This window comes from Perognathus longimembris, chromosome 6 (assembly GCF_023159225.1).
Source record: "Perognathus longimembris pacificus isolate PPM17 chromosome 6, ASM2315922v1, whole genome shotgun sequence".
Classification (NCBI taxonomy): domain Eukaryota; kingdom Metazoa; phylum Chordata; class Mammalia; order Rodentia; family Heteromyidae; genus Perognathus; species Perognathus longimembris.
Window position 1 is genome coordinate 56819769 of NC_063166.1, and position 141225 is coordinate 56960993.

Genomic DNA, 141225 nt, shown 5'->3' on the forward strand with positions numbered 1-141225 from the left:
CAAATAGACCTTGCACAAATGGATCTTCAGCAACAATCCTGTGAGTCACTGAAATGCTAATGAACAACAGCACCATATGAGCAGCAGTGTCTAGAAAGCAAAGAGTTGGAGCCATTGAGGGAGATGACATCATTTTTCTAGGCAAAAGTGAAAAGGTCAGATACTACAGCTGCCCTGAGAAACAATTCAGGAGCCCAGGCTTGGGGGAAAAGAAGGATGGGTGGGCAAGGAGAGTCAAGAGGCTGTGACTTATGTTGAAGGTTAGGCCTAAATCCCAGTTCTTCAACTTTCAAACCTGCCACATGGGAAGAATACCTATTTTAGAGAGCTGCTGTGAAGATTAAATGAGATAATAATGCATGTAAAGGGAGTGCCACAAGTCCTGACATCTAGAATAAGACCCTTGACTGGTTGCTTTGACTATCTTTTAAAAACTCAACCTAGGGACAAGAAGAGTTCATTTTTAGATAATGGGGAATAGTACAAGATGGTCAGAGAACTTGGAAGAACATGGAGGACAAGTTTTGAAAACAGGAATAGTTGAGGAGTGTAGTCCTAAAATGTCCATTGCTAAGCTTCTTCTTCCATGCAACCACTGAAGCAGTTCCTCTCACCCCAGGGACAGTTCAAGATGACTCAAGAGTGTAACAGCTTCTGCCTCTAAGCCATCATTATTTTCTAGTTATGGCAAAATACCATCCTGTACTGTTCTCCATGTCAGTGAACAAGCAGAGCACACTGACCCACAGCAAATATACAGGGAATCTTCTGAGATGCATTCTTAAAAGAACTAAGGCAAAAAGGCACAACATTCAGTTGTAATCTTCCCACTAGCCTGCACATCAAACCAGGATCATGATTCCTTAGCAAGAAAACAAGAAGATTTCCATTCCTATAGTATTTGTTGAACCACTGCTGGGTCTAGAAACCAGCCAACTAAAGGAGATGACAACCCCAAGCAGCACAGAGGCAGCTGTGGCTTGGCAGGGCTCAGACTGAATGTGAGTTAGGCCAAATAGTTTACACAGCACACAAAGATCTGAAACCAATCAGGAAGAAGGGTAAATGTTATGAGAAGAAAAGGGCCTTGCTTTAGAGAGCTTCACATGTCACATACAAATCTAAGCCATATGATTCTCTTAGTATAGGTCTCCCTACGATCTATGAGTTAGGGATTTATGTGTAAGTAGTTTAGGAGCTGAGTGTGATGGAACATTGCTGTAATCTCAACTACTCTGGAGGATCATGATCTGAGACCGGCCTGGGCAAAATCATATATCTCTAGCTAAAAACAAACAAACAAACAAACAAAAACCCAAAGAGCAAAAGTACTGAAGGCACTGCTCAAGTGGTTAAGGGTTAGAAAGCTCAAGGCCTGTGCTTAATCCCCAGTACTGCCAAATAAACATCTACTCATCCACCTACCCACCCACCTATCCATCTGTATGTACAAACGTGTGTGTGTGTGTGTGTGTGTGTGTGTGTGTGTGTGTGTGTGTGTGTGTGTAGTAAGAAAGCTAGTAAAGGACTGTTATCAAGGTATCAAGAAAATTGCCACTTTGAGTCACTAGAGCTACCTTGGGTAGAACAAGTACCTAATAATTATCCTATCCAAGGGCAACAAAGCCAGATACTTAGTCACAACTCCCAGCATTCATTGGTGATGCGTGCTTTCAGGGGACATTAATTCTCTGCACTCCCATTTAGACAGAGAAAGTACATGGGAAAACAGATGCAGGTGCTGGCACTGAGCAGCTTTGCTTGCCAACAATAATGGAAAGTCCAAAGGGGATAGAGAAGGGCACTGGGGCAGCATGGAGGGTGGCATTCTAGACCCTCTCCACTCTTCCATACAGAAATCTACAGAGTGCTTACTGTGTCCTGAGCACTCCCCCAAGATCTGAGGGAACAAAATGGAGCACAATGCCATCCCTGTCCTCAGGAAGCTTGCAGTAAGATTCCATGTATCCACTAGGTTTCAGGAAATTTTCTTGAGATAGCTTGTTCCATTCCCCAAAGACATTCTAAAGTAAGATTCTATTTTATAGACATGTAACTCAGTGATCAATTACTTCTTCAGATAGTATTACCATTAGCAGGGGTACCTAAAAGCATAATTAAAAGACTGATGCCAATTAATGAACAGCTTTTGTCTCTTAAGAAAAGTGACTGGAACAAATGTGTTGACAATTGTAAGGAGTATGTCAGAAGGAATGAAGGCAGCTTCCCAGCTTAAGACTAGAACCCTGATAAAAGAGAACAGAAGGGCAGTAAATCATTCTCTCCTGTTTTCTCATGTTCCCATCCTATTTGCCCTTGGCTCTTCCATAGTTAAAATGGATAACAGTGTTGGGAAGGTGGTTTAAAGAACAGGAGATATTTTGCTAAATTGGCACAGAAACCATCCTACAAAGTTGCCCACTGAGCTTAGACATTTGCCATGTTGACCCCCAGGGAACACTTTTTTGGCTTTTCCAAGGATACTCTGCTGGGAACCTACTGTCTTTGTTTAGCATTTCCCCAAAGTAGAGACTGAGGAAAGAATTGAAGTACTGGTAGCTGCTTTGAGAGGCAATCCTGGGGCTCTGAATTGAGAAGGGTGAAAAGCCATGAAAAACATGTCCATTATTGAAATCATCACTGTAGGCAAAAAGGGTTGTATTCTGACAAGTTCTGAAAAATTAACAAAATATCCCCCTGAACTTCTGGTCAAAGGATTTTTCTGAATTGTTTCAGATTATTCCCAGAGTGTACATACTATCTATTGTACCCTTTCTGGGCTGCTTGAGAAGTTTTAAGGAAAGTCTCCCAGGCACACACACACACACACACACACACACACACACACACACACACACACACACACACACACACACCCTATGTCTTCTCTTGGTGTTAGACACAGCTATTAGGAGACTGAATTTTCAGGGAAGGGTCCACAACAACTGTAGCTAAGTCAAAGGTGAAATGTGTGTCTGCTTCTTTAGACTTCCTGAGCCCCAAGGCTCTGTTGATTCATTGATCCATCCAACAGACTTTCTCTGCTATAGACTGTTAAAAGGAGTATTCAGGACTTTAAGATGAGGAAATTGTCTTGGATTATCTGGGTTGGATTTCCATGTAATAAAAAAGTGTAATTTTAAGAGGCAGAAGGATATTTGACAGAGATGAGTAGAAGCAGTGTGACCATAAAGCTACGTAGAGAGAGAAGCAAAGTAGCCCCAGCCAAAGAACACCATCAGCCACCAGCAGACAGATGAGGCAAGGGACATGTTGTTATTCAAACAATAAGATATCAAGTTACCCTAATTAATGCCAAAGAAAGAACTGGGATTATAAAGGAAGACCATAAACTAAAATAAGGAAAACAAATTGTTTTCCTTTACTCTCAGAGAAAACTCCTGACAGAAAATGTGTGGGAGGTTCTTCCATAGCAACAGATTCTTCACCTCTCACTAACCAGGTGTCCTTATGATTCGGTTCAATTCTGACACTGGCTGGAGTTAACTTTAAATTCTACAAGGCAAAGGGCTCAGTTCTACCATATTGCCCCTCATTTCTCATGCCATTCACAGTTAGTGAATCCTAATCCATACCCCTGCCTAAATTGGCTATAAATCAGGGGTGGGCATAAGCCCCCATAAAACTCTGGAAAACATGCAATCATCCAAAAGAAGGGGTGCACAGAACTTCTGCTCCCATCAAGTTATTTTGCTACCCTCTCTGTTGTAAGGAAACTCAGTTGCAACAAACAGAAGCCACCATTTAAGAGGCCAAATTGTGAGTCTTTAATGGAGAGCTGGAGGACTCTTGTTTCAAAGACCCAGCACGAGCAGGTGTTGAAAGGATCTTTGAACCCGGGCTGGTGCTGGTGGCTCACACCCTAATTTTAGTTACTCAGGAGGCTGAGATCTGAGGATGGCAGTTCAAAGTCAGTATGGGCAGGAAAGTACATTAGACTCTTGTCCCCAATTAACTACCAGCAAACTGCAAGTTCTGTAGTTCAAAGTGGTAGAGGGCTACCTAGCCTCGAGCAAAAGAGCTCAGGGACAGTACCCAACCCTGAGTTCAAGTCCCATGGCCAAATAAATAAATCTTCGAACATGATCTTTCAGTGTGTGTGTGTGTGTGTGTGTGTGTGTGTGTGTGTGTGTGTGTGCATGCGTGCACACTCACATGCATGCATGCTAGTTCTGCAGCTTGAACGCAGAGCCTGGGTGCTGTGCCCAACCATTTTTTTTTTTGCCAGTCCTGGGGCTTGAACTCAGGGCCTGAGCACTGTCCCTGGCTTCTTTTTGCTCAAGGCTAGCACTCTGCCACTTGAGCCATAGCACCACTTCCGGCTTTTTCAATGTATGTGGTGCTGAGGAATCGAACCGAGGGCTTCGTGTATACGGGACAAGCACTTTACCACTAGGCCATATTCCCAGCCCAATGCCCAACCATTTTTTCTCAAGGCTAGCTCTCTACTACCGGAGTCACAGTTCCATGTCTAGATTTTTGCTGGTTAATTGGAGGCAAAAATCAGATCTTCCTAACTGGGCTGGCTTTGAACTGTGATCTTTAGATCTCAACCTCCTGAATAGCGTGAGACACAGGTACTGGCTTCTTTTATTTATTTATTTAATTTCTTTTAGTGGAAGATTAATTACATCAGTGTGACTGATAATTATCTCTATCTCTACTCCTTCTAGTCTCTCAGTCCTGGAAGATGGGGGAAGGGATAAAAGTTCCCAGTTCATGGGACTGGAAATATGGCTTAGTGGTAGAGTGCTTACCTAGCGTGCATGAAGGCACTAGGTTTGATTCCTCAGTACCACATAAACAGGAAAAAGCCAGAAGTGGTGACTGTGGTTCAAGTGATAGAGTGCTAGCCTTAAGCAAAAGAAGCTCAAGGACAGTGTCTAGGCCCTGAGTTCAAGTCCCAGGACTGTTTTAAAAAAAAAAAGTTCTCAGCTCATAATTATGATCTGGTCTTTCAGGTGACCAATGCCCATTCTAAAGCTATCCAGAATCACAGCAGGAGTCATCTCACTGAGGGCAAGACACTCCCTCCTGTATTTTTTAAATTTTAAATTATCAAACTGATGTACAGAGAAGTTAGTTTCATACGTTAGGCATCGGATACATTTCTTGTACTGTTTGTTACCTTGTCCCTCATTCCCCCCTCCTCCTGTAATTTTCTTTCAGGAAATTCCAAGGGATTCAGAGCCCTCATGTCTGGAACCAGAACTAAGGTCAAAGACCAAATGTTAAAAGAAAAGATGCTTCTAGCACTCCAATGACTTAAGAAATTACAAAGGCTTTGGGAGCCAAAGGTTTAAATGTAGCCAAATGATTCTCTACTCTTCAGATACCCCAGTCTCAGGTATTTTATTATAGCAACAAAAAATGTACTAGGAAAACATTTCTTAATAAAAAAATAAGAATGGATATTTCTAAGACAGTGCAATAAAAGCACTCATTAGCTTGCCCATGACTCAGAAGCAAGAGCAGCTAGAAAATAGCTTCTCAGAGAGCTTTGGAAGTTCCAAATCAGAGAGCTGGGCTGCACAGGAAACTACTAGCATAAGCTACCACCATCCTCCAGGTACCCAAGATGCAATAAGGTGAAGCCAATTTGGGAAGAGCCATGAAAAAGAACAACAGAGGAACTCTATATGTCTAAAGACAACTTCGATGACTGGTGCATCTTAGCATGAGTGATGAACTATTAAAAAAAGGTTTTAAAGAGAATGAGAGGAAAATGTCTACAATATGTGAAAAGGGCAGTATGCCAAACAGTAAACAACATGATTGGGCTTTTATTATCTAGGTAGGTGCTAGTAAAAATACTGAAGACATATACTGAGATTTAATAGAGATGGAACAGGATTGCAAGATTTAAAAATTATTTTTCCAATAAAACATTGTGATAGGTTTTGGAGGTGGGAGGTATGGCTAAATACCAGAGACATATACTGAGATCTAATGGAGATGGGGCAGGATTGCAGGGTTTTTAAGAAATTATTTCTCCAATAAAATTTTGTAACAACAGGCTTTGGAGGTTGGGGTGGGGGGAGAGGGTAGGAAACTTATTTTAAAAATATCTTAGTCATCTTCCATGGGCCAACCTACTGGGGAATCCCTCCTAGGACATTAATTTCTCACTAAACACATTCTCCCTGGGTGGTTTCACTCGGCATTTCTCTCCTCACCTGCTCTCCAACCTTCAAACCAATTAATAATGAAAATGTATTACCCTCTGACTCAATCCACACTCACTGTCCTCAGCTCCATCTGGCTACCTCCATCTCTCACCTGGGTTCTTGTGAGCCCAAATAGTCTATCTCTTCTTTTTCACTTCTCACACTGTATCCAGAGTGATCTTTTTTAAAAACAGATATTGCTTATCACTCAGTTAAAACTTTTTAGTGATTGTACACGGTCTTCAGGATAAAGCTCAAGCTCTCTGTACTAGACAGGCCCCAAGACAAGTTGGGTTTAGGGTATTTACTTGGGAAGTGATGTTAACACAAAGCATCAGTGAGCTCTGGAGGGATTGGAGCAAGACCAATAAAGCAATGTGGGCAAGGTTTTAGCCCTCAAATCCCAGGGCTTGCTTAAGTCTCACTACTGTGTACAGCAAAAAGGATACTTCCTTTTCAGAGACCAGGACTAAAACAATTCTCAAAATTTACTGCCGGCAAGAATCACTGAGAGGGGCTGGGGATATGGCCCAGTGGCAAGAGTGCTTGCCTCCTATACATGAAGGCCTGGGTTCAATTCCCGAGCACCACATACATAGAAAATGGCCAGAAGTAGCACTGTATTCAAGTGGCAGAGTGCTAGCCTTGAGCAAAAAGAAGCCAGGGAGAGTGCTCAGGCCCTGCGTCCAAGGCCCAGGACTGGCAAAAAAAAAAAAAAAAGGACAATTTCATCTTTGGGGCTGGGAATATGGCCTAGTGGCAAGAGTGCTTGACTTGTATACATGAAGCCCTGGGTTTGATTCCCCAGCACCCCATATATAGAAAACGGCCAGAAGTGTCACTGTGGCAAAAAAAAAAAAAAAAAGAAGCTAGGGACAGTGCTCAGGCCCTGAGTCCAAGGGCCCAGGACTGGCAAAAAAAAAAAAAAAAAAAAAAAAATCACTGAGAGGTTTTTGTGGGTTTTCTTTTTTCTTACTTAACAAATGATAAAGCAAAAATTCACAAGCTGCCTCTCTCCAATCCCTTTCCTCCCACCTTAGTCAGTCTTTGGAATTGAGTCCCCTTTGCTCACCACAATGGAGGAAATGAAACTGCTTTGAGAACATGACATAAAGACAGGTGAACCCATTTAAGGTTTAATAGAAAGTCTTCACTTTCTGGGTTCTGGGTGGTTGCCCTTCATTAGTCAAGTTGTTTTTTTAAAAAAAATCCCTGGATCAGATGCTTCGATGTGGAAGCCCTCAAGACCACAAGAATATTTTGAGGATATTGTTTGCATCAAAATCACCCATATTCACCACTCCTCACTCAAGTCCTTTTTTTTTTTGCCAGTCTGGGGGCCTGAACTCAGGGCCTGAGCACTGTCCCTGCTTCTTTTTACTCAAGGCTAGCACTCTACCTCTTGAGCCACAGCACCACCTCCAACTTTTTATGTGGTGCTGGGTAATTGAACCCATGGCTTCGTGCATGCTAGGCACTTCTACCACTAAGCCACATTCCCAGCTCTCAAGTTTTATGCACTGTCACACCCATTCATTTTCTTTATGATGAGGGAGGAAGGTTGTCTTTCTGCCTTCATTGGACTTTCTTCCTCCTCCCTCTGAAGTTGGGTTCTAAAGTTGGGGAGTGGCTCAACTATGCCAAGCTGGATGGTACATCAAGGCTTGCTTCTGACAGTTATTTTTAAATTTAATCCTCAACAGCATTCTTGTCCACGTATAGAATCCGGTATTAATTTTTTTGTTCTGCCTGTTCTGGGTCTTGAACTCAGGCCCTGAGTACTGGCCCTGGCTACTTTTTGCTCAAAGCTAGCAGTCTACTACTTGAGCCACAGCGCCACTTCCAGCTTTTTCTGTACATGTGGTGCTGAGGAATTGAACCCAGGGCCTCATGCATATGAAGCAAGCACTCTACTGCTAAGCTACATTCCCAGCCCCATATGGTAGTAATCTTTACTTACTCTTCTTCAGTTCCATGTGTACATTTTGTTTGAGGAGCTGTTCATGCTGTCTTCTCTGATACTTCATAGTTCCCACATTGGTTCATATTGCTCTGTGTCTATGTAACACTAAGCTCTTCTCAGCAAGGCTTAAAAAAACTGTGGCAATATTAAGCTTGAGTTCAGCTTGGCTTTTCCCCTCAAGGATGGTGCTCTACTACTTGAGCCACACCTCTATTTCCCACAGATTTAACTCATATTTCTTAGGATCAGGCCTTACTCTTATCTCCTGGTCCCGGCAATTGTATTTTTGTCCATGTCCAAATGTTTCCCCTCATACTGAGATTCCTGAGTCTACTCTTCAATCTCAACTGACCCTTGAAATTTGCAGCCGAATGTGACTGATGCTGCCTTTCTTGCCCATCTCCTATTTGCTGACCCCAATTTTCTGCAGGTGGGATTTCTCTGTGGTTACTGGAATTCTGGTTGTAGCAGCACTCATGCTCACGCAGCCAAACATTAAGTCAAAGAGCCAGAACTTACTGACAGGTAACAGGATGGTGCAGTACAAGGAAAATAAAGGTGATATATCTGGATGGCTGAGCATACAGTGGAAGGGACTCAGAATACAGAGGTCAGGTAGATATGAAGAGACAAAGGTTCTGGAACAGGGTTGAACATGGGTGAGAAAGATGGAAGCAATTCATTGATTGGCTCTTGTACATTGGTGGTTGGGAGTGTACAATAGTATGTTAGCTGCTAAAACAAACTAGAGAGGACTAACTTACAAGGAAGATTTTGGCTTAACATCTGGAGCCAGTTGATGGCCAGACTCTATTGCCTTTGGGCCAGTGGAAAGGCAGTACCATATGACTGAGAAAGTAGTAAAGGAAAAAGTGGCTGGGAAGTAGAGAAAGGCAGCAAAGTAGGGAAAGGGGGCCCAAGTATACCTTTAAAGAGTGTATGCCCAATGATCTAATTTCCTTCCACCAGGCCTCACCTCACCTCCTGAAGACTCTACCACTTCCCAATAGCACAATGGACTGTGACCAAATAATCAATGTATACTCTCTCTGGGGTTCATTCAAAATGCAAACTATAGCAGAGGACATAAAGAAGGACATGAAGAGGATATGAAGAGAAAGCTGAACATTCACAGGCTTTCTCTACCTAAAGGAGGCAGGATAATTAAGCTGTTTACTTTTCTCTTCAGTGCTGGCGCTCCAACCCCAGGCACGTAGCTCACACCTGTTAGGTTAAATGCTCTATGAGCATCTCTAGTCAAACTGATTTGTTTTAGCTTTATCACAGAGTGAAGTACTGATTCTATCATTTATATGACCCTGGAGAGTCACAACCTCTGTAAATTTGTCATCTGAATGACGGTACTAGTAACTAACCCAAAGAAAACTGTGAAGATAAAAAACTGTGATGAAAACTGAGTGCGAATGTCAAAGGTTTAACATACCATATGTTAAGAATGTCAAACACAGGACTTTAAACCCAGGGCTTTTTTAAACCTAGCACAGCTTTGTGTAAGTTAAATTAAGCTGCATTTATTAGGAAATGTTAATCTGGCTTATCATGAAATCATGCAGACAACATACCTTGATTGGAGATTGGTGTAGTTACTTTTCTAAAGTGCTATCACTTGAAGCCTAAGCATTTCCTGTTACTAGTGTGATGTGGAGCTAACAACTTCACCACCTGGATAAATCAGGGAATTGTTTGTAAAAATTTGGGGCAGCTTCCTCTATGCTAAATGAATGTAGACCATCTTGCTGAGTACATACTGTTCCAGAAAGCCAGATTCCTTGCTTTACAGCTCAGATCGTTAAAAATGCATTCTAGATCACTCTCAAGACTAGAGAACCTAAAGTAAATTACAATGTATGTTCTTCTCAAACTGTCTTCCAGCAGAATCAGTTAACTTTAAAGAGAATGTCAACAAATTCATTTGAGACACTGTAAAGATGGGGAGGCAATCCTGTTCATTTTATCTTGGGACTCAGATCCTGGGGTCAGGCTCCTACTGTCCAGTGCCTTCCATTTTCTGACCACAGTGACAGGGGAATCCCTGAGGCCATGATTCTCAATCAAGGGGAGAAAGATTTAAAAGTTTGAAAAAGTCACTTAAGAACTTGAAAGACCAGCCACACCCCCCACCCCCTGGCCCACCTTAGACTGGTACCAAACCTATAATTGTATAAATGAAAATTCTGAGGTCAGGCAGATGAAATTTGAGTGTAGGAAATAGGCAGGGGTAGGACTGAGCCCAGGCCTAACTGAATCATGAACCTGACTCCCAGGTCTGCTCTTTCTCCTGCTTCTAGTCTGGTAGTGGCTAGTTGTAAACACTTCTAGTTGTAAAGGCAAGTAAGTTCTTCTGAGGAATTTTCCTCTTTGCAATCTCCCACTCTCAAGTAATCCTTATGACTCCTCTGCCAGGATGGCTCTGAGAAACTAGCAAGGGACAGCCAAATTCATGTGTGAGATTCCTGTACTGCTGGTACCCTGGCTACTTTGGAAGGACAGTTAACCTTTGCCAGAAATGGCTAGGAAGACAAGACTGTCTGGCTTTTACAAAGCCATGTGATTTCCATAGCACTGTGCACATTTAAGAGCCTAAAAAACAAGTGCAGTGTCAACAGGCCATCCAAATAATAAGCTGTCAGCAACTCAACAACTAACACAGAAGGGAACCAAATGAGCAATTCATGTACAGCTACATAGCTCAGAGGTCTTTTCAAATTTTCTAGCATCACTTTGGAATTAGTGCCATCACACTTTCAAAAATTGATCTTAGTAGTTCTGGGAAATAAAATTTGAGTCCCAGTAAACATAACTGAGGAGGATAGTTTTATTTTGCGATACTGGGGAATTGAACATCTAGGCAAGAATACCTCAGCTCTGGTATTATTCACTAGGCTAAGAGGCTAGTTAACTTCATTCTAAATAAGCAGAGTGTTTTATACATGAAGTAAAAACTCAGCATACTCTGAGCACTCAACTTTCCTCAGAGCGTATTAGTTATCAATTGCTATGGAATGACAATAAAGCATACACCGTAGCTTAGACAAACCTTTTTGGCAGTATTGGAGCTTGAACTAAAAGCCTCATACTTGTTACTTCTGTAACCATTAGTTCTTTCATTGGTACTGGGGTTTAAACTCAGGGCCTCAGGCTGGCTAGTAGGCAGGTTCTCTTACTTATGCTTAGCGTACTGCTGGGACGACAGATTTTAAACTACCCTCCCAGTTTGTTGAACTAAGGTCTCAATAACTTTTTGCCCAGGCTGGCCTCAAACTTTATCTTACTGATTTCCACCTAAGCTGGGATTGAAGGTATGAAACATCACATCTGGTCCCAACAACCTCTTCTCTTATAATCAAACCATATACTTGATGTTTATAGGTATTGCCTATAATCCTAGTTATCTGAGGATCTGTATTTGAAGTCAACCTGGGCAGACAGACCCTCATGTTATCAGCAATTAGCTAGCAAACAAACCAGAAGTAGAAGCATAGCACAAGCGGTAGCATGTCACCTGTGAGCAAAAAAGCTGAGTGAGAGCTTGAAGCTACCAGTACAAAAGCATGGAAGAGATATTAGAGAAATCTCCTCATTCTTGGGGCCAGTCAACAGGGAACAAGCAATGCAATACAAATTGAATTTATGAGTTAGCCATGGTTATCAATAACAAGTTATTTTCCACATGCCATTTAAAGATTAACAACTTTTGGGAAAAATTTTGATCAGATATTTTTTGAAGATTTTGCTTAAAAAGATAAATTCTTAATCATTTGGAAAATGTAGCTATTCAAAGAAAACAATTTTTCCTGAGTGTTCAAAATAATTAAAGCTTGCTAAGAATACACTTCAGGTAGAAATTAACTAAAAAATAATTTACCAGTGTCACTCATATTAAAATAATTTCCATCACTGTCACATTAATCAAGTGTCCTCAATTAGATCTATTCAATTAAAAAAAAATTTTTAGGGCTGGGGATATAGCCTAGTGGCAAGAGCGCCTGCCTCGGATACACGAGGCCCTAGGTTCGATTCCCCAGCACCACATATACAGAAAACGGCCAGAAGCGGCGCTGTGGCTCAAGTGGCAGAGTGCTAGCCTTGAGCGGGAAGAAGCCAGGAACAGTGCTCAGGCCCTGAGTCCAAGGCCCAGGACTGGCCAAAAAAAAAAAAAAAAAAAAAAAAAATTTTTATACTACTGGAGATGGCCCAGAGAAGATTCTTCTCCAGTTTCATGTCATTGTAAAGTATGCGTTGTGTAGGATAAGATGTAGCCCTTACTGAGACTGGTGTTTTTTGTTAAGAAACAGTAGGTAAGTGGACAAGAAAGACACTGGACACTGGACAAGAGGAGACACTGTAATATTTGTCTGAGGTTGAGGAGAGGCTGGAACCATGTCTAGGTTAAATGAAAGAGACAGCAACTAGCTTGTCACTGACTAGAGAAAATACAGGTGGTGCTGAGTTCTTCCTTGCTTCCCAGCTGCTTCCTTACTTTTTATCATCTTCTTGTTGATTCTAAGCTGTGTGAGCTTGACTGCTTCCAAAGAAATTTGAGCCTTAGATGAAAATGTAACAATGAATTTGGATTGGTGTGATAATAACAGTCTGAAAGTAACAAAGGAAAATCTAGTACTAAGCAAAAAACATGGTTAATCACTGCATAGACTTTTACATGTGATTTTTGTCTCTGTAGTTCTTTATGTCTCTGTAGTTCTTTAAAATGTTTTCCTCTCTGCTATAGTAGGATGGAATATAAAACTATGGTGGTCCCATCCAGAATATGAAGGTGAAAAAGGAATAAGAACGGATCAAATGTTTTAAGAAAGGGGGCAATGCAGGGCATGGTGATGCTAACATATGAGAAGTGGCAGCAGGAGAAATGTGAGTTTTATGCCAATCTGGAATATGGACAAGATCCTGTCTTAGGCACTGACAGCTCACACCTATAATCTTAGCTATTCAGGAGGCTGGGATCCAGAGGATCCAAGGTTGAAGCCAGCCAAGGCAGAAAAGTCCATGAGATTCCATTTATAAAAAAGCCAGGCTGAATGCATGGCTAAAGTGGTAGAGTGCCCATTGAGCAATCAACTAGAGTGTGAGGCTCTGAGTTCAATCAACCCTGGTACTGGGAAAAAACAAATAAACAAAAGCCAAAAATCTGTCTCAAGAAGGGGGGAATTCAATAAAGATTCATATGCTTTCAAAGTCCAAAACTACAGAGGAGCTTTGTAGAAACAGTCCTCTGCTCCTCTTCAAGAAAAAGACAACACTGAGATAAATAATGTTCGCTTAAGTGCCTTTCTGCAGTTATTCTAAATGAGTCAGAACTCTAAAGAGTTCTATCAATTTGTTCCTCTCCTAATCTGCACGGTTGTGCTCCTTCCACAGAAATAACAAAAGACCAGAGGGGGAAAAGTACAAAATGTCAGCATGAGCATTGTTTTTCTATCAAGTTATGCATTTACATGGGAACATATATTTGTGAGCTTTCAGGAAAATATTTTGCTTTTAGGATGGATTTGCAAAAAATAAAGACACCGTGGGCTGGGGATATAGCCTAGTGGCAAGAGTGCCTGCCTCGGATACACGAGGCCCTAGGTTCGATTCCCCAGCACCACATATACAGAAAACGGCCAGAAGCGGCGCTGTGGCTCAAGTGGCGGAGTGCTAGCCTTGAGCGGGAAGAAGCCAGGGACAGTGCTCAGGCCCTGAGTCCAAGGCCCAGGACTGGCCAAAAAAAATAAATAAATAAAAAAATAAAGACACCCACATCAATAGATAGCAGCATTCTTATGAAAATAAAAATACACGAATGTGAAATAGTTACTAAGTGTAAATGTACTATTAGGTGATTCTAATCTTAAAAGTTTGCCAATAAATAACTTATAGATAGCTTCAGGCTCTAATATCTAATCATTTTATTTGTGAGAGCTACTCATTTCTGATGAAAATTCTGGAATACATAAACACTGCATAAGACATTTATTGTAACTTTTCCCGTTACATGAGATTATTTAGTTTTCCTAGCTCTCCAAACGACACAGTTGCAGAACCTCTTTCAGCTGGTCTTGCCTGAAAATAATAATAAAGATGAAAGACATTAGAAATAGATGATTACAGTCCCGCTTAACTCTTTCGTTTTGTTATATATAAAATCTTAAGCAATGAAAAATAAACAAAACCCACAAAGAAAAATGATGTCTTAATAATGTTACCTGAGAGTCATGATATTTCCATCCTATCATGTGATAGATCTGGTATGTTGCGGGTACTGAGCCATCCTCATTTCCATACATTTCTACAGAGGCAAATAATGATTCAAGTCTGAAAAAATGCATGGGGGAAAAAAATCATCTACTCAATAAAAACCACTTCTTCCAACAAGAAATGGTTACTCAGATAACTGTAACATTCTGAGAATACCTTTCATGAAAAATGTTCAACAGGAAATAACAGCGTGCCTGAAAAAAGATTAAATACCTATAGGAAGGACATGATGTCTGATAGTACATAAACAAGAAAAAGCACTGGTAATGTTAAGGGAATTAACATGGCAGAGCCTGAGATCCTCAGTGATGGCTGGATGGAAGGAGCAGGCAGTTTACTTACCTCTGTAAACTGCTGCAGCTGCCAGCATTGTGTCTCGGTGCAGCAGGGCTTTTCTATTCCAAGAACAGTTACTCTCACCCATACCTAAAAATATACTGTAGGCAATTTGAGAGAATACAACAAATACCCACGCAGCTCAATAGTACAGGCAGCTCAATAGTACAGAGTTAATAGATCTCACACAACACCACAGTATATCCATCCACAGTACTGAACAGTGTTTTTAAGGTAAAGTTCAAGTCAAAACAAGCCATGTGGGCAAATGCAAGATGACTGACCCCTAGGGGGAGTCATCAGTATTGACAAGTGCCTTTTTATATATACCTTTTAGTTGTAGGTTTAATATTAAAGTGTGTGTGTGTGTGTGTGTGTGTGTGTGTGTGTGTGTGTGTGTGTTAATACTGGGGCTTGAGCTCAGGGGTTTTTACTCTTGCTCAGCTTTTTGTGCTCACAGCTGGTACTACCAGTCTTGCATTTGGCTGGTTGGAGATAAAGATTCTCATGGACTTTTCTGGCTAAGATGGCTCTGAATCATGATGCTTAGAACTTAGACTACTGAGTAGTTTATGAGTACAGGGATGGGAGGGGGGAGCGGGGAATGAGGGAGTAGGTAACAAACAGTACAAGAACTGTATCCAATGCCAAACGTATGAAAGTGTAACCTCTCTGTACTTCAGTTTGACAATAAAAATTTAACAAAAAAAAAAAGACTCAGGTAATATAAAAAAGACTGCTTTGATAAGGGAAACATAATTGTCTGACTAAAACAAATACAGCAATATAAAATTCTTTAAAAAAAAAAAAAGAGAGTACAGGGATAAGCCACTGGTACTCATCTTAGTTATGTTCTTTAAAGGATGACAGGACAGTGACATGGTGCCCAACTCTTAAACCATAAATTTAAGTATATGTGTGAAATGTGAAAGACACATTTGAGTACATTTCTTTCTTTCTTTTTTTATTTTGCCAGTCCTAGCTTGGACTCAGGGCCTGAGCACTGTCCCTGGCTTCTTTTTGCTCAAGGCTAGCTAGCACTTTGCAACTGAGCCAAAGCACCTCTTCTGGCCTTTTCTATATATGTGGGGCTGAGGAATCGAACCCAGGTTTATGCAGAATCGAACTTCATGTATACGAGGCAAGTGCTCTTGCCACTACGCCATATTCCCAGCCCCTGGAAGACTCATTTGACAGTTTTTATTCTTTATATTAAACTTTACATGACTGTCATTTTCTTACTTTTGTATTTCCACTTTCACTATCAAGAATAAACTTCCCAGTATCTACCTACATCCAATAGGTTAAAAATAATACTCTATCAAGTTTTTAATAGCTTTATAAAGTCAACAAGTTAACTCAACCTGTTTCTTTTCTCCAATTTGAAAGGTTCCTATTATTCTTGAAAATAGTTCATCTTTGATTTTGAACTCAATTTTCTGTATTTTGTGAGTTTAATATCTGAATTCATAGAATAGCTTATTCTTTTTTTAAAAAAAAATTTATTATTGGGCTGGGGATATAGCCTAGTGGCAAGAGTGCCTGCCTCGGATACACGAGGCCCTAGGTTCGATTCCCCAGCACCACATATACAGAAAACGGCCAGAAGCGGCGCTGTGGCTCAAGTGGCAGAGTGCTAGCCTTGAGCGGGAAGAAGCCAGGGACAGTGCTCAAGCCCTGAGTCCAAGGCCCAGGACTGGCCAAAAAATAAATAAATAAATAAAAATTTATTATTAAACTTATGTACAGAGAGGTTACAGTTTCATACGTTAGGCATTGGATACATTTCTTGTACTGTTTGTTACCTTGTCCCTCATACCCCCTCCCTCCTCCCCCTTTCCCTTTCCCTCCATGGGGTGTTCAGTTCACTTACACCAAACAGTTTTGCAAGTATTGCTTTTGTAGTTGTTTGTCTTTTTTTACCCTATGTCTCTCGATTTTGGTGTTCCCTTTCAATTTCCTAGTTCTAATACCAGTATACACGGTTTCCAATATACTCAGATAAGATTACAGAGATAGTGTAGGTACAACCACGGGAAGGTGATACAAGAACATCATCAATAATAGAAGCTACAGATACACATGGGACATTGAAAGTAGTTACAACTGTGATATAACAATCGTTTCCATAACATGGAGGTCATTTCACTAAGCATCATCTTATGTGTTCATAAGGGTATAGCTATTGGGCTCTTGTGATCCTCTGCTATGACTTGCCTAAACCTGTACTAATTATTCCCAATAAGGGAGACCATAGAGTCCATGTTTCTTTGGGTCTGGCTCACTTCACTTAGTATAATTTCTTCCAAGTCCTTCCATTTCCTTACAAATGAGGCAATGTCATTCTTTCTGATAGAGGCATAAAATTCCATTGTGTATATGTACCACATTTTCCTGATCCATTCGTCTACTGAGGGGCATCTAGGTTGGTTCCAGATTCTAGCTATGACAAATTGCGCTGCGATGAACATTGTTGTGCTGGTGGCTTTACTGTGATTTTGTTTGTGGTCTTTTGGATAGATACCCAAAAGTGGGGCTGCTGGGTCATAGGGGAGTTCTGTATTTAGCCTTCTGAGGAATCTCCATACTGCTTGCCAGAGTGGTTGAACCAGTTTACATTCCCACCAACAATGAAGTAGGGTTCCCTTTTGGCCACATTCCCTCCAACAATTGTTATTATTAGTTTTCTTGATATATGACATTCTTACTGGGGTAAGATGGAATCTCAATGTTGTTTTGATTTGCATTTCTTTTATGGCCAGCGATGTAGAGCACTGAGCTTATTCTTTATATCATGAAGTTGGTCAACTAGATCAACTCTGGATCTTGAATGTGTCCAAAATTAAATGACCTCTAAAGGTTTCTGGTGCTAATATTTCAGACCATCCTGTAACCTATTTTCAAACATTCTCCTTTAATAATAGTATCAATTCCATAATGACCCAAAGTAAACAGGGACTAACACTGGAAGGGACAGATGTGATGTTTTAGTTTCTGTTCAACTTCTTACTGCTAGGGTCCATATACATCACCAATAAAAAAACATTTAATTTTTTAAAAATGTACAAGCTGACTGTCAGTGGCTAATGTCTGTAATCTTACTCAACAGGCTGTGATCTGAGGATCATGGTTCAAAGGCAGCCCAGGCAAGGAAGTCCATGACACTTGATCTCCAATTGGCTACCAACAGCCACAAATAGAGTAGTGGCTGGAGTGGTAGAGCAATAGCCTTGAGCAAAAAACAAAAATACTCAGGGACAGCATGTAGGCCTTAAGTTCAAGCCCCAGGAATGGCACACTCAAACACACACACAAACACGTAAATTAAATTAAATATGAGATGCAGTAGACATTTTAAAATTCCTTCTAAAGAATCAGTATTTAGACAGACATGTTAATTAATCTTGTTATGCATACACTATCAGCGGGTGTCAGTCATAGAGAAATTCAAGAGCATGCTATATAGCATAGGCAGTAACTGCTGCTAATGTCTACTCTTCCCTCACCGGAGAAGTACACTTCCACAATGAACTCCTTGTAGGAATGAAATAGTGAAAACAATCTAGACTTTGGGATTACAATCTTATATAACCTGGGACAAAGTGATTTAATCTCCATTATTAACCTGTTAACTGGTTTTCCATCTTTAAAATGGAATCACACTTCATAGTATACTATGGGAAAACCTTATGGAGAACTACTTATAAAAAAAGAAAAATTTGTAAATCCTGCATTCCTAGCTACTCAAGAGGCAGAGATCTGAGGATTGCAGTTCAAAGCCAGATCAGACAACAAAGTCCATGAGATTCTTATCTCCAATTAATTACAGAAAAAGCTGGAAGTGGTGTCTAGCTCAAGCAGTAGAGTGCTAGCTTTGAGCAAAAGAAGCTAAGGGACAGTGTCCAGGGCTCAGGACTCACAAAAAAAAAAAAAAAAAAAAAATTTTGATGTCAGTTTTAACCTGGGCTTAGGGATAACAGAAAAATTCAGCCAGCAGGTAATAAGACTCTCAGTGTTTTTAAGGTAAAGTTCAATGGTTTATTAAAACCAAAATCAGAAGCTTATTCGGGTTTACTAGAATACTGAGTATTGCCTTAAAAAAAAACTGAACTTACCTTAAAACTACTGTGAAAGCCTCAAAAATTTCTCATGAATTGACCAGGTAATATGTAACTTGTTTTAAAATTAGGTCAACATTCTGGACTTTTTTTTTTCTGTGAATTAATAATAATGGCAACTTAAATGAGACATACTACAACCATGGAGAGAAAGGTATTACTCAGATGCAAAATATCAAAAATCAATCAGAAGAGATATCATCTTCTAGTCAGCAAAGGAGCACACTTGGAAGTCTCCCAACCTCTGACTTTCTCTATGTTAGAGAAGTAGAGATTTCAGGATATGAATTAGGTTGCTTGCCTAGATTAACATTCTGGCTGTATTAACCCGATAATCTTAGGTAAGTTTCTTCTCTTTGTTTTGTAGGCTAGTCATTCCCTGCTCCCTTGAGTGGTTCTGCTCCTGGCTTAGGCTACTTTTGCATCTCAGGTCCTCCTCTGGCTCGGAAAACTTCTTTTTCCCTAGGGTCAGGTAATTCTACACTTTCCTAGTGTTTGTGCTAAACATCTTGTCCAAAAGCTCTTCTTTCCCATCTTGTCATGTTCTTTCTAGTTAAGGGGCCTTTGCATATGCTGCTCTTCTATAGGGCTCAATTCCCTGCTCTTACAGCACAGGTAACTCATCTTTGTTTCTTTAGAACACAGCTTAATCCCAACTTCCTCAAAGATGATTTCTTTAAAAAGGTCTCTTAGATCAGTATCTATGCTATTGACTAAATTTACCCAACTTCCTGTTTTTTTATGCCTAGATGTGATGTCAACCATTGCTAGATGAAGTCACCAAAGTGTTCTGCCATCCTCAAATGTATCTTTTAGGAAAGTTCTGCCAACCTAGGAGAAGCTTCTACAAATATGTGCCTACACTTCAAAGCATGACCACAATTCTAAGTTGATAGTTCTTTAATATAGCTGCCCAGTGTCTGCTTCCTCCATTTCACAGCTTTGTGGAGACAGTCTCTTTTCTCATGAAAGGATCCGTAGTCCCTGGTGCTTGCCAGAGTGAACCCAAAATGTCTGTCAAATGGAGTTTAAAAAATCCTTTAAAATGCCTTACCTTGTAAATCTTCCATTAATTCAAACATTCCAGGATAATTAACTTGAATTTCATCAGTGTCCTATTTAAAAAGAAAGACAATGCTAATTTGACATTCCTCACAAAAATTCAGATTCAAAAAGGGGCTGGATTGGCAATCTCCATAAAAATCAGGAAATTTTCTTTTGTTTTCTTTACCTTCCTTCCTTCTGTCTTCTCCTCCAAACTCTCAATGCCCTCTTTTCCAGTAAAGTAGGACCTCTCATTTTCTAGGCAAGCAATCTAAAACTAAGCTAGACTTTAAGCTCCACAATTTTTTAAAAATAATTTTTGTGCCCATACTGGGCTTGAACTCGGTCTGGGAAGCTGTCTCCTTAGCTCCTTTGCTTAAGGCTGGCACTCTACTGCTTGAGTCACACCTCTATTTCTAGCTTTTAAGGTGGTTAATTGGAGACAAGTCACAGACTTAACTGCCAGTGGCTGGCTTCAAACCTCCTCTCAGATCTCAGCCTCTGTACCAGGCAGTTTTTGTTTTTTTAAATTTTACTCTTCATACTCTCCACACTGGGAGAAAAATCTCCCTAAAACACTACCAGTTGGTTGTATTCTGTATTCTACAAAATATTATCCTCCCAGTCAAGTTTTTGAAAATTCTGATCTTTACGTGTTATAATTACATTTCCTTGGACACAGTGATTTGATCAATTTTATGGGCTATATGCTAAAGTATAAAAATCTGTCTATATTAGAGATTGGTCCTAAATTAAATGTCATTATTGAAAGGTTGATTAAATAAAGAACATCTATTTGGCCTGGTGCCAGTAGCTCATGCGCATAACCTCAGCTACTCAAGGAAACTGAGATCTGGAGGACTGCAGAACAGTGAAATTCCATCTCCAAAATGACCAGCATAATGCTTGGCCAGAGGTATGGGTCAAATTATAGACATAAGTGGAGAAAACAACAACAAAAAGTGTCTGTTCAATGAATGATCATATATTTATTTAAAAATTAAAAGAATGAGGAAATTATGTCTATAGAAAATCTCTGTGATACATAAAAAAAGAAAAGAGAACACACATTTAGAAACTGTCATTATCATGCTTCAATGACATTGCATGCTGGTCTACTGGGAGTGATTATTTTGAATAAAAGTATAAAATAAAGTTAATAAATACTGAGGGAAAAGGACAAAGTGTCAGAAGTCAGGAAGAGACTTCTTTTCACTTTAAACCTTGCTCTATCTCATTCTCTCTCTATATATACAGTTTATAGTATTCTGTCTTTTGTAATATGCACATAGGTCAGGTTATATACATGCTTTTTAATAAAAATCATTTCTCAGGCATCAGTGGCCCATGTCTATAATCACAGCTACTCAGAAGGCTAAGATCTGATGATCACTGTTCAAAGCCAACCCAGTCAGGAAAGCCTGTGAGATTCATATTTTCAATTAACAACCAAAAACCTGGAAGTGGAGCTGTGGGTCAAGTGGCAGAAGACAAAAAGCTCACAGACAGCACCAAGGACCTGAGTTCAAGCCTCAGGACTGGTACACACTCAAAATTAAAATAAATAAATACTCTGAGTAATGGGCATTTCTTAAAATGGACCTTGACCGAGACCATTTCATTTATACAATATTATACATTAACAAACGATTTTCAAAAGTTGGGAACACACACATACACACACACATACACACACACACACACACACACACACACACGAGATCATAAAATTAAAAATAAAATTTCTCCTGGAAATTAGCAATATCCTTTAAAAACAGATCTTCAATGAAATATTCTATCAAAATATTATCACAATAGATTTGTAAAAAGATACATAAATTAAGATGGGCCATCTCTACAGCTTTCTACTAATAGTCTTGCAGTTTTATTCTAAAAGAAAATGAACTTCATTTAGACCACATTAGTATAAAACCAACTCTATATTAATTCAGTTTGCTTCATTTCAAAAAACTGCAGTGTAAAAATAAGGATAACATATACAACATAATCCTATATGCTTAATTAGATAAACGTTCTTAGATAATAAATTTTATCTTATCTTTTAAGTTATTATCAGGTTTTTGGTGTTTTTTGTTTTTGTTTTTGTTTTTGCTGGCCATTGGGTCTTGAACTCAGGGCCTGGGCACAGTCTTTGAGCTCTTATGCTCAAAGTGCTGAACCACTTTCAGCAATAGCATCACTTCCAGTTTTTGAGAGGTTAACTGGAAATAAAGAGTCTCACAGGGACCATTCTACCCAGGCTGGCTTCAAATTGCGATCCTCAGATCTCAGCCTCCTGAGTAGCTAGGATTACAGGTGTGAGCCACAGGAGCCCAACAAGAAGGGTTCATTTTAACAGTTCCGTTGATGTATGTAATACATCTTGATCAGAATCACCCCCTCCATCATTATCTATAGGAAATTTTAGAAACAAATTAATACACATTAATACAGCACTTCAGAAAAAGTATACACACTTCACAGAATAAATTTAATGGTCAAGTGCTGGGTATGTAGCTCAGTGGTAGAGTGCTTGCCTAGCATACATGAAGCCCTGGTTCAATTCCTCAGTACCACACAAACAGAAAAAGCTGTAAGTGGTGTTGTGGCTCAAGTGGTACAGCAGCAGACTTCAGCACAGAGGCTCAGGAACAGAGCCCAGGCCCTGAGTTCAAGCCTCAGGACTGGCCCCCCCAAAAAAAATTTAATGGTCAAAAGAATTTTTATAAATTCAGCAACTAATTTTATGAAATATAAAGGTTTTATATCAATATTCGTATTGTTCATCTTTGAATCACTCAGCTTATTTATGGAAAATATGGAACATAGTCTGAGTTATCAGGTTTTTAAATGCTCAAATACTAATAGGTCAAACATTTTTAATCAAAGTCTAAAACACATAATCTTCATCTATAGGCCATTTAAGTTTAAGAAGGTCAACAGTAGAGTTTGCTAAGTCTGGAGGCTTTTCCTAGCTTAGTCTTCTAGTCAGCTGTTACTTTTCTTTCTTGAAGCCCTCTTTCTAATATCAGGTATCACTTTCTGCTTTCTTTTAATATAAGAAAGAGTATGTTTATCTACTTTTTGGTTGGCTGATTTTATGGAACACATTCATACTAAATCACCTCAGATTGCAAAGCTTTCCATCTGTAATTACACAATAAGAAGCTTTCTTCATTAAGAAATCCTAATTTCTAAGTGAAGTGATCCAGACCCAAAGAAACATGGACTCTATGGTCTCCCTCATAGGGAATAATTGGCACAGGTTTAGGCTAGTCACAGCAGAGGATCACAAGAGCCCAACAGCTATAAAAAAAAAAGTCCTAATTTCCTCTAATCCAATTGAGATGTTTCTACGCGAGAAAGTGAAAGTCATAGTAAGTCTATTCAAATAACAATTCTCTGAAGATAGTAATGAGTCCCTTAGAATAATTTTGCTATTGGAGAAGACAAAGGCGCCAATCACCGTCTCTCTAGATGACCCTCTTGGAATTTATTCCTAGAAAGGACTAGAAATAAAAAGATGAGAGCTGTGGTATAGCTCAGTGTACCTGCTTGCCTAGCAAGATAGGCAAGCAGGTACAATGCCATGGGTTCAACACTCAGTACCATAATTTTTTTTTTTTAAAACCACATTTAGGCTTACACAGTATGGCCAGCGACATTAGCTAGCGGCTCTGCTCTACTCTAACGGGGAAGCAGCGGACTACAAGATAATGAACTGTATCTACCTCTATTTCCAACGGACTCACGTTCAACTTTCGCTCACACACACACAAGCGGGGAAAATTTTATTAATCCTTTTTTTTAAAAAAAAAGTTAATATAAAATTATAGCAAAAAAAAAAAGGAAACTGAACTTTACTAACAGCTGGAACAATCCGCAGCGGCGGCGGGAGAAGAAATTTAATTTAGTTGATTTTCTGTGGTTGTTGGTTGTTCGCTAGTCTCACAGAGATGGAAGCTACACATTTTTTCGAAGGGACCGAGAAGCTGCTGGAGGTTTGGTTCTTCCGGCAGCAGCCTGACGCAAACCAAGGATCTGGGGATCTTCGCACTATCCCTAGATCAGAATGGGATGTACTTTTGAATGATGTGCAATGTTCAATCATAAGTGTGACAAAAACTGACAAGCAGGAAGCTTACTGAGTAGTAAGAGTAGCATGTTTGTCTCCAAGAGACATTTCATTTGAAGACATGTGGTACCACCCTCTTGCTGAAAGCACTGGTTCCCCTGTTGAAGCTTGCTAGGGATTACAGTGGGTTTGACTCAATTCAAAGCTTCTTTTATTCTCGTAAGAATTTCATGAAGCCGTCTCACCAAGGATACCCACACCAGAATTTCCAGGAAGAAATAGTGTTTTTTAATGCAATTTTCCCAAATGGAGCAGCATATTGTATGGGACGGATGAATTCTGACTGTTGGTACTTGTATACTTTGGATTTCCCAGAGAGTCGGGTAATCAGCCAGCCAGATCAAACCCTGGAAATTTTGATGAGTGAGCTTGACCCAGCAGTATGGACCAGTTCTACATGAAAGATGGTGTTACTGCAAAGGATGTCACTCGTGAGAGTCGAATTCATGACCTGATACCAGGTTCTGTCATTGATGCCACACTGTTCAATCCTTGTGGGTGTTCAATGACTGGAATGAAATCAGATGGAACTTATTGGACTATTCACATCACTCCAAAACCAGAATTTTCTTATGTTAGCTTTGAAACAAACTTAAGTCAGACCTCCCATGATGACCTGATCAGGAAAGTTGTGGAAGTCTTCAAGACAGGAAAATTTGTGACCACCTTATTTGTTAATCAGAGTTCTAAATGTCGCACCGTGCTTTCTTCTCCTCAGAAGATTGAAGGCTTCAAACGTCTTGATTGCCAGAGTGCTATGTTCAATGATTACAATTTTGTTTTTACCAGTTTTGCTAAAAAGCAGCAACAACAGCAGAGTTGATTAAGAAAAATGAAGAAAAAATGCAAAAAAAGAAGACACATAGATGGTGGTGGCTGCTTTCTAGACGTTGATACCAGGGGTCATGCTTTCCATAACCACCACCTTGTAGTTGCAAAAAGCCCTAGATGTAATGATAGTGTAATCATTTTGAAGTGTATGCATTATTATATCAAGGGGTTAGATATCTTGCATGAATGCTCTCTTCTGTGTTTAGGTATTGTATGCCACTCTTGCTGTGAAATTGAAGTGCATGTAGAACATAACTTTTACTATAAGAAACTTTATAACACTTGTGAAAACAATTCAATTTGGTTTATGCACAGTATAATATTTCTGCAGGTATCATCCAAAATTCCCCACAGACAAGGCTTTCGTCCTCATTAGGTGTTGGCCTCAGCTTAACCATCTGGGACTGTTCTATTAAATTGCTGCCAGAATCTTACATCCAGTTACCTCCACTTTCTAGAACACATTCTCTACTAATGTTACTGAAACCAGTTTCTACTTCATACAGATGTTTTTTGCAACAGCAATTAAAATTTTTCTTCCACAATTTGGATCCTCATAGAATGATTCTAGTTACTCCTTTTGTGTGTATTACTATTTTAATAATTGTTCTTGCATTTGTAGTCTTATGATTGGTTTCTTCCCTCATCATGGTATCTTTTCCCTCTGCCCTCATATAAAGCAATACACTGTTACACTGTGGATTTATATACAAATCTCATACCCCAGAGGGGGAAGCAGGGAGGTGATCCCTGAGTTGAATTTTTTTTCAAGGGTATCGGAATTTTGCCTCCTTTGTTAGCATGGGCTCTTTTAAAAAAGTAGCAAAGTTGAATGTATCAAATCTTTTGAATCATATCTACCCAGCAAGAACCCATAGAAAAATAGATTTTCAGAGTATTCTGTAAACAATCCAACCATGTTCTACTCTTAAGTAAATTGGATTGGCTTCTAATGGAATATACTAACTTGTTAAGTACTGGTAGAAAAGAACTTATCACTGTGTATGTAAGCAAGAACATTTAGCATAAAGGTTATCTGTTCAACTTGGATCATTTACCTTATACTTTGAGCAACCACTGCCACTAATTTTCATTAGCAATCTCTACTATAAACTAGAGTTCAGAATACAGTAAGTGGCTTTTTCATCTTGTGGCTTAAAGTTCTGTGATCCACGTAGATGTTGGTTCTTCCTGTTCCTGTGTGGTCTTTTTACCATGGCAGTCACAGAACAAATAATGTCCAGAATGAGAATGAGAACTGTCAGGCTATTCATACAACTATGTGGCAGGCTTTTTGAATGAATAAAAGACATCGAATTTCATAAATACTCAACTAGAAATGTAGGCTTTCAAGAGTTGGCATCTTTTAAGCTATATTTGCAAAAACTGGTAAGCAACTGAGAGAAGAACAAAGTTAACTAAATTTTATATTTATTGTCCACAATATTTTCTTGATAATTTCTGGAGTGATGCAGTGATGTTTTATTCCTTCTGTATTTATAAATGAAACACCTTTTGTTAGTGTTTCTAAACAATACCTACTTGTTTTGAGATCAAGTGGTTGGAACACTGTTGACTTTTAAGCATGCTGTTGATTGAACATTTAATTTAAGCTTTCAATTAGCTTTATCCATTTGATTCTTACTGAGCACAGCACCTAATGTTGAGACTTGCTCTGTTGGGAGGATTTTGTTCTTGAACAGTATCCCTGTAGATTTTGATGACATTTTTGGCTTGAGGTCTGGTTTTTCTTTTCCTAATATAATTAAGAGTTCTAATTTTGAAAACTTGCACACATTTATGTGGAGCAAAGCTTAGAAAGATGAATATAGATTTGAATAGAAATTTATCCTCGCGTGGTAGAGGAGGGAAATTTTGGTGTCATAATTTCTCTCTTCATTGATTGGTGTTGGGCTTTAATCAGTTGAAATGTATTTCTGTACCACAATGTAAGCTTCAATAAAAAAAATTTGCTTAATTGTCTAGACACATTGAAAAAAAATTAAATAAAAAAAAATTTATGCCTGGCATCGGCGGCTCACACCTGTAATCCTAGCTACTCAGGAGCTGAAATCCTCATGAGGATCACAGTTCAAAGCCACCCAGGGCAGTAAAGTCCGAGAAACTCTTATCTCCAATAAACTACTCAGAAAAGGCCAGAAGTAGTAGTGTGGCTCAAGTGGTAGAGTGCTAGCCTTGAGCGTAGAGAGGCCCAGGGAAAGAGCCCAGGCCCTGAGTTCAAACCTCAGGACTGGGGAGAGGAGGGGAAGATGGGGAAAGAAACAGTAGCTATTATGATTGAACATATACCACAGCATAGTCCAGATACTTCATACTCTTTATCTCACTTAATGCAAACAGCCACCTGAGGTAAGATATATTTGCATTTTTAAAAGAAACCAATGCTTAGGAAAGTGAATTACATCACCTGAATTCCTTTAATTGGTAAAAGGATTCAAGCTTTACCCACAGTACACCTATCCCATTACTGTACCATAATGACTCAAAGCATCTTTTGTAATGATGTTCTTACAATATTGTTTTTTTCTAAAAATAGTCCAAATGGAGTACAAGGTATCTTACCAAGACTACCACTAGGTATAGAGAATACCTCATGTGCTATTGCTTCAACTTAGGGTGTTGGTGGTGGGAGGTAGTAGTATAAATGCCTTTGTAGATACCCTGTTTTTACCATCATCTGCAATGTGCTAGCAATATTACACTAACTGTATTTGAAGATTCTAACAAAGTGGAAAACAGTATCCAATTAATAATAGTACATTTTTTTGAGTTGCTTACTCTGGTACCAAATAATAAAAATTTTACCTTATTTGAAGTCAACCAAGTTGTTCTTATGCACACTAAACGTGGTCATGGACAATAAAAGCTTATCTGGGAAAAAAAAAGCGAAGAAAAAAAAAGGCGAGCTACTACAAAAGAAAATGCCCCAATCACATATGTATGTTTTCTACCTTTAAAATGAAAAGTTGTTTCTGAACAGTGGAATTAAAATGGATTATTTGATTCTCTTGATAGTTACCACAGTCAATGTATTGAAGCCAGCTCTTCCTAGCAGATGTCCTAAGTCATTAACAGCAGTGAAAGGAGAAATATGTGGAGAAAACCCTCCTTCCCTTTCTGTCTCTGCCAACTGTAGTGAACACCGAAGTTCATAGAGCGTGTCGCCTCCAAACATTGCCCCAACAAACACTCCATCTGGTTTTAAAACATAATGAATCTGCAATAAATACAAGATAATACTATTCAAAATTTTGCAGATAAAAATATCACAAGAAAATATCATACTCAAATTGACATTTTTTACTGCTAATCTTATGTTGCCAAAACAATCAGACAGCTTAATATGCAATATCTCAAAGTCATTGCTGTAGGACATAGTTGTAATAGACAGGCAATACACTCACTATTATCAGCTACAAGAATGTTACATACTTTTTAAAAAAATGCTGAGTGGTAACCTTTGTAAAACTAAGATAATAAAAATAGGTATTTTTTTTTCAAATAGATTTTTTTAAATACCCCCAATCTGCTCATCTCTGACCTGTGAAATGTCACTGTCATTTTGTTACAACTCTTATCAAGTGATAGAGTCTATTTCCCTTCTCCCCGGAGTCTGGAACAGTCTCATGACTGATTTTGGCCAAAAGAATAAGTAGAAGTAAGAGTATTAGTTTCAAGTCTAGTTTTCAAAGGGCCTTGCATGCTTCCACCTGCTCTCCTGGAGCCCTGCCCAGCCGCCATGCTGTGAAGAAGCCTAAGCTAGCTGGCAGAGGAGAGGCACATTAAGCAGAAATTGGCCAGTTGTCTCAGCTGAGGCCAACCTAAATGAGCCAGCACCCAATCTGGCAGCTGATAACAGATTTAGGAGCGAACCAGGCCAGATCTAGAAGAATTTCCTAACTAAATCAAGCCCACAAAATTGTGAGCTTAACAAATATTGTGCTAAGCCATTACACTGAGTTGTCTTGTGCAGAAGAATCCATAGAGAAATCATTATGAGTCACAGCATTTACTTAATAACATATTAATTTTTTTAAGAAAAGTGTTTTCCAGCTTTGAAACAAACAAAACAACATCTAATAACTTATGCAAACTTGTGGCCAGATTAAATTCCAGAATCATGAATTTTTACTGAGCAACATTCCTACACTATATAAGTAGTGAGGATGAGGGTCAAATTGTGAAGTTAATCAGAACTCAAATCAAATTTTTATTTATTTTTTAGTTTGGGGATAATTTTAGGGCACCTTTTTTGGTTGCTGGCCTTTAAACCCAGGCCTTTCAGCTTGCTCAGCTTTACTTGGCACTCTAACCATTTGACCAGCATTTCTAACAAAGCATTATCTTAAATTTCTATTTAAAATATCCTGAAGCAATTACAAAGCAAACCACTAAAATCTTTGGTTTCTTCCCTTATGCCTCTTTAGTGTTACTTCCTTCTCTTGTCATCAAATGCTATTTATTATAACAAGTATCTAAGATTTAGCTTTTTGGTGGTTAAATTGGAGGTTAAAGTCTCACTGTTTTTCCTGCTTGGGCTGGCTTTGAACTGCAATCCTCATACATAAGCCTCCTGAGTAGCTAGGATTATAGGTGTGAGCCACCAGGCACCCAGGGAATTAACTGTTAAATTCTATCACTTTATCTTTGAAGTTCTCCAAAAGCTCTGAATGGCATCACGAATAAATTTCTTTTTCTTTTTCCCTTTTCTTTTTTTTTTTTGCCAGTCCTGGGCCTTGGACTCAGGGCCTGAGCACTGTCCCTGGCTTCTTTTTGCTCAAGGCTAGCACTCTGTCAATTGAGCCACAACACCACTTCTGGCCATTTTCTATATATGTGGTGCTGGGGAATCAAACCTAGGGCTTCATGTATACGAGGCAAGCACTCTTGCCACTAGGCCATATTCCCACCCAAGAATAAATTTCTTGACCAGGTAAGCAAGCCCTACTACATGTTTCCAATATATCTTGTGTTCTAACTTAATATGAAGTCCCTCAACAGGTTTCCTCTTTGTATCTTAATGCTACTGAGGCTCTTGAACTTCCCCACCAATGACGTGATTGTCTTCGCAGAATGCCTTCTTCACAATCCAGGCTTGTCTTAAGTAAGTCCTTCCTCTTAAACGTTTTCCTAAGCAACTCCAAGCCACAGTGATCTTTTCTTCCTTTGACCACATGTGTTCATGATAAATGTCAATTAACATACGTTTATCTTGTACTGAAAATAATGAGTATATTGAGTATAATGTAAATTGCCCTGTTATAAATTAATAAGTTATATAACACTAAATTGTTCTGAGTAGAAAGAATAGGGACAATACAAATATAAATAGCTTCCAAGCCGGGTACTGGTGGCTCACTCTTATAATCCTAAGTAACTCAGGAGGCTGAAATCTGAGGATCATGGTTCCAAGTGACCTAGTCAGGAAAGCCCACAAGACTCTCCAATTAAGCATCAAGAAATTCGGGAGTGGAGCTAGGGCTCAAGTGGTAGAACACTAACTACTCTTGAGCAAAAAACCTCAGGGACAGTGCCCAGGCCCTGCAAGCCTCAGGACTGACATACACACAAAAAGCTTCCAGCTAATCACTACTAGTGGCTCGTACCTGTAATGTTTGTTAGCCTATAGGCTGAGAATAGGATTGTAGTTTGAGGTCAGTTCTTACAGAAAAGCTCACAAAACTCTTCTTAACTGATAGCTGGGTACAGTGGTAAGAGAAGCTCTGTGAAACGCTGATATCTGAGGATCACAGTTCCAGGTTAGCCAGCACAGAAAAGTGATGAAGATGGCATCTTCACAGAGGGAAGCTGGATGAGGCAGTGTGAGCCTATGATCTCAGCAATGACAGGGAGCCTAAGTAAGTGGGACATGGCTCAAGCATGTGCTAATGCAGGAAGCAAGACCATATCCTGGAAATAACCAGTGGAAAAGTAGTGTTGAAGGCATGTCTTGTGGACCTATAAAGTGAAAGACCCCAAATTCATCCAAAGTACTACCCCAAAGCAAAACCAGCATGAATATGTTCCTATCTATAGACAGTTTATAGGCAATTATGAATTCAAAAGAATCTATATAGAACATGCCTTATATCAATATATTTGGCATATGAATTAAATCTTCTCATAAATACATAAATACTTATCTCTTGTAATAGATTTCTTAGGATTCTTAAGAGAAGAGTCTCACCCAATGTATCTCTTTACATGTGAAAGGCTGGCAAGTATATCCAACCTATAGAAAATAACAAATTCTCAAACTGTCAGAAAGTTGATAAAAATGGAAATATTTGTTAGTTTCTTTTTCTCTAATTTTTTTCAGACAAGATCTTAATATGTAGCTGATGCTGGCCAATAGCTTTCCATGTACCTTAGGCTGGCCTTGAATTCATGATCTCACTGCTTCAGCCTCCTGTGTGCTGGGGTTGCAGGGCATGTACTACAACACTCACAACAATAGAATAAGAAGTTTTCTTACCTGCTCAAGTGCTCTAGGAAGGTCATTTACCCAGTGCAAACTAAAATACAGAAATATGTATTTGCTTTAGATTAGTATTAACCAGTATGAAAAAAACACAAAACAAAGCATAGAATTAGTTACTTGCAAATAGAAAACAGATAAAGCTAAAGATGAAATTCAAGTTCTGATTCTCTGCCCAGGTCTTTCCCTTAGATGAAGATTCTGTGTTTCAGCCAGGCATGCTGGTGCACAGCTATAATCTTAACACTTAGTAGGCGGGGCAGGGAGGGGAGGGGATGACTGTGAATCCAAAGCTAGCCTGACTACATAGTGAGAACCTCTCCCAAAGCAACCAACCAAACAAGAACTATGTTTTCCATTTCACAAAAGAATGTTGACTAGTTTTCTAAATTTGGCCAGAAGTATAAAATTTAGGGAAGAAATTACAAACTCAAAAAAGAAATTATAAACAAAAAAAGACTAACCAATTCTTTTAAGTCTGTCTAGGATTGAAGGATTTTCTGAAACACTGGATTTTTCAATGCTAAAACCAGCAAAGTCCCGGGCGTATTATGGTGCCTGGTCATCTCAAATTAGGTATCAAAAGGGTTGTGATAGCGGGGAGTGGTGGCTAAACACTATAATCCTAGCTACTTGGGAGGTAGAGATTAGAGGATAGATGCTCAAGACCATTAAGTTTGTGAGACCCCATCTCAACCAATGGCAGTGTTGCAGTGCATGCCACTGTCGTACCAACTATATATAAACACAATGGCTGAGCACAGTGATACACGCCTGTCATCCTAGCAACAAGTGGAAACACAAGTAGAAGGATCACAATACCAAGTCCAGACTGGGCATAAAGTAAGACCCTACCTCAAAAAGTAACAGACGATCCTAAGAGTTTTTTGGAGGGAGGTCTCAGTAGTAGCAAAAACTAACCACCCAAATAATAACAGAAAACAGTTATGAAGGACATGGAGAGCACCAAGAACCTTTGAAAGAAAATCTACTTAACCATAAGAAGTCAAAGAAGATGCTAGAGAATATTTTCTCTATTAGACTCTAGAGTTCTCTGAGGACAGGATCACCGTCTGAATTCATGTTTGTATTTTCCTAAGTCTTCTAGCTCAGTGTCGCATATATTTGTCATCAACTGATCCACAATACATGTTCATGTAATCAACATAACAGGGCACGGAAACAAAATACAAAGTTTAAAAAGTAACTTTGAAAGCCCGGTAATGGTGGCTCACACACATAATCCTAGTAATCCTAAACTACTTGGAAGGCTGAGATCTGAGGATCATAGTGAAGGGGAGAAATGAAGAGCCAGACTTTGAAGTCAGGCCCACTTTACCACGCGAACCCCACTTTACCACGTAAACCTGAGATAAGCAGGCCCTGTGAGCAAACCCAGGACAAGCTTGTTAGGGCCCAGCTGGTCGAGAACTCTAATGACTGGGAATGCTTAAATCTAACTGCCCCTAGAATGCCTTGAGCCCTGAGCCAATCAGATTTGTACCCGTAATCTTGCTTGCTTAAACACCTGATTGCTGTAACTTTGTCTTTTGCCTTTATAAGCTCTGTGTAATCGGAGCTGGGGGCTGCCTCCTAACCTCCCCTGTGTCTGTGGGTAGGACAAGGCCGGGGCCGCGGCCCCGCTTGAATAAAGTCTTGCCTTGCTATTGCATTTCAGAATGTCTGAGTCTCGGTGGTCTTCTTGGTGGTGGTCTCGCGACTTGGCACAACAATAGTTTGAAGCCAGCCTGGGGGCAGGAAACTCCTGAGACTCTTACCTCCAATAAACTACTGACAAAAAAGCCAGAACTGGCCCTGTGGCTCAAGTAGTAGAGCTCTGGCCTTGAGCAAAAGTAGATCAGGGACAGTGCACAGGTCTAGAGTTCAAGCCCCAGGACAGGCAAAAAAACAAAAAAAACCAAAATGCAACTTTGAAGAGTGTTTCTATGTAGAAGAATAAAGTAAAAGGAAATACTAGCTTTTCCTTACCTAGTCATTTAATCTTCCAAAGTCCTGCCCCCATCAAGATCAATTCCAAAATGCTAAGTTATATAGAGGAAAAAATCTATCACAAATGAGTTTTAGCAAGTTGTAAAAAGTTGAGGTACTACACCATATTATCTCTACTAGGGCTCACTGGATCTTCTTCACCAGAAAAATGTTAACCGTTTATAAACTAAAATAACTGTAATTTTTAAAAAAGTTTAAAAAGTTATTCAAAAAATATTTACTGCTTTATTTTCTCTGATGAAATTTTAATACCATAAATTTCCTATTTATAATATATGATTTAAAAAAGTACAAATAGATTACCAACCTTAAACTGCTAACCACAAGGTCAAATGTATTTTCTTGAAAGGGAAGAAATTCTTCATCAGCTAGAACACTGATAGTAGGAATATCTGTTCCTAGGGAATTTTTCTAATGACAAAGAAATTAAATATCAAAAATTTGCTTAAGTAGACTCAATGGCTATTAAATTTAAATTAATGGCTATTGTCAGTTTGTAAAAAGAAAATAAAAGATACTGAAAGAACTTACATAATACAGGCCAGATAACACTGAATAAATGTTTGTACAAACAAAACAAACAGAATACCCATCTTATGTTCAAACCGAGCACTTCAGTAGAATAGCTAAAGCAATAAGTATTAGATGAAAATGTGGGTAAACACTTTTATACTTAGATTTAAAAAGCCTAGATAAAAATGACTCAAAAGCTAGAAACTAATAATAAAAAGACATATTTTAAGATAAAATAAAAATTTCTGGATTATATAATCACAAGTTGTAGAAAATATTTTCAATGTATATGACGAAAGATTGATATCCCTAAAACACAAATTCTTACAATTTAGAATAAAAATACGTGAAGGCAAAAGTCATTGAAGGATACAGTACAAGCTTGACACAAAACAGCTTACAAAACTCATAAGAAACACCAATGGCCAAAAGCCAATAGTGAAAAAACATGTTTGATATTGTTAATGGGTTTGAAGGTGGAGATTCCACGTCCCTCAGAAACAGTCTCAAGCAAAAAGATGGATTTAGTGGGGAAGCAAAAAGCGAATTGACCAGCCCTCTAGAGAAACAGCACAGACTCGGGAGCTGACACTGCAACAGTGAAAAGCTGGCTGACAGGCCAGGGACACAGTATAGACTCAGGACCCCATGACCCCGAGCAGTCCTCAAATTGGAGTTTATAAAGGTAAAAGTTTAGCACGGATGTAGGGGGTTGACACAGGGAATAGAGCAAGCAACAAACAAGCAAGCCATTTACAGAAGCAGAATTTTGGACCTAATCTACTCCCCCCAACATTTCCTACCATGTTTCCCTAGTCAAAATGGAGTTAGCTGTACTCCCTACAACAATCTAACAACTTGCACAAAAAGAAGCTATCTATACTATTTGCCTAGCAAATTTACAAACACAGAAATGACCTGTCCAGTGTTACAAAAATCAAGGAGAAAAAAAAATACTTTCAAATAACTCGATTTTTCTACAGACTATTTGGAGATGTATATTTATAGTATAACATAATCGAATCCACAAAGCCTACTAGCCAAGAATTCATTCTCAGGTTGAAAAATAAATCACACATAGTTGCTTCACAAAGAAATTTTCATCTCTATGTTGTTTATAAGAAAATTATATATACATACATATGTATAAATATTTTCCTTCAATATAATTCAGCTAAATAATTCATGGAATATTCATATACTGGAAGATTATGTAACCATTTGACAAGATGGCACACACATTCATACATAGTATCCACTGATAGAAAATGAAATCTTCTGGGGCTAGGAATATGGCTTAGTGGCAAGATTGCTTGCCTCCCATACATGAAGCCCTAGGTTCAATTCCCCAGCACCACAGATACAGAAAATGGCCAGAAGTAGCACTGTGGCTCAAGTGGCAGAGTGCTAGCCTTGAAAAAAAAGAAGCCAGAGACAGTGCTCAGGCCCTGAGTCCAAGCCCCAGGACTGGCAAATAAAAAGAATAAAAAAGAAAAAAGAAATCTTCTGCAATACAAGGAACATTAGCACAATATTATTCTTTTAAAATGGAGGATAAGGATAATTACTTGTTTGCAGATGTAAACCAAATGTCACCAGTAGTTGCCTCTAGGTGGTAGGCCTAGAGATATTTTTCTTTTCTTTTTTTGCTGGGGCTTAAACTTAGGGCTTGCTCACTATCCCTGAGCTACTTTTGCTCAAGGCTAGCCCTCTAACACTTGAATCACAGCACCACTTCTGGCTTTTTCTGTTTATGTGGTTCTGAGGAACCAAAACCCAGATCTTCATGCATGTTAGGCAAGCACTCTACCACTAAGCCACATTCCCAGCTTGATATTTTTCTTTTTTATCCTTCTGTTTAATTCTCATCATGTGTGTTATAGTTACAGTCACACTGAAAATAACACTATTTTCATTCTAAAGAAAATGAAAAAATAGAAATCAAACTGGGAGATCAGGAACCAGTAATGTTTTAAAAAGCTACCTACCAATGCGTTTTCTGCAATGTCTGTTTGGAAAAACTTTCCAACAGTTTCCTGCAATGCAATAATTAAAGCTGATCAGACTGTACAAAAACAAAGAAACCTATAAATGCAGCAACAAATTAAATGAAACAATTGCTGAAATTCTTAAAGGAAAAGGTGTTAATCACAGATTGACTTTTCCAGCTTTGTAACAGTATTTTCTACATAATACTAGTATGGTATACAAATATCTTACCTGGATGTAAAATACAACTAGGCATGATAACACTTATAGCACTGAATGCATTAACATACAAACAAATTAACCAAACGAGGGTATACTTAGGGGAGGAATCCAAAGGCTTAAATAAACAACTAAACAAGGCTTACCTGAACAACTAAATTACTCTTTATCAAAACAAATGCCTGGGGCTGGGAATATGGCCTAGTGGCAAGAGTCCTACATATGAAGCTCTTGGTTCGATTCCCCAGCACCACATATATGGAAAACGGCCAGAAGGGGCGCTGTGGCTCAGGTGGCAGAGTGCTATCCTTGAGCGGGAAGAAGCCAGGGACAGTGCTCAGTCCCAGAGTCCAAGGCCCAGGACTGGCCAAAAAAACAAAACAAACAAACAAAAAAGAATGCCTTTTTGTTGGAGTGGGGAGGGTGTGAGCACAGGAATGGAAAGAGGAAAGGTAAGCAAATACAGTTATTATATTCAACATACATGTAAAAAATTAACTGTGGTAAAGATAGGAGGGGGAAAATATAGAAGAACAAAGAAAGGGGTGACATTGTCAAGAAGCCCTGTACTCATAAACTAACTTAAGGAACTGCAACCTCTTTGTACAACTACTTAATAATTAACAATAGAAAAAAAGGAGTCAATTTCATGTCACAAAGTAAAATTAAGTCACTGAGTAAATATACCTTATTCAAATGTTGTGCTATATAGCCTCTTCCACAGCCAACATCCAAAGCAAGGGGGAATTCTCTAAAAACAAAAACAGGCAAATAAGTTACTGTTTATCTATAATACAGTCTACTGAATCATTAAGGGCTAATTTTTCTTATATAAAATATTTAAGTCAAAACATTGTTTAGGAAATTACACCATCTACCTTAGCTGCCTTTAGACATCTATCAGATGTCTAATGAGTCTGTATGACCTATTCAAATAGCACCGTATATAGAACAAGCTTTAGTGTTCAGGTTATACTGGCGTGAGGCCCCTGATACTGCAAACAAAACAAGGTAACTCATGATGTAGATTTAAAGGATAGACTTAATGATGGCACTTTAATTCAATTCAATAAAACATGTAAATTAACCTGAAAAAATTGGCATACTTATCAGGAACTTAGTCATTTTCCCTAATTCTCAAATTTGTTGAAGCAGAACACTTAGAAATGTTTGCATGAAACACGTTAAACTTGGACTAGCAATGGCTCAGTGATAGAGCACTTGCCTATCCATACAATGTCCTGGATTTCGTCCCCTGCATCATGTGGTAATAAAAAGTTACAACTTATAAAACCAAACCCAATAAACCAAACACCAAAATAATAGGTAAATTACTAAACCAAACCCAATAAACCAAACACCAAAATAATAGGTAAATTACTAAAAACTCAGTATTTGGTATGGCAACTCAAGTATTTCAACTATTAAAAGCAATCAGTACAATGAATTCAGTAAGAACAATGCTATACTGTCTTCTCTAAATATATCATTTTATACTAAATCAGTATAGAAATGCAGTCTTAGACCACAGGTGTAAAGTCATTTATGAGAGAAAAGTTAATCATTTATCTACTAGTAACTCTTTTCTCCCTGAAAAAGTGGAACAAAAAGCTTGTTCAACTCTTCTTAAAAATGCACATCTAATTATAGAACAGCAGCATACAGCCATGGCCGTTTTTTTTAACTTAATGTTCTATATTGATTAGGAACATACATAGTATGGAAAGCCAGTAGGGTTCTTTTTCTTTTTTTTTTTTTTTTTTTGGCAGTCCTGGCTCAAGTTGGCAGAGTGCTAGCAAAAAAAAAAAAAAAAAGCCAAGGACAGTGTTGTTCAAGGCCCTGGGTTCAAGCGCCACTTTTGGCCTTCTCTATATATGTGCTGCTGAGGAATCAAACCTAAGGCTTCATGTATACTAGGCAAGCACTCTTGCCACTAGGCCATATTCCCAGCCCTAGGGTTAATTCTTAAAGCCAACACAAGATCAGTGTTGATAATATACAATTATTCATTTTTCTGTTTGTTTCTCCTTACAATCAAGGGCTATAACCTGAAACCTTGCTTTAGGCAAGTGTTCTACTTTTGGCTGGGTTATATCTCCAAGTCTATAACTTTCTAAAAGGACATTAATGCAAGGATATTTAAACCAGAATTTCTAATAACATAATCCCAAACACTGCACGTTTACCACATGCTTTTAGCAATCATCACAGGTCTCTACATAAACTTGACTGCATTCTGCTCCAAATTATGGCATACAAAGTTTATAAAATCAAAACTAATTTGCAAAATTTAATGTTTCCTTTAATAAAGCACAAGTGACATATCTGTTTTTATTAAAGACTACACTCATATCATTGTTTTTTGGATCTTGTATTTGTATTTCATTGTGATACCATCATTTACCTGGCTATGTCATATATACGGTCTGCAATCCGACTTCCAACCTGAAAGATTACAAAAAGCAATGGCGTCAGTAAACTGACAAGAAGAAGCAATACTTTTTCCTCCAGTATACAACAATTCATAGGTTACTTAAGATTCAATAAGTACTTTCTTTTATTATTTTTCTATTTTCCCACAGCAACTTACTTTACAAATAAGTAGGAACATAATAAAATATCCCAGAAAATAACTTGAGTTAATTATTTAATAATTAAGCAGTTAACTAAAGCAAATTATTCAATAAAAACAGACTGAACAATAATAAATCTTAAACTTCTCTAGGGTAGTCCTGTCCCCCAACAGTGATCATCATTTGATGTAACTTAAAAAAGCCTAAAATATCTTTATAAGAAAAGAGCAAGAGAAATTAATCTTAACATAATTAATCCAATGTCAAACATTTTAAATATCATGTAGTCAAGAACTAATTATCATGTAATTAAATATCATGTAATTCAAAAACTAATAATGAGGCATTAGTGCATACTCCTTCTATAGTAACATGCTGAAATCCGGTGTGTATTTTCATGTACAACACTTATCAATTAATTGGCTTAGGCATATGAGCATTAACGCACTGGATAAAAGCAAACCCACTTAAAGCCCCTTGCCTAGAAGGCCCTAATAACCCGGGTCTTTTCTTTTCCACTCTCTTCCTTACTGGAGTTTCACTAAGGGTCACCGAGACTTAGTACTGACTTCTTTCCCTGTTCTTAGGAAGACTCACTCACTCTCCTCCTTTCCATTTCAGCGTGGCTAGTTTTCTCTCCACGTCAGCATCACAGTCATCAATAAACAACTTTATTTTCCCTCACCTCACAGCTTTAGCTGAAATGACATTTCCCTTATACGTCGGTCTCCTATGTCCCCCTCCGACCTTCTGGAAGCCTTTAAGAGTAAGGGTCTAGCAAGCCCCCGGCCATTCCAGTAACTCAAGGTGTGTTTGCTAAGTAGAAATGAATGAACGAACGAACGAATGAATGAATAGCAAGTTACAAATATCCAAGTCTAGCCTTCCCGCGGTAACAGTAGAGGCCCATAGAGGCAAAGCTTCAGGTCAAGGTCACACAGACAGGTGAAGACGGTGGGGAACGAGTGGCAGAAGCTCCCCGGGCCGGAAATGAGGACCGCCCGAGGCATCCATGCCTCACCTCCTCCTTCAGGTAGTCAAACTTCATCGGTTCAGGCAGCCGGGCCGCCCAGTTCTTCTGTTTCCTCTTCAAATCCCGGTCGAAGATATTTAGGGCTCTAGACACGGTACCACCGGAGGTAGGGACACTAGAAGTGACCTCCCGACGAGCGCCATCCTCCGAAGAGATCCGAGGCGTCCCAAGCCGCCGCCACAAGCGGCGAAACCCAACTCGCCTCAACATCTCCCGCCGCAACACAAAACTGCGCTAGCGTGCGACATCCGGCGCATGCACCCGAGCGCGTACGGCTAGCGCAAGGCGACAAAGAGCGTTCTCCGAGAGGGTAGAAACTGGAGGTCGTTTGGCCGCGTTCGCTTGCCGTTCCGGCTGAGCGTCGCGCAGAGGATTGTGGGTGGGGGTCCACGTGAGTCTCCAAGAGGAATCCGCTCCAGTGAGCAGGGGGGCGAAGAGAGCTTAAGAGGAAGGACTCGGAGGGTGAACCCGCCTCTGATAAGGCCTCTTCTGGACTGGGGAGGGGTGAGCCTTGTCCGCCTTCTCTTTCTTGGCCTTATTCAGACTTCCACCGTGCTTTTCCCGGCGTCTAAGAGTGCGTGGGCTTCCGGGGGGAGGGAATGCATGCCCTGGTGGGGAGGGAATGAATGCTGCGGCGCTGAGGTCTCTGTGCCTCCACTTCCCCCAGTCACTTGCTCTATACACTTATCAAGAGGCATTTGACTCTTTCTGGTGACGAGGTTTTTTTTTGTTTTTGTGCTGCATGGGGAGGCTGGCTCTTCCCCGGCTCCAAACAAAATAAAGCAACATTGGCCGGTTCGAGCAGTCTGTTTGGGGCTTGCTGTATTTTATGGTTGTTGTTTTTTAAGTTTGTTTTTATTAGATCCGATGCTGGTCCTTGAATCTGCTATACAGAGGGACCGGTCCCTTACCTCTGAACCACGATGCCAGCCCAGTTTTTTTTAATCTTTTTGCTGAGGGAGGGGTTATCAGGTTGGACAACAAATGTACTCACTACTTAATGTATGGAACTGTAACTTCACTGTACTTCTTGACGATAAAAAATAACTTAAAAATCTTTTTCCACTTTTTGAGATGGAGGGAAGGAGGGGAGGTTTCTCCCTTTTTTGTGTTCCGAATCTGCTATCCTCCGGTGTTAAGACTTTCTGATGTAGTTAGGTTAACAGCTTTTAAAAGCGACTTTAGGCTTCTGGTAAAATTGAAATCCCATTGAAGCCAGCCCATCAGAGACTCCTTAAAAGGCCATGATAATTAATGCACATAAACCTGTACATCTTAATGTAGTTTTGGAGGATCAGGTCTTTTGGTGTCTTAGTTACTTCTAGAATAGCGAATTCTTAAAAAAAAAATAGGAAGGGAGATGCGTGTTAGTGGAATGAGTCTTTAGTCTGGTTCTTGACTGATCATAAGGTTTAAAGAAGGAACTTTCTGAAATAAGTCTGGCTTGATTTTGGTCACTGGTTAGGAGAATAACTTTGTAGGACTTGTGTTAGGACTAGTTGTATATAAAGAGAATTGGAAAACAACTGATATCAACTGAGGTTTGGTATTTTTTCTTTTCTTTTTGGGGGGGCAGAGTGTTCAGACAGGAAATCACCATATAATCCAAGCTAACCTGTAATTCATTCTATCTGTAGCTTCCCCTGGTGTGCAACTCACTATTGCACTTTGGCCTTCTCAATGCTAGCATTACGTGTGTGGACCTCTATACCTCAGAAGTACTTTTAAAATACATTAGCTCTTAACAGTGCCTACAAAAATACAGCCAGGCATATAGAAATTCTATGTGAATTTAATAGGCTACTATCCATGTCCATAAAACCTGAGGTTCTGCTTGATATGCCTTAAATTTATTTCTCCAAATGGAAAAGAGGACAATTTGCTGTTTTTGCTTTTTTGCATGTGACACAGAATAAGTTGGAGAGATGAAGTTGAACTTCACTTACCTTTACTTTACATACATTTTAAAGATATTGAGTTAATATAACCTTAAAGTATGCTAATTGTGTTACTAATTGTTCATTGCTCCAACATTTGTTTTATTTTTAGTATTTGATTTCTTCAGTAAGATTTCAAAATGTCATCCAAACAAGAAATAATGAATGACCAGCGGTTTAGGCGCGTCTCAAAGGACCCCAGATTTTGGGAAATGCCTGAAAAGGATCGAAAAATCAAGATTGATAAGAGATTTCGAGCCATGTTTCATGACAAAAAGTTCAAATTGAGCTATGCTGTTGACAAAAGAGGGCGACCCATCAACCATAGCACTACAGAAGACTTGAAACGTTTCTATGATCTGTCAGATTCTGATTCTGATCTCTCTGATGAAGAGGGCAAAGTGCTAAACCAAAAGAAAATAAAGAAGAAAACTCAAACCAATAAAGAAAGTAGTGCAAAGAACCTGATTGAAGAGCAAAAGAAAGAAATGAAGAAAACAGACCAAAAGGATTCTGTAAATACAAAAGATTTAGATAATTCAAAAAAATTTCATAAAATGAAAACCTCATGTAAATCTAAAACGATAGATTCAGAAATAAGTCCCAAGAAGGATAGTGGTGAATTTACACAAAAAAGTACAAAAAAGAAAAGAAATGTCATTGAACATAGCACAGACACCTTTCCCAAAGGAAAACTAAGGACAGCAGACTTGAGTACCTCTGAAATTGTGAAATCTCCTAAGATCAGTTGTAACAAGACAAAAAGAGAAAAACAATCAGGTTGGTTGAAAATAATGATTCTTTGGTGTTACAGTATTTAAACTAGTGCTAAAAAGAAAATAAGGTATAACATAATTATTTTCACAGTTATGTTGAGATAGCCAAATGCTTATTTGGAAATACTACAGAAGAAAAAATATACAGCAATTATTTTTTATTTGGCAATGAAAGACATAAAAAATGGAATCTAAATGATTTTTTTTTTTTTTTTTTTTGGGCCAGTCCTGGGCCTTGGACTCAGGGCCTGAGCACTGTCCCTGGCTTCTTCCCGCTCAAGGCTAGCACTCTGCCACTTGAGCCACAACGCCGCTTCTGGCCATTTTCTGTATATGTGGTGCTGGGGAATCAAACCTAGGGCCTCGTGTATCCGAGGCAGGCACTCTTGCCACTAGGCTATATCCCCAGCCCCTAAATGATTTTAATTAGAGTTGTTTACTCATTAGTTTAACTATTTAGTAACTAGTATATACTAGATAGAATATGAGTAAGGCATGGTCTCCCAATTCAGGGTCATTGCTGTTTATAAGATACCTTTGTACTAATTAGAAAAATAGTAAGCCCTTTCAGCACAGAGTTTCTTAGGGGTTCACACTTTGGTAAAGGGATGGAGTGAAACAAAGGGTTGTTTTCTCTTCAGTGGATAACTCCTACCTCAACTTCTCTTTTTGCTGAGTTCGTGGCTTGATATGTGAAGGTTGGTTGGCTTTGATTTCATCCTTTCCTATATCTTTGAAGATCCTTTATACAAATAACAGCCTGCTAAGGTCTGTGCAGTGGCCTTGATCTAAAGTAACACTGTCCAATAGAAGTGGATAATTTTGAGTTATGTAGCCATATTTTTAAAAAGGAAACAAGTGAAATTAATTTTAATATATTTAACAAAGTTATCTCAAAATTTTAAAATATGTAGTCAGAATGACTGGGTACTTGTGGCTCATGTTATAATCCTAGCTACTCAGAGGCTAAGATGTAAGAATTGTGGTTCAAAACCAGCCTAGGAAGAGAAGTCTGTGAGACTCCTCTCCAATTAGCCATCAAAAAGCTGCACATACCTGTCATCTGTGTTTTTGACCCAACTGGATTTTATTTTTATTTTATGTGTAGCATTGGGGTTTGAACTCAGGGCTTCGTGCTTACTAAGCTAGTATAATACTGCTGAGCCATGCCTCTAGCAAAACTAGGCATTAACAGAGAGCAGATATACTATAAATTCTTAGTCTACTTCCATGATTTGAGTATATGCTAAGATATCTCTTACTTGGTTAAACATAAGTTTTACTGAATTTATATTTTTCCACTGTTTCATTGAAGTTATATATTTACTGAGTCTAATAACAATTTTTGATTCAATTTAATTCAGTATGTGCATTTTTCCTCCTCCCCCTGCTCTTAATATTCTGTATTCAATTTGTAATGGCAGAAAACAATGATGAAGAGATGTTTGGTGAAGATTCTGTGGAGGGAGATTCAGACAGTGCTAGTGAAATAGAAAGTGATAAAGATGAAGAATCTGAAGATGAAATCATAGGTGGTGGTGGAGCTTCAACTGGTGATGATGGAAGTGAAGTTGATGAAGAGGAAGAAGACAGTGAAGAAGATGATGAAAGTGACAGTGGCCCTGATCTTGCAAGGGGGAAAGGAAATATAGAAACTAGTTCTGAAGATGAAGATGATTGGGCCGATTTATTTCCTGAAGAACCTGGCTTTGAGCATGCTTGGAGAGAATTAGATAAAGATGCTCCTCGAGCTGATGAGGTAACCTTTAATTAACCATTAATTAAAAAAGATGGTAGGATTAAAGTCATTCCATAAATGGGAAGAGACTGATAGTATTGCTTAGTGATAGAATGTTACATAGCATGTGTATTTGATTTGATTTATATGTGTATTGGATTTGATCCCTAGCAACCCCTCCCCACCCAAGTGTGAAAGCTATTGATAAAAGTATTTATATGTGTGTGAGTGTGTATGACTGTGTTCCGTTTTGTTATCACTGAGTCACATTCTCCAGCCTCTGATAATAATATTTTTGATGATTCTGATTTAAACTTACTGATAATGGGAAACACACACACACACGTTTGTCATTTTATATATATTATATAACATATAGCTATATTGTGTAATCTATATGTGTGTTCTACTTAAGTTTAATTCAAAGTCACATAAAATTTTTAGCTGATAGTGTATGTTTCTGTGAACCTTACCTCTCGTGCATGGGTGACAGAATAGCTAAGCAAAGGTTGTAGTTAAAAAGTCACCTCATGCTGGGTGCTAGTGGCTCATGCCTGTAATCCTAGCTACTCAAGAAGCTGAGACCTGAGGATCACAGTTCGAAGCCAGCCATGAAAGTCCATAGACTCTTTATCTCCAATAAACAACTCAGAAAAAGCTGGAAGTGGCACCAGTGGCTCAAGTGTTAGAGCACTAGCCTTGAGCAAAAAGAATCTCAAGGACAGAGCTCGGGCCCTGAGTTCAAGACCCAGGATGGCCACCAAAAAAAAAAAAAAAACATCACCTCATGATCGTAGTCTAAATCAGGATCTAAGAGGAAGTATTTATCTGTATGGTTTTATTATTGTTGTTCTCATTTGAGGTTTTCTTGTATGTTAAACTTTACACTTTGGGGAAATAATTAGATTTTTTTAATGTTTAATTTTCAAAGCACTGAAATGGTGTAAATATAGTATTTAATATTCTTCCTTTCTCAGATTACACATCGATTAGCAGTTTGCAACATGGACTGGGATAGATTAAAGGCAAAAGATTTGTTGGCTCTGTTCAATTCCTTTAAACCGAAAGGAGGTGTCGTATTTTCTGTAAAGGTGAGAATTGATTTTATTTGGAAGTAAATATTTCTAGGCATTTAACCTAAATATAACTTAAAAATATCCTAAGACAGCCAGGCACAAGTGGCTCACGCCTGTACTATTAACTACTCAGTAGGCTAAGATCTGAGGATCACATATTCAAAGCCAGGAAAGTCCATGAGACTTATTTCCAGTTAACCACCAGAAAATTGGAAGTGGTGCAGTGGCTCCAGCAGTAGAGTGCTAGCCTTGAGTGCAGAGCTCAGGGGTAGGGTCCAAGTTCAAGCCCCACGGCCACTAACAACAAAAATCTTTAAAACTGTAACTTGTTTTTTTTCTGAATAATTATTTATTGTCAATGTAACTTGTTTTTAAAGAAAGTAATTTCACATTAGTATGTATGGGCATGAAATAGATAAGTATTAGAAAGAGAGAGGTAGAGTTGTGATTGGTAGTTCCTATGTTTGTGAACACACTTTGAAATGACAAAGAAAGCCACCTGTAGTCCCAGCACTTGGAGGACTCTAATATAGAGATCATGAGTTTGAGGTCAGCATGGAGTACAAAGCCAAGCTGTCTTAAACAAAAGCAATCTAACAACCCTAAAAGGACAAAGTGTAGTAAAAATCAATTGCTTTTTTATAACATTAACCAATTAAGAAATAATTCAGGAAGTGATGCTGTGGCTCAAGTGGTAGAGTGCTAGCCTTGAGCTGAAGACCTCAGGAACAGCTCCCAGGCCGAGTTCAAACCCCATAACTGGAAAAAAAAGAAAGAGTTCAAATTACATTAGCAATAGAAACATGGAATTTTAGGGAATTATTATAGTATACGTATATAAAGTACATGAAGTAAACTATTACTCTTACAAGTTTGAAAAAAAACTTAAATAACTTTTTAGGCACTGTATTGTAAGTCAATATAATGATTAAGAATCCAGGCTTTGCAGTATGACACAGACTTAAGTTTGAATGTTGATTTTCATAAGTACTTTCAATCTTGGCTACTTAATCTCTTGAGTGTGTTTTCTTAATTTTAACAAATGGATATATCAGTACTTCCTATGGTATCTGTGAGGATTGAGTGAAAAGGAACTCACATTTAAGGTATTATTTATTTAACACAGTCCTTGAAACAGGTCTCAATTATTAGTATTGTATGTTAATATTTTAAAATGTTCTATAATTTCTTTATTTCCAAGGCCAAGACTTCAACTCCATAGCTAATGCCTGTTTTTGCTCATTGGCTGGTGCTCTGACTTGAAGCATGCCTCCAACCCCAACTTCTGTAATTTTATTATAGTTATTAGTAAAATTCCAGTTAAAGTGAAGGTTAAGTGAAGATATCAGTGTACATCTAAAAGAATAAACAAAAGTACCTAATAAATTTTTGAGAGATGCCCATGTAAAAGACTCCTCTCCCACCAGAGAAAAAAAAAAGGATACATCTCACCTATGTAAATATTTTATGATCCTATGAGAATTCATAGGAAGAAAATGGCACAAATTCATAGAATAGAATAAATAAGTTCACGTGATAACTTAGACCAAAATAAACATCTTAAATATGTGTTGTTGGCACAAATGGACACTTTAGTTTAGGTAGTGACCAAATTGGCCCATGATAAACTCCAGAATGAATCAAACCTTGGAAACAGGAAAACAAAGGAAATGAATTTTGATAATTGGGAGATGAGTAAGTACATGTAAGCCAGTAAAAAAGAAAAGAAAAGAATTGGTATGATCAACATACGACTACATATATACTTGAAACTTCTATACTAACCTATTAATTACAAAACTCAAATATTGGGGCTGGGAATGTGGCTTAGTGGTAGAGTGCTTGCTTAGCATGCTTGGAGCCCTGAGTTCAATTCCTCAGTACAGCATAAATAGAAAAAGGCAGAAAGTAGCATTGTGGCTGAAGTGGTAGAGTAAAAGAAGCTCAGAGACAGTGCCCAGGCCCTGAGTTCAAGCTCCAGGACTGGCAAAAACAGCAACCGCAACAACAACAACAAAAAAAACTTTTCTGCTAGATGCCGGTGTCTCACACTTGTAATCTTAGCTACCAGAGGCCAAGGTCTGAGAATTGCAGTTCAAAGCCAGCCCACGCAGGAAAGTCCATGAGATTCTTATCTCTAGTTAACCATCAAAAAGCTGGAAGTAGAGCAGTGGCTCGAGTGTTAGAGCACTAGTTCTGAGCACAAAAGCTCAGAGACAGTGCTAAGACCCTTAGTTCAAGCCACAGGACTGGCACCAAAACAACAAAAGACAAACCTCACATATTCTTGATAAATTGCTTATTTCAGACAACTGGAAAATATGTTAATGAATGTATATTTAAGCTTATTAGTATCAAAGTGTTAATATAATTGCATTTTTTCTCTGAAAGTAGATACCATTAAAATTACCAAACTCACTGAAAGTGATTCATTTTTAAAAGTATCCATATCGTAAGATTGTCATCAGTTTTATTTCTTATTATGTGGAAAATTTCTACTGGGATGTAGATATAAAATTGGGTATTATAAAATTGGTTTTGTTATGTTCTATGTGTTTCTTTAAGTGGATTTCATGTAAACCATTTAAACAAGTCTTTTTTCCCCCTTACATCTATAGTTTCTTAAGCTTAAAATCTTGTTTGGCTTTTCTTAATTTTTCCTTTGGATATCAGAGCCATCTCATTCTGGTTAGTATGTGAAAGAAATGATCAGTTTTTGTTTGTAAGTCCCATCCATATCTGTTACTTTCTGGCCAAAATGACTTACTTTAAAGAAAATTCCTCAGAATGGTTTAGCTTCCTGTAGTGAGTTCAGAAGCAAGTTTTACATTACTGAAGTGAGTTACCTTCATTGAGTCAGATTTTGGACTCTTGGCCTGATCTTGACAAGTCTGCCTATTGTATAAAAAGAATGTGTACATCATATCAATATTTTTTTTTGTATTAGATATATCCTTCAGAGTTTGGAAAAGAGAGGATGAAGGAAGAGCAAGTTCAAGGACCAGTAGAATTACTAAGTATTCCTGAAGATGCTACTGAAAAGGACTGGTATTGAATCACTATAGAACATAAGTTGAAGCCTCATGAATTAAATTATGACTACCTTAATAGGACTAAAGCTTGCATGTATACCACTTTTGGCCCAAATAGTTTGTGAAATATTAATATGTCCTAGTGGTACACTTTCAGCAGCATTTGTGAAATATTTTTGAAATGTTATATATATTCTTTATTATTTTATATATTCTACTTATTTAAATATTCTTGAAGATACTTGTTTCAGTTTTTTAAATATTTCTGAATTAAAATAATTTACAGTGTTTTCACCCTTAGTTCTCTGAATTAGTATTGGATTTTTTTCTTATTTGATGATTAAATAGGAAAATAGAGGAATGCAGTTATCAGTGCAGTATAGAAAAAAAAATATGATAGTTTTTGAGCCACTAGGTGGAGCTATCTGTGCACTTAATAAAAATTGTGATCAATTTTGTGGTAGAAGCAAATGAAATCCTTCCAAGTATATATTGTAATTAAATAAAATTAAACTCAAAACCATTTACATTTGAAGACAAATGATTCTGAAGCAAATATTTTAAGATCAAGAAGTTCTTTGTGGATATTACTAATCCTTTCCAGGTATACTTTATAATAAAGTGTTCTAATCCAGAGGTTTTTACTTGAAAATGCTGTACGTGGTAGCAAAGCAAGCACGAAATAAAATATCTGTTCTAAGAAATAGGGTACAAGGTTGAGTATATGGAATTTTCACTTTCCTTTTGTAGATAATTTAATTCCTCTCCAAACACCAAAAATGTACACCTGCCAGAATGGAAAAAAAAAAAAAAAGTAAATAAGCTTGGATATTTTATGATCATAGGGCAAAGTCCTGAAAGGAAGCAAGATGTCTTGGATTGAAGGCCAGCTTATAATAGGAATAGTATATATGCATGTGTATGTATTTTAAAGAATTCTTGTTTTTTCATGCTAGGGATTGAACCTAGAACTTCATACTTCTTCTTTTTCTTTTTTTAATGGTAAGTAGATTTCTCTGTTCCTATATAGTAAGTTTAATGAGTTCTTCTCCACTTTAGGGCCTCTAGGGAAAAGCTGAGAGATTATCAGTTCAAACGTCTGAAGTATTACTATGCAGTAGTAGACTGTGATTCTCCTGAAACAGCAAGTAAAATTTATGAGGACTGTGATGGCCTGGAATTTGAAAGCAGTTGTTCTTTCCTAGATCTAAGGTAACCCAGTTGTTACTAGCTGAATCTCATCATAAGTATAAGAAGTAAGATATTGGCTCTAGATTGATTTTTATTCTAAAATAATAATTTGCTTTTGGGTATACTTCTAAGAAGGAAAATGAATAAGAAAATGTAACATATTATGTATAATTTATTACCATAGTTATGTTCTCTTAAACATGTCAGTATTTTCTGAGGTGATGTATAATATGCAGTATATATTTGCAACTATTTTAGGATTAGAAACTAGAGGAAATAACTTGACAAAAAGCATTGAAGTAGGGGTAAAGGAATGTGTTAGTTACTGGTATCCCAAGATCTTTGCTGTCCAAAACAGTAGCCACTAGTACCGTAATTTGTTTAATTAAAATTAAGTAAAATGTGAAATTCTGTTGCTCAATCATACTAGACTCATGTCAATTCGTGATCAAGATTTGGACACAGAAAGGTTGATTGGACAGCAGTGTTGTTTCAGTGTGTGAATGTTGTTATTCCCATTGTCTACAAACTTGTACATTATTTTCAACATGTGCCCACGCTTCACTGATCCAGAGTGGAAGAGCCTTAAATGGCTGTGAATTTCATTTCTTAAGGAAACAGAAACTCAACTACTGTACTATTTTGTTATGATCATATCTCGTCCTTTTGAATCCTTAAACCATTCCATGGTGACATGTGGAATAGGAAACATTTTTTAGATATAGATGAGTTAGAGCCTTTTTTTCTCAAAATGAAATACTTCAGGGCGGTGGGAATGCATCATTGCATCATTTCATAGTCACTTTGGCTTCTCGGCTTCAAAGATACTCAGACTGGTAGGAAAATTATTTTAAAATATTGTAATTTGGTATAAGATTTTATTAGTATGCTTAAATTTATAGCAAGAATGGCATGATCTCATCAGATAAGCTGTTTCCTTCACTTTTCTGTTAAAAATGTCAATAGAGGTTCTAGTTTTGATTGTTAAAGCAGTAATTACCAAACATCTGTTAGAATGTCTTCTCTTTGGTTATTTGAAATTGGTGCTGACTTGTTTTTATGACTGTTTTGTTCTGTTTCCTTCTGGGGACTTGTTCATCCAGTATTAATGTAAGCTCTTGGGTACCTAGAAAATAGGGTCATTGATCATGGAAAAAAGTTCCCTTCCCTGTTTTATTTTGTCACACAAACTATTAAAATGACAAAGAATAAGAGGAGGAGGAATTGAATTTTCTTCTGTTGTTCGTTTATCTGATATCTAAAAATATATATAAAAGCAAATATATGGGGCTGGGAATACAGCTTAGCAGTAAAGTGCCTGCCTAGCATGCATGAAGCCCTAGGTTTGATTCCTCAGTACCACATAAACAGAAAAAGCTGGAAAGTGGTACTGTGGCTCAAGTGGTAGAACACTAGCCTTGAACAAAAGAAGCTCAGGGACAGTGCCCAGGCCCTGAGTTCAAGCCCTAGGATTGGGGGAAAAAAAAAAAATCTTTCTACTGGGTCTGTCTCTCATCCACTTCTCTTCACCAGAAATAATCACCAATACCAGTTTCTCTCCTTCCAGAAAGAATAAAATTAGCTTTTAAAAAAAAAGCAAATATAGCATTAAAAAAATTGATCTTAGGGGTATTTTTCTTCTACTAAGTTTGTACAAAACTGTACCTGTAGAAGGGTTTTATGCAAACCTACCCGTTAACACCAAAACAATATTTTTTTTATAAAATTATGAGTTTTATCTATGTGGATACAGTCTCCCATAAATTGTAAAATCTAAATATAGTAAGTATGTATTACCTTTTTTTTCTATTCCTTAGCCTAATGACTGAAAATTGTGAGCTACTGGGACTAATTTACACTTAAATGCTAGTTATTTATGAAGTAAATTACAAAGATGTATTGAGATTTTGGGGAGTCTTGAATAAACTGAGCTTTTATTTTCAATGAAGTTTCATGTACATATGTTTTATGTTCAAAACACTTAATTATTAAATCACTTTGATCTTCAGAGTGTCATAAAGCAAACCAGTGAGTGTACCATTAGGAATCTGGATGTATTTTTGAGACAGATCCTGTATGTTTACACTTCACTTATACTATCTCCAAATACAAGGATTCTATCTATATGTTCTCTTGAATTTAGTGGAATTTCAGAATTGTAGTTTATGAATTTTAGCACTTTTTTTAACCAAGATTATTTCTAACACTGTTTGCCTCTCTACCTGTGCGTTCTGCAGAAACTTATATGATATTATGTATGTGTGTATGTGTAGACCATAACTAATTACTAAAGAATCTGAAGTCATTTGTTTATTACTGAAACATGTTTAAATAAATATACATTTTCTTTACTTCTTAGGTTTATACCAGATGATATTACTTTTGATGATGAGCCCAAGGATATAGCTTCAGAAGTGGATTTAACAGCATATAAACCAAAATACTTCACATCTGCTGCAATGGGAACATCAACGGTATTTTTTAGCTTTTAAACATGTGGAGCTGCATTCTGTTGCTTTAAGAAGAGATTGGTGATTATTTATTTACAAGATCTTTAGAAATGGACAGTATTTAAAAATTTAATGCACAAACGGAAATGAGATAAATATACATGTTACTTATCACAGTTATTAGAGTTAACTTACAGATTCTTATGCTGTTAAGCCTGACTCAGTTTTCTGTTAATGTTCTTTTTTCTTTTCTGTCTTCCCACACACTATTCAACTAGATCCCTTGAGGACAGGATGCAACTTAGTGGTAGAGGACTTGCCTAAAGTGTGGGCGTTAGGTGTTTGATTTCCCAGCACCACAAAAAAGAACAAAAAATAACCCACTCTAAACAATTGAATTCTTTACGTTATCTTTAATAAGTTATCTTTGGACATAGGGGAAAGAAGTAACAGGTTCCTTCAGAAGTCAGTTAAATAAGACTAGTGAAAATTTAGAAGAGGCACACATTTTTCTACAGATATGATTTAAAAAATGTTAACTATACAAGTAGAGTTACTTCAGGATTATTAGTTGTCACATTAATTCTTGACCAAATGGCTAGAAGGTTTTTTGTATTGAAGTTATTTGTTACTTAGCAGGTTGACTTCTCTTTGCTCTTCCTTGTCTTAAACCACTACCCACAACTATATTCTGTACCTTGGCTTTCCCTTGTCTTTCTCACTACCCACAACTATACTCTGTACCTTGGCTTTCCCTTCTCTTTCTCACTTGACAGAACTCTGCTCTTCTGAGATGGAGCTGTGGCAGAAGGAAATACTTTGCTGCTTAACTGTACTGTGGTGGGTCCACAGTAGTAGTAATTCACTAATGAGTATAGTAAAATCCCTATTTTCATGCAATGTAAGGTCATGTACTTTCAACACTGAAGTACTGACTCTAGCCAGCATTTCTAGCCAGGCAAGTCTTGAGTTGCTGAGTCCAGGCTGTATCATCAATATCTGTTCTGTTTCTGGCAGCAGTTTAGTGCTTATTAGGTATCAGAATAGTAACAATTCTTGATCCTGTGACTAGCTGAAATGTCTAAGACTGTGGCAATGGTATTAAGGATTTCTTGGTTAACTGGCACCTATTTGTTGCCCTTATCAGGAAATTGGCCTGAGGAGAAGATTAGAGACTTGAGACTACCCACCCTTTGGTGAATCTAAAACCTTTAACTGGCCAGTCCTGTGGTTCATTGCTGTAGTAATCTTAGCTACTTGCGAAGAGGAGATAGGATTGCAATTAGAGGTCATTCTAGGCATAAAAGTTCATAAAATTCTCAACTAATGATTGGGCATGATGGTACATATCTGTTATCCCAGTTGGGGGAGAGAGAGAAAAGGCTACGTGCAATGGCTTGTGACTCTCATCTCCAGTGACTCGACAAAGCACACATAGGATGATCATAGCCCAGGCCAGTCCTGCCATAAAGTAAAATCCTACCTGGAAAATAACCAATACAAAAAGGGAACTAGGGATGTAGCTCGTGTACTAGAGTCTGGAAAGCTCAAGTCCCTGAGTTCAATCTACAACAACACAAGAGGGAAAAACAACAACAACAAAAAAAAAACAAACACAGAAAATAGCAGAAAAAAAAAACTGTAGCATGACCCTGTGGGAATAGGTGCACAGTAGAGGACAGGAGCCATGCTATGCATGAATTTGCCTCTTGTGGGGGTTTACTGTACTTCTGTCCAGTAGATATCTTTTTCATTTGTGGCTCTTAATGGTTTTTGGAAAACTGGACCCACTGAGATTGAAATAAAATATTTCACCAACATATTTCATAGACTTTGTGAATCACCTGTAGAACTCAAGGTAAAAGCATGTTTTTCTTGTTGATAATAATGTTAACTTTTCAACAGTACATTTTCCTATTTTTTTCCCATCACAATGAATCCAGCTACTCTATTATTACCAATAATGAGTTAGGAAAAGAAAGTGAAAGGTACAAGATAATAAAAATGCTTCCTTTTCCATAAATAGGATACTGCTTATTAACTATATTATTTGTGTATTTGTTTCTGACTTTTAACCTTTTAAAGTTAACTGTTAAGTTTCCAATTACAATAGGTATTCTTTAGTAGGCATGAGTTGTTGACCTTTCTGGGTCATTTTTGTGTGTGTATTTCCTTCACTCATTGGTGAAAGGTGGAGATCACTTGGGATGAGACTGACCATGAAAGAATCACAACACTCAACAGAAAGTTTAAAAAAGAAGAGCTTTTGGACATGGACTTTCAAGCCTACTTAGCTTCCTCTAGTGAGGAGGAAGAGGAGATAGAAGAGCTACAAGGTATTTGTTATTATTTTAGTGACTTGTTAATGGAAATATATCTTTGTCAATAAGTTAAGGAAAGACCTAAATGAATTCTTAAGAGGTCTGCCAACGGGCTGGGAATATGGCCTAGTGGTAAAGTACTTGCCTCATATACATGAAGCCCTGGGTTCGATTCTTCAGCACCACATATATAGAAAAAAGCCAGAAGTGGCTCTGTGGTTCAAGAGGTAGAGTGCTAGCCTTGAGCAAAAAGAAGCCAGGACTGGCAAGAAAAAAAAAAATCATGTGAAGATATTTTAAATCTATTTTTAGTTATTTGAATGGATACATAAAATATGAAAGGTTAAAATTTAAATATGCATCCAATGACAGTACTTACTTAAAGACCTGTAAACAAATAGATGGGGAGGGAATAGGGAGTATGAAAAATGATTCATCAATATGCTCTATACTTATAAGCTGATTTGTTAAGTGGAAACCCATTTGTACAACTACTTAAAGAAAAAAATTTAAAGGTTGAGTATTCTTTTTTGTTTCATGGCCTTGGGGAAAATTAAATAAATCAGATTACTTCTTTAGTATTAATGTAGGGCTGTTGAACCTTAACTTTACTAGTTAGTTCTTAAGGTTTGGTCTTTCACTATTTTAGACTACTGCAAAGGGTGCTGCTTTTTTTTTTTTTAAGGGGTTTTTGGGGGTTGTTTTTGTAAAATACCACAGGGAACAGTGTTCCATACATGGACTGGAAAATCATGGTTAATGATTCTAGTTTATTTGTTCAGACATCTCATGTTAATAAAACCACATAATTGCTTAAAGACTTAATAGACTGAAAATGTATAATTTGTAATGATCGTTATGTTGAGTACAGAAGACTTCACATTTTCAAGGGCCAACTGGATGTTACTTTTTTTTGGCATTTGAGTGAACATTTTATGTTAGTGTACGTAGAACATTTGAGTCTTTCTCAAATAGCTCTTATTTTACATCTTTTCCCCCATTAATAGTTACATTTATGTTTGTGTAGATATTTAGCACTTTTCTGAAAGTTATAAATCATTTTCCTTTAGTACCAGCTCTGAAATAAGGTGAGAAAAATTATACTCTATGTACTTTAGGTATTTAGCACTTTTCTGAAAATTATAGATCATTTTTACTTTACTGTCAGATCTGGAATAAAGGAAAAAAAGATAATTCATGAACCCTTCTGAAGATTGGTTTCAGGTTTTTCAAATAGGTTACAAAAGCAATTTTGGTTTGAAGAAACTGAAATAAATTTTTGGTATTATGAATAAATTAGCATTAACTTGACACTATATTCTTGTTAAGATTTTGGACTCTGCTTATTTGAAATTCTGACTTGACTACATAGGGAAAATAACATGTATCAAGTTTTCTAGGCATCCCGTACCTTTCTGCTGTAGCTATGAAATGAGGGCCATAATAGTACCTGGCTTATGGTTGGAAAGGTTGAAACGATGTTCATAATTTAGCTTATACTTCATATCCGTTTGTATTTCTTAAGACTTAGAGATTAATTCCCTTTTTTGAACTGTACTACTCACTTTTTTAAAGCATGCCTTCTTTCTTTAGTATTTTCATCAATTGCAAGCTTACTGTAATCTGTAATTTAGTACTATTGATAATTAGTATATATGAAGGCTTTGGATTTACTAGATGTTCCTTGATTGTTGTTTATAAGGGAGGTTAAACTGTTTGAAATTTTTTTTTAATTCTTATTCACATTAGAACTTTCACAAAGTGTTGTCCTTGAATTGAGAGGAAAAAAAACCTACATGAGTTACCCCACATTTTAGAGCTTCAGAAAGTAAAATTTTGGTACTGGAAAAAATCAATTTAAAGTAAGCCATCAGAGACTTACCACTAAAATTTCAACCTGGAAGGAGCTTGCTTCTAATTATGTTTTGAGAAGTAAGCTTTTAATAGAAAGAAATACATTGCCATTTTCTTAATGTGTTCCTGATGTTTTATCCATTGAATTACAGGATCCATGACAGAATTCCATCCAGCATTATTATTGTGGCACAAAGCACAAACGGGAAAAAAAAAACTTCAGCTGTTTCAGTGAAAAATTTAAAAGTGTGATAGGATGGAAAGAATGCCTTCAACCATTTTTTGTTAAGTTAGACAAAACTAAATGAAAATAATAACCAGTATTTTTTCCATGTCACTTTTGTGTGTGTGTGTGGCAGTCCTGGGGCTTTGAACTCAGGCCTTGGTGCTGTCCCTGAGCAACTGTGCTCAAGGGTAGCACTCTACTACTTGAACTATATATAGCTCTACTTCCAGGTTTTTGGTAGTTAGTTGGAGATAAGAGTCTTATGGGTTTTCCTGCCTGGGCTGGCTTTGAACTGTAGTCCTCAGATCTCAGCCTCCTGAGTAGCTAGGATTACAAGTATGAGCCAGTGGCACCCAGCACTTTTTTTTTTTAAGTAAAAACTGTGAACACTATGTCTCATAAGTTTCATGTTTAATAATGAGAGACATTTTTGGCAACTAATTAAGTTATAGGTTATAAAAGAGGGACTTCATTATGTTGTCCCTAAGTTTTTCTGTATTGAGATCATTTAGTCATTAGTCTGTGTTTTTCATCAAAATATAGGTTACTATACATAAACACACATAATTTTGTGGCGTGTGTGTGTGTATATTTCCTTTTTTTTTTTTCAATATTGGGGTTTGAACTCGGAGCCTAACACATACTAGGAGGCACTGAGCCATTCCCTAATTTATGTTTTTGACTTGGAGAGTTAGAATGAAAATGTCCAGCAAAGAAGTTTTTTGTATTTTCTCTGATATTTGATGCTTATGAATGTAATATTGTTTCTTTGTATTCTAGTTAATTTTTGTAAAACTAGAAAAGTCTATTTTTTCACGCTGAGATTAACTCTTTAGTTTGATCATTGATAAATTAATAAGATCTTTGAAGTATGTTTAGTCACAAATGGAAATGATTTTAAAAGTTCTAAATTAATTTCAACAATATTTGGCCTCCCTTGATTGAAGAGAACATAGTTAAAGTCACCATACTAGATATCACCCTTAGTATTTTATAGCTGGTAGGATAGAAAACTCCAAGGATATTATGTAATTGGCAAATTACTTTGCTACACATGTTTGGCTTTTTGCTTGCTAAGCAAGTGTTCTACCATCAAACCACCCTTCTATCAGCAGATTATTTTGAAATAATGACTTAATAAAACCACTAATTCCAAAACATACTACCTTGACAGTGCTAACTTACTACAACTGATTTTTATTTCATATGAGACTTAAATTCTTTTGTTTAATTTTGATATTCTATGCAATTTGCTTATGACAACATTTTTTAGAAAGCTGCTGGAATGAATGGTATCTAAACATAAGTTAGAAATGGATTGTTTCTGTGTATTAAATTATACTTTTTAAAAAAAATTTAGACGATGGAGTCATTGTAGAAGATGGGAAAACAAAGAAAACTCAGAAGGATGATGAAGAACAAATTGCTAAATACAGGCAGCTCTTGCAGGTTATTCAAGAAAAAGAAAAGAAAGGCAAAGAAAATGATATGGAAATGGAAATTAAGTGGGTTCCAGGTAAGAAATATTTAAATATGTGTTTTCTTCACTTGATGATGTTGAAGCCATTTAGATATAAAGGTAAAGAAACTTAAGTCTGCTTTGGAAATATAATTTTTTTTCTTTTTCAGAAATGTTTTGGATAAATTAACATAGTATTTCATTCACTTTGGGGGTAAAGTTTTAGACCTTGGAAATTTACTATTTTTTTTAAATTCAAAATTTTAGCTAAATGATTTAATAATAAATATAATTTCTTTGCTCTAATTCCAGTAATACTGTGCCATATAAAGAGAGAAAGATTTCTCAAAATGTTTTATGAAACAATAAAAGAGGAACTCTTAAGAGTACTTTTCCCCTATCTGGTCCCCAAAATACTGTATTACTCTTTTCCTAGTACTTTTCTTTCTTTGCAGTGCTTATTTCACTTCACAGTCCAGCTTACTCTTGATTAATTACCAACTACAAATCATTCTGTTCACTTACTAAAGTAGCTCTTTCCTGGATTTAATTCCTGAATTTTTAGAACAGAAAGAGTTGAATCTAGGCACCATGTGTTCCTTTACTTCCATAGTTTCTACTTGTTTTTAATTCATGAGATTTAACTAACATAAAATATGCATTATGTGTTCTTCCATCTCAGTTTTGCTGTAAATAGTCAAGAAATTTGGTATAGTAAAATATTAATTAAAACAATGTCAAGAGATTAACAAAGAGTAAAGGTATAATAAGAATTGTGTCATGTACAGTATTTTTTTCAAAAGTTATTGGCAAATCAGCATGTACTTCAATAACAGTACTGTTTCTGAAGATTATTGCTCTTTATATCCAGTTGTCCCTTTCTCTCCTTGGAGAATTGGTTCTGGAACCTTACTACTTCCTCTAGATACCGAAACACTCTAATGCCTTATACAAAATGACTTCCTATAACTTATATGCTTACTCATATAATTGAAATCATCTGTAGATTACTCCTAATATCTCATACAATGTAAAGGCTGTGTACATAGTGGTCATACTGTATTACTTAAAGACTAATGATGGAGAGCAAAGTCTGCATGATCAGTGCAGGTGCAGGGTGGTATTTTTGTGTTTGTTTTCTTTTTTTAATTTTGTTATTATAAAGGTGATGCACGGAGGGATTACAGTTACATGTCAGGTAAAGGGTACATATCTTTTTGGATAATGTCACTCCAGCGTGTTTTTTTGTTTTGATTTTTTAATCCACAGTTTGTAGCATCTATGGATGTAGAATCCTTGAATGCAAGTTTTTGTTTCTGTGTTGGTGAGGAATTTTGATCAATATAGTTTTATTGTAATGTTCTAACTATCAGGATAATGCTGACATGGAGTGAATTGGAAATTGTTCCTTCTATTTAAGAGCACATTTTTGTCTTAATTTTTTTTGTTCTTTCTTTTGGGGGGGGTTTGGGTTTTCTTTTTTAGTTAATATGAAGTTTGAACACCACCTTCTGATTGAGCCATGCCTTCAACCCTTTTTTGCTTTAGTTTTTTGAAAGTAGACTCTCAACTGGCACTGATAGTTTACAACTGTAACCTTAGCTACTCAAGGGGATGAAATCTGAAGATCGTAGTTCAAGGCCAGGCTGGGCAAGAAAGTCCATGAGGTGCTTACCTTTAATTGGCCACTACAAAAGCCAGAAGTGGAGCAGTTACTCACATGGTAAAGTATTGGCCTTGATCACCCAGGCCCTAAGTTCAAACACCAGGACTGGCACCAGAAAAAAAAAGTCCTGAGTTTTTGCCCAGGGCCGGCCTTAGGTTGCAGTCCTCTTTCTTATAACTTCCCTTGTAGCTGGAATGATAGGTGTATGCCATCATGCCAGGTTTATTGGTTAAATAGGGATCTAGCTTACTTTTTGACCAGGCTGACCTTAAGCTCTAATCCTTCTAATCTCCCATCTCCTGAGTAGCTAGAATTTTAGTGGTACCATCATGCTCAGCATCTTATCTTGACTTTAATTTGTTGTTGTAATGTTACTATTACATACAATATTTTGAAATGAAAATTTATCACTTGTAATTTCACTATTTATATTCTACCACTGCTTTGATAGATTGCGGTTTTATTTGCCATTTCTCTGTTGTTGAATATTTAACCATATTTTAGTCTTTCACTATAGATAGACTTGTGGCATTAAAAACAAATAGTTTCCAAACCCACAAATATCAGCCCTTTCTTAGATCTCTTCACTTTTATCCTCAGCCAAGTAATTGCTAGCTTTTGGGGGGCCTCTTAACTTTAAAAACTGTTTTTGAACAAAAATGCCCTTCCTTTTTAGAAATGCTTTTATGCACTTGAGGACTAGTGAAGAGCAACCATGCCGCAATGAGAAGCAGAAAGATACAGTCAAGACTACTACTAGGGGCTGGGAATATGGCCTAGTGGCAAGAGTGCTTGCCTCATATACATGAAGCCCTGGGTTCAATTCCCCGGGTTCGATTCCCAAGCACCACGTATAAAGAAAACGGCCAGAAGTGGCGCTTTGTCTCAAGTGGCAGAGTGCTAGCCTTGAGCAAAAAGAAGCCAGGGACAGTGCTCAGGCCCTCAGTCCAAGGCCCAGGACTGGCAAAAAAAAAAAGACTGCTACTATTAGTTATGCAACTTTCTCACATAGTAACTTTACATGTGCAGTGGTACAACCTGTGATTTGTTCATCATCTGTTAAAAACTACCAGTCCCTAGGCACTAGGGATTCACATCTTATAATCCTAGCTACTCAGGAGGCTGAGATCTAAAGATTGTTGTTTAAAGCCAGCCTTGGCATGAAAGTCCATGAGACTCTTATCTTCAACTAACAATCAGAAAATTGAAAGTGGAGCTGTGGCTTAAAGTGGTAGAGTGCTAGCCTTGAGCAAAAAGACTTCAGCGATAGCGCCCAAGCCATGAGTTCAAAGCCCCAGAACCTACCGGGCTGGGGGGGAACCCCACAAAGAACAGTGTCAACACCTTAATTGTTAAATCTCATATGACAAGTGTCTTCTTGGTGCTATAAATAAGTGTCTAGGATACTTTTTCTATGTCTTGAGTTATTTTCATAGGATAGCTTCCCAGAAATAGAATACTAAAAAAAGGCATGAATACTTTTTTGTGTCTTGAGGTTTTTGTCATATTCTTTTCTGAAAATGCGACACCAACTTCACCAACTTATGATGTCTTTAGTAGTTACCACAAGTGCCAATTTTACAAAATTATGATCACTATTGGTATTTTTTTTTACTTTTTATTAAATGGAGGAAAATTCTCTTTCTCAATAAAGAATTAAACACCTCAGTTTAAAATAATGTTTTGAAAATCCTAAAGTATAATGATTTTGAAGGCCCCTAATGGGGCCTGTGTACTTGTTATGTATGTGTATGTATCTACATGTAATATTCTGTATGTTAGATGCTAAGATAATTTTTCTGAATACCAGCTTACTCATTTGGAAAGTGTAAGTAATAATACCATTCTTTAGTTAATATGAGATATTTATAAAAATGCCTTATAAATTGCAAGGTTATTCATGTCATGTGTATCTTGTGGTAGATTTGTGTCTTAAGAAATGTGTTTTCAGTAACTCATTATCCTGAACCGCTGAACTTTCCTGATGTTATACTTCAGTAGACCACAGAGGGTCAGTATGGGTTCATATTATACCATTCATGGTTCTTCTATGACTTGACTCCCCAAAGTTTCAAACTTTTTAGGAAAACACAGCCACTAAGTCACTGATACTTGTTTAAGTATGGTTTGGTTTGATTTTTTTTTACAAGGAATTTCAGTTTACACTATTTAAATTTCTCTTTTTAATTGGGTTTTATACTGTAATAGCATGTGGAATGTAATCTGTTACAGTATTGAGGGAGGTAGATAACAGATAAGCCATGTGACAACTGAAACTGTCATTTATTGATGTTTAATTCCTATGAAAATGTTAGGTAGGATAATAAATAACATATTAGTTATAAGATCTTTAAATACTCTTTGTAATTCTGTTTTGTTTTGTTTTTGTTTTTCTTCTGATGGTAGTACAGAGCTTTGAACTCAGGGCCTAGGGGCCTGGTCACTGTCCCTTAGCTTTTTGCTCAAGGCTGTGCTCTACCGCTTGAGTCACAGCTCCAGTTCAAGTTTTTTGGTGGCTAATTGGAGATTAGAGTTTCACAGATTTTCCTGCCCAAGCTGGCTTCAAACCATAATTCTTAGATCTATAATTATGGGTTTGAGCCACCTAGGCCCAGCTTCATATATAATTTTGATATAATGGGTATGTTACTAGTTATTCCTCCTGACTCATTCTGATTAGTAGATAGGGTGATACATATAATTAGTATGTTAGGTTTTTGTCAAAATGTGTCTTGTTAGGGAATTTGTAATGTACATATAAGTGAGGAATTTGCAGTTATGTATTAGATTAGCTTCCTTACATTCTAATACAACTAATATGCACAATACAAGTCAGTCATCTCCTAACTGAGGATACAAGGAAGGTAGTGTCTCCAAAGGAAGACCAGGTTAGTGTCAAATTAATAGGCATGAAGATAAAGGAGTTTTATTAATGAGTATTAATGGCTGATTGTGACTCCTAATGAGTAGAAGGGATTTACTTGTTGAGCAAGAGTGGGGATTGGGACTGTTTAGCATTGTTTTGAAAGAAGAAATTATTTGGGATCTGGAGTCTTCTTTTGGTAACCAATTTAAATATGAATAAAGGTCATAGGATTTCAATTGAGATGATGCTAAAGCTATAATAGTGATAAGGTCAAGAGTGCCATTGAGAGAACTTTGTCAGAAACACTCAGTGTTCTGAAGACCTTATTCATGGGATGAAGGTATGGAATCCAGAAACTCAGACTTCTCTCTCTCTCTCTCTCACCCAGCAAAAGGAGTTCTCTGACTTCTCTATTCAAGCATGGGGCAGGGATGCAGTTCCATCTTCGTTGTTTCTCTTTCTTCCACTCTTCACAACTGTAGTCCTATTTTTATTCTGGTGTCTGTGCTTTATAAAGCAGTTTTCCTCACTATCTTCATTATTTCACCTTGACTCCATTCTTCCTTCGGGAAGTTTATATGCTCAGACATCAAGGACACATATATATGGCCATTGTTTATCCATTGTTTTTGTTTTTTATTCAGAAACAGTGTTTTTAAATCAGTTGTACATTCATTTTGTTAGACAGCCCCATTCCAGGCATTTAATTTTCAGACATCTCAAACCTGTTCACTATTTACTTTTGGCTATATCTCTCTTTCCATTTATTGCCAATGTGCTCACTATTTGAAATATATTCACAAAAATGTTTTTTTGTTCAGAACTTTTAAAATAACCAGATGTTTGAAATCTTGAGTTGAGAGGACTAAATGGAAAACCCTAAACTTAAAAATACGCTAAAAGAATTTTGAGCTTGCTTACTATTTTGGAGCTGAGGAGGATACCAAGTCACAGTATGCAGTCATAATTTGTACGAAGCCACACAGCTCCTAAGTGGGTAGAAGTTTAAAACTTTAGAGTGTTCCTTCCTTGAATTATCAACAGGTTGGTTGTGAATGCTTTATAAGGTAATAAGCTGAAACTTCATACTGTGCACAAAACATTTGAATCGTGTGGAATGTGTCATAAAAATGAGAAGCTGCTAGGGTTATCTGAAAGTATTGGTAACAGTTTTATCCATAGAGTTGGTAGAAAATTTCTCGTTTTCTGGATTATTGAAAGATTGTTTTCTTTCTTGATGGTTTTAATAAAGTTTTCCAAAAAGCTCTTGAAAAGGATTAAAAACCAAACCTAAAGGTAATTTTACACTCGTGGCTTTACAAGGAACTAAAATACTTTCAGGAGTTTCAAGTTAATTGTGTACCTCTCTTCTTTTTTCTGTCTCTCCTTTCCTCCGTCCCTCCCTCCCTCCTCCCTCCCTCCCTCCTATATATCCCAATTAAGTTAGTAAGCTCCTTTGTTTTCAAGGATCTAGAGTGAGTCTTCTAATGCAATCTTCCTCTGCAAACATATCATAACACCAGATGTATCATAACACCAGATGTATCTGTTCCTACTAATTCTAAGCATAGGACTTTTCTTTGACTTTGCCTTAGAGTTGCAATCTGCTCAAAGTCTGCTCAGAGAGAGAGCTTGCTATAAAGATTGTTTTGCCACAGCCCACAGCTATGTTGATTTGTTTGAAGTCATAAATTCTTTGGTCTTTAAAGTAGAATTTTTGCCTGTTTTATTTGTGGTTATACCACATCATCATTCTATCTTTATATACTGACTGCCTGGATAGCAAACTATCATTTTTCTTCACACATGTTCCATATGTTTTTTTGACAGAATTCACTCAGACTACTTGCTTTCAACAGTTTTGTTCTTGTTTTCCTTTTTTCCCTAAACTTTACATTTTTCTATAACCTTTACATTTTACTAATTTTATTGATTTAATACATCCATTTTTACAAACTATCTTACACAAATACACATAGTTGATTAAATCTTGTTTTGCTTTCTTATTTCACTTATTTTTCTATGTTTCCAAGTAAACTTTATAATCATAAGGTCTTTCTCATATTTCATTGTGTTTCAGTTACAAAATTATAAGTAATTCTTGTGTTATACGTCAGGTACTTTACAATATTTTACTGTTATGAGTAACATAATAAACTCATCAAATTTTCTTAGAAATTCCTAAGAGTAGAGTATCTCATGACTTTTTCAAGTAATGGCTTTTGAAAGGGATTCTATTAGTTTGTGGTGCTAGCTGGGGAAAAAATTAAACATAAAACCAGTCTAGGGGCTGGGAATATGGCCTAGTGGTAGAGTGCTTGCCTCATATACATGAAGTCCTGGGTTCCATTCCTCAGCGCTATGTATGTAGAAAAGGCCAGAAGTGGCGCTGTAGCTCAAGTGGTAGAGTATTAGCCTTGAGCAAAAAGAAGCCAGGGACAGTGCTCAGGCCCTGAGTTCCAAGCTCCGGTCCTGGCAACAAAAAACAAAAAAAAAAGCAAAAAACAACAGTCTAGTTTCAACAGTAGGTTTGGATTTTGAAGCCACATAAAAGCTAGGTCATAAATACTTTTGTGTACATCTTTGGTTTGGTACAAAATTTTACTCTAGTACTATATGCCACATGGAAAACTTTTATCTGTAAAATTATTTGGCGTGAATTTGAAAATCTGATCTTACGTGTGCCTAAAGATAAGTATCACTAATATGACTTGGATGAATTCCCTTTGATATTTGGAAGGGTGTGCCTTGGTAGTGAATTGAAGCATGTAGTTAGAAAGCAAAGCTTGCTTAGGAATGGGCTTACGTACTGAGGAAAGCATTTCTTTGCCTTAATCAGACTTTCCCATGCATTGTCACTTCAGATTTGTTTTAAACCATATTTTCAGTTGATCCTCCTATTAGGAGATTAAAAATGCTTAAGTAATTTATTTAGATACATAATTTCAATTCAGAAAAAAAAATACCCTATAGAGAAGGGAGGGTTAATATATGTCAATGATATGTCAGGAACTGTGTTAGATTCTCTACAAGCAATATTACATTAAATTCTTCACTAGTGGTTAGTTTCTTGTTTTGCAGAAGAGAAAACTGAGGCATATACGTGGCTCAAGATAAAAAAGCTGGGAAAGAGAACAATCAATCAAATCTTAATCTGTCTGAAAATCCATTAAAATGTTTTAAAGAATATTCCTTTGTGCTCATAATTAAATCTGTGGCCTGACAGTTTAGTGCTCATCTCAATCTGCATGTATTTACTGTTGTATACACAGATGCATAAGACCCTTAGGGAATTTGACATGGGGATATTTTTTTCAACTAGTATGTGCTTACCTGAGATAAAACCTTGTGCTATTATAAGCTTCTTAAGGTTGGAGAGAGATTTTGATCTGCTATGGAGGAGTCACATGTGGTAATGTGTGAGAAACCTAGTTTCTAATTAATAAGTTGTCATGAAGCTTTAATAAAGGAGCAGAGGGAAATTTTTATATGTTTGCTGTAGGCATTTGGACCCAAGCATGTTTAACCTCTCATAGATACCCTTAGTAGATAATAAATATTACCAGAGAATTTATCAAAATAGAAACAGTGCTTAGTTATAAGATAAAACATAGAAATACTGAGATCCTTTTTTTTTTCTTTTTGATAGTCTAAGAGTTCTTTGAATTTAGGACGTGTGCTCACTAAGCAAGCACTATACTACTTGAACCATGCCCCTAACCCTGAAGTCGTAAACATTAAAGTTACTTTTGCTTTTACATTATTCTCATTCTTATATTGTACAGTGTTGTGTAGAAGACATTGCTAAAGAAGTAAACTCAGAATTAAATATATTGAAAAGTGGAAATGACTCTTTACCTGATTTATGTAACTCCTCTGTATATCACCTTTATAAAATGAAAATTTTTTTTAAAGAAAACTGGAAATGAGTTAGCCTTAAATGATTATGCTATTTCAAAGATTGCCAACCATCATTCCATCAGCAGATGACAAAATGAAATATTCACCCTTATGCCAGCTAGAGCCCCCACCTGTTTTCTTCCTTGATTGCCTCCTCTGTTCCTATATGCTATACAAATATATTTTCTGTATAGACTATATTAAGAAAGTAGTTGGGAAAGCATTGATTTTCTTGTAGTTATTTTATTTGGAAAATCTTTTTAGAACTACAGTTTCTTCTCAACTGTCATTTTACTTACTGTAGTTTGAGTTTCCCATTGTCAACCACAGACCAAAGTATTAAGTGGGAACTTCTAGAAGTCAGTAACTTACAAAGTTAAAATTGCACATCATTCTGAGTATCATGAGGAGCTTGTAATCTCATCCAGAATGTGAATCATCCCTTTGTTTAGAGTGTACATTCTATATATGCTACCCACCCACTAGCATGTATTGGTCATCAGAGCATTGGTTATCAGAGCAAATGTCTCAGTAGCAATTACTTATGTAGGATTTGGTACCATATGGGTTGCAGGCATCCATACTGAAATCTTAACCCTTCATGAATAAGATAAGTTTACTGTCATTAGAATACATGCTTAATTTATATATAAACTCTTTATTGTAAAGGTGATGTACAGAGGGGTTAGATACCTAAGTTAATAAGTACATTTCTTTTTGAGCAATGTTACTCCCTCTCTCATTTTCTCCGGCTTCTCTCCCTTCCCGGCTCCCCTCCCTCCCAAGTAGTAAAGTTAATTTCCAACATAGTGTCTAGCATCACTTTTGCATTGGCTCACTCTTTGTCCCACCATTTCTGTGACTTGCCTTCCCTTCCATAAATCAGATAAACTTATATACAAGACTAAGGGTACAGAAATCAAAAATAGTGACAACAGGGTATAAACCAAAGGTGAAAAAAAGAAAGAAAAAAGAAAGAACTGCAAATAGTACATTATAAAAACCTCTTGTTTCTATTTCTTGGAGTTCATTTTGATAAGCTTAATTTTATATGGCCATATGCACATTTGAGCTTTTGTAATCCTCTGCTAAGAATATCACAGACATATTCTAGTTACTACAAATGAGGGAAAATATGCAGCCTGTGTCTTTTGCATCTGGCTTGCTTTGCTGCAGAGTTCAGACTGGGAGAAAATCTTTATTTACTATACAACAGATGAGGGCCTAAAATATACTTAGACATCAAGACATTAAATGCCCTCAAAACAACAACAACCCCATTAATAAGTGGGCTAAAAACTTAAGAGATTTCTCTGAAGAAGAAATAAAAATGGCCAATAGACACATGAAGAGATGTTCACCATCTCTGGCCAGAAGAGAAATACAAATCAAAACAACATTGAGATTCTACCTTACCTCAGTTAGAATAGTCATTATCAAGAAAACTAGTAATTACAGATGCTGGCAGTGATGTGGACAAAAGACAATGCTACTATACTGTTGGGGGAATATAAACTTGTTCAACCACTCTGGAAAGTAGTATGGAGGTTCCTCAAAAGACTAAACATAGAGCTAGCTCCCCTCTCTCACTAAGCATTTACCCAAATGAGCACAAACAAGACCACACTAAAGCTACCAGTGCATCCATGTTTATTGCAGCATTATTTACCATAAGATATGGAAACAACCCATATGCCCCTCAGTAGATGAATGGATCAAGAAAATGTGGTATGTATGCACAATGGAGTCCTATGGTTCCGTCAGAAAGAATGACATTGCCCCATTTGTAAGGAAATGGAAAGACTTGGATAAAATTATATATAAACTCGATGAAGAAAATGGGTAAATTGTAGGCAGAAAATATTGTTTAAATTTAGACATAACTATTATAAAGGTGATATTGAACTGTGTTTCATTTTCTTTTACTTTTATGACAAGGAAATTTTTTAATCAACTTAGAAATGCCATTTTTTTTTTTTTTTTTTTTTTTTTTTGCCAGTCCTGGGCCTTGGACTCAGGGCCTGAGCACTGTCCCTGGCTTCTTCCCGCTCAAGGCTAGCACTCTGCCACTTGAGCCACAGCACTGCTTCTGGCCGTTTTCTGTATATGTGGTGCTGGGGAATCGAACCTAGGGCCTCGTGTATCCGAGGCAGGCACTCTTGCCGCTAGGCTATATCCCCAGCCCCTAGAAATGCCATTTTTATTATACCCAGCCTCATAATATCCTTACAGATTCATAGTTTCTGAAGTCAGAAGCTTTCCCAGTACGAAAGCACTTAGACCTCCTGAGTTTCAAACCAGCAGCTTATTGGGACCTTCACAAATACAATGTACGGCTTGGGACCTGCTCAGCACAAAATTGGGATAGCAAATAGAGTTTGATGTGATGATGGAAAGGGCCTTGAGGGTTTATAGTCAAATAACTTGGATTTTACTTATCATTTTTATGAGGAGGAAATTACTACAGCCAACTTAACATTTACTGACTTGCCTTTATAATTTATTGTGCAAAAATCAGATTATTCAATTGAAAGAAAAATACTGAGTCAGTTATCTCTGTGCTCACAGATGTTTCCCTACATTTTGTATTCATCATTCCTTCTCTATAGTTTTACCACAAACCCATCTCCCTAAATAGTCTGTATTTATTTTTGTTAGTCCTGAGCCTTATAAAATTGTATCTGTTTATTCTTCTGGCATTTGCTTTTGCTGTTTAAATATTCTTACTTTGAGAACAGGCTGTTTACATACCTTTAAATATGGTTTATTTGTTTTCACTCATACATAGGATTTTATTTTACCACTATCACATTATCTATGCCATAGTCTATTGTTAATTTTTGTAGCTTATTACTATTATATTAAACAGTGCTATTCAGACTATTTTTCTTGTGAATGTTCTTAGCCTTGTTATAGACATATATGTAGAATTTCTATGTTTATATGACTATACAGAATGCTTGTAATTACATCTAAAAGGTTGTGACCATTTTTTCCCAAAAGCTTGTACTATCTTTCATTCTCCTTAGTAGTGTGAGCTCTGATAGCTCTGCAGCTTCACCCTTAATATCATTGGGCTTTTTAGATTTTTACCAGTTGAGTATATATGTAATGGTGTTTTCTTATTTCTTTAGCTTGTATGTACTCAAATATTTGAGTTCCTACTGTATGCAGACTCTGTTCTTGTTGCTAGAAATAATAACATTGGACAAAATAAATGCAGGGCCAGGCCTTCATAGCACCATATGTTCTAGTGTATGGGAATGTAGGAGGAAAGAATAGGATTTATAAACAAATAAGCCAATTAAATATATCCTATTTCAGGTGCATAAGGGCTATAGAAATAAAGCATGAACCCAGAAGAATAGGAAGTTTGAGAAGAGTGAAACTAACAATTTAAATAGGATAATCAGGAAATATTTCATTGAGAAAGTGACACTTGAATAGTCATGTAAGGGAAATAAGGGTGCAACACCATGTATTATCTTGGGAACGAACATTTTAGGCAGAGCAAACAAGTCCAGAGACCTCAAGATTGAACCATGTTTATTTTTATGTGTCAAAATGAGCAAACATATATCTCTAGAGAATGAGTCAGGTTGTTGGAGAATAGAGTATAATTAGCTCAGAGAGATGCTCAAATCATGAGTGTTTGTAGACCCTTAAATGAACTTTAGCTTTCACTGTAAATGAGATAGGAAAAGGAAGTGATAGGACTTGCTTTTATTGCTTAAAGGATTATTTGGGTGCTTATTTTACTGTTAATCAGGAAGAATATTACTTCATGTTTTCTCATCCATGTGGTAGTCTTTACTTCTGTTTTATTGACTCATAGATCTTCATATATTTCAAGCTGGTCTTTAGTCGTGTATTCTACAAGTATCTTTCCTAGTTTATGACTTGTCATTTCACCCTTTTTTATAGTGTCTTTTGAAGAACAAAATATAGCCAAATTTATTGATGTCTTTATTTTGTGTATCCTGGATGTATATAATTAATCATAGTTCTTAGACTAAGACACTCTCATCATTTGTTCAGCATGGCTCTCTTTTCTCTATTCGCTTCTATTAATGAATTAATGAGTCTGTTTTCCACTGTGAAAGCTTGAATCTGTAGTGACTAATATTTACCTATTTATCCTGCTCATTTTTTTAATACCTGGAGTATCACATTTCATCATCTAGATTTAAGTATTTATTCTTTTGTCTTCTATTATATGTAGTTTTCAAAATAATCAAAAACCAAAGATTGAATATGTTCAAGACATACAGTATGAGGACCTGATATACATACATATTGTGTAATGAATACTACAACCTAATTCACACATCCAGTATCATCCATGTTTTCCATTAAATCCTTAGAAATTGTTTATCTCATAGCCAGAATTTTTTTTTTTTTTTTTTGCCAGTCCTGGGGCTTGGACTCAGGGCCTGAGCACTGTCCCTGGCTTCGTTTTGCTCAAGGCTAGCACTCTGCCACTTGAGCCACAGCACCCTTTCTGGCCATTTTCTGTATATGTGGTACTGGGGAATTGAACCCAGGGCCTCATGTATACGAGGCAAGCACTCTTGCCACTAGGCCATATCCCCAGCCCTCATAGCCAGAAATTTGTACCCTTTGACCAACATTTCCTGTACCTTACCTAGCAGCAGTCGGTGGCAACCACTATTTTATTCTGCTTTTATGAATTCTATTTATACTATTTTGCCTTCTCATGGCTTATTTCATTAAGAGTAACATACTTGGGGCTGGGAATATGGCTTAGTGGATGAGTGCCTGCCTGGCATGAATGAAGCCCTCAATTCAATTCCTCAGCACCACATAAACAGAAAGGCCTGATGTGGCACTGTGGCCCAGGTGGTAGGTAGAATGCTAGCCTTGAGCAAAAAGAAGCCAGGGATAGTGCTGAATATTTCATTTTATGTGAGTATATTAATGTTCCACAATTTCTTTTGTCTGTTGATGGACCCATTATTCATATAATACTGTTTTCAACAATGGTTATAATTATTTATACCCTCCACTCCCAACAGTGTCCGAGTGTTCACTTTTCTCCACATCCTCACCTATCTTGCCATTTTTTATAATAGTGGTCCAAACAAGTCTGGGTGATAACTCATTGTCATTTTGATCTGCATTTCCTTGTTGATTATTCTTGTCGAACATCTTTTAACATTATAACTTTGTAACATTATATATAGTTTTATCATACAAAAATATCTGAAAAATAAGAATACAAAATAAAGAATCAAGTATCAATAGATGCTATAATGAATATGTACTTTGAAATTACTTCACTAAATGAAAGAACTAAATCACAAAAGATGCCATTTTATTTGAGGTATCCAGAAAATTCTGTAGTCAAGAAGTTGATTATGGCTACTAGAGTACGGGTAAGGTTATAGGGTCTCTTTGAGGAGATGAAAATCCTGAAATTATAGTGACAGTTGTGCATATTTGTGGATATACTAAAAGCTTTTAGTATGTTTAGCTTTTTCTGCTCATAACTGGCTTTTCACCCCTTGTTTTACACCTCCACTTTCAGCTTTTTACTGGAGATAATTGGAGATAAGATAGCTCTTATTTGCCCTAGCCAGCTTCAAACCTATGTCCCCACATCAAAGTAGCTAGGATTGTAGGCATGAATCCCCAGCACCCAGCCTGCTTAAAAGTTTGTTCTTTTCATCTTCTCTGTTTTCTTTTTAAGGAAGTCCTGTGTGATAAGTGTGCTACTCTCACTCTGTATTTGACAATTCGTATTTTCCATACCTTTGAGTCTATACAGTTTGCTGAGTAATTTGTTCAATTCTGACTTTTCCTCCTTTATTCTTTCTTTACCTCTGTCTACTGTGCTGTTTAACTTAGCCATTGACTTAATATTTTTAATTGTGTTTTGTTTGTTTGCTTTGTAGTAGTGTGGTTTGACCTTAACCTGATAGATACTAGGTAGATACTCTACTGCTGAGCCATGCCTATAGTCCTCAATTAATGCTTTTTATTTTATGAAGAATTTTTTTCTTCAAGCCTTTTATTATAATTTTTTTATAATCTGATCTTTTAATTCCTCTTTTTTTATTTTTTCAATTTTGGTCAGTCGTGGAGCTTGAATTTGGGGCCTGGGTGCTGTTCTTGAGCTTCTTTTTGCCCAAGGCTAGGGCTCTACCACTTGAGCCACAGCTCCATTTCCAGGTTTTTTGCATTTTAGTGGAGATAGTGAAGATTCTTGTCTCACAGACTTGTCTGCCCAGGCTGGCTTTGAACTGTGGTTCTCAGATCTCAGCCCCCTAAGTAGCTAGGATTACAGATATGAGCCACCATTGCCAAGCTAGCAGTGTTTCTTTAAGAGGTAATTGTCAGGAGTTTAAGGACATTTCTAATCCAAGATCTTGTGAAACTGAATTTTTGAATTGGAATATTTAGGACCACACATGTAGTGTGAATTCAGCCACAAGTCCATAGATTTATGGCCTTGTGGTTATAAACTCTCTGGGGTAAAGTGTATTTTTGCTTTACTTATTCCATATCCAGACCCCAAATGAAAATTATTTTCTCTGACTGATAGGAGGAGGGACATGTTATGAGGGCACACTTAAGGGTCCCGGCTTTATGTAGTGGTCTCTGATGGGACCTCCCACCATGATCAGATGCCAAGCTTTGTCTACCACCTCTTGGCTAGCGGCCCGTAACAATCCCAAGATCCATACTGGACCATATTAGATTAGTGTGTATCCCCAAGGAAAACCCCAGCTTCTGAATATCTGTTTAAGCTTTCTTGTTGAAACTGAACTCTGGATTTCCCTTTGTTTTCTTATGTCTTAGTCATTTATTTCTTTAAGAGTTTTAATAAATTTTCTAACTTGTCTATGAGCACATGTAAAAATATGGAGTGGCACAAATAGTTCTTCAGTCTTCTTTGTGGTAAATTCATTAGCATAATGGCTTTACCACTTTGGTCAAAATTTTAGTCTGTCTGTACTAGGACAGTTTTTTGTTACAAACTGCTTGAAAAGCAAAGAAAACATATAAATAAACTACAGGCAAATTCAGGAAATAATAGCTCCTTAATGAGGCCCAAATGTTGTCTTGTATTTGAAGTCAGCTTTTTAAGAATATTTGATTCTAAGAGGCAGGGACAATTTGATTTACAATAAACGGAATGTACTTGTGAATGGAAGCCACCATTTTAAGAGAAAGTAAAAGGACACTTAGAAAAAAAAAGAGTTCAAGATAAACTTAAATTCTAGGCTATAATAAACAAGTATATCCCCACTGAAAGCTTTTAGGCTACCAACATCAGAAAGTATTCACTTTTGTTCATTCAGCAAGTTAGTTGAGGGTATCTTCTGTGGATACTTCATTGAATGTTTTGGGAGATACAGAATTAACAGTTATGTGATAAGCAGTTCCCATAAGGAACATCTTACCAAAACTTCTTAACTTTATAGTTCTCATTTACCTGTCTTGTTTTCATATAATAGAAGAAAGTTCCAGTTTCAGCCTGTATCAGAAAGCTTAAAGCATGCATTTTGTCTTTATAAACAAAGCCTATTATAGAACCTGGTTACTTTAAGTTATTCTTGACCTGTCCTTTGAAGACTTCAGTATTTCATATGAAAAACAAGGTCAGGTGGAATGCCTATTCTTTTATTTTAACAGATCTTGTAAGGCTGGATATTTGTGAGTGTTTTTTTGTTTTGTTTTTGTTTTGTTTTTGTTTTTTGTCAGACCTGGGGCTTGGACTCATGGCCTGAGCACTGTCCCTAGCTTCTTTTTGCTCAAGTCTAGCACTCTGCCACTTTGAGCCACAGCACCACTTCTGACCTCTTCTATATATGTGGTGCTGAGGAATCAAACCCAGGGCTTCATGTATACCAGGCAAGCACTCTTGCCACTAGGCCATATTCCCAGCCCCTTGTGAGTGTTTTTACATGCATGCAAACTGCCAAAATAATTCTGAATGGACTGAACTGAAATTAATACTGTTGTCATATTGATTCATCTGCTTTTAAAAGGATTTTTGCCCCTTTTTTTCTGGGATTATTGTTGCTATCCTGACCTAATTCAGCATTCCTTGGATATATACTTTAAAATTTTAAAACGAATTTATACAAAGTTAAAAACAGTTATAAATGAACTTTTGGGGTTTTTTTTTCAGTCTTATATTGGCTTCTCTCAAATGAGGCTAAGGCTGACTCTAAAGAATGTCCTTGTACATTTGCCAAGAGATTTCTGGGATGGGCATACTTTTAAGAACTTAGAACATAAACAACTGTGATCTGTGGCAAGATTTAAATGACCCCATGATGGCAATAAGAACAAAGCATTTTTGAGTTATCATAGTGGTGTGTTAATTCATTGCAATGTGTTTGTCATTCTACTATTTTGGTGCCTTGAGAGCCAGGACAGAAAAAAAAATTACAGGCTGTATTTAACTTAGGCTACTATTTCTTTATGATAATAAACCAACTATGTTCCAGAAAATATTCTTTCCTAATAATAAATATTTCTTGAATTATTCTAGATCTAGAAGTCTTTTTTAAATAACAACAACAACAACAAAATACCCACATGAACTATTTAGAGGTAAAGACAATTTAGTTAGACTTTTAAGTTTTGATTCATTTTCTGTTAGAAAGAATACATTCCAAACATGAAAGATCAAACACTTGGCTTGCAATAAGAATTTTCCTTCAAGACAGATCAATTAAGTGTTTATTAAGTACTTACTGTATGTTTGGCAGTATGCTAAATATTAGAGAATACCAAAAAAAGGTGACTTTAAGCTGTTTTTGGTGTAGCTTTTAAAGAGAGGACATATGTAGATGAAACTTACAAAGTGGAAAGACATTATATAACCAAGTATCAAGTAATGCAGCACATCACTTATGTGGTACAAATAATTTCATAGTCTATCTTTTCAGAAATCCTCAGATTATTATGTCTAGAACAGTGTTATTCAGCTAGGACTTTGCCAGTGTCAAGACATTTTTGCTTTCACAACTGAGTTACCAGCATTGCCAGAGATACTGCTAAATATTTTCCAATGCACATGATAGCTCTTCACATCAAAATGTCAATAGAGCTGGCAATGTGGCACATACCCTATAATCCCAATGCTCAGGGTATGGAAGCAGAAGACCATAAGTTTGATTCCAGCCTGAAGTCAAGGTCAGTAGAATCAATAAATGTCAGTGCTGATAGTTTTTGAAGTTGTGGGAATTGTACTTTCCTTTTCCCCTAACCTTTTCAGCTAGTATCAGTGTTCTTTGCCTATAGCTCTTGAATCCTGACACTGAGATAGTCATTGGGTGTCCATAAGTTCTTTTGAACATCATATGCAAGATTTTCTAGTAGAAATATGTCAAGCCAGAGCTCTGGTCACTTAAAAGTAAATAACACAGAACCTCTGTAGCACCAGGCTGAGCTAGAACTTACATCTCAAGGATCACTATTAACCAGAAAATAATTTTGTGTTGAAAAGTGTCTCCATATTATTTAATTTAGTATTGTGGGTTAGTAAAACCTTTTTGAGTATATGAGAAAATTATCATGGAATGTTGTAAAGATTATTTCAATACCATATCTAATCTGTGCATTTGAAATTAGTTTGAGATTGTACTTTTTGCTGATGTGCATTATATATAAATTATTGTATTTTGTTATTTGGAATCAACTTGTTTTATCAGAATTTACTGCTTTTTCCAAGATAAATCTCAATTTACATTTCCTAGGTGCTATTTATCTATAGAATCATTATCTCAACATGACTTTGTATTGTTTACATTTCTTCTGATTAGTATTTTGTAAAGTGAACTATGATTTTCCTCATAAGAAATAGTTTTTAATTGAAAGCTGTGTTTCTCATTTACATCCATTAAATCAGAGATCCTACCAGAAGTATGTAATAAAAACAAATCTATATAAACCTTGCGTGTATATATAATTTAATACTTTGCTAAACCCTAGAAATCTGCAGATTAAGTGTTGTCTTAAAAGTCAGGGAAAGGACCTTAGAGATCATCTATTCCAGCTGTTTCAAACTTCTCTTTGGGGGCCCATGGCCAAAAGCACTCTGTTAGTTGTTTCATATGCCTGCTTCTATCAGATATTTTGAGAGGGAAGTAAAGTATGTGTGATTGGGAGGGGTTGCATACTTGCCATCCATACCAGCTTTACTTTGCATATATTAGGGAAACTGAAGCCCGTACTGAAGAACATAAAAGGGAGGACGTGGGCAGGTAGCCCCAAAGCTAACCAGTTCTTATTGCTAAAGTAAAGGGAAATGTAAATGATGAGGATTTCAGATACATAGATGATAAAGGAAAGTATTTTTAAATAATAACAAATGGAATAATTTGAATTTTTTTTCTTGGCCAGTCCTGGGGCTTGAACTAAGGGCCTGGGCACTGTCCCTGAGCTTCTTTTACTTGAGGCTAGCATTGTACCACTTGAACCACAGTATCATTTCCAGCTTTTTCTGTTTATGTGGTGCTGAGGAATCAAACCCAGGACTTCCTGCATGCTAGGCAAGCATTCTACTGCTAAGCTACCTTCCCAGCCCAGAAATGCTCTTCTTAAGAGGATTTTAATATACATGTTAACAACTTACCTAAGAACACACAGCTTGGAAAGCACACAGCTGGAATGGGAACTCCTGATTATCCTCTATACTGTTACTAGATACAACCACAATGTTAATTTGACCTACAAATGAAGAAATAGATAAATGACAACTAGGATTGTGAATTAATAACAGCAGAATGTAGGGAAAAAATATCTAGATAGAAAGGGCATACAAGAGCCTTGAAAGACTCAGCTAGACAGAGTAGAATGTAAAGCTACTTGTCCTTTTGATCTTTATCATTTGTTCTTGCAGAGGAATTACAATTCTTTCTTGTGGGTATTTCAGTGGGAATTGTCATACCAATAAATTGTTGTTCACCACCTACAGTTTCCAGGGAACACAGGCTTTCACTTGGGTGATAGAAGCAAGTAGAGGTAATTTTAACTAGCATTAATATCCTGAGACTTTGCTCCAGAATTTTTCTTAGACACTCAAAATAACTAAGTTGAGAAAAATAACATTTGAACCTCAAAAAAGAACTTTTATTTTAGACACCATTTCACTATGAGGGTCAAGCTGGCCTTGAACTCATGATCCTCCTGCCTTACTAAATGCTGGTATTTTATATGTCACCATTCCTGGCTAACAAAGAAATTTTCTTTAGTGTCTTGATCCTGTATCAAGTTGCTGGATTTGTTTGTTGATTTAGTTTCATCTGTTGAAGCTTATTAATTGTTAGTAGGAAATTGGTTTTACAGGTATTAGTTCATTGGCATTGTGTGATCTTGGGACACTACAAACATTTACTATTACTTACTGTCATGTTTTGAGACTTCCATTTGCCAGACACTGGTGGCTCGACACTTGTGATCCTAGCGCAGGTGTAATCCACTGAGGTGGCTAAGGCCTGAGGATCGAGGTTCAAAGCCAGCCTAGACAGGGAAATCTATGAGACTCTTATCTCCACTTAACCACCGAAAGGCCAGAAGTAGAGCTATGGTCAAGTGGTAGAGTGCTAGCCTTGAGCAGAAAAACTCAGGGACAGTGCCCAGGCCCTAAGTTCAAGCCTCAGGACTGGGACATAAACACACACACAGACACAAAAAAAAGAGAGAACTATAAACTTTTAATTTCTAGAAGATACAACTATTTGTATTTTTTTTCCTTAGGTCTCAAAGAAAGTGCAGAAGAGATGGTCAAAAACAAATTGGAAGGAAAGGATAAACTGACACCTTGGGAACAATTTTTAGAGAAGAAGAAAGAGAAAAGAAAACTGAAAAAGAAACAGAAGGTACTAGTGATAGTTGACCAGATACTATTGCATATCCAATATGCATGAGGTTCTCCTCATCTATTATCTCAGAATGTAGCCACTCATGAAGTAGACCTTCTCATATCAGTTTTAAGAAAGAAGTAAGTTAAGTGTTTTCTTCAGGACCACAAAATGGTACATAATCTTAATAAAAGCTGAGAGCCACTTTTCCCATGTGTTTGTAAGGTCCTATGTGTATGTGCTACCTGAGTGAAGGACATTGGTAGTCAGTATAGATGTAAATAATATGATTTCCATTCTGTGTTTTGAATTGCATAAAAACTTTTTCTACTTAAGAATATATTTGTACAAATAGCTTGTGTTTTGTTTCTGTCTTTAAGATAAGGTTCCATGGGTTGTAGGCATGGCTGAGTTGGTAGGGTGCCAGTCATTGATGGAAAGCATCAGGTACTGAGTTCAGGTACAAGTCTTGTACTAAAAACAAAAGACAAGCGATAGGCCTTCACTTTGTAACCCACGCTGGCTTCAAACTCATAATCTTCCTACCTCAGACTCTGAGTACTGGGATTACAGATATACTCCATCTTCATCTGGCTTTGTAGAAGCTTTCACCTTGAGATTATACTATATTCTGCTATTTTGTTCACCTGTGTTTTGCACTATTCATTATTATATGGCTCTGTTCATTTGCTGTTGTCATCAATCCTTTGCTGAAAAATGCTTTCTCTACACTAATACCGAGTACCTATGGGAAATATGACTTGACTCCCATCATAGGGAATACTATCTTTTCCACAGTTGTAACAGCAGAGATAACTTAGGGGTTTGTCACTGAAAACCTTATCTTGACACTGACATACAGCACTCTGTCTATGAATTGACAGCACTTTTGCTTCAACTGTTGCCTTTAGGGCTGCAAAAGTAAAAGACCACAAGGTTGGATGATGCAACAGACTTTTTGTTTTATTATAGGTGTCTTTTGTTAATTGTTTTTCTGTCCTGGTATACCAGAGCTTGAACGCAGTTCCTTATGCCAGCTGGACAAGTGCTCTGTCATTTAACCCACATTTCCAATTCTTTGTTTTATTTTTCATCTACGATCTATCACTTTTTACCCAGGCTAGCCTTAAGGATCCTACTTATACCACCTGCTACATAGCTAAGATTATAGGTATACACCTGATTGTTTGTTGAAAAGGGATTTTATGTTATTCCCAGGCTGACCTTGAACCATACTCTGTTTATCTCTGCCTCCCAGATAGCTGGGATTATTGGCACATCCTACCATTCATTCCTAGGTCCTGGTTTGCTTTGTGTTTTGATATTTGAGATAGGGTCTCATGTCTGTCACTCCCAAAGATTTGCATAAAGAAAATTACACACACATACACACACACACACACACACACACACACACACACACACATACATATATTCCAGTCTTTACCATAATGAAACTATGTTTTTTCATTCAAATTTAAGGCTCTTGCTGAAGAAGCCAGTGAAGATGAACTTCCTTCGGATGTTGATTTGAATGACCCATACTTTGCCGAAGAGGTTAAAAAAATAGGTAAGCCGGGTTTCATTTGAATTTTCAATTGGAATCTAAAGGAAATGACATGGGTACAAATCAAAGTAATTATTCTTTAAAAATTACTAAATTAGGGGGCTGGGCATGTGGCTTAGTGGTAGAGTGCTTACCCAGCAGCATAAAGCCCAGGGTTCAATTCTTCAGTACCACATAAACAGGAAAAGCCGGAAGTGGCTCTGTGGTTCAAGTGGTAGAGTGCTAACCTTGAGCCAAAGACACTCAGGGACCATGCCCAGGCCCTGAGTTCAAGCCACAGGACTGGCAAAAAAAGAAATTACTAAACTTTGCTATATGCTGCTGGCTCACTGTAATCCTAGATTACTCAGGTGGCTGAGAGCTACTTATTGTGGTTGGAATCCAGACAACACAGTCTACAGTTAACCACCAAATAAATGGAAGTAGAGGTATGGCTCAGGTGGTAGAGTGCCAGCCTTGAACACAATAGCCAAGTTAGTATTGACATACACACACAAACAAAATTTACTAAAAGTTGGGTAACTACATTAGTGGTTTATGGGCATGTCTGTTCTGCGAGGCCCATCCATTGGTCATATTGGTAAGGGTCAGCAAGTCCCTGTACATCACAAGGAATAGGAGACTTTTGGTAACATAGTTGATTTAACAGTGTAGTGGGGAACTATTCAGATGTAGTTCATAAAAGGACGAGAGGCATGGAGAGGCATGGTTACCTTTTTCTTGTGCTTTGCTGTTTCTTTGTAATACATCCACTCAGATCTCTCTCTGCAAAGATCATGGAGAAGTCAAAATGAGGTAATTTTGTATTGACATGCCTATTTTTTAATTTATAGATGAAATTGTAGTGTACTATCCTTTTCTGCTCAAATATTCAAAAGCACCTATGTTCATCTTGTCCTTTTTACATTTATCCTGCTTAGTTATAGCTAACAGCTTTTCTCTTACTCTCCCTTTTCTGAGTCCTAAACTATTTGGTTTCTCATTTCTTGGATTCAGGAAACAGCTTTGTTTCCATTCTGTATACACCACTTATTCTTTCTGGAATGCTTTTATTCTTACCTTTTTGGTCTGTGTAAATGTGTTTAGGAAGGTTTTGGCCATACTTGGAAAAATCAGTACAGAGACCACTGTAAGCATTTTTCCTTTCCCCTGATATTTGTACCATACTCATGAACCCCAAAGACTTGCTCTTGGAGTGACTCCAAGCTAGCATTGTAAAGAGAGGGATTTTTATGAAGTTTCCCAGCTTTTTGTCCCTCCAGACTAGTGGGCCAGAATAGTTCTCAACAGGAAAGTCAAAATTGCTTAAAATTATTTCCTGGTTGTTACAGCCATTTACACTGACATTTTATTGATGAAATGAATAAAGTCTATTATAGGATGTGAGATTTTTTGGGAATTGGAAAAAGAAGTGGAAACTTAGCATATTCTGCTTTTTATCATACCTGTATAGTCATTTCTAGAAGATGATGAATTTTAGCCTTATCCTTTGGCTAAACCAAAGTTCATAATGGAGAAATTATAGTTTCCTTGTTCTCTGTCCAATGTTCCTCGTTTGGCATGCAAAATCTGGTCAGATTACAGAACGCAGAGGATTCAAAGAGTAAGTTAAAAGGTTCCATGGCATAGAGCAGCGAGTTTCTTGGAATCAGCATATTCAAATTGTGTATTAACATTCTCTAAAGTTGGTATCTGAAGTTCCAAGTGAGAGATATACATAAGGTTTGCTTGCTTTTGGGATACTTCTGATTATAGACTATTTCTGAGGAGGAATTGTTTCTATCTGGTCTTAAGCAGTAAGAGTTTTGTTTAGTTGTTCTAAAGAAGAACAGAGAGCCCCCCTCTCCCCCCAAGTATTGGGGATGGAATCGAGGTATTGAGCTTACTTGCTAGGTAGACATTCTAACACTTGAGCCATTCCTCCAGCATTTTATTACTTCAGATTTGTTCTTTTTGGGTTTTTTCCAACACAAGGTGTCACATCTTTGCCTTTGCCAGACCCAAACTACAGTTCTTCTGTCTCTGCCCTCCTTTGTGCTAGAATGACAAGTAAACTCCTTCATTTTACTGAGATGGAATCTTACCAACATTCTGCATGGGCTAGCTTCAAACTGTGATCCTCCTTATTGACACCTTCCAGATAGCTAGGATTATAGGCATAAGCACCTAGACTCTGTACTGAGAATTTTTTACTACTCAAAACACAGTGTCTTACCATGTTTATTTATCAGTAAGGATTTTGATATTCTACCACTTGCCAGAACTCTGCTCAGCTGGAGAGATGAGTTAATAATGCAAACAAAACTGCATCCCTTTAGAAGTTAGTTTTAAGAAAGATGTGCTCAGGGCTGGGGATATGGCCTAGTGGCAAGAGTGCCTGCCTCATATACATGAGGCCCTGGGTTCGATTCCCCAGCACCACATATACAGAAAATGGCCAGAAGTGGCGCTGTGGCTCAAGTGGCAGAGTGCTAGCCTTGAGCAAAAAGAAGCCAGGGACAGTGCTCAGGCCCTGAGTCCAAGCCCCAAGACTGGCTAAAAAAAAAGAAAAAAGAAAGATGTGCTCAGAGATTTAAAAAAAGATTGCAAGAGTAAATGTTTTAATAGAAAAGAATAGGTAAGATAAGAGGACAAAGGGAAGTATCTTCTAGAAACGGTGAGATACAGAGATCATTGGATTGGGTAATCTTACATGTAGTTTCAATAATTTAGTGTGAGTTAAAATAAGAAATAAGGAAATAAAGAACAAGAATGTAGATCATTTTCTGGGAATTTTACTGTGAATTTGTGTGTGTGCATGTGTGTGTGTGTGTGCACATGCACACCAATATTGGAGCTTGAGCTCAAGTCTTGGGCACTGTCTCTTAGCCTTTTCACCTCAGGCTGATGCTTTACCACTTGAACCACAGCTTCATTTCTAGCTTTTTAGTGGTTAATTGGAGAAAGGGGTCTAACAGACTTTCCTTTCCCAATTGGCTTTAAACCCTAATCCTCAGATTTCAGCCTTCTGAGTAGCTAAGATTACAGAAATGAGCCACTGGTACCCGACTGTGAACTTAATGTTTTTGTGGGATGCTTTTTTTTTTTTTTGGTGCTGCTGGGGTGTGGAGCCCTCATATTTGCTAGGCAAGTGCTCTGCCCATTGAGATAGAGCTTATGGTGCTTTATATTTTATATAAGGTCTCATATTTTTTAGCTTGGGTTGGCCTGGACTTCAATCCTCCTACCTATGCCTCCCATAAAGCTGGGATTACAGATGAATGCCCTTGTGCCCAGCTATTTTCTTTTTTCTTTTTTGCCAGTCTTGGGGCTTGGGACTCAGGGCCTGAACACTGTCCCTGGCTTCTTTTTGCTCAAGGCTAGCCATCTACCTCTTGAGCCACTGTGCCACTTCTGGCTCTCTCTCTCTCTTATGATAGATAGATAGATATAGATATAGATATAGATATAGATATAGATACATATATATGATATCACATACATATATATGAGGAATCGAACCCAGGGCTTCATCCATGCTAGGCAGGCACTCTACCACTAGGCCCCATTCCCAGCCCCTGCCCAGCTATTTTCTGTTGTGCTATAAAGAATAAATGCTGATGTTAACATTTTATACTCATGTTCAAGCAAGACAGTTAAGAAGACAGATGGAAATGTGCTTATAGCTCTAGGGAACGTTTGTTTTGAAGTAAATGGTGGTAGTGGTGGGGTGTGTGTGTGAGAGAGAGAGAGAGAAGCTTTATATTAGGTATATTTAAAGGAAAGTTGGATTTTGATTCAAGGTCATCAATCTGTGAGGGGTTTTTCCTTAATAAGACAACTCCAGTGATCCAGTGATGTATGTTGTATCAGCATAGTATTGCCTTCACTATTTGTCAAAACAAATAATTGTCGAACATTGGAAGTGATCATGACCAGCTTCCAAAAATATTTAAGATAATGAATTTGAATTTTTATTATTTTGAAGAATGTGTAATTCAAGTTCTGCCATTAAACAAGACAAAGACATTGTCTATTGTACAATAGATGGACTGTGTTTGTTTATACATATTTGCTGCAGGCAGTGCCATAGAGCTCAACCTAAATAGCATAGTTAATATTGTACCTTAATGTAGTGGGCCTGCATTGTGATAAATACAAAGCTGCAAGTAAGCCCAACTAAAAGTAAAATAGTGGAAAAGACTTATTACCTATATCAGGTAAAGGGAACATGAAAGTTGTTTCTAAATCAGTGCCTTTTTCCTAGGGCTTGAACTCAAGAGCCTGAGCACTGTACCTGCCTTCTTTTTGCTCAAGGCTTGCACTCTACCCCTTGAACCCACAGCACCGCTTCTGGCTATTTCTACATTTGCGGTGCTGAGGAGTCGAACCCAGACCTTCATGTATGTGAGGCAAGCACTATACCACTAGGCCATATTCCCAGCCCTATCAATGCATTTCTTTAACAAAGAAACATGGGGATTTTATTTGGAGAGACAATACATATTTTTAAAGGAGAGCTCTTTAGAAATGGGCCCATTTTTGAGCATGCTCAGTTTGAGGTCATAGTTCACAAAGGACAGATGGCAGACATATTTTGGGGCATGCTTAGCTCAGTGTCATGGAGCACATGTTCAAAAGGTTAAAAGCCAGAATAGAATACTTTTGAGATTGTTCAGCTTACATCATAAAGATGGCAGACAGGAACACTTCTGAGCATGCTGTTAACTGTAAAACATCTGACTTGAAGTCTTTGTTGGTATTTGACCTTTGACTTATTAGAATCCACCTTTGCATACTTTTTAATAGCATTTCCAGAAGGATATAAGATTTTGTGTATGTGTGCCCATAGGAAGGCTTGGGCACTGCCTCTGAGTTTTTTCTTTTCAAAGCTAGTACTCTATCACTAGAGCCACAGCTGTACTTCCAGATTGTTAATTGGAGATAAGAATCTTGGATTTGTTTGTCCAGGCTGCCTTGGAACTCAGCCTCCTCCTGAACGAGTAGGATTACAGCTACAAATACTTTTTATTCTTGTGGCAGGGTCATGTTATGTAGCTTAGACTGATCTGGAATTCAAAATCCTCTTGCCTCAGCCTGCTAAGTGCTGGGATTACAGGCCTGTGCTACTTACTAAGCCCAGCTTAGAGGGTACTATTTCTTACTGACTGTAAGATTTCTTTTTACTTTAATATTTTAGAGCAGGAACTTTTGTTTCCTTGGTACTGTACATGTAAGCTAAGTTTGAAAACTTTAGTCTAGAGGAAAGATACTTTTTTAAAAAAGGAGATGTACCCTTTTAATATGATCTTGTTAACAGCTCAGAAAGGATCTCTGTACATTATTAATCTTTTCACTAAATAGTTCAACCTAGCAGATAGTAAATTTTTGTGAGCAAAGAAATTTTCATCATGCTAAAATTGGGTATCACTTTTAGTCTTGACAATCTTAGAGATTCTTTTTTTCTTCCTCTTGCAGTCTGCCTTTCATGTTATTTTTATGACTTTTCACCGGGTTGTTATAAAATCTGGAGCAGTTCATTGTGGGCTCTTTGAAATTATATTCCACAGCTGTATGTGAGAATCTTTATCTCCTTTGTGCATTAATCTTATGCAGCCTGGTGTTTCTCCTGCCACACAGTGATCCTCTGCATATGGCCCTTGTCCACTTCCTGCAGAAGGCCATCTGGGAGCACAGTGGCCAAGGCGATGGAATTGAGATGTAGCTCTAAGAAGTAGAACCTTGATACTTACCTATAAAAACACATGACTGTAGACAGAAACTTATAATTTTAAGATAAATGCATTATTCCCTAAAAACATTTCAGATAGGACTAAAGATTTTCAGTTTGCAGAGGAAGGATGCCTTCCATAAATATCCTTTCTTGGAAGTGCAACAAATGCCATGGCCATGATTGCATGTTTTGAGTCTTTAATTTTTGTTTCTTTACAGTCAAGTGCATTCTAAGCTAAAAGGCCCATTACCAGGAGAGTAACATTTATAAAGGAAGGGAGTATGTGTTATTAGGAGTGTCATTAGAGAGCCTAAGCCATAATGGTTGGGTGTAAGCCATAATTCTCTCACTTACTAAACCTGGGACAAATGAACCATTCTGTGCCTTAATTTCTTCATGTACAAAACCTATCATTACAGGAGCTGGGAATGTGGCTTAGTGATAGAGTGCTCAACTAGTATGCATGAAGCCCTGGGTTTGATTCTTCAGAAACACATACACAGAAAAAGCCAGAAGTGGTGCTGTGGCTCAAGAGGTAGAGTGCTAGCCTTGAGCAAAAAGAAGCCAGGGACATTGCTCAGGCCCTGAGTCCCAAGCCCCAGTACTGGCCAAAAAAATAAAAGTAGAATTACAGTAAATAATAAGCCTACCACATAGCATTGTTGTAAAGATGAATTTATACAATTATAATTAATTGATTTACATAATAGTACTACTTTATGGCACATAGTGGGTTTTAATTATTACTAGGCATTAACTGTACTCTTCTTAATTGCTAATCTATTAACCCATCAGGACCCTAAAAGGTAGCTGTCATTACTTAAATCTCCATTTTACAGATAAGGGCACCAGCTCAAGCTGCTATATTTAAATCAAGCCAACTGCTCCAGAGTTAAGTACCCTTAGCTGCTGCACACTGTCTCTTGTTCAGGACAAGAGCATCTCATCTACCATTCTGCATGTTTCAGTTCCAGTAACACTTACTTGCAGCAAATTGTCCATATCTGTTTTACTTTTGAATTGCTAATCCTTAGTTGATATAATCTATTTAATAAGGCTAAAAGGATTTCTAGAAATTCCTAGAACTATATTTTCATTCTGTGAGCAAAAGAAATCTCAAGGGGCTGTTGAAATTCAAGTTTGGTTTTAAAAGGAGTTAATGGCTAGAAATAAAAATAAAATAAAAAACAGCAACATAGAAATGTCTCAAGCCTTAAACTGGATGAAAGAACCTTAAGAATTGTATAGATAGAACAAGATCCAAGGACTGAGCCCAAAGACTATACAATCTTTTCCTTCTTTCTTTCTTTCTTTTTTGCCAGTCCTGGGGATTGAACTCAGAGCCTGAGCACTGTTCCTGGCTTCTTTTTGCTCAAGGCTAGCACTCTACCACTTGAGCCACAGTGCCATTTCTGGCCTTTTCTGTTTATGTGGTGCTGAGGAATTGAACCCAGGGCTTCATGCATGCTAGGCAAGCACTCTACCACTAAGCCACATTCCCAGCCCAGACTATACAATAGTTACAAGTCAAGAAGAGAGGGAAGAACCAGTAAAGCAATCCCAAGGGCCTGGTAAGGGAGGAGGAACAGGGAAGTGGCCCACTAGCCTGATCAAGACACATTTTGATTGGGTGTTTGCGGTGGTTGTTGATGATGGTGGTTTTCACGTCTGTTTGGATGGTTGGTTGGCTTTTTTGGTGGTGCTGAGGTTTGAGATTTGAATGTAGAGAGCTTGCTGGGCAGGTGCTCTGCCACTTCAGCCCTTCCCCTAGACTTGTAACTTTAGTTACTTTTTCAAAAGAAGTCTAACTTTTCTCCAGGGCCAGTCTTAGACTTTGATCCTACCAGTGCTTCTTGGGTAGCTGAGGTTACAGGCATGTACCACTGCACCTGGCTGGTTGGTTGGTTTTGAATTGAGAGATTCATGAGTTCTATGTGCTGATATAAATGGTCTAGTAGAGAGGGAAAAAATCAATGATGCAAGGAAAAAAGGGAATAATTACTAGAATGGTATATGAGAGGTAATAAGAGAGATAAAACCCATGATTCAAGTGATGGAACTGGTTTACATCGTGCATGCAAGTAATAATCAGAGTAACAACCCACACTTAAATACTGCTTATTGTATAACAGGCACTGTTCTAAGCACTCACCTTTTTTAATTCATTTAATACTTACAGAAACCTTAGAGTGTGCTTTGTCACTGAGAAGTTTAATTAGGCCTCTAGTTAAGGCCACTAGCTAGTAAATGGTTTATACTGGACTTCAAATCCATTTTCCTGCACAACAGAGAATACTTGTGGGAGCCTTTTAAAGCTCACTTTGGATTGCATTTGTTTTCTTAGCAAATAGCAAAAGTAATGTGGTCAGCTGAGATCAGGGTACAGGTGGCATGAGCTTTAGGTGCTAAACTGACCTTACCTTCTACTTCCTTTTCCTGTCTCCACTGAATCTCAAGGCCTGCCTGCCTGCCTGCTACAGATTTACCATTTCTTTATGAAACACAATAGACGTTCAGTTACCATTTGTGAGATGGAAAAAAATCATTGAGTTTTAAAAATCTGTTTCTAACTGGTGGGTTGTTTTTTTTTGTTTGGTTTTTGTGGGTTTTATTTTTTTACAAGTTTTTGGTTGATTCTCTTTTGGTGTAGGGCCTTGAACATGCTAGACAAGCTCTCTTCAACTGAGCTGTGCCCCTTAAGTCTTTAATTGTTAATATTCTTAATGGTTTATGAGATCTTTAAATAAGAAAGTCAGGCAGTTTATGATAGTAACAACCATTTTTCGTTGTCGTTCGTTTGTCTGGTTGGTTCTGGTGCTTAAAATCAGAGCCTGGACACAATTCACAATAGCCAAACTGTGGAATCAACCCAAATGCCCCTCCACAGATGAATGGATCCAAAAACTATGGTACCTATACACAATGGAATACTACATAACGATTAGGAATAGTGAAATATTGTTATTCGCAGGGAAATGGTCAGAACTTGAACAAATGTTGAGCGAGACAAGCCTAGAACACAGAAAACAAAGGGGCATGGCTGACTGTTAAGATGGGGTGACGGAGAGACAGTAGAGACCAGGTCTGTGAAACCAAAAACTGCTTATTAAATGGTATTTCCCACAGGGTTGGGTCAGCGACCCAACATTATGTAACTAAAACCAAACAACTACTCAACATATAAAGGTCAAAAATTGACCTCTCAGTGGAATACAATATCTCAAAAGCTATGTATGTACGTTCATATAAGACTACTGTCGACATATTGTCTAATGTCAACATTACAGTTAAAGCCCTAGGCGAATTTTCTTTGGCGTAGGCCACGTGGCTACTGTATATGTTCTTGGTACATTGTGTATTGTATATATGTCTACTTGACCTAGGGAAGGGAAAGAAAAACAGGGTGTAATATATTACAAGAAATGTACACACTGCCCTACTATGTAACTGTACCCTTTTGGCACAACACTTTGTCAAAAAATTTTGTTTAATTAATAAATAAATTACAAAAAATAAAAATAAAAATAAATAAAATCAGAGCCTGGGCTCTATCTGTGAGCTTTTTTACCCAAGGTTGACACTTTGCAAACACTTTCAGCCACTCCTGCTTTTTTCTGGTGGTTAACTGGAAATAAAGAGTCTCATGGACTTTCCTGCCCCAGCTGACTTTGAACCATGAATCACTCCTCAAATCTCAGCTTCCTGAGTAGCTAGGATTACAGGCATGAGCCGCTGGTACTAATGTGAAAATTCAAAAACTTTCAGAAATTAGGAAAAATGAGAGTATCATCTGTATTCAGCAATTACTACCATTTGCCTTTTGCTTTATCTGTGTTCTTCAGTATTTGAATAGCCAGTTGTCCTGGGAGTTTTATAGCACTGTATGTACATACAGTACACACACACACACACATACATGACTTACACAGTGCATATTATCTCCAGTACATTTTAATGTATGACACTCTATATACTTTCTTCCTTTATAAAACATTGTCTTTTCCAGAGCCCAAGTTAGTGGGCTAAGGTTTCATATGCTACTTTGTAGTAGTGTTTTGTCCCTCCCTTCTGTCCCTGTATTTGTGATAAGCTTGAATGTAGAATAGCATAGTCATTCACCTCTATTTATACTGAATGTTTTTGGTAAGGATATTTCACAGATCGATGCTGTTATTATTATTATATCATATATCACATTTGGGTTCACTGAAGGTCAGCTTGTCTAACTAACTACTAATTAAAGTAGTATAGTGCCCAGCAGAGGATCTTAGGGGCACTTGCAGGCTTAGACCTGGCAGCTACAGGGGTTCAGGCCTCAAAGTACAATAGAATAGCACTGGGTGTTTTTTGTACTGTGAGGCCTGATAGCAGTGTGCTCAGTGGCATAGCTCAGATATAAGGAGACAACAATAGTCAGTAGTCCCTGCTGCCTGTGATTCCCACTTCCCAAACAGGAACAGATACCATTCCAGTGGCCCTTCCACATAGCTTTCAGAGCTCCTTATGCCACACTTCATACCACTAACAAGAGTCATTGCTTCAGGGGAAAACCAAAGTTAGAAGTGTTTAGAGGCCTCAGTAAGGACCACATTACCATAAGTAGTTTCCTGATCATAGACCCAGAAAGTAAGCTGAAGATCAAATTTATCTTGGAGAGCTATCTCACCAGTGGCTCACACCTGTAATCCTAGATACTCAAGAGGCTGAGATCTGAGGACTGTGGTTCAAAGCCAGCCTGGGAAAGAAGTCTTTGACACTTTTACCTCCAATTACGCACCCAAAAGCCACTAATGGAGGCCAGTAATGTGGCTCGAGTGGTAGAAAACTAACCTTGAGCAGAAAAGCTCAGGGACGATGCCCAGGTCTGATTTCAAGCACCAGGACTGGTGCGGCGCGCGCGCGCGCGCTTAGAGAATTTGTACTTCCACTTCCACGTTGTGACTATCAAGTTATCTTTCTAAAGGTGTGTTTTAAGATCGAGTATTTGTTCTCTAATATTTTCTGCATCTTTTCCATCATGTCTATGAGGTAATTTTCCAGAATAATCTCATCTTATTCCACTATGAAAGTATTAAGTATTAAGCCATTGTTTTCCATTGTACTTATTCTGTAGCATGGTGACTTTTTGGCTATTTTACTTGATTTTTTGTTGTTGTTGTTTGGTTTGGTTTGAGACAGGGTCTCAATGTGTAGCCCAGACTGGCCTTGAACTCATGGTCCTCTTCCCTCAGCCTCCTGTGTGCTGAAATTACAAAAGGCATTGGCCATCATGCCTGTCAGTCTTTTTTTGTTGATAGTGTTCAGCCATGCCATTCAGAAGTACTGTGTTAATTATTCACACCCACAGCCTTCTTTTGGTACTATGATTTTTCTTCCTTTCTTCCTTTAGTCTTGACCCTTAAGATTATTTGTTCCTAGACATCTTGCATTTTTGCTTATAATGTGAACAGATTGCTTTTGTGTAATTTTTAACCCTCTTACGTTGATTTATTTGTTGTGTCAGGTACGAAGAAAAAATCAATGAAATCTTCAAAAGATGGCCCATCTCCAGAGGAGGAAACTGAAATAGAAAAGCAAAAGGTAGAACAGTGTCTTTGTTAGACATCATAGAGTATCAATACATGCAATTTAAATGAAAGTGTGCACAGAATTTTTATTGTCTTTAATTTCAAAAATAACATCAGCAATGGAATTAATAATACATAACTAAATATCTTGGCCACATGGTCTTTAATATTACCATTTTATCAAGCATTATGGTAAAAAGCAAAAGAAAATCTGGTTATTAAAGCACACATCTGGAAAGTATAATTTGCATCACAAAGTAAGTGTAGTGTCATTTTCTGGGTTGAATGTTATTACTTTAAAAAGGGTAAGGTAAAAAAGAAATTTATATTTAACAGAGTTGAGAGCTATTTTCCATAGTATACTAATTGGCCACACTAAGTGAATTGAGGTCTGGGTTTTAAATATAGCTGTCATCTCTCTCTTACCCCTGAGTCTCATAGATCACTGTCTGTGAGTGAGCCTGGTTAGCTACTTGTGCTTGCAGCTTAATGCCTCTTTCTATTAAATATTCATCACATATAAATAATACTTTCATAGTAAAAGTGGGGGGAAACTCACAACTACACGTCTCAACTTTTTTTTCTCTCTGCAGGCTGAAATGGCTTTACTTGTGATGGATGAGGAAGAAGATGGCAAGAAGCACTTTAATTACAGCAAAATTGTGGAGCACCAGAATCTGAGCAAAAAGAAGAAGAAACAGCTTATGAAAAAGAAAGAATTAATAGAGGATGATTTTGAGGTAACCAAGAATAAAGTCAGTTGAGGTGCTGCCCAGTGGTAGTAGTGCACTTGCCTAGCCTGTGCGAGGATCTGGGTTCTAGCCCCAGCACCATTACAGAGTTTCACATTTGCTTCAGTTATACTGAAGTTTTTGACGAATTGATTTTCTCATGAAAGAAACCAAACAAGGTTTTTTAAATCTCTTTATCTGAGTTACCTTTAGTAGCTACTTAATGTACTCAGAATGCAGTAACTGCATAAAACTCCATCAGGAGTGTGTCCCCAATGGCTTATTTATATATTCCAGGAATTGGATTTTGTGCTATATGCAAGGGAACCTTCCCTTAGGAACCATTCCTATTAGTTCAAAGTAATCATTGTTGTTGTAAGCTGCAACACGTGCGCACATACACACATATACACAGCACATGTGCTCACACCACTCTAGATACCTTTCAAGTAGGTGGTTTCCCTTTGATGAAAGCAACACACCCTGCACATTCTACAGTGTGGAATTCCAGGGGTAGGACTTAAAATTCCACTATAAATTTGTGGAATTGGAGAGAACAGTGGAAGGGGTAACATTGCTCAAGAAGCATTGTAGTCATAATCTGACTTGTTGAATTGAAATGCATATGTACAACTGTTTAGCTTTTTCTTTTTAATGTGGAAAAACAAGTTTCTATTATCAGGGCAAACTGCTGATTTTGTGGGGGTTTTGGCCAATACCTTACCACCTTTATTTACTCCTTTTGAATTTTTAGGTAAACGTTAGTGATGCACGGTTTCAAGCAATGTATACTTCCCACTTGTTCAATGTGGATCCCTCAGATCCTAACTTCAAGAAAACAAAAGCAATGGAAAAGATCCTGGAGGAGAAAGCTCGCCAAAGAGAACAAAAAGAACAAAAACTTACTCAGATGATAAAGAAAAAGGAGAGTGAGATTGAAAATGCATCACAAAAGAAGTCCATTGATCCTGCCTTGTCAATGCTGATCAAATCTGTGAAGAACAAAACAGAACAATTTCAAGCAAGAAAAAAACAGAGAGTCAAATAACCTGATATTGTTTCTTTGCACTGAGAATGTCTTCTAAATTGTACAGAAATAGCAGGACTAACAGGACCATGAACAAGTCTTTTTCTGACCATAATAAAGTTTATTCCCATACATACCTATTTAAGGGTACCTAATTAGGGGTACACTGGTTTATAGTGTACATGTTCACAGATTAGTCACAATTAAATTTCCTGAATTATAAGCTATATAGCATTTTTATAATTGAGAGGTTAATTTCCTGCTAGTAGAAAGTTACTCTAAATTAGCTAAACTGGTTTTTGTTGTTGTGTTGGCAGTGGGGCCTTAACCTTAAGGCTTGAGCTTTTTCACTCAAGGCTAGCATGTTAGTACTTGACCCACACACAGCTCTACTTCCAGATTTTGAGAGGTTAATTGGAGAAAAGAGCCTTACAGACATTTTCCCCCCGACTGGCTTCAAACCATGATCCTTAGATCAAGAAGACTTTTTTACAATCTATGTAAAATTAGAGCAACATCTCTTCTTAAGTCTGTAGAAAATATGTATATGTAATACATTAAATTCTGCAGAAATAATGTAGATTTATAAAGCTATCAAGGTAATTTATTTTTCTATCTATAAAGCTCAGAAACTAAAAACTTTGTTGCCATGTGTTATCTTTAGTAGTTTTGTTTATAGACTTAATTTATGAATAAAACTACAAAATGTTTCATTTTATGAACTTGGAATAAACTAGTCTCTGGGAAAATACCTAGCACTGTGACTCTAAGGACAACTCCGCTCCATGAAAAGCAGTTTCAGGTTTGTATGGCTTGTAACACTTGAAATGTTCATGAGATCTGCAGTGGTTTTTTTGTTTGTAGCAACGGAACAATTCAGTCCTTCAGATTTTTAGAATACTCTAGAAGGGTAACCACCTTCAAGAAAGTGCCAATTTTTTTTTAATTAAAATGTACCTTCTAGGCTTTAACACCCTCTCATCTGGTCCAGACTTTATGAACTATTAGTTGACCAGAAAACTATTAATTGGTCAAGAAAGTTAGATGTGCTGTACACAAGTAAATAAATAAAACCCAAAAAGATTGGGACAAGCTACAAATATAGTACCTTCTGAAGGGTTAGTACATGTTTTCTAAGTTTATAGTTAATAGTAAAGTTGACACTGATATTAAAAATTCAGTCTCACCAGTGTAGCTTTTTTTTGGCCAGTCCTGGGGACTGAACTCCTGCCTGGGCACTGTCTCTTGAGCACCTTTTGTTCAAGGCTAGCACTCTGCCACTTGAGCCACAATGCTACTTCCAAGGTTTTCTGTTTATGTGGTACTTGGGAAACAAACCCAGGGCTGCATGCATGTTAGGCAAGCATTCTACCACTAAGCCACATTCCCAGCCCCTAACATAGCATATTTTAAGAAATGCAAAAGTAGGAATAATATCAGAATAATAAGGAAATGTAAACAGTTTCTAAATGGGGAAGCATTTAAAAATGCATTTAAATGTCTTAACAGGTAGAAAAATGTAGAGTAACCGAAGAGAATCATGTATTTAAAAGTAACTGACAGGCTGGGGATATGGCCAAGTGGCAAGAGTACCTGCCTCATATACATGAAGCCCTGGGTTCAATTCCCCAGCACCACATATATAGAAAACGGCCAGAAGTGGCACTGTGGCTCAAGTGCTAGCCTTGAGCAAAAAGAAGCCAGGGACAAGTGCTCAGGCCCTGAGTTCAAGCCCCAGGACTGGCCAAAACAAAGTAAAAGTAACTGACATTGTTAAATTGTCCCTGCTACTGGTGTACACATACATACACACAAACCTTCTACATCAGTGATTAGGCCATAGTACAAATTATTGAAGAGATGAGACCAGGGGAATGTTTGTACATGGTCCTTAGGGAACTGTCTATACCTAAAATAATGGCTTTCCTCCAGTATTTGTTCTCTCCTTCCATATTTAAATAGAACTATTTACTTGAGCATCAAGTTTTACATAAAAGTGTACCCATTCTTGTTTGCAGCTTTATCTAGAAACAAGTGATAAGTGATAGAAATCTTTGAAGGACTCACACTAGTTAAATGTGTCTCCTGCCTTTCCTTTTTGCTTCTATTGCCTGAAATGTGCATTCAGTAGCTACAGCTTGAGCAGCCATCTTGGATCCTTAAACAAATGCAGTATTCTAGTACCTAAGTATAAAGGAGTAGTAAATTGAAAGGAGTTGGATCACTGAGGGATTTGTAGAGCTTAACCACCATTTCAGCCATGGACTGTCATTTTTCAAAACCTCTGTGGGTTAGAAAGGTATCTTTAAGCCCCTGTCAACTTAATGGCCCATCTACATCTGTTAATACAGTGGCAAATTAATCCATGGTTTCTGGCTGGTTTGTGCCTCTTTCAGATTATTTCTTCATGCACGTGTGTGTGTGTGTATCCTGAGCGCTCTTGCTCGACTAGCACACTAACCCTTTGGCCACATCTCCACTTCCAGATTTTTGGTGTTTAGTTGGAGATAAGATAATCAGATCTCAGCCTCCTGAGTAGGATTACAGGCATGAGCCACTAGAGGCTGGCCTCTAAACATTCTTAAAGGACGTTTTTTTCTCTTACTTTGTGATCAGGCTTTGCAACTTGAAGTATTTAGAATAGGATGCAAGGTTACCAGATTTTTGGACATGTACCCTAGCCAAGAAATGAGACCAACTCCCTTCTAAAGCAACTGGGACACTTCGTTCTACAAGCACTACTGGCATTACAGTTATTAGCTATTTTCAGCATCTCTGGGTTCACATTATCACCTTCCACTAAAAGTTTATAAAGGAGCAATTGCCAAAAGCAAGCTAGAATGAATCAGGCACATAGGAGAATGAAAAAGTGAGAGTCTATGCCCAAACTTAACTGCAGGTTCTACATTACCCAAGTTTTGCCAAAATAGGGAGGTGAAATCTCCACCGTCAGGCAGGGCCAAAGCAAATAGATTCTATCGTGTTAGGGGAAATTGGGAGAGGAGCCTACATGGGTCTTACAAGTTCTTTCTGGCAACTTTTAAACATTAAAGTCATTTGAACAAGGACAAATGTTCAAATGTTAGTGATTTGGAGGAAAATGAACCCTATTGCACTGTTAATGGGAATGTAATCTAATACAACCATTTTGGACAATGGAGATCCTCAGGAAAACTAAACATAGATCTTCCCTACAATCCAGTCATACCACCCCAGGGCATCTACCCAGACATCACAAGCTAGGATATTGTAAAGACACTTGCACATCCAACCTCATTGCTGCACTATTCATACTAGCCAAGCTATGGAAACAGCTCAGATGCCCTATAATAGATGAATGGATCCCAAAAATTGTTCCATCTATACACAATGGAATTTTACACAGCCATTAGAATATGTCATTTGCATGGGAATGGATGGACCTCGAACAAACCATGTTAAGTGAGATAAGACAAACTGCATATTTTCTCACATGTGGAATCTAGATCTAAAATACCCTAGGACATGATAAATTATATAGGACTCTAGGCACTCACCCACAGACCAGAGGATACTGTTAGGGGAAGAACACAAAGGCACAATGCCTATGGGCATCTGATCATATGAAATATTGCTTATTAAAATGGAACTTCAGGAAATTGAGAGTTTTTTCTTGTTTTTGTTTTCTTTTTGTTCTGCTTTTTCATTTATCTGTCTTTGGGATGGCAAGGGGGTACCAGGAAGGAGAAACAAAGGGCAAACAAATTCAACAATAAATGAACTGTACAACTTTTGTGTTGCAACAAGAGGGAAAAACTGGGAGAGACAGGGAAGGTGTGACACTATCCAAAAGGAAATGTACTCATTACCTAACTTATGTAATTGTAACTCCTCTCTTTGTATATCATCTTTACAATTACAAAAAACATGAGAAAAATTTAAAATCATAACACACTTTTGAGTATTCTGGCATTCTTTTTTTAAAGCCTCTTTTTACTAAAATCTTTATTCAATATCTTTTTTTTTTTTTTTTTTTGCCAGTCCTGGGGCTTGGACTTAGGGCCTGAGCACTGTCCCTGGCTTCTTTTTTTGCTCAAGGCTAGCACTCTGCCACTTGAGCCACAGCACCCCTTCTGGCCATTTTCTATATATGTGGTGCTGGGGAATTGAACCCAGGGCCTCATGTATACGAGACAAGCACTCTTGCCACTAGGCCATATCCCCAGCCCCTATTCAATATCTTTTATCTTGGAGTAAAAGTTAATGTAACTTTGAAGTATACTTCAAAAAGTTTTATATAGTGAGCAAAGGCTGAAGTGGTTCATAAAAGTACATGTTATCAAACTATACTAGCAATTAGGAAAGACAGTTACAATTGGAAAAACTAAAAGATGATTTTCTTCCTCTTCTGGAGATGAAGTCTTGCTTTTGTTTTAAGGAACCAAGATGGCTGCTAGAGTTCTAGCTATTCCATTTGAATTCCAGACAAGTGAAAGAAGGGAAGAAGATAGGACACAAAATTTACAAGTGTACTGACTTCAAATATTCCTAGAAACTGTTATTTGCTTCTACATAAAGTTGCAAAGGAAAATGAATCATGCCTTTCCTACCTCCCTCTCTTTTTTTTCTTTTTTCTTTGGGTCAGAGCGTGAAAATGCCCTTTTGTGTATATGTGTGAAGCAAGAAAAGCATTGGTGATTAGCAAAAACAGATGAAGATAGATATGTCATATTGCTGTTCACTAAACCTGTTTAGTCATCAGCACTAACTCAGGACAGCAGTATGACCAGAGGTACTTGGGGAAATAGACGAATCCAGGAAAAACAAGTGAACAAGCAGCAGAGCTGTGGCACTGAGGCAGGTCAATGCAGGACCTGTTTCAGTCCCAATGCTGTTATTCTAAGTCAGTATTATTAGGAATCAGTATGAAAAGTGTAAGTCAGATATTAAGAGGTATAAGATTACAGGTTTGCTGTGGTTGGGATGTGGTTTGTTCCCTAAGTGCTGGAAGCTTGGTCCCAATTTGGCAATATGGAAAAGTGACAGACTTTATGAGTGGGGATCCAGTGCTGATATCATGGAGTGATTTCTTGAGAGAATGAATGGTTAGAAAAAGCAAGCCTATTTCATGTTGTGGCACAAGACTATAGTCCCAGCTTGAGAGAATCACTTAAGCCTCACATTTGATACCAGCCTGGACAACAGCAAGACCCCTTCTCCCCTTCTTCAAGAGAGGGAGGGAGGAAGGAAAGATAGAGAGAGAGAGAGAGAGCCTTGCTCCTGAATTTCTTTGGTGGTACTAAGGTTTGAACTCAAGTTGTATTGTTTGCTAGGCAGGCACTCCACCACTTGAACCATGCCCCAACCTTTTTGTTTAGCTATTTTTTGAATGGGGGTTTTATGTTTTTACCTAAAGCAGTCCTCCTACCTATACCTCCCCATAGATAAGATTATAGACATACCACAATGCTAAATTTTGTTTTTGTGTTGAGATGGGAGTCCTACTAATTTGATGTCTACCTCCCCTAGTAGCTGGGAATGCAGATATGTGTCACCCTGTGTCTTTTCATGTGCGTCTTCTGTATGCGCTCTCAGTATTGTGATGCCTTTTTGTGAGATCATGAGAACTTCATCCAAGGCTGAACACCTAGGGCTTCCCAGTCTTGGACTATGGGACTCTGAAACTGAGCTAAATAAAACTTGGACATGGTAGACTTCCAGGAATATGGTGGAGGAGCAGCAGAGCCCTAGCTAAGCTCCCTCCAACATCACAGTTTTACCACTAAAGATAAACTTTTACTCTTAGAAAGACAGCCCAAGTAAGTTATAACAGTATAGGGATTCTGGCCAGGAAAGAAAAATTGACTTTGCTGGCTTGTAAACACAGATTTGAGGAGCTCCGGGTGGCGACCCACTGCCACACCAGTGCCGGTGCCGGCACAGCGCCCGACATTCTGTGCACCTAAAGCACACAGCGGTGACCAGGAAGAAATCCTCCAGACAGCAGCAGACAGATGCGGATCGCAGGCTGAGCACGGATGGGCTAAAATCACAGAGAAAGCGTGAGTACCCCACGAAAGACTTTCTCACTCGTGCCCACAGAGCAGCTCTGGAAACTAGCCCTGCCCCCACTGCCAAAGCAAAGTGCCATCTTTGACACTGTCATAGAGTCAGACCAAACTGGAACTAAAGTGGGCCTGGAGAAAGCCAGGTCAAAGGGGCCATCTTTGAAAAGGGCAAGAGGGACCGACCAGTGAGAGCCAACTCCACCCAGGAGAAGCACCCCTGCCCAGGCAGGAGGCAAGTCCCAGCCGCGGCTCACACACTCAGGTGAACTCAGCCAGAGGTGCCTCGCCCTGCCCACCAGAATTTCTAAATTAAAACCGAAAGCAGCGAGCAGCTACTGGCAGCACAGAACAACCAGATGGGAGAACAAACAGTTCCCGAGACAGATATACGGTCCCATCACAGAGGAAGCCCAATTCCCAGCAGAAGCAGAGCTGAATTCCACAGCAAGCTCCACCCAGGAGGTCGCTCCACCCAGGAGGGAGGAACCTCCCCCAGGCAAGCGACTCTCAGCCAAGTAAACCAGGCCAGAGGTGCCCTGCCCTGAGTCCACAGCCTATTCTAAGCCAGGCATTAAAGGCCTCACAGCAGACTGGAGGAGCCATAGTTCCCAAGACTGTTCACGTGCCCCATCTACAGTGGATGCCCAAGGCCTACCTGCAAGCTGTGTGAACCACAGAGCCCCAGGATTTCACTAACAGGGGAGGAGGGTCAGAACAGATCCACCCTCTGCAAACTGAAAGCAAGTCAAACCAGCCAAGCAGCAGGAAAATAGACCATAGACCATTGCAAGGAAACCAGAGACTGGAGAGAGTCCACCCAAATAAGGAAGACTCCATTTTTTTTAACATTTTTTAAACTTTTTTATTTTCTATTTTTCATTTTTGAGATGTCATTTGTTCTTTCTTTTCTGTTTTTATTTGTTTGTTTTATTGGTTTGTTTTTCTGGGGGGTTGGGTAATTTTTTTTGTGTGTTTTGTGTGTTTGTTTTCCAGTATTTTTTCTTTATTTCTCTCTTCACATTCTCTTTCTTTAAAATTACTTTCCCATGACTAACACCTTCACTCTTTTCTGCTGACTCTCCATTGTCTATCATTTTACCCTTGTTCTTTCTACCAATTCTACTCTTCTCCACATTTCCACTTCACTGAAACTAAACCAAAATCATCACCGCCCCATACATTTTACTGTATTCTCTTCACTACCCCTAACTTACCCTCCTGATTTACTTCCAGGACCTCCAGATTCCATTGACCCCTGGTTATTGGATAGAGGGTATCCTTGTTCAATCTGAGTGAATCAAAGGGGTTCATAGAGAAATCCAACCAGTCCAAAATAACTTAATATAAGAACAAAAATTGCTCATAGGGTTGTAACCGTAAATAAGTAACTTCTGAATACAGGGCTCAGGGTTGGTTGTTATATTGAAATTGTATTCTTTATGGACACCAAATCTGATTTTATATACAAAAAAGAGAGGGAAGGTATCTGTATATAATTGTGAACTTCTAAGATTTACACAACAGTACTTGGTAAGGTCTGCTTTGGGGCTTAAACGTTGCTCACAGGTGCTTGTAGATTGGCATTCCCAATCCAAATGGGCAGAAGAAGTACAGGAAAGATGGCAAACAATGGAGTCTCATCCCCCATTCAAAACAAGCAGGAAGCAGAGCAGTCAATCAAAGACCTAGAAGAGAACCCTCAAAATGCTCTACAAAGTCTACTGATAAACATGTTAAATGAAAAGTTGGAGTCTCTTCAGTCAACTATTCTAGAGCATGAGGAGGCAAACCAAAAATTAATAGAGAATTTCATGGCCTCCACAAATAGAAAGATAAATGAACTTCAAGAGTCAAATGAAAAGATAGCTACCCAGCTAAAAGATTTGAGAGACAGCACTCAGAACCAAATTAATGAAGTTAAGAAGCCATGCAGGACCTAAGAGAAAATTATAGCAAAGCCATGGAAATCATCAAGAAAGACCAGTCAGAAGGAAAAGAGATTCAAAATCAAGTAGCTAGCCTAGATTCCAGACTAAATGAAGCAGAGGATCAAATCTCAGGAACTGAAGATTCCCTATAAAAGAAATGAAAATCAAAACAACATTGAGATTCCACCTCACTCCAGTAAGAATGTCCTTTATCAAGAAAACTAACAATAATAAATGTTGGAGGGGATGTGGCCAAAAGGGAACCCTACTTCATTGTTGGTGGGAATGTAAACTGGTTCAGCCACTCTGGCAAGCATTATGGAGATTAATTTAGAGTTCCCCTATGACCCAGCAGCCCCACTTTTGGGCATCTACACAAAAGACCACAAACAAGAACACACTAAAGCCACCAGCACAACAATGTTCATCGTAGCACAATTTGTCATAGCTAAAAGATGGAACCAACCCAGATGCTCCTCAGTAGACGAATGGATCAGGAAAATGTGGTACATATACACAATGGAATTTTATGCCTCTATCAGAAAGAATGACATTACCCCATTTGTAAGGAAATGGAAGGACTTGGAAAAAATTATACTAAGTGAAGTGAGCCAGACCCAAAGAAACATGGACTCTATGGTCTCCCTCATAGGGAATAATTAGCACAGGTTTAGGCTAGTCACAGCAGAGGATCACAAGAGCCTAATAGCTATGCCCTTATGAATGCATAAGATGATGCTAAGTGAAATGAAGTCCATGTTATGGAAACGACTGTTATATCATTGTTGTAATTACTTTCAACAGGCATGTAAAACCATAGCTTCTATTGTTGATGATCCTCTTATATCCCCTTCCTGTGGTTTTACCAGCACTATCACTGTATCTTATCTGAGTACATTGGAAACTGTATATACTGGTATTAGAACTAGGAAAGTGAAAGGGAATGTCAAAATTGAGAGACAAAGGATAAAAAGACAAACGACTACAAAAGCAATACTTGTAAAACTGTTTGGTATAAATCAACTGAACAACTCATGGGGGGAGAAGGAAAGGGGGAAGGGGGAGGGGGAATGAGGGAGGAGGTAACAAACAGTACAAGAAATGTACCCAAGGCCTAACATATAAAACTGTAACCTCTCTGTACATCACTTTGACAATAAATAAGAAAAAATTAAAAAAATAATACTTGGTCATGTGCCATGTGGCTCATGCCTGTAATTACAGCGACTCAGGCGGCTCAGTGCCCAGGACCAGAGTTCAAGCTCTAGGACCAACACAAAAATAAAAAATAAAATATACAGCCTTAAGTATTTTTTGCTATAGCAACAAGCAACAGAGTAAGACAGGTTGAAGCCACTACGGGGGCTGACTTCTAAAAGAGAAGAGAAGGGATAAGCAGAAATTATTAGGTCTGTGATTCTCTTTCTCTGTCTCTATGTCTGTCTCTCTCTGTGTGTGCCTCTCTCTGTGTCTGTCTCTGTCTCTCTGTTTCTCTCTGTCTCTTTGTCTCTGTCTCTCTCTGTCTCTCTGTCTCTATCTCTGTCTCTGTCTCTCTCTCTCTCTTCCTCTTTCCTTCTTTAAGATTTTTTTGGGGTGGGTCCTAGGCCTTGAACTCAGGGCCTGTGCACTGTCACTGAGCCCTTTTTGTTTAAGGCTAGCACACTACCACTTGAATCACAGCTGGATTTTCAAGCTTTTTGGTGGTTATTTGGAGACAAGAGCCTCACAGACTTTGCTGCCCTGGCTGGCTCTGAATCATCCTCAGATCGCAGCCTCCTAAGTAGGATTACAGACATGACCCATCAGCATGCAGCTTGATTTCTGTTGCTTTTTTTTTTTTTTTTTTTTTTTTGCCAGTCCTGGGGCTTGGACTCAGGGCCTGAGCACTGTCCCTGGCTTCTTCCCGCTCAAGGCTAGCACTCCGCCACTTGAACCACAGCGCCGCTTCTGGCCATTTTCTGTATATGTGGTCCTGGGGAATCGAACCTAGGGCCTCGTGTATCCGAGGCAGGCACTCTTGCCACTAGGCTATATCCCCAGCCCCGATTTCTGTTGCTTTTAACTGCTCAAATAATTGAATGACTTCCACTGGCTTGTGACATTTGGCTTTTGTTTCTCTTACATATTTTAAGTTTTTAAAAACAATCTCAAATATCACATGGATGCATAGACACCAAAGTGGCTAAAAGAACAAAGCAGTGGCACTGCTGGTGGGTTTTAGAATATGTTGTGGAAGTTTCTTCGACTGGAACCACAAGGTGGATGCTCTTCTGCATCTTTGGCAAAGAGGGATGAAAAACAGGGTTGAGAGGAGGGAAGATAGTAAACATGATAGCTTGTCAGCTGTAGATACTGCAGATGGAAGCTGGAAGAGGAGAAGGAGGTGCTCCTTCAATCTTCAGGTGAAGTGCTTAGTAAGAGACATTTGCTTTTTGTATTAGTGTGAGAACGCATCTTTTCTATCAAAGTAGGTTGCTTTCTTTCTGTTAATCTTATGAGAATTCATTTTCTGAAAAGTTCTTAATTTGTCCATGTAGTTTGGCTCTGGTTGATTCCATTTTAGCACATCCTTTTCCTGCTTCACTTTAATTAAGACATCCTATTAGAAGCTCCTTGAATTTTAGTTGCATCTGGCTAATTAAACCACATCCTTTTCCAGATTGTGAACCTGAGCTCAACCAATCTGAGCAGACAGACACGGCCTGCATGATGCCCTGAGTTCAAGCTCCAGTATGGGGTTCCCCCACCCCCACCCCAAACATTATGAGCTGAGCCCAGCACACCACTGGACTGGAGCAAGAGTACAAATGGAAACTGACATTGGAAAATAACAAAGCAGGTGGGTGCTGATAACTCATACCTCTAATCTTAGCAGTCAGAACTAGAGGCATGGCTCATGTGGCAGAGAAACAGCTATGGCTGAACAAGAACTCAAGGCCTACAGCTCAAGTCCCAGCACCAGCACAAATAATTAACTAAACAAACAAATAAACAAAATATATTATCCCCATGAGTAAATTTCAATAGACCTTGTTTCTCAACCACCACTTCTGTATGTTTTCTTCAGGCTTTCAGTCAACCTACCAAACCAAGTTGCCTAGTATAGTTGAGTTGGCCCAGAGTACTCTACCACTTAAACCACAAATTCCCTGCCTGCTTGGGGGTGGTTACTTGGAGATAAGAGTCTCTGTGGACTTTCCTGCTTACCCTAAGATCATCAGATCTTAGCCTCCTGAGTAGCTAAGATTACTGATGCGAGCCACCAGTGCCCAGCTGGCATTCATTCTTTGAAGGGGAGAAAAAGAATTAGTATTTATGGACTATCCACAAATTGATAGTTAGCAATTCATTTTTATTGTCTACCAAGTAAACTAGTATGTATTGGCTATCTACAAAGTATCTGTTGCTAGATTAGACATTGTTATGGCTAAGATATGAAGTGTCCTCCAAAGGCCATATTGTAGTGGCCATGTGCACCAGTCTACGTTACTATTAGGAGGTGGCATAAACTTTAGGAGGTGGGGCCTAACGGAAGAAAGTCATTGGGATGTGTCATTATAGAGAACATTTGGAATTATCCATTTCTTTGCTTTCTAGCTACCAAGAGGTGAGCAGCCTCCTCTAACACATGCTCCCTTGCCATATTAGCCCCAAAGCAATGCGACCAAGAGACTATGGGATGAAACCTTTGAAGCTATGATCCAAAATAAACCTTTCCTCCTTCTATGTTGGCTATCTCAGTAGTTTTGTTGTAGCAACTAACAGCCATAGGAGAGAGGCAAAAGCCATCATGTAAAGCCGGCAATGACATGTGGCTAACAAGCTAGTAGAACGTCAGGCAAGAAATAAGACATGGAGCAGACATCTAGAGAGTGCAGAGATGAGCTAATAAATCCAGAGATGGAGAGAAAATGCCTTCCTGGTTTTATTTCCTGCTGCTGAGGTTCCTGAGGCTCCCTGGAAGTCTGGCAGAAATCCATCTTTACTTAGGTTAGTTTGGGGGTGTTTCTGTTACTGTCTACCTTTCCTTTCTGAGACCATCAAATGGTATCTGTCCTTAACAACTTTTGCAGGTGATTTTACCCACAATGTGAATCTACTGAAAACACAACTTTCCTGAAGAAAATGTTGTGACATTCTAAGAACAAAGTTTTCTCTTTAAACTGAATTTTCAGTTAAATTCCTTGTGTTCTGTACATGTAATCTAATTTTCTACAGTTTTCAGATATTAAATAATATCATATAGAGAAATACTTACCTTTAGGGCAAGTTCAAGTGGCTTGGGCTAAATAGTCTTATTATGTTGATGGTGAACATCCAGCAACCATTTCTTCCATGTGCTGAGTCAGTAGAGATACATATAATTGCTATGTCCCTTGGAATGATGGAACTGGAGGAAAAACAATTCCTTAACAGGGATAGGTTATTAGTTTGAGGATTTGGAATTTTTATTTTTTTGAAGACAAGGCTGGCCACAAAGTTCCTCATGCCACAATCTACCAAGTGCCAGAATTATAGATATGAGCCAACATGCCTGGTGCCCGTTGAACTCTTAGGAGAATCACAAGACTATTTAAAGATAGATTTAGACTGCTGTCGAGAAGATAAACCTTTTTAAGTTTCAAATTGTAAAGCAGATTGTAAAGAAGCAGTGATTCCATAACCTGAACTGAGCTCTGCCTGGAACATGCTAAACTTCTTTCTAGTTCAGTGAGCATCCTAAGATTCATATTCCCCACAAGCAAGTTCTACTATATTTACTATATTTTTTGCTACATCATTCTAAAGAGGGCTGTATTTTTGTATTTAATTTTATCTTAATATCCAAGAGGACATTAGACTATCCACTGAACATCTCTGAAGGCACTGAAGTTTATTTTTCCATCTGACTATTTTTTCCTTCTATATATCATTCATTCTGCCCTAAAAGATGTCAAGAAGCTACCCCCTGAGAGTACAAGCCACATAGTTTAATAATTCTGAAAAGAAGTAGGGTAAGCACTTTTCTGCCCCTTTTACCAGTGGAGAAACCTGAAACTCAGAAAAATTATGTAACTTTCCCCAGACTGTACAAATAGTTCACAGCAGAAAGAGCATTAGATGTTACAATTCCTCTCTGTGTTCACTAAACCACTATGAAATGCCTCCAAACAAAATTCAAGATTATTTTACTAAACATGCCATTTATCAACATCATGTTTATCTTATGACATCTATATCATTAACAATTGGTCAATACATAAAAACTGTTAATGCATAGACATAGTGATAATTCTACTGATCAGCTAAGCTTTCTCAGCTTCATGGCAAGGGGTGGGAGGAGTGATAATTGTCTTTCTAAATTTGATGGAATCTTATCTTATAAATCAACAAAATCTCCCTCAAATTCCTTTCAGGAAAAAGCATTCCTGGAAAGTTATCTTTGAAGTTCTCCAGAAACATGCTTTATTGGAGAATGACATTCTTGAAAAGCCTGATGAGCCAGGTCTTCCTCCAATCATTTCTCTCTTTTGTTGAGTACCAGTGACAGAGGCTGCTGTAGAGCCACCATTTATGAAATGTGTATCCGATTCATGTAGTTGTCAAGAACAAAGACTAGGCTGAACAAAGATTGGGCTGAGAGAAGAGCTGCTGCTGTCTGCCATCTCAGATGGAGAGCAGAATAGCAGGTAGCATCAAACTAGCCATTTTAAGTGTTTCTGTCCTCCTATATAAACTGTGTTCATGGGATACACACCCACCATGTCAATTTCTCCCTGAGACTTACACACTGATATTTTTCTTTTGTTCACTATTCTAATGAGATATCTTGGTCAATACTCTTTAGCTCTAAGTACTAGATATTTACTCATATTAGTTTAAATACAGGAGGATATAGGGAATGGACCGCAGCCCCTAACCCTCATAAGTCCTTGTCTTTTCACTGCAGGACATGATCTAAGATAAGATGAGAGACTGACAGAAATTTGTCTAGCATTGCAAAAGCAAAAGAAAGGCATACTCTGAAAGACAGGGGATGGGCATTAAGAAGAATGTGCCAACCCTTATAATATCTGGAATATTTATATTGAAAAATAGTGCAGGGTGTTCTATTAAACATTCATTAAAAAGCGTTTTCACTATTACATGTTTTTTTACATTATCAGCTTGGCCTGGAGACATTAAGCCTTGCTATGCTGGTTTTTCTTTTTATCGATCTCTCTATCTATCTGAGTCATTATTATGTAGATATCTATTTTTTTTTCTTTTGCAAGTATTCCTGTGATCAAATGAGTCATTTGACCAAAAGTTTTTCTCAAGATAAGTGGTCCTTGGTTGTTATTGTTGTTTTTAGATATCCTAGCTGCCTTCCCAGGCCACAAAATTCATCTGGGCAGTGTTAGAAGTATTGCTGTTCTAGTTTATGCCATAGCTCAGTGAGAAAGGCTGAGGCCAAAGAGAAAGGTATGCATATTCCAAATAGAGTTAGTTATGAATACAGTATTTATGCTTACTTCCTGGCTCTTTCCCTAATCTATCCTGCCTTAGTTATGAGGGTGTCTGATGACACAAGATAATTATGATAAAAAGCCATTGGTTCCCTTTTCATTATACACTTTTTTTTACCAGTAGTTCGAAGTTTCTTCTTGGAGATGTGGGTAGATTGCTGTATTTTCAGTTATATATACAATCTTTCTTCACGTTCCTTCTTCCTCCTGCTCTCTCTTACTTATCTCTCTCTTTCCATTTCCCTTCTTCCCCCTCTTCCTTTGCTCTTCCTTGTCTGTTCCTCTCCTTTTACTGTTTAGATCATGTTCATTCATCAACGAGACAAAATTGGTTCCCCAAATGATTGACAGTCCCTAAAATCACCCCAGTTTAAGACTTGAATAGAATGCCTTATCCCAAACATCACATTTCTGGGGGAAATGATCTGTCTGGTCCACAAAAAGTAAGAGATCACAAAGGTTAGAGAGACAGAAAAGGATAGGAACTCCATTACTGACCTACTGTACCACTTACATGGAGGGAGGTTGAAGAGATTGCATATCAAATTTGTTTTCTCATTAATTAGGTAAGTAAGATTAAATGAAATTAAAGTGAAGTGATGAAATTTTGGGTTTTCTTTTGTTTTTTAGTTGTACAGTTTGAACTCTGGGCCTGGGTGTTGTCCCTGAGCATTTTTGCTCAAAGCTAGCACTCTACCACTTTGAGCCACAGCAGCACGTCTGGCTTTCTGGTGCTTAATTGGAGGAAAAAAGTCTCAAGGACTTTGAATCATGACCCTTAGATCTCAGCCTCCTGAGTAGCTAGAATTACAGACACAAGTCCCTAGCATGAAAAAAAAAAATGTGTAGGCAAAAGACTGGCTGTCAAAAGACAAATTCTCTTATTTCTTTGTTTTTCTTCAGCAGAAATAAAAAGAAGCAATGTCTTTTGAAGCAGTGTATGTGGGTGCAGGATTTTGCTAAGTAAACCAAAGGCAATTCCTAGAAGCTTTTGAAAAGAAAATATTAAAATTCCTATGACCGCAGAGATGAAAGATGGATGACAGGAAGCAAGTAGTAAGGGAAGAAATAAAGAACAGCATGAGTGGTTGCAGACTTCTGTTCAGATGAGTTGCTAAAAAATGATTACCTGTTGATTGAGAAAAGATCCAATGTTAAAGTTAAAATGTTTTCAAAAGTAAGTGAAAGTGCTGTGGGTTTCTTTTAATTCTGGCACCCACAAAAAAAAGCTTCTGGTTCATGATTCCATATTACGATTATCCTGTTGTGGCTGTACACAGTTCAGGACACAGTTCAGGAATGTGCTCTGCTTAGCTGAGCTCATTCTTCTAGTTCAGAAATGTTTCAAATTCTTATTTGTTCCAAGTTTCCTTGGGGATAGAAGAGCTTTGAACAGAAAATTTTATTTGGTCTTATTTCAAAAAGGTATTATAAATAAGAAGATTTTTCCCCATAGATTCCAAAGACCACAATTTGAAATATATTTTTTAAGTTTTGTAGTAGTCAGGCTTCTTGCAAATTGACAGAAACCCAAGCCAAGTAAGCTTAAGCATGACAAGTTCTACTATGTATCTGAGACAGATAAGCTTGAGTATATTTCGGGAATGAATATGTATCTTAGATCATCAATAGACATTAGCAAATATAATGAGTTCATGTGTTGTAATACATGTACACCCATGTTTATAGTAGCATTATTCCCAATAGCCAAAAGGGAAGCCACCAGGTATGAATTCAACATGTAAATTGATAAACTTGCCTAACCATATGATGAAATATGTTTGGCTATAAAAAGTAGTATTAAGCTGAGCACCAGTGGCTCACACCTGTAATCCTGCTACTCATGAGGCTGAGATCTGAGGAGCGTGGTTTAAAGCCAGGCTGGGCAGAAAAGTCCTTGAGACTCATATCTCCAATTGACTGCCAGAAAAATGGAAATGGTACTGTGGCTCAAAGTGATAGAGCACTATCCTTGAGCAAAAGAGCCCACAAACAGCTAGTAGGTACTCAGTTCAAGCTCCACCACACACACACACACACACACACACACACACACACACACACACACACAGTATTGATATAGGTCCCAACATGAATGGACCTTAAAAACAGACTAAGCTAAACCAAAAAAGTAGAGATACTAAATAATTTTGTTTGTATGAAATAACAAATCTACAAATCTGTGTCAGTTTCTATGACACAAATTTGACAAGGTGAGAGAAGGAAGGAATGGAACTACTTAGTAAAGTTTCCTTTGGGGCTTATAAAATATTTTAGAACTAGATAGAAATGTGGGAAACTAACATTGTTAAAATACCACATGCCACTGAAATATCCACTTTGAAATGGTTAATTTTAGGTTATATGAATCACTCTTCAATAAAAATTTAACAGAAACATTTTTATTCTTTCTCTCTTTCTTTTTGACAGGTCTCACACACAGCCCAAGCTGTCCTCAAAATCATTATCCTCCTGTCTTAGCTTCTTAAGTACTGAAATTGCAGGTATCTGAGCACTACCACTCCAAGCTGATTTACTTCTTTATTTTTAATTTGGAAACATTTTCTGACTTACGGTAAGGCAGCAAACATAATAGAAGGAATGTCCATATGCTCTGTACCCACATTCTTCAATTGCTAAAGTCTTACATTTCCTTGATTATTTCCTCCATCACTCTTGTATGTGTGTGTGTTATACATGATAAGGACAGAACCCATTGACCCATTGTCATATACTAAGCGTGTGTTGTGCTACTGAGCTACACCAGTAACCTTCCTTCCTTCCTTCCTTCCTTCCTTCCTTCCTTCCTTCCTTCCTTCCTTCCTTCCTTCCTTCCTTCCCCTTTCCCTCCTGCCCTGCCTGCCCCCTCTCTCCCTCCCTCTTTCCCACCCCTTCTTCCTCCATCTATCCCTCCTATCATTCCTTCCTATCCCTCCCTCCCTCCCTCCCTCTCACCTCCCTCCCTCCCTCCCACCTCCCTCCCTCCCTCCCTCCCTTCCTTCCTTCTTTCCTTACTTCCTTCCTTCTCCAGCATTGATTGGTTATTGGATGTGGGCTATCCTGAGAAAGGTTGTTGAATTGGTTTCACACTGCCATCAAAAAGCACACCAAGCTTAGTGTTCAGAATTTTGGGAAGCTGAAAGTTCAAGGCCAGATAAGAACACATGTGAATGTGAGATTCCCATGGTGAGTTAGAAAGTTAGAATGCAAACTGGAGAGGGCCACGTTCACATTCATAACATTTTCCCTGCTGGGAACTCACTTAGGTTCCCAGGAGACTTGGTTTAGTCTTTTCAAAGGTAGCAACCACCAGTAAACTAACTCTCATGATGTCCCACTTCTTAAACGGTCCTAATATTACCCAACATTACCACACTGGGAATCAGACTTCCAACACAAAATCTTTGGGTGGGGGGGGCCACATCCAAGCAGGAGATGAGAGAGCTTTTTGTAGTTGAGGTAATTCCTATGGCATGAATGACTCCATGGAATATCTTCTGAGCTTCCATTCTGTGAACTTGACATGTCTGCCATTTCAACAGGTGTGAAGAGATTGTGAACAGAGTGGGAACAGAGCAAGACAATGGTAGCTGTGGAAAGATCACAGATGATAGAGAATGCATCACCTTTTGCCATTTTGCCAAGGCTGGTCTTGTGTACATAGCTCTCTGAAGAGTGATTCTATGTCCTTGAGCATTGCTAAGGATTTCTTTCACATTGGAGGGCTCCTCACATTTCACACAGTTGGGTAGATGTTTCTTCCTTTTACTTTGAAAGCTGATTTTCCTCTTCATCTTTTATTACATAGTTCAGTGTTTATGAAAAGGCCTTTAGGAATTAATACAAGATGAATGTAGTTTAAAGACCTCAGAGCCAAAAGACTTTGTTTCAGGCCTCCGAAACAGCAAACAGATTGAACTACTGAGAGTTTCTGGGCAAGAAAACTCTGGAATCCTGGAATGAGATTTTTGTCCTCTCTCTCCTTCCTTTGTCTACAAACTGTTACATAGGTCAAATATTGAAATGAAGGAGACTTGAAATTTGATCTCGTAAGGTACAGTTTATATCCAAAATTTTAAAAGAAGGAAGAACAAAGAGAATAACATCAGAATAGTAGAATTATACATTTGAGGTGTTAAAAAATGCAGGTTTGGAAGCCAAGTGCTTCTAGTCTCAGTTCTTCCACTAAAAGTAGCACACTGTGTGACCTTGAGCAAAGAACTGACATTTTCTTGGCATATTCTATCCCAGGAAGGAGTCTGAGCCTGGATGTCTTTAAGGCTTTCCTCCTTCCCCTCCACACAATCACCTCCTTCTTTTAAACTTGCAAAGCTTAGTTCTCCACCATCCTTTTGTAAGTTTACTCAATGGAACTGAAGTACAAACAGTTCTGGGTGAAAATTCAAAGTTAGAGTAACTTTCTGGTAACTTCTAAGTAATGCAGTTTTCCACTGTCACAAATTCTGCTATTTTCTCAATTGACAGTGAACACAGTTCACAGATTTGTGGAATTACCTTGCATCAGTGTGATTCTATATATAGTAACTTACTTGAACCTTACAAATAAATGTGAAGACTCTTGGGTGGAAATAGGATGGGAAAATAGTAATACATTTTGCCATTTTGTTGCTTGGGATTCAGCTCCAAATTCTCCCCTAAAAATCCAATAAAGAACTAGCTTTATAAAAAGTGAAAGCTATTGTCTCATGAAATAGTAAAGCCAAGTAGTAGGTTTTCAGGTTCAGCTGGAATAGGAAGCTCCAATAATGATATCAGTACATTTTCCCTCCACATTATCTGCCACTATCTTTTGTGTATATTAATTATATAAGTACAGATTTGTTGAGCGACTGCTGTATTTTTTTCTTTTCTCTTTTTCTTTTGGAGGCAGTACTGAGGTTTGAATTCAGTATCTTGTACTTATTAGGCAGGTACTCTACCATCTAAGTCATAACTACAGTTCTTTCTGCTTTAGGTTATTTTTCAGGTAGAGTATTTTGCTTTTTGGCTCAAACTGAAATCCTCCTATATACATCTCCTAAAGAGCTGGGATTCTATCCCTGCCTGGCTTATTTGTTGAGATAAGTTTCTCCTTTTTGCTTGGACTGGCCTAAAACTACAGTCTTCCCAATCTTTTACCTTTGAGTAACTGGGATTACAGACATCAGGCACCATGCCCATGCCCAGCTGTGTTTTACTTAGATGATTTTAACTGACTTTGTGATTTCATGGAATAGAACTGGTTCCACTTACTTATGTGTTGGCAAAAGGAGTAGAGGAAACAATACGTTCTATTTTGAACAGTAATTAAATGCATAGTTGTGCTTAAAAAAAGCAATGGATTTTATAGCCTTACATTTATAAGACAACTAATAGAACCGAGAGATGTCACTCAATGACAGTATGTGCTATTCTAGTTGTCACTGGTAGCCACCTTTTGCCACATAGGAAGACTTGGAACAGAACCACTTTAGTAGATAAAGTGAATGTAGAAAGACTTGAGGATCTTGGGCTTGGAATGTGTCTTAGTGGTAGGGTGCTTGCTTAACATGCATAAAGCCCTGGGTTTGACTCCTCAGTACCACGTAAACAGAAAAGGCTGGGAGTGGCACTGTGGTTCAAATGATAGAGTGCTAGCCTTGAGCAAAAGAAGCTCTGGGACAGTGCCAGGACTTGAATTCAAGCTGCAGGACTGGCAAAAAAGACAAAGAAAGACTTGAGGAGCTTGGTCAACATTGCATAAAGATAAACCAGTTTTCATTTTTCTATTTTTTCTTAAATAATTTTTTTGCATTCTATTTGGTTGCGTCTTTGAAAATGATGGGTTTCAGGCTCAATTAACCATACAGGCTCCATGAGATTACTTTCATGAGGCTTTTGTTTTTCCTTCAGGATGCCCTTAAACTGTGAAAGAAATATTTATCTGACATAATTTCAAAATGTTTCTCCCTAAAATATAAATGTTTCAAATAGAGACCTTAATACCTTTCCTGAGGTTAAAGACTTTTCTTTAATAACAGATTTCCCAAGCTTGGTGCTGGTGGCTCATGCGTACAATCCTAGCTGCTCAGGAGACTGAATTCTAATGATTGTGATTCAAATCCATAAAATTCTTCTCTCCAATTAGCTGCCCCAAAGCCCAGAGTGGAACTGTGGCTCAAATGGTACAGTATAAGCCTTGAGTGAAAATGTTAAGGTACAAGCACCCAGTTCCTGAGTTCAAGCCTTGATACTGCCAAAATATCTGGCCTCAAATATCTGACCATTTAGAAGTGTCAAGGTCATGAAAAACAAATGAGAAGTAACTGTCCCAAATTAAATAAGGGCAAGAAAACATGACAACTGAATATATGTGGACCAGAAAAAGTTAGTGGGATGCCCAGCGAAATTTGGATAAGGTTGTAGATTAGTTAAGAGGATTGGATCAACTTAATTTCCAGAGTTTGATAACTGATCTTTGGGTTATGTGAGGTGAAAACCTTTGGGAAAGCTAAATGAACAACATACGAGCATGCAGGAAGCCGGCAACAAGGCCATTACAAGATGGCTCCTACTTCCTTGCAGCCTTACTGGTAAATAACGGCAAAGCCTAACGGATTTACCGGCCTGAACCCTGCGCATGCGCAAGTGAGTTCTAGTCCCAGCCAATCCCGTGGCAGCTGCTAGTAGCAACCAGTCACAGACCAATCAGGGAGCGACCCATGCTCACCCAACGGTATATAAGCAGGCGGTTTTGGCCTTTTGGTGCCCCTCGCTAAAGCTCTCCCTCAACCAAGCGGCTCCTCAATAAAATGTGATTGGGAAGGATCCTCGTGTGGTGGTCGCCTTTCCTCGCTGGACGAGGTTGCCGCCCGCCGCAACTGGTGCCGAAACCCGGGACCAGGCGAGGGGTCGAAGAGGATCCAGAACCCAACACATGAGGAGGTAACTTCCCTCAGGTAAAGGGGGAAGTGGTTAGGCCTAAGGAAAATAAAAAAAAGGAAAATAAAAATAAAAAGATGAAAGAAAGAAAAGGGAGACCCCATGAGGGTCTGGAGGAGGGACTGCAGCCCTCCGGAAAATCCTCGATCGCGCAGGCGGTGGGGACAAGACAGACAAAACAAAAGCAAACTCAAAAGGGACAAGGACCAGTTGCCCCATTGTATCCTTCTTTGGAGGAATTTAAGATTGATAACTCCTTCTCAGCTCTTAGTATAGAGGGCAGTGAATCAGAGAGCGAGGCCGAGAGTGGCCATACCTCGGGTAGCGAGCTGAGCCCAGAAGATGAAGAGGGCTTGGAGGAAGCCGCTGCTAGGTACGAAAAGGACAGATACGGACCTGGTTACCCCCTTGGGGCCAGGGCCCCCAGGCAAAAAACACCCTCTGCCCCCCCCCCCCCCCCGCCTTATGCGGTGTCCGGGCGGAGCAACTTCATAAAGAGAAGTACGTGGTCTAGGTTGGCCACGGCTTTTCCAGTCTTTGAGAACCCAGTAACAGATGAAAGGACCTATGAGCCAGTCTCTTATAAACAACTAAGGGATCTAATGGAGTCAGTGCGCACATATGGAGTTACAGCTAGTTATACCACTGCCTTATTGCGGCGACTCACGGTTAATGCCATGACGCCCACGGATTGGTTTGAGATTGCGCGCACATGTCTCAGTCATGGGCAGTTCCTTGACTTTAGGTCCATTGTTCAGGACAAGGCACAAATACAATTCAGAAAGAATCTCCAAGAAGGGAGAGCCGAATGGTCGGTGGACATGCTTCTAGGACAGGGAGCTTATGCAGTGGAACAGACCACCTACCCCTTTGAAGTCTACCGCCAGGTAAATGAGATATTTTACAAGGCTTGGCGGGCCTTGCCAAACAAAGGAGAGGTGGCTGGCAACCTTACAAAAGTGATTCAGGCGCCCAATGAACCATTTTCTGATTTTGTGGCACGCATGCTTGAGACGGCGGAGCGTGTACTTGGGAATTTGGATGCTGCCATGCCACTTGTACAACAAATAATCTATGAGCAAAGTACCAAGGAATGTAAAAGAGTGATAATTCCTATAAAGGAAAAGGGCCTTGAGGCATGGGTAAAAGCTTGCCGAGAGGTGGGAGGCCCATTGACAAATGCAGGCGTGGCGGCGGCCGTGCTTTCTGCCGCTCGCGTGGCTAGGGACGACAAACAGAAGGGCTGCTTTAAGTGTGGCCAATTAGGACACTTTAAGCGGCAATGCCCGAAAATTAACGAGGCCCCAGCTAATTTAACGGGAGGACAGCGACAACCAGGTCTGTGCCCCCGATGTAAAAAGGGAAAACATTGGGCCAATGAATGTAGGTCAGTGAAGGACATCAATGGACATCCGATCCCCCAAGCTGTACCGTTAGAGTCAAAAAACGGGAAGGGGGGCCCCCGTCCCCAGGGCCCACAAATCTATGGGGCACTTCAAACGTCGGTACCAGCCCCCCACCTGCAACCACCCAGGCTCGAAGGGCAACTTCAGGCTCCGCAGGGCTGGACCTCTGTGCCGCCACCGGAACAGTATTAACTCCGGCGATGGGCGTACAGGTCATAGACTCTGATATGACAGGACCCCTTGAAAAAGACACAGTGGGCTTGATTCTTGGTCGTTCCTCTTCCACCATGAGAGGGCTAATTGTCCTCCCAGGAGTCATTAACCCAGATTGTGAAGGAACTATAAAAATCCTTTGTCATGTTCCCCGTGGAGTTATCTCCATAGCTCCAGGAGATCGAATTGCTCAGCTTCTACTGCTGCCTTCAAGGCATGACCGTTTTCCTGCAAAAAATATTGAAAGAAACAATGCAGACCTTGGATCCACTGGAGTGGACCTTGCATGTTTGTCCATGGAATTAGACAAAAGGCCAATATTAACATTAGAAATAGAGGGAAAAGGTTTTTCTGGACTAGTGGATACAGGTGCAGATCGGAGCATAATCCGGAAGGATGAATGGCCGAAGCGGTGGCCTACACAAAAATCCTCACAAACATTACAGGGACTAGGGTACGCTAGTTCTCCGGATCTCAGTGCAAAAGAGCTGGTCTGGAGGACGGAGGAAGGCCAAAAAGGCAAGGTTATACCGTTTGTCATCAAAGTCCCGATAAATTTATGGGGAAGGGACGTCCAACAACAGTTAAATTTAAAACTAACCAATGAATATTCAGAAGCTAGCAAGAGGATGATGCAACATCAAGGGTTTGTCCCATCACTAGGATTAGGCAAACATTTACAGGGCAAGCCCAAACCCCTACAATCGTCCAGTAAAAAGGACAGACAAGGTTTGGGTTTTTCCTAGGGGTCTCTGAAAATAAGGCTTCTACACCCGGCAAGGTGCCCATACCTTGGAAAACAGAAAAGGCGGTATGGGTCCCCCAGTGGCCCCTTTCTCAGGAAAAGCTAGAAGCCGCTCAAACACTGATAAAAGAACAATTACGATTAGGACATATTGAACCCTCTGTCTCACCCTGGAACACTCCAATATTTGTAATCAAAAAGGCCTCCGGAAAATGGAGACTACTACATGACCTGCGTGCCGTAAATGCCCAAATGCAGGTCATGGGGGCCATCCAGAGGGGACTTCCCTTGCTCTCAGCGTTGCCCCGCAATTGGCCAGTCATTACCTTAGACATCAAAGATTGTTTTTTCTCCATACCTTTATGTGAAGAAGATAGGGAACGATTTGCCTTTACTCTGCCGTCAGTAAACCATGAGCGACCCGATGCACGTTTTCAATGGAAGGTCTTGCCACAGGATATGGCTAACAGCCCTACCATGTGTCAGTTATTTATTGATTCGGCCTTGCTTCTGGTAAGGGAGAGATTCCCAGAAGTAAAAATTATTCATTATATGGATGACATCTTGCTGACCACCTCCTGCTTGGAGACGCTTCATACAGTATATAAGGAAATTACATCCTTGTTAACAGCCAGGGGCCTGACCATCGCCCCTGAAAAGGTTCAGCAATCAAATATGATTGAATTTTTGGGATCAGTTATAAGCCCGGAAACTATTAGGCCACAAAAAATTTCTTTTCGGACCTCACATTTGAAGACCCTCAATGATTTTCAGCAACTAATGGGAGACATTAACTGGATAAGGGGATTTCTTAACATCCCTAGATCAGAATTATTGCCTTTATTCTCTATACTTGAAGGGAACCCAGAGGTTACTTCCCCTCGGGTCCTAACACCCTCTGCGCTACAATCCTTGCGTAGGGTCGAAGAAGCCATGACTAAGGCACAACTGAGGCGGTATGATCCTGCTGCTCCAATTGCTTTGTGCATCATAAAAACAAAGAACTATCCCACTGGAGTAATATGGCAGGACGGCCCTTTGTGGTGGCTTCACGGTAACTCCGTTGGTGCCAGGACAATCCAGTATTTTCCAGAATTGGTAGCTTCTCAAACACTTTTAGGTCTTAAATATTGCCTAACGCACTTTGCAAAAGTTCCGGACAAACTGATTATACCCTATACCCGCGAACAGGTGGAAATTTTAGCTGCTACAGTAGATGTGTGGGCCGTGCTTGTTTGCTCCTACTCTAAGGTAATTGATAACCATTACCCCAAGCATCCGTTATTTGCTATTATAGAGAGAAATTTGGTTTATTTCCCAGTGTTAACACAAAAGGATCCTTTGCCAGGAGCGCTAACCATATTCACAGATGGGTCTAAATCGGGACAAGGAGCGTATGTGGTACAGGGCAGAACACCAGTGGTTCTGACCTTCCGCCCGGATGTTCCACAAGTGGTGGAGTGCTTGACAGTATTGGAAGTGTTTAAAACCTTTTCAGAGCCCTTTAATTTGTATTCGGACTCTCAGTATGTGGTCAATGCTGTGGCTTCCCTTGAGATCGCAGCCTCTATTAAACAGAGCAGCATGGTTTCTAATGTGCTCCTCCAAATTCAGGACACAATTTCACAACGCAACTGTCCATTCTTTATTGGCCATATTCGGGCACATACCTTATTGCCAGGACCCATGGCACGAGCCAATGATTTAGTGGATCGAGCTGCACAAATTATGGCCTGCATTGTTGATGACCCAATAGCTTTGGCCAAAGAATTCCATAGACTCTATCATGTTCCCGCTAATACACTGAGGCAAAAGTTCCACATACCCAGGAAAATGGCCAGGAGAATTGTAAAAGCCTGTCAGTCCTGTGTCACCTTTCTCCACCCCCCACATGTTGGCATAAACCCAAGAGGTCTCAAGCCCAACGCCTTATGGCAAATGGATGTGACTCATGTGTCAGAATTCGGCAGGATAAAATATGTGCATGTGTCAGTGGATACGTTCTCAGGGATAATTCATGCCACTGCATTGGCTGGCGAGAAGGTTGCACATGTAAAAACCCACTGCCTGGAGGCTTGGGCAGCGTGGGGTAAACCATTAAAAATAAAAACAGATAATGGCCCAGCGTACACCTCCCATGGATTTCGCGCCTTTTGCGCTCAAATGCATGTAACCCATGCAACGGGGTTGCCTTACAACCCTCAAGGCCAAGGAATTGTCGAAAGGGCTAACAAGAGCCTAAAGGAATTACTGCAAAAACAAAAAGGGGGAATAGCTGAGACAGCGACCCCCAGGGAAAGGCTTTCACTTGTACTCTTTACCTTAAATTTTTTAAATGTAAATGATGCCTGTGAGTCAGCTGCTGATAGGCATGCAGCCACTAAGGTCACTGTCAGAAAGGATATGGTCATGTGGAAAGAGGTTTTGAATAACAAATGGTATGGACCGGATCTGGTGATAACGAGATCCAGGGGAGCTGTTTGTGTTTTTCCTCAGGGCCAAGAAGTGCCTCACTGGGTGCCAACGAGATTGACCAGGCCTGTGGAAACGACAGAAGAAACCCATTGCGAAAATAAAGACCCGCAAGATGAAGACACCATCCACTTGCCCTGTGGTACGACTGATCCTCCTGCTACTTGCAACAGTGCTGACTGCAGCCCCGATGGCAGCAAAAGAAATGACACTATGGGCTGTGACTAAGGCATGGCCAGTACCTATGCCCTTGCATGCAGATTCTCCCTTCCACCCCACCTTGTTTTCTGCAGACTGCAACATGGAAGTCCCATGTATTACTCGTATTTTTACTACTATGCCTAGGGGGCAGTGTGGTCTGCCTCTGGTTGGTCTGTCACCTGCGAACCCAAACACGAAGGGACATGGCTAGTAATTTCACAGGCTTTAGCCGCCTTGGAGTATGGAGCTTCCCCCCAGATTTGGCTTTCAGCCCTAAAAAGGGACTAAGCCCTCAATTGCACGGCCTTTGCACCCCAGGAAGCTGGTAGCTTCACTTGCACTAGGGATAGGCGTGCATTTGAGCAGAGCAGGATGCCGGGCAATAGCACCGCACTTGGGAGTCCTATGGTAATAGGCCCCAAGAAGAGCAAGTCTGATGGCATGTGGGTTGATGCCCTAGGCCCCACTTCTGTAAAAAAGGCATCGGACGGGTCTGGTAGTCCTTGGGAAGGCGCCTCCTAAGTGAAAGCCAGTACAATGTTCCAAAATAGCACACAGAGATCAGACCTCTACTCTTACCTGCACAAAAACAAAAAGGGGGAACTGCAGGAAGCCGGCAACAAGGCCATTACAAGATGGCTCCTACTTCCTTGCAGCCTTACTGGTAAATAACGGCAAAGCCTAACGGATTTACCGGCCTGAACCCTGCGCATGCGCAAGTGAGTTCTAGTCCCAGCCAATCCCGTGGCAGCTGCTAGTAGCAACCAGTCACAGACCAATCAGGGAGCGACCCATGCTCACCCAACGGTATATAAGCAGGCGGTTTTGGCCTTTTGGTGCCCCTCGCTAAAGCTCTCCCTCAACCAAGCGGCTCCTCAATAAAATGTGATTGGGAAGGATCCTCGTGTGGTGGTCGCCTTTCCTCGCTGGACGAGGTTGCCGCCCGCCGCACGAGCACACTATTTTTACAATGTTTTTGCAATTTAGAATTTATTTACAAACCAAAAGTTGAAAATTTTAGGTTTCAAAACAGAATATAGGACTGGAAGCATGGCTCATGGGGAGATGTCTGGAGTTTGAATCTCAGCACCATCAACATGAAAGAAGGTATATATATTTGAAGTGTCTCTTGGCTAGTATATTGACTAAAATATTTCTTGTCATCATATTTCGCAAATTCAGAGAGGGTGTGGGCCTCTAAAACTTATCTGGTGATCCATTGTCTTGCATGATTTTGAATTCCCAGTTCTATACAGGAAGACATCAAGCTGCAGGCAAATCGATTTTTTTCATGATGTCTTATTAAATGTATCTGACCTAGTCTTGGAAAAATTGAAAGAAATATTTTGGTTTGAGATTAAGGTGGATGTCAATCCAGCAAACTTTAAAAAGAAGGCAACTGTTCAAATGAAACTTTAGTCTCAGATTGGATAGCAAAAGAAATTGACAGAGAAATGCAGAAGAGACTCATCTGGGAGAGTTGTCTTGGCACCCACAAGTGAGGTCTAAGCCAACAGTTGGATGGGTGAGCCTGGAAAATAGATTTGTTGGGGAAAAAGGATGATTCACTCACCAAAATAATAATGATAAATACTGCTGACAAGGAACTTTTAATTAGAAAATGGAAAATAAATCTCAGACATACATGCTAAGTCCTTTGGAAGTGAGGTCAGAACAAATTCTCTTTAAAAACAAGAACATTTGCAGTAGCTCCTGGCCCTGGAATCCATTGATTTGTTTTTTGTGATGTGGGAGATATGTTCTACTCTCTTTCAGAGGAAATCTAATTACTTTCCCACTGTGTTAACACAAAGATTACTCTGAAATGAATCAGAAAAGCACTTCCCAGTATATTTATTTCATTCTCCAAGTATCAAGAACCATATTAGGTTTTATGCTTCAGAATTGTTAACTATGTTGGTGATTCATATTCTACAATTGGAGAAAGGAAGCCAGGACTAAATTCTGGGAAGTGAGCTCAATCAAAAGCTTTAATTTGGAAGCTAGTATGAGGTGTTAACTGTGGTTGAGAATGTCAGGCTCAGGGTATGCAGGAGGAGAAGGATAAAAGTTTTGTGCAAGGTGTTGAATTTCACATGAGGAGCAGGCCACCACGTGTTTGATAGGATCATTTCCAGCCATCCTTTTCTATTAGCTGCAAATTATCCAAATTTCTTCTCTTTGGCCTCTCATTCTTTCTTTTCCCTTCTCGTGTCTTATCATTTATCCTTACATCGATAATCATAACCTTCGTTTCTCCCAGTTCTTCGCAAAATAAAATGTGGAGTTACATTTTGTGAGCTTCTCGGGAGTAGGCTGTTGGAAACAGAAAATAATGACAGGTAACAAATAGCACCAAAAGTGGTCTTCCTTTTGAAGTTTTCCAGATCTTCCCACTCCAGCTGTAGGTCTTATTCAGGATTCGGTGAAATCATAAAAAAAAAAAAAAAAAAAAAAATTACTTTGGCCAGTCTCTTGTAGGCTAAAGTGAATTTCCATCATGGTCACAACCACTTGTTTATGTGCACACCCCACCGACCAATCTCCTTTATCCTTTTATACACTGGGGAATCTGAGAATGAATGCATTATTGTTTCCAATTCCCTGCTTTTACAAGACTTATATGTTGATGCTTTAGTTGACTATCTGGTGTCTCTAACTAGAAAAGGTGATGATATTTGAGTAATGTCTGTCACGTAAGGAACACACCACATCATTATAAAAACCATTCAAAACGAATTCAAAACTTGAACTTAGACCTTTTAGAAAAGTGACACCAGGGTCTCAGGGTGTAGCTCAGTGGCAGATCTTGTGCCTATCATGCATGAATGCTTTGCCTTTATCTCCATAATAAGAAAGGAAGGAAGGGAGGAAGCAAAGAAGGGAAGCAATGGGGGAGAGAGGAACGGAACAGAGGAAGGGAAAATAATGGCAAATTAGAAGAATCCGCCATTATTTTCACTCCATAAATGACAAGAATCTGGTGACACACAGAGGCTGGATTCTGAAGACAGAAAGAAAGGAAGTAAAAAAAACAAACCACAAAGGAAGTAGCACAGAGGCAGAAAATGACAGAGAAACAAAACCTAGTAACATATGGAGGAGTTCTAAGTTGGTCCTTGGCTCACCAGTTGTGGTAGGGGGAATTTGAGGACTCCATTACAAGTAAAACAGACAGTCCCACAGTCAGACTTTGAAATTTAACTGTAGGAAAAAATCCCAGCAAACACAGTAAATCTTAATCCTGTTACAGGGATTTGCGAGGCAGCAACTACTCCAGTGAGGAGTAATGCCTTGGTGAAGAAAGCCATTTTCCTTACCCCTTATCTTGGAGTACAAAAGTAAGTCATTATCATACAAGAGTGAATATTCTTCGAGACTGAGTTATTCTGGAGGCTTGGAAATAAGAAACAGTCATGACTCAAGGAGTCACAGGACACAACAGCTGCCTTTCAGTACTAATCCTCAGATGTCATCCTCCTGAGTAGCTAGGATAACAGGCACAAGTCACAGTATCTTGGCCATTTTTCTTATTCTTATTACTACTTATCTCTAACTTTCCTTCCTTCCTTCCCTCCCTTCCTTCCTCCCTCCCTCTCTCTCCCCCTCCCTCCCTTTCTTCCTTCCTTGCTTCCTTCCATCTGTCCTTCTATTGATTCCTTCTTTCTGGTGGTTCTGGGGTTTGAACTCAAGGCTTTGTATTTCCTAGATAAGCAACATCTCCCGCACTTCATTTTTCTTATTCCTTCTTTCTTTTTACTCTTTTGATTTTCTTTTCTTTTCTTTGTGGTACTAAGGTTTGAAATCAAGGTTTTGAGCTTGTTAGGCAAATGCTTTACTGCTTAAATCATGCCCATATCCCTTTTTTCTCTGTTTATTTTTGAGAAAGTGTCTTGCCCAGGCTGGCCTACACTGCGATCTTACTTATACTTCCCACCACAGCTGGGTTGATAAGCAGCTACCACCATGTCCAGCCTTTTCTGTTTAGTTGGAGTCTTTTTATTTATTTATGTAGTCAGTTCTCTCTGGCCCAGAACTCTTGTCTTCCTGATCTCAGTATTGCTAGGAGCTATGATTAAAGAAATGAACCACTGGAAAATGGTCTCTCTTCTCTTACTTTTTTGGGGGAGAGGGGGGTTCTGGTCTTGGGGCTTGAACTCAGGGAGGGCCTGGGCACCCTCAGCTTTTTTGTGCTCATGGCTAGCAAGCACTCTACGACTTGTCACAGCTCCACTTTTTGTTTTTTGGAGATAAGAATCTTTAGGACTGGCTATAAAACTGGATGCTGGGGCTGGCTTTAAAACTGGATGCTCAAATCTCTGCCTCTTGAGTAGCCAGGATTACAGGTATGAGGCCCTGGCTCCTGGCTTCTTTTCTTACTTTTGATTAACTTAACAGATCACAGTTTGTTCTAAATAACAATGGCAGGAATCTGTTTGAGGGTGTATCTGCATGACACACTGATGTAAGGGATGGGAGGGAAGAATTAGGAATCTTTTATTATTATAAAAAATTTTTACTACTTGTAAAGCAATAAACTGTTATAAGTATGTTTTGCAAACACTAGTGTAATCACTGAAAAGAATTTAAGAAAAGCATGACTAATAATAGGCATGGTGGTGGACTTCTATAGTCTCAGAACTAGGGAGGCAAGTGCAGGAAGATTATTATAGGATTTTTGGTTGTTTTTTTTTAGATTATTATGTTTTATTTCAAAAGAAACAAAACATTGCATACCTATAAAAGGTACACAAGCCAAAGAGATATTTTAATATGCACTCATCTAATAGCAATCAAATGTGTGAAACAAAAGCTGATATAGGGGCTGGGGATATGGCCTAGAGGCAAGAGAGCTTGCCTCGTATACATGAGGCCCTGGGTTCAATTCCCCAGCACCACATATACAGAAAATAGCCAGAAGTGGCGCTGTGACTCAAGTGGCAGAGTGCTAGCCTTGAGCAAAAAGAAGCCAGGGACAGTGCTCAGGCCCTGAGTCCAAGTCCCAGGACTGGCCAAAAAAAAAAAAAAAAAAAAAAAAGCTGATATAATATCAAGGAAATAGATGAACCTTTAATTATAGTTGATGACTTTAACATCCCTCTGCCAGGAATGGACAGATCCTGTGGGCAAAGAAATCAATAAAGACATAATTAAATATCAACCACCTGGATATAGTTAATATCTGAAGGTTACTTTATCCAACAATAGGAAATTATACATTCTACTCAAACTCAAGTAAAATATCCATGAAGACAGACCCCATTATAAGCCACAAAACTGATCTTAGCCAGTTTAAAAGACTAGAAATCACAACTACTCTCAAAGCACAATAGAATTAAACCAGAAATCAATCATACAAGATAGCAAAAAAAAAAAAGTTGCCAGGTTGGGGCTGGGAATGTGGTTTAAAGGTAGAGTGCTTACCTAGCAAGCATATTAGGTTTGATTCCTCAGTACCAGGACTGGGGATATGGCCTAGTGGCAAGAGTGCCTGCCTCATATACATGAAGCCCTGGGTTCGATTCCCCAGCACTACATATATAGAAAGCAGCCAGAAGTGGCTCTGTGGCTCAAGTGACAGAGTGTTAGTCTTGAGCAAAAAGAAAGCCAGGGACATTGCTCAGGCCCTGAGTCCAAGGCCCAGGACTGGCAAAAAAAAAAAAAAAAAAAAGAAGTGGATTTCATTCCTCAGTACCACATAAACAGAAAAGGCCAGAAGTGGTACTATGGCTTAAGTAGTACAGTGCTGGCCTTGAGTAGAAGCAGCTTAGCAAACGTGCCCAGGCCCTGAGTTCAAGTTCCAGGAATGGCAAAAAAGAAAAAAGAAAGAAATTGCCAGTATACTTGGAGACTAAACAACAGGTGATAAACCTCAAGAAAGCTTTAAAAGTATTTTAAAGTAAATTAAAATGAAAATGCAGTGTATAAAATACATGTGATCTAGTGAAAGTAGAACATGGAGGAAAAGAATACAGCAGTAAATAAATATTAGTAAAGAAGAAAGATTTAAATTTAGTCATCTCAGCTTTCACCTTATGAAATTAGAAAAAGAGAAAGTTAAGCCCAAAGGAATAAGCAGAGTAGATATACATTCTACCTCAGTGTTTTGAGTTTGGTCATGTACCTTCCTTGAACAATAAAATCAGCAGGTATTTTATAAGCAATGATTCTTTTTGGGGGGACATTGGCCTTGAACTCTGGGTCTGGGTGCTGTTTCTGAGCTATTTAGCTCAAAGCTAGTGCTCTACCACTTTGAGCCAAAGCACTACTTCGGTTTTCTGGTGGTTAATTGGAGATAAGAATCATGGACTTTCCTGTCCTGGCTGGCTTTGAACCACAATCCTCAGATCTCAGCATCTTGAGTGTCTAGGATTATAGGCATGAGCCATCTGTGCCTGGCTATAGCAAAATTTTACTTGTGCTTTTGCCATCCTCAATGACTGTGCCATATGGAGCTGACATTTGTAGATAAAGAGATCTGTGGAACAGCCCTGAACTTAACTCTACTCTGGAGCCAAGCCCTGCCAATTGCAACCTACAGTAGAACTTCCTTAGGCAACCTACAGGCTTAAGTTTATGAAAAATAATCCTAATTGTTGGACTGGGAATGTGGTTTAGTGGTAGAGTGCTTGCCTAGCATGCAAGAAGCCTTGGTTTGATTACTCAGCACCACATACACAGCTTGAGCACTGTCCCTGGCTTCTTTTTGCTCAAAGCTAGCACTCTACCTCTTGAGCCACAGACTTCTGGCTTTTTCTGTGTATGTGGTGCTGAGAATCAAACCCGGGAGTTCATACATGCTAGGCACGCACTCTACTGCTATGCTACATCAGGTGCCCTGGCCCCTGACTTGAAGCCCTGGGACAGGCAAAAGAAAAAAAAATAGAGGCAAATTCCTTGTAATCACTCCTTAACAAAGAGCAACAATTCACGTTATCTGATACAACCTTTTAAATATAGTTTTCCCTCAGAGTCACAAATCTAGAGGAAGTGTTACAGGTTAGGAGGGATTAGAATTTTCTTTCCTCTTCTTCCACCTCCTTTTCCTCTTCTTCTTCCTCTCCTCCCCTTTGTTGTCCTCCTTTTTCTCCTCCTCTTCTTCCTTTTTTTTCTTTTTTGGTGCTGGTACTGGGGTTTGAACTCAGGCCCTAGAGTCATATTTGGCTTTTATTGCTCAAGACTGGCACTCTCCCACTTGAGCCACAGTCCCACTTTCGGCTTTTTGCTAGATAATTGGAGATAAGAGTCTCAGGATCTGTCTGCCCAGGATGACTTCAAACCACAATTCTCAAACCTCAGTCTCCTGAATAGTTAGGATTATAGGCATGAACCACCAGTGCTCAGCTTGAATTAATTTTCTTTGTGGTGGCAATGGTTATCCAATGGGAGTCACATCATAACAAGGCTCTTCTGTCAATAAAATTTTGGTTGCAATTTTGCAAGCCTCAACTCCTTTTGTTGTTGCCCATTTTCCATCTTTCCAATCAAATTTGTGGGCAGCCATCTAATTTCTGACTAATTTCTTTTTTGTACTTGATAGCCACAGTCTGTTTCTGTTATTGGCAACCAAGAATCCTGTCCAGTAAGAATGGCTTGTTTGAGAAGCAATTACTTAAGAAAAAAAAAGCTTTCAATTTTATTTCTAAGACTAAGATCTCTGGAGACAAGTAAGCTTACTTTTCTCCACTGAGAACTATTTACTAAACATTTATATGAAACAATACAAGGTCTATCAGTAGTGTGTTAACCAGAATCATCATCTTGGTAAAAATCTTTCTTCCTTGGACCTACATTAAGCATTAGGTTTCTAGAAGGAGCAAGATGTTTTAACAGAAAAAGACTGGAAATGTTTCTTTTTTTTTATTTCCTTTTCTTTTTTCCACAAGAGGCCAATAGTTCACTAGAGAAACAGAGTCTGAGAAAAAGAAGGAAAAAAAGAAGGAACAGAAAGAAGGATGGGAGGGAGGGATGGAGAGAGGGAGAGAGGGTGGAACAAAGTAAATTTTAAGAATCTCCTTTTTGGTAAATTGTAGCTAAAGATGGTATCTTTTGTCAGTAAAACTTTCTGCAATGATCATGAAATAGGTTATTATTCTGATGTAATAAACTTTGTCATACTGGAGGGCAGAAATTGTTTATCTATATCACATGCAGCAAGTTCAGTATAGTTAGAATATAGACTAGCTTAGAGAGATAGCTTGGTAGAGAACATTTCATTATTTGCAGGACTTTAGAGTAAGGAGAATGAAGATTAGAAATACCAAAGGATTCAACATCATATGCTATTAAGGAATCACGAATTAAAGTAGTGAGCTATGAGTACATATCTACTATGACTGAAATTGAAATACTAAAAACAACAAATACTGACATGAATATCAAAGCAGCAAAGAAAATCTCACTGTTGATGGGGATGTAAAGTAGTACAGCCATTTTGGAAGTGAGTTTGACAGTTTTTTTTTGAGTGGTTAGTTAAAATATTTATTGAAATAAAAGCACGAGGAATTTTATTCAATGTTCTACATGTTCATTTCATTTTTTTGTTTGTATGCAGAGAAATTACATAATTTGCAAAGCCCAGTGCAAAGCAAAACTCTGGGCCCCTTGAATGAAAAATATATCAGGTTTTCAATCTGATGCCCACAGAGCCTTGAGCCAAGCTCAGGATTTGTAGGGCATGAGCACCAGTCCATCTTGTGTGCGTCAGTGAGGTGGATGGAAGAGAAACAGAGGAACTATCTTCACTTGGCTTGAAATGCATGCAGTGTATTTATTTCTAATGCATTCCCTTGGGTAACTGGCAGCCAAGCATCGAATGCAGCCTGAAGTTCTTACTCTTTCCTTGCAGACTGCCTGTCTTACTCAGCTTTACAAGTCCTATCCAGAAGGTGCTACGGGAAGCAGAGATGCACAATCCTTGGAGTTTGACAGTTCTTAAGGAACTAAACATCACTCTATGATCTAGCAATCACATTCCTTGTTGTTTACCCAAATGTGCATACAAAACCTGCAAAGGTTAGGCCTTGGTGGCTCATACCTCTAATCCTAGCCACTCAAGAAGCTGAAATCTAAGAATTCAAAGAATTCAAAGCCAGCCCAGGCAAGAAAGACCATGAGACTCTTATCTACAATTAAGCACCAATAAAGTCAGATGTGGAGCTGTGGCTCATTAGAAAAACAAAAGGACAGTGCCCAAGCCCTGAGTTCAAAGCTCAGGACTAGCACACATGCACACATACACACAAAAACTGCACAGGGATGATGTTTATAGTAACACTAATTATAATGAGCAAAAACTTGGAAGCAGTCAAGATATCCTCTTGTAGGTGAATAGATAAACAAATTGTGGTACATCCATGCCTAAAATACTCTGCATCAATAATAATAAATAAGCTATCTTCTTGAAAAGACATGGAGGAAAATTTCAATGTATGTTAATAAATGAAGTCAATCTTAAGAGACTATAAATATGATTTTAAGCATGTAACATTCTGAAAGATATAAAACTATAAGGATAGTAAAAGGATCAATGGTTGGCAGGGGTTAGGGAAGGAAGGAGGGAGTATTGAATAGGGGGCTGTGTCAGACAACCTAAAATGTCAGGGAAAATGCCCCGTGTTGTATTTGCATGAATGGTTCACACATACACAGAGTGAATCCTAACTAAGCTATGGCTTTTATTTAATAATGAATCAAGTTTCGTTCATTAATTGTGCCACATTTAATAGAAGATGAAAAAATATGGGGGCTGGGGATATGGCCTAGTGGCAAGAGTGCTTGCCTCCCATACATGAAGCCCTGGTTTCAATTCCCCAGCACCACGTATAAAGAAAATGGCCAGAAGTGGCACTGTGGCTTAAGTGGCAGAGTGCTAGCCTTGAGCAAAAAGAAGCCAGGGACAGTGCTCAGGCCCTGAGTCCAAGACCCAGGACTGGCAAAAACAGAACAAAACAAAATAATATAAAAAAAACTATATGAGAGAAAGGTGTATTGAAACCCTCTGTATTTTGTTTGTTTTTTGCCAGTTCAGAGGCTTGAGCTCAGGGCCTGAACACTGTCCCTGGCTTCTTTTTGCTCAAGGCCAGCACTCTAACACTTGAGTCATAGTACCACTTCTGGCATTTTCTATATATGTGGTGCTAAGGAATTGAACCCAGGACTTCATGCATACAAGGCAAGCACTCTACCACTAGACCATATTCCCAGCCCTGAACCCTCTGTATTTTCCTGAACCCTGTATATTTTCCTGAACCCTGTGTATTTTTATTTTTATTTATATATATATATATATTTTTGCCAGTCCTGGGCCTTGGACTCAGGGCCTGAGCACCATCCCTGGCTTCTTCCTGCTCAAGGCTAGCACTCTGCCACCTGAGCCACAGCGCCCGTTCTGGCCGTTTTCCATATATGTGGTGCTGGGGAATCGAACTGAGAGCTTCATGCATAGGAGGCAAGCACTATTGCCACTAGGCCATATTCCCAGCCCCTCTGTGTATTTTTTGATCCATTTGTGACTTTCTGATTTTCTCTAAAGCCTAAAATTTCCTTTAAGAAAGTATATTTTAAAAAATAAAATCAGGGGCTGGGAACATGGCCTAGTGGCAAGAGTGCTTGCCTCCTATACGTGAAGCCCTGGGTTTGATTCCCCAGCACCACATATATAGAAAATGGCCAGAAGTGGCGTTATGGCTTAAGTGGCAGAGCGCTTGCCTTGAGCAAAAAAAGGCCAGGGATAGGGCTCAGGCCCTGAGGCAAGCTCCAAGGCTGGCCAAAAAAAAAAAAAAAAAAAAAATCATAGTGGATGCTGGGGGCAGGGAGGTGGTGGGGGGGGGGGGAGAAAACCATAAAGTCCACCCTGATCTAGTCATTTTTTCAAAGTACCTATAAGAATCCAGTTCATGAAATCCAGAACCCATTATTAAAGTACAGAGATGGGGCAAAATTTATTAGAGATAAGGTACAAAAAAAAACATTCCTTAAGAGTACTATGTGTCAATATATTCAAAGAGCAGCAAAGGGTGCTTCGCCTTAATGTTTCCAACACATGCTAAAAAATCATAAAGACTTGGAAGAACTGGTTCTGAGTAGTATATGACAAAATGGGTTTGGAATTTGGAAACGGCCTAGAATTTTCTATCCAAAGGATTTGGGTCATGGATACACCAGGTTTGATAAGGAAAGTCAAGTAGCTTACTCTCTTTGAGCTTCAGTTTCCCCATGTAAAAAGTGGATATGATAAATTGACTGTAAAAAATGCTGTTAAGCTCCAAACATATATACATTATTGTTGCTACTGTATCCTTACTATATATTGCTATACCCATTTCCTCAGTGAGGAAGAAAAGAGAAAAGTTTATGGAAAGATTGATTGTCAGCCACTGGAAAGAGATGAACACTGCCATAAGAATACCAACAACAACATGAGGCTCAGGCTTCTTGGGGTTTTTGGCTCAACTAATCACAATTCCAAATGCTGGTTGGCAAAACAACACCATTATATTCGGTCAGGCTCTTTTGTGATGTTAGGGAACAGGCGCTGGAAAAGTAGTCCTGGGGTGTCGTACATGTGGGACTTCCAAAAAAGCTGTGGTCGAGGCTCAGCCAGGAGAGGCCACTGAGGCCTTCCAGTCATGTAAAGGGAATGATTATGGAAACCAAGCTTTCCTACTTGGCTGGACATCAGAAAAATGGCCTAGTTAATAGGAGGTACATGTAGAGTGTCTGCAAAAATCAGACTTGTCCTCAGGGACTTCTTATCAGAAGCACTGCCAAGTTCTTGATGAGTCGTGTATCCAAATACAGGGACTCTGTTAGATGTTTTTGTCTTCTCCATTATATCTTTCCAAAATAAATACTCATGGGTAGCTATGTACTTTAATAAAGAAATCTGTTTGTATAGATCAAGAGATGAAGTGTTGTTTAAAACCAATACTTCCCTTTCTTATATACAGGAGGTTCCCATAGTATGAGCCCTAAATTGGTCATTTTAACCTTACCTAAAAATGTATTTAGAAATGCAAATTCTCGGGCTGGGGATATGGCCTAGTGGCAAGAGTGCCTGCCTCATATACATGAGGCCCTGGGTTCGATTCCCCATCACCACATATACAGAAAATGGCCAGAAGCGGCGCTGTGGCTCAAGTGGCAGGGTGCTAGCCTTGAGCAAAAAGAAGCCAGGGACAGTGCTCAGGCCCTGAGTCCAAGCCCCAGGACTGGCCAAAAAAAAAAAAAAAAAAGAAATGCAAATTCTCAGGTTCCATCTTAGATCCAATAAGTGTAATACAGTACATAGACAGAATCAAAGACAAGATGTGTATGATCAACTTGGTGCAGAAAAAAAACTTTAACAAAATTTAACATGTTTTTATGATAAAGATTTTGATGGGCTGGGGATATGGCCTAGTGGCAAGAGTGTTTGCCTCCTATACATGAGGCCCTGGGTTCAATTCCCCAGCACCACATATATAGAAAACGGCCAGAAGGGGCGCTGTGGCTCAAGTGGCAGAGTGCTAGCCTTGAGCAAAAAGAAGCCAGGGACCGTGCTCAGTACCTGAGTCCAAGCCCTAGGACTGGCCAAAAAATTAAAAAAAAAAAAAAGATTTTGATGAAATGAGGAGTAGAAGGAAAATACCTCAACATAATAACGGATATGAATATATATATAATTAGCATACACTAATACAAATAAATGACAGAAATATATAGCAAGTTGGGGGTGCATCAGTGAAAGTGGAGAGGATGAATTCAGAGGATGAAGGAGGAAAAATATGGCTAGAATACATTATGTACCTGTGTGAAAATGGAACAAGGAAGCTTGTTGGAATTTGTTTAGAAAGAATTAAAGGTTAGGGCTGGGAATATGGCCTAGTGGCAAGAGTGCTTGCCTCCTACACATGAAGCTCTTGGTTCGATTCCCCAGCATCACATATATGGAAAACGGCCAGAAGGGGCGCTGTGGCTAAGGTGGCAGAGTGCTAGCCTTGAGCGGGAAGAAGCCAGGGATGGTGCTCAGGCCCTGAGTCCAAGGCCCAGGACTGGCCAAAAAATAAAAATAAAAATAAAAAGAATTAAAGGTTAAGAGTTCATTTTGGTAAATATTATTTCATATGATCAGAGGTACATAGACATTGAGCCTTTGTGTTCCTCCCCTAAGAATAACTTCCTTTGGTCTCATTGTGTGTGAATGTCTAGAGTCCTCTGTATTTTATCATGTCCTAGTGTATGTTAGACCTAACTTTGGCACATGAGAGAAAACATGTGCTTTTTGTGTCTCTGAGTTTGGTTTACCTCACTTAACTCAATGTGTTCTAGATCCATCCATCTTTCTGAGAATGACATACCATTAAAATGCTACTTTTTTTATTTGCCAGTCCTGGGGCTTGAACTCTGGTCCTGAACACTGTCCCTAAGCTTCTTTTGCTCAAGCCTAGTGCTCTACCACTTGAGCCACAGCATCACTTCCAGCTTTTTCTGTGTATGTGGTACTGAGGAATCAAACCCAGGGCTTCATGTATGCAAGGCAAGTAGTCTACCATAAGCCACATTTCCAGCCCCCTACTTTTTTTTGCCAGTCCTGGGGCTTGAACTCAGGGTCTGGGCTCTGTCCTTGAGCCTCTTTTGCTCAAGGCTAGTGCTCTACCACTTGAGCCACATTGCCTCTTCTGCCTTTTTCTGTGTATGCGGTACTGAGGAATTGAACTTAGGGCTTCATGCATTCTAGTCAAGCACTCTACCACTAAGCTATATTCCCAGGCCCCAAAATACCACTTTTTAAAATGAGATTTCTCTTGTTAATAAATATAATTTGTACTTTTACTCCTTTTCACCTACATTGCACTTTTTCTCTCATTGCACTATTGCATTATCTACCTATGGTCTTAGTCCATTTCTGTTGCCATAGCAAAATACCCAAGATTAGGAAATGTATAGGAAATTTGTTTTTCACAATTTTGGAGGCTGGGAAGTTCAAGGTCAAGGTGCTGGTGGGTTCAGTGTCTGCTGAGGGCTGTCTTTGCTCTCAAAGGGTGCCTTGGTACATTATCCTTCCATGATAAAAGACAGAAGGCAAAAGGTCCAAAGGGCCAGGAAGTTCTCTGAAGCCTCTTTTAGGAGTGTATTAATTCCATTCTCCTGGGCAGAGACTTCATGACTTAGTCACTTCCTAAAAAGGCACCCATCACTTGACACTCAACCTTGGGGTTAAGTTCTATCCTATGAAACAGGAAAGAATATATACATTCAAAACATAGTACCTGACTAGTTTATCATCTGCCTCCTCTAACCAGAATATGTATCACAAGAACAGAGATCTTTGTCACAGATGAATCCCCAGCAACTAGTGCAGTTCCTGGCACACAGTCAACACTCAACAAGTGCTGGTTAATGTTCAATCAAATGAACAAATGAGTAAGTTAGCACATGAATAAATGCACATGGAGATGTTGGGGACATTGGCAATAGTGATGTCATCACCCTGTGGCTTTGATCTTAATGTGTCTTGTCCAGATGCATTGGTAAATTTCCTCCACTGTGATAAGCTCATCTGGATTTCATTTTTTATTGCCATCACCACTGAACATCATATCTTCAAAGTCTCAAATTAAATAGAATATAAAAATGGAAGAAGAAGCACAGAAGGAAGCCGAACACACCAAAGTGTCGCTTGCAAGAGGAACTAATACTTTTAGATCTGAAACTATTCACTATTATGGGTGACTATTTTATTCTGATTCCAGAGGAAGTAAATGGCACAAGAAACTTTGATTGTCAGAGTACAAATACACCAAACCTTGGTGACAGCCAACTAGAAAGGCAGGGCATTTTAAATACAGGTAAAGGGAATCAAAACTGAGTTCATAACAAATAGCTCTGCCAGTAACACATAAAGAGGTTTTGAATTTCTTCAGGTAAATCCATGAACCTCAACAGTGGATAGAATATCAGCTTACTATTGTTGCTGTAACAAATTGTAATGAACTTAATAGCTATGGATAAAGTTGAATTATAATTAAGATGTTGGCAGGACTCTGTAGAGTATTTTTTGGTGGCTCTAGAGGACAGTCTATTTCCCTGTCTTTTCTAACTTTTGGAGGCTGATCTCATTCTTTTGGCTCATGAGCATTTCCATGTTCAAATCCAGAAAAGCCATTCAAGCCTTCCTCATATTCTGTTACTCTGAAACTGGTATTCCTTATATCTTCCTTCATATTTAAGGACCTTTCTGTTTACATTGTGTCTGCCTTAGCTATTAGGGGAAATCAGTCCATTTAAAGACCATCTAATTAGTGACCGTAAATCCACCCATAATTTTAATGACCTTTGGCCATTGCTTTAATTTGTATCTTAAGCATCCCCCAAAAATGTGTGTGGAAAAGGCTTGTTCCTCTGGTAATATTGGGAAGTAATGGAACTTGTGGCCAAGGGGGTGGTTGGTGGGTTGGGTAGGGAGTGGTCTTTAGGCATTGGGAACATGCACTCAAAGAGGATATTAGTGTGTGTGTGTTTTTTTTTTGGCCAGTCCTGGGCCTTGGACTCAGGGCCTGAGCACAGTCCCTGGCTTCTTCCCGCTCAAGGCTAGCACTCTGCCACTTGAGCCACAGCGCCGCTTCTGGCCGTTTTCTGTATATGTGGTGCTGGGGAATCGAACCTAGGGCCTCGTGTATCCGAGGCAGGCACTCTTGCCACTAGGCTATATCCCCAGCCCTCAAAGAGGATATTAGAACACTGGCTCCTTCCTTTTCCTGTATGTTGCTGTGTGAATAGTTTTTGCTGCTTTGCTGTTGTTGGTCTTGGGTCTTGAACTCAGGGCCTTCTATCACTTTGAGCCACCACTACACTTCTGGTTTTTGTTGTTGTTGTTAATTGGGGAACTTGAACTCAGGGCCTGGGTCCTGTCCTTGAGCCTCTTTGTACTCTACCACTTGAGCCACAGCTCCACTTCTGAATTTTGAGTGGTTAATTAAAGAAAAGAGTCTCCATGGGGAATTTTCTGCCTGTGCTGGCTTCCAGCCATGATCCTCAGATCTTAGCCTCCTGAGTATCTGGTATTTATAGACGTGAGCCACTGCACCTAGCTGAATAAAGTAGTTCTGTTCTGCCAAGTGACCCTGACATGATGCGCTGACTCATTACAGGCCTAAAAGCACCAATGTTAATCAGTTATAGACTGAAACCTAAAAGTGTGGATCAAAATAAACCTTCCATTTTTATGAGCTGATTACCTATGACATTTGTTTTTGTTTTTTGGGTTTTTTTTTTTTTTGCTTTTTTTAAATTAAATTTTATTGATAAGGTGATGTGCAGAGAGGGTATAGTTACATAATAAGGTAGTGAGTACATTTCTTTTCATATTTGTTATACCCTCCTTCATTTGTTATATTTGTTTGTTTGTTTGTTTGTTTGTTTTTTGGCCAGTCCTGGGCCTTGGACTCAGGGCCTGAGCACTGTCCCTGGCTTCCTTTTGCTCAAGGCTAGCACTCTGCCACTTGAGCCACAGCGCCACTTCTGGCCGTTTCCTGTATATGTGGTGCTGGGGAATCGAACCCAGGGCCTCATGTATACGAGGCAAGCTCTCTTGCCACTAGGCCATATCCCCAGCCCCCATTTGTTATATTTGTTATAGTGATGGAAAGCTAACTATCACAGCCTTGTAAAATAACATGTTCATAGGATCTCAAGATTAGGATACGAAAATCTTTGGGAGATCATTGCTTTGCTTACTATATATAGATACTCTCTGAATTTTAATAGCTTTTTGTTTTTTCAAAGAAATGGATTCTAGAGAAAGAAGACTACCTTCATGCCAGTTTCAGCAAGTGCTGCTCATCCAGGGGTGCGCTAACACAGATACCACCTTCTGATTAGAAACTAGGCAGTTTCCCTGGCTGACATACAGTAAATAGTTATGGGTCAGGATTCAAAGTAGAATGGGAATAGAGGTGTTTTTCCTGTTTAAGATTTCTTTGGGAAAATCAAACAACTTCTTTTTTTTGGCCAGTCCTGGGGCTTGGACTCAGGGCCTGAGCACTGTCCCTGGCTTCTTTTTGCTCAAGGCTAGCACTCTGCCTCTTGAGCCACAGCGCCACTTCTGGCCATTTTCTGTATATGTGGTGCTGGGGAATCGAACCCAGGGCCTCATGTATACGAGGCAAGCTCTCTTGCCACTAGGCCATATCCCCAGCCCCCAAACAACTTCTTATAAGTCTGTATCTCTCATTTAATGTTTACTAACTTCAGATAAGTAATGAAAACAAAATATTACCAATCAATAATGTGTAAATTTCTCAGTGAATGCTCTTGGACTCAGGAACATTTCTCTACTGGCAGACTTTAGATGGTTCTGATTGAACTTTATTAAATTTCTTTCTAGCATTCATGGGTATTGGCTAATAATGTCTGGATGAACACTGAAATGAACACAGGAATTCACACAATTGTCATTGATAATACCTTCTCCTGGTTTGTCAAATGGTCCTTGACAGAGATAACGTGGGCCCTGGTGCAAGGACATTCTTATTTCTACTTTCCTAGACATCCATATTTTTTCCATAACTAAACTATGCCTACAAAACATTTCTTGGTGATGAGGTTGAAAATTTGTAGAATGAATGATTGGAACAGATGAACTTATCAGGTTTTGCATGGGCCTTTCCAGAATCAGTTCTCAGGAAAAGGATTTGTGTGCAAGTAATATGATTTAAAAAAAAAAAAAGGTGGGGGGCTGGGGATATGGCCTAGTGGTGAGAGAGCTTGCCTCGTATACATGAGGCCCTGGGTTCGATTCCCCAGCACCACATATACAGAAAACGGCCAGAAGTGGTGCTGTGGCTCAAGTGGCAGAGTGCTAGCCTTGAGCAAAAAAAGGAAGCCAGGAACAGGAGTTAAGGAGCCAGATACCAGTGGCTCACACCTTTATCTCTGACGATGGTGGTTCAAAGCCAGCTGGGGCAGAAAAGTCCATGAGACTCCTATCTACAATTAACTAGCAGAAAACCAGAAGTGCTCATGTGGCTCTAAGTGGTAGAGCTCTAGCCTGGAGGGAAAGACTCAGTGACTGTGCCCAGGGCCTGAGATTTTTGTTTTTGTTTTTTTTAAAGACAAGCTAAAAACAAATAAGGCAGCACAGGGAAGAGGAAGAGCAGCAAGGGAGCCATTTCAGGCAATGTCTCTGCCTTTGGTGGAGCTCATAGAGGTGCTCTAAAGTCTAACTTACACTTCCAAGTTTCACCTTCTTGAGAGTAGGGAGCTGGAAAAACATTTGTCACCTAGAGGGAGGGCTGTGAACTCCTGTATGCTTCCAATTTCAGAAAAGAGAGGAAAATGGCTCTGGAAGTCCCAGAATGGCCTCTGATAAGAATCATGTGTTTGTTGTTAAAAAACAACAAACACAGAAGCCAAGGTGGGGACCCAGAAATTGCTGTAGTTTGGATCTTAAATGTCCTACCAGGGCCCATGTATCCACGGTTCGGTCCCCAGCTTGTGGTGCTGTTGTGGTAGCACTTCTAGATGGTGAAAGAAGGTAGTTCCTCAGGGATATGCTCTGGAAAGGGATTGTGAGACCCTGGTATTTTCATTTTCTTTCACATCCAGCCACGAAGGGAATGGTTTTCTCCACTATGTGCCCCTGCCATACCAAGATGTTCCACAGGTCCAAAGGAATGAGTGCAATTGGACATGAAGTGACACCTCTGAAACCAAAAGCCAAGACAAATATTTCCTTTTTTGTCTTTAAAGTTGATTTATTCCAGGAATTAGTTACAATAACAAAAAATGAACACAGAAATGCTCATAGGGGCCCAAAGGAATCTCTAGAGTCCAGACAGTGTAGTTTCTACAAATGTAGAACTTCTACTGTAAAAAAAAACAACAACAACCAATTTTTTAAATGTGTGTGTCAGTAGTGGGGTTTGAGCTCAGGACCTAGGCACTTAACTTTTTGCTTAAGGCTATCACTTAAGCCACGGCTCCACTTTTGGCTTTTTGCTAGTTATTTGGAGACAAGAGTCTGAGACTTTTCTGCCCTGGCTGTCTTTAAGCTGTGATCCTCAAATCTCAGCTTTTGACTTATTGCAGGTATGAGCCACAAAACCACAAAACATATATCAATGTTTCTATTGACCAAAGTAAATATTTGAAGAATTCTGAGACATCCTTGAACTTGAGATGCATTTGTTTTTTAAATAAATGTGGCTTTGATCCTGAGAAATAATTGTATTCCAGTGATAAATCTGGCTTCACATAATCATATTATATATTATTTCTGCTGTTAAAATTTTCATTTAGTTGCTTTGGAAATAGTTTGGGTTTTCATAGCCCAATTCAACTATGCTTGTAGAAATGAACTAGAAAAAATACAGTGACCACAGACTAGATCCAAATATACTCTTGATCTGTTATGGTATTAATTTGGTTTAATATTGATTTTTGGACATTATTCATAGCATGGTGAAAAAAAACCATAAAAATAAAACTTGAAGCATATGCTCCTTAGTACATTTCTGAACAAATATTGCAACTGAAAAGAAAAGAAGAGGGCTATTTCATGATCTTGAAACCACTGAGAGCAAAATAGTCCCTCAGAAGATTAAGACATTTCACTCATAAAGCTTTAAGTTAATCTGGTTTCCACTGAGGGAAGGTCAAAAAGGCACTTGAAAGCAATGCAAAGTGTTGGTTTTGGATCATTTTAATGCTAAAACACATATTTAAACCATTTACACAAGATAAACTAACATTTTTTTGGCCAACAGCCTGCCAATTATGATGAAAAGAGAAGCTTAAGAAACCAGGAGTTGTTTGTGATGTAAGCCGAGCCTGTTCTTTGGACTAACAAAATTTGCAAAAGAACATGTTCTTATTTGGGACCATGGACCTATGGACTTCTGTGTATCAAAACTACTTTGTCCAGAGAGAAGCTGGCAGGATTACTGAGTTTATCATTTGGCCAAAAGAGTTACACATGAGATATGCTAAATTAATTCACCTGGAGACTGTGATGACTGATTGTGAAATATTCATCAAGTTCTTTCCATCATAATGAGAATATTGATGATGGTGGTGTTGATCGTGATGAGGAAGAGAAGATGGAAGATACCTGCCAAGTATCTTTCTGTCACTAAAAGTCTCTGGGCCCTTTGTATTTTCTCTTTCTTTGACTAGAATCAGCTCCTCCTCCTGATCCTTTTCTTCATTGAGATATAATTCAAATGTCACTTTCTTTTAAAGTCCTGGTCTCATATATGTGGTTTTACTGATGATATACACATATGTTCTATGACATCACTGATTTATTTTCTTCCTAACCCTCATAACTAACAAAATGATCTTACCCATTTTTGTTTTAACTTATCTATAGTGGGTGTCCACTAAGCTTATCAACATCATTTAGAGAATGTTCCTAATTCACAGGTTGGCCCCCCTCTATTTCTATTCCTGACTGTACACCATATCATGAAGGACCACTGTGCCCATCTAGGCTCCACCCACATACCACTAAGCTGAGGAGGTATAGTGTAAAGGGGAGATCTGGTCATAATTTACATTAAGAAACTATGTTTATGACTGAAGAGAGAAATTGATCAATATGTGATAAAGTGAGTACAGTACATCTAGGCAGTAGAAATTGATCCTGCAAAGTTCACTTACTAGTAATTCAACTCAATCCCCAATGAACACTGCTGAGAGGAAGGACCCTTATAGGGATTAGGTCATGACAACCATTTTATTTTATTTTACTTTATTCCAGTCTTGGGGCTTGAACTCAGGCACCGTGTCTGAGCTTTTTTTGCTCAAGGTTAGTGTTGTACCACTTGAGTCACAGCTCTCCTTCCAGCTTTTTGGTGGTTAATTGAAGATAAGAGTCTCACAGACTTTCCAGCCCTGGATGGCTTTGAAGTAAAATCCTCAGATCTCAGCTTCCTGAGTAGCTAGAATTACAAGCATGAGCCACTGGCACTGGGTCATGGTGACCATCTTAATGCTGCTATTCTGGGAATGAGTTAGTTATTGTAGGCGTAGATCCCTCTCCTTCATATCTGTGTGCGGACCATCATTTGCTCCTCTGATCTTTTGCTATGGATGAGCCAACAAGTAGCCCCTTGATTTTGGACTACTGTGACCTAAATAATTTTTTTGTTCATTAGGAATTATGCAGTCTGAAGTATTCTTCAGTAGTAGCACGAAATTGACTAAAACAAAGTACTTTCAAGTCTGTTTGAAAAATGTTCCATAATGTGAATACTAGAAGAAGCATGACAATAATGGAACTAGTTGAAGAAGTTAAGAAATCTACCACTGGGTCCTAACTCAACTTTGAACAAATCTCAAATGCTGTGAGAAACAGTTCCCTTACACTTAAGAAAAGTGGTTTAATTATTTGTCAAATTCAGAGCGATCACTCCTTAAAGTAGGATAGAGAAAGAGAGGAGAGAGATTGGTACACATAATTTTGACACTGGGAAGGAGAGGGCTATTTGAAACTTCTCCTCATCTTTTTATTTTTGTATGGTTTTCTTAGCTTTTCCAATTTCACACAGACATTCCCCCAAAACTGGAAGAAGTAGTGGTCTTAGGTATTATGTTTTTCCAACTTAGTAACCTTATATGTAAAAGAGAACACTATTTCTAAAACCTCTTGTATAAGATTTCAAAGAACAATTTAAATTGTCCTGGAATGAGCCATGATAGCTAGCCCAGGGTTTGGAATGTGCTTAGTTAGGCCGAGATCATCTGCTCATACCAAAGCCAGGTTTCAAGGGTGCTCTGACACAAAAAGGACACATAAAATGGGAATGCAATTGATTTCCATGGTTCAAGAGACAGTTGTCATTAGGGAAAAAGTAGAACCCATCATTGTATAATGGAAGACAAATGCCTAGTACAGGCTCTTCACGGAATGTTCTAGTGCTGGTCATGTCATAGGTGTTAATTAGACAGCTACCTAGAGAAAATATTTGTTGAAGGAAAATATGTATAAAATCCATATTATTGAGATCAGGTGCGTTCAGGGTGGTATGTCCGTAGACGCTCTAAAATCCATAATATTGAAAAAATACTTAAAATATTATTTACAGGAAAGTTTTTTAAGGATAATATAAGTCTAATTCTTTAATTTATTGATCAAGAAAAATGAGTCACCAGGAA

The 141225-nt window shown here is 38.6% G+C and overlaps 2 protein-coding genes, 1 long non-coding RNA gene and 1 pseudogene across 8 annotated transcripts; 2 read left to right on the forward strand and 2 right to left on the reverse strand.

The window, feature by feature from the left end:
- Positions 1-14061: 14061 nt before the first annotated feature.
- Ndufaf5 (NADH:ubiquinone oxidoreductase complex assembly factor 5) lies at positions 14062-39974 on the reverse strand. Of its 4 annotated transcripts, none has more exons than XR_007211295.1 (11): positions 39716-39974; positions 38526-38566; positions 36809-36872; positions 35902-35949; positions 33708-33811; positions 31388-31427; positions 27932-28129; positions 19936-19996; positions 14770-14853; positions 14376-14484; positions 14062-14232 (listed from the first exon to the last, which is right to left on the reverse strand). XR_007211295.1 is itself a non-coding variant. In XM_048348787.1 (11 exons), exons 1-11 carry the CDS (start codon positions 39935-39937, stop codon positions 14161-14163), a joined length of 1017 nt encoding a protein of 338 aa, XP_048204744.1. In that variant the 5' UTR covers positions 39938-39972; the 3' UTR covers positions 14062-14160. The 4 variants fall into 4 exon arrangements, 3 of the variants coding, with proteins under 3 accessions (XP_048204744.1, XP_048204745.1, XP_048204746.1); XM_048348787.1 differs by having other exon boundaries at positions 14376-14458; positions 39716-39972; XM_048348788.1 differs by lacking the exons at positions 33708-33811; positions 38526-38566; positions 39716-39974 and having other exon boundaries at positions 14376-14458; positions 36809-36848.
- On the forward strand, positions 23850-25052 carry LOC125353248 (annotated as a pseudogene).
- A 119-nt stretch (positions 39975-40093) lies between the features above and the next one.
- Esf1 (ESF1 nucleolar pre-rRNA processing protein homolog) lies at positions 40094-93070 on the forward strand. 3 transcript variants are annotated; one of them, XM_048348777.1, is made up of 14 exons: positions 40094-40305; positions 41777-42444; positions 43865-44199; positions 45156-45269; positions 48202-48302; positions 49346-49498; positions 51837-51951; positions 54119-54263; positions 57689-57844; positions 77956-78077; positions 79542-79629; positions 90843-90919; positions 91500-91646; positions 92392-93070. In XM_048348777.1, the coding sequence occupies exons 2-14, from the start codon at positions 41805-41807 to the stop codon at positions 92683-92685; spliced, it is 2487 nt and encodes an 828-aa protein (XP_048204734.1). In that variant the 5' UTR covers positions 40094-40305; positions 41777-41804; the 3' UTR covers positions 92686-93070. The 3 variants fall into 3 exon arrangements, with proteins under 3 accessions (XP_048204734.1, XP_048204735.1, XP_048204733.1); XM_048348778.1 differs by having other exon boundaries at positions 40094-40301; XM_048348776.1 differs by having other exon boundaries at positions 40094-40231.
- A 540-nt stretch (positions 93071-93610) lies between these two features.
- Positions 93611-94900, reverse strand: LOC125353252. The gene is made up of 2 exons (XR_007211297.1): positions 94434-94900; positions 93611-94228 (listed from the first exon to the last, which is right to left on the reverse strand). It is a non-coding gene; the product is annotated as an uncharacterized LOC125353252 (long non-coding RNA).
- Between the last annotated feature and the right edge of the window lie 46325 nt (positions 94901-141225).

What these genes read in the sequence shown, in the direction of transcription:
- Ndufaf5 (XM_048348787.1), bottom strand. Translation starts at nt 39,937, where the DNA reads ATGTTGAGGCGAGTTGGGTTTCGCCGCTTGTGGCGGCGGCTTGGGACG. An exon ending in CGTATATATGACATAGCCAG is followed by an intron (nt 36,873 to 38,525) that starts GTAAATGATGGT and finishes TTTTGTTTTTAG; the next exon opens with AGAATTCCCCCTTGCTTTGG. An exon ending in ACATTGCAGAAAACGCATTG is followed by an intron (nt 33,812 to 35,901) that starts GTAGGTAGCTTT and finishes CTTTGTCATTAG; the next exon opens with AAAAATTCCCTAGGAACAGA.
- Esf1 (XM_048348777.1), top strand. Translation starts at nt 41,805, where the DNA reads ATGTCATCCAAACAAGAAATAATGAATGACCAGCGGTTTAGGCGCGTC. An exon ending in AACTGAAAAAGAAACAGAAG is followed by an intron (nt 78,078 to 79,541) that starts GTACTAGTGATA and finishes TTCAAATTTAAG; the next exon opens with GCTCTTGCTGAAGAAGCCAG. An exon ending in CGAAGAGGTTAAAAAAATAG is followed by an intron (nt 79,630 to 90,842) that starts GTAAGCCGGGTT and finishes TTGTTGTGTCAG; the next exon opens with GTACGAAGAAAAAATCAATG.